General features: G+C 50.7%; 4 protein-coding genes and 1 long non-coding RNA gene across 11 annotated transcripts; 3 read left to right on the top strand and 2 right to left on the bottom strand.

Moving 5' to 3' along the window:
• Positions 1 to 7,316: 7,316 nt before the first annotated feature.
• On the top strand, positions 7,317 to 12,765 carry LOC114815614. The gene is made up of 3 exons (XR_003763410.1): positions 7,317 to 7,445; positions 10,692 to 10,849; positions 12,637 to 12,765. It is a non-coding gene; the product is annotated as an uncharacterized LOC114815614 (long non-coding RNA).
• A 13,222-nt stretch (positions 12,766 to 25,987) lies between these two features.
• SRD5A3 (steroid 5 alpha-reductase 3) lies at positions 25,988 to 34,486 on the top strand. Of its 2 annotated transcripts, none has more exons than XM_039913820.1 (5): positions 25,988 to 26,232; positions 31,060 to 31,202; positions 31,838 to 32,035; positions 33,563 to 33,685; positions 34,257 to 34,486. In XM_039913820.1, the coding sequence occupies exons 1-5, from the start codon at positions 26,054 to 26,056 to the stop codon at positions 34,409 to 34,411; spliced, it is 798 nt and encodes a 265-aa protein (XP_039769754.1). In that variant the 5' UTR covers positions 25,988 to 26,053; the 3' UTR covers positions 34,412 to 34,486. The 2 variants fall into 2 exon arrangements, with proteins under 2 accessions (XP_039769754.1, XP_028932680.1); XM_029076847.2 differs by having other exon boundaries at positions 34,049 to 34,401.
• Positions 34,487 to 42,088: 7,602 nt separating this feature from the next.
• Positions 42,089 to 56,250, top strand: TMEM165 (transmembrane protein 165). The gene is made up of 6 exons (XM_029076846.2): positions 42,089 to 42,307; positions 50,585 to 50,810; positions 51,661 to 51,836; positions 52,851 to 53,033; positions 54,815 to 54,920; positions 55,483 to 56,250. The coding sequence occupies exons 1-6, from the start codon at positions 42,104 to 42,106 to the stop codon at positions 55,557 to 55,559; spliced, it is 972 nt and encodes a 323-aa protein (XP_028932679.1). The 5' UTR covers positions 42,089 to 42,103; the 3' UTR covers positions 55,560 to 56,250.
• Positions 56,251 to 58,405: 2,155 nt separating this feature from the next.
• CLOCK (clock circadian regulator) lies at positions 58,406 to 124,997 on the bottom strand. Of its 5 annotated transcripts, XM_029076725.2 has the most exons (23): positions 124,935 to 124,997; positions 105,583 to 105,677; positions 93,889 to 94,013; positions 88,190 to 88,280; positions 85,533 to 85,592; positions 83,988 to 84,136; positions 82,712 to 82,803; positions 80,670 to 80,759; positions 78,540 to 78,660; positions 76,957 to 77,070; positions 76,697 to 76,815; positions 75,974 to 76,056; positions 75,558 to 75,664; positions 72,852 to 72,999; positions 71,364 to 71,439; positions 69,656 to 69,797; positions 68,585 to 68,685; positions 68,289 to 68,378; positions 66,968 to 67,126; positions 65,712 to 65,912; positions 64,947 to 65,152; positions 63,117 to 63,354; positions 58,406 to 62,655 (listed from the first exon to the last, which is right to left on the bottom strand). In XM_029076725.2, exons 4-23 carry the CDS (start codon positions 88,234 to 88,236, stop codon positions 62,506 to 62,508), a joined length of 2,493 nt encoding a protein of 830 aa, XP_028932558.1. In that variant the 5' UTR covers positions 88,237 to 88,280; positions 93,889 to 94,013; positions 105,583 to 105,677; positions 124,935 to 124,997; the 3' UTR covers positions 58,406 to 62,505. The 5 variants fall into 5 exon arrangements, with proteins under 5 accessions (XP_028932558.1, XP_028932561.1, XP_028932560.1 ...); XM_029076728.2 differs by lacking the exon at positions 65,712 to 65,912; XM_029076727.2 differs by lacking the exon at positions 68,289 to 68,378.
• Positions 124,998 to 133,558: 8,561 nt separating this feature from the next.
• On the bottom strand, positions 133,559 to 141,138 carry PDCL2 (phosducin like 2). Of its 2 annotated transcripts, none has more exons than XM_029076417.2 (6): positions 141,037 to 141,138; positions 139,099 to 139,222; positions 138,499 to 138,589; positions 137,852 to 137,995; positions 135,229 to 135,437; positions 133,559 to 133,831 (listed from the first exon to the last, which is right to left on the bottom strand). In XM_029076417.2, exons 2-6 carry the CDS (start codon positions 139,127 to 139,129, stop codon positions 133,632 to 133,634), a joined length of 675 nt encoding a protein of 224 aa, XP_028932250.1. In that variant the 5' UTR covers positions 139,130 to 139,222; positions 141,037 to 141,138; the 3' UTR covers positions 133,559 to 133,631. The 2 variants fall into 2 exon arrangements, with proteins under 2 accessions (XP_028932250.1, XP_028932249.1); XM_029076416.2 differs by having other exon boundaries at positions 139,099 to 139,219.
• Positions 141,139 to 141,345: the final 207 nt, after the last annotated feature.

The raw sequence follows: 141,345 nt of genomic DNA, 5'->3' as shown, positions 1-141,345 counted from the left end.
AATAGGCAACTCCAGTGGTTGCCTATCAACCTCCACTCCAAACAAAAACTCCTCACTCTAGGCTTCGAGGCTCTACATCACCTTGCCCCTTACCTCTCCTCCCTTCTCTCTTTCTACCGCCCACCCCGCACGCTCCGCTCCTCCGCCGCCCACCTCCTCGCCGTCCCTCGGTCTCGCCCGTCCCGCCGTCGACCCCCGGGCCGCGTCCTCCCGCGGTCTCGGAACGCCCTCCCTCCTCACCTCCGCCAAACTGATTCTCTTCCCCTCTTTGAAACCCTACTTAAAACTCACCTCCTCCAAGAGGCCTTCCCAGACTGAGTTCCTCTTCTCCCTCTACTCCCTCTACCACCCCCCCTCCACCTCTCCGCAGCTTAACCCTCTTTTCCCCCCATCTCCCTCTGCTCCTCCCCCTCTCCCTTTCCATCCCCTCGGCACTGTACTCGTCCGCTCGACTGTATATATCTTCATTACCCTATTTATTTGGTTAATGAGATGTACATCGCCTCGATTCTATTTAGTCGCCATCGGTTTTTACGAGATGTTCTTCCCCTCGACTCTATCTATCGCCATCGTTCTCGTCCGTCCGTCTCCCCCGATTAGACCGTAGGCCCGTCAGACGGCGGGGACCGTCTCTATCTGTTGCCGACTCGTTCATTCCAAGCGCTTAGTACAGTGCTCTGCACATAGTAAGCGCTCAATAAATACTATTGAATGAATGAGTTGGACACAGTCCCTGTCCCACATGGGGTTCACAGTCTAAGCAGGAGAGAGAACAGGTATTCGATCTCCATTTTACAGAAGAGGAAACTGAGGCACAGAATAGTTAAGTGACTTGGCCAAGGTCACACAGTAGGCAAGTGGCAGAGCCAGGGTTAAGACCTAGGTCTTTTGATTTCTGGGATTGCTCCTGATGGCCTTGTATCTACCCAAGTGCTTAGTTCAGTGCTTGATACATAGTAAGTGCTGAATAAATACCATTATTATTATTATTATCACTACTATTATTTCAGTGGCTGCCTGCCCAGTCTTCTGTCAGGACAGGGTTCTTTGCTTCCTCCCACATACCTTAATCTGGGACGGTGATTTTCAAAGGTCCTGGACACCGGGTTCTTGGAGATGTCCGTTGAGGCCCTAGGTTAGGAGAACAGAAGAACCTTTTTAAGGCCACTGCAAAGTGAGTGCTGCATCCCAGCTGCCAACTGAGAAGAAGCGTGGCCTAGTGGATAGAGCCTGGGCCTGGGCATCAGAAGGACCCGGGTTCTAATCCCGGCTCCTCCACTTGTCGGCTGGCTGACTTTGGACAAGTCACTTCACTTCTCTGGGCCTCAGTTACCTCATCTGTAAATTGGGGATTCACTGTGAGCCTCACGTGGGACAACCTGATTACCCCACATCTACCCCAGCGCTTAGAACAGTGCTCGGCACATAGGAAGCGCTTAACAAATACCAACATTATTATTAATCCCGGCTCCTCCGCTTGTCCGCTGGGTGACTTCGGGCGAGTCGCTTCACTTCTCTGGGCCTCAGTTACCTCCTCTGTAAAATGGGTTAGCGAGCCCCATGTGGGACAGGGACTGCGTCCAACCCGTCGACCCTGAAACTACCCCAGCGCTTAGTACAGTGCCTGGCCCATAGTAAGTGCTCAACAGATACCACAATTACCATTATTATTATTCACCCAACAGACAGTCGGTCAATGCTGCTTCGGTCTGTCGTTCTCAGGTGCTGTTGGGATGACCGGGGCCTAGAGCTGAAGAGCCGCGTTCAAGCGGATTTATGCTCTCTCAGAGACTAATAATGTTGGTATTTGTTAAGCGCTCACTATGTGCAGAGCACTGTTCTAAGCGCTGGGGGAGATACAGAGTAATCAGGTTGTCCCACGTGAGGCTCACAGTAAATCCCCATTTTACAGATGAGGTCACCGAGGCACAGAGAAGCGAAGTGACTTGCCCACAGTCACGCAGCTGACAGGTGACAGAGCCGGGAATCGAACCCATGACCTCTGACTCCGAAGCCCGGGCTCTTTCCACTGAGCCACGCTGCTTCGAGGGGTGATCCTGAGTGGAACCTCTCTCCCTGCCTCTGCACGTGTGTGTGTTTATGGGCAGAGGAGGAGTCCTGTTCTGTCACTTATGGGGGAATCCTTGGGTTCCCCTGGAGTACGGGCAGGGCGGGGCACCCCATTTTCTTAGGGGCGAGGGCCTCGGTGGGTGAAAACCGCAGTGGGGGCGAGGAACTCCTTGCCGGCCATTTCCGTGGCCGCCCGCGGTGCCCCCTTACCACGGTCGGCCTCACCCGGACTCCCCTGAACACGTTGGTTATCTCGACTGGTCCTTGGTTGGCCCCGGCGTCCTCGGGGTTCTGACACCTCCCCCAGGCGGAGGCCAGAGGTCAGAGGGAGGGTCAAGAGGGATCAGCCACCGGCCTTCTCCCCCCTTTTCCAATCAATCAGTCGATCAATCGATCAACCGGTGGGATTGATTAAGCATCGGCAGCGGGCCAGCCACGGTACTAAATGCTGATAACTGTCATAATAATGATAATGGGACTTTTAAGTGCTTACTATGTGCCAAGCACCATTCTAAGCACTGGGGTAGATACAAGTTAATGAGATTGGACCCAGTCTCTGTCCCACCTGGGGCTCACATTCTTAATCCCAGATGAAGTGACTGAAGCCCAGAGAAGTTAAGTGACTTGCCCAAGGTCACACGGCCGACAAGTGGCAGAGCCAGGATTAGACCCGGTGTCCTTCCGGCTCCCAGGCCTGGGCTCTATCCAGGAGGCCATGTTGCTTCTCTGTAGTTCAATCAATTAATCTTTCAATAGCATTTATTGAGGGCTTACCGTGTGCAGAGCACTGTACTAAACCCTGGGGAGAGTGAGAAGCAGCGTGGCTCAGTGGAAAGAGCCCGGGCTTGGGAGTCATAGGTCATGGGTTCGAATCCCAGCTCTGCCGCTTACTGTGGGCAAGTCACCTCACTTCTCTGGGTCTCAGTTACCTTATCTGTAAAATGGGGATTAACTGTGAGCCTCACGTGGGACAATCTGATGACCCTGTATCTACCCCAGCGCTTAGAACAGTGCTCTGCACATAGTAAGTGCTTAACAAATACCAACATTATAATTATCATTATTATTACAATATAACAATATAACAGAATTGGCAGATGCATTCCCTGCCCGCAGTGTCTTTGCCAAGGACTTAATATGTGCCAAGCATTGAGGTAGGTACAAGATTATTAGAGAAGCAGCGTGGCTCAGTGGAAAGAGGCCGGGCTTGGGAGTCAGAGGTCATGGGTTCGAACTCCGGCTCTGCCACTTCTCAGCTGTGTGACTGTGGGCGAGTCACTTCACTTCTCTGTGCCTCAGTTACCTCATCTGTAAAATGGGGATTAACTGTGAGCCTCACGTGGGACGACCTGATTACCCTGTCTCTACCCCAGTGCTTAGAACAGTGCACATAGTAAGCGCTTAACAAATACCAACATTATTGGATCAGACGCAGTCCCTCTCCCACACAAGGCGCCCAATCTAAGAGGGGGAGTATTTCATGCCCATTTGACAGAGGAAGAAACTGAGGCAACAAGGGCCTAAGTGACACCCAAGTGCCCAAGATCCCACAGCAGGCCAGTGACAGATCTCAGGCGAGAAGCTGGGTCTCCTGCCTCTCTGATTTGTCCTTTTTCCTTTAATAACGATGGCATTTATTAAGCGCTTACTATGTGTCAACCGCTGTTCTATGCGCTGGTTGACGGCACTGGCTCTTTGGGAGAGCACCATGACAGTAGAAGAAAGAGTTACTACCTCAAGGGGCTTACGGTCTCGCCGAATCCTGCGAGAATGCTCCCCCTCCTCCCCCTCCTCCCCCTCCTCCTCTAGACTTTTAGTTTATGCAACTGTGTCACTCCCTTGGGTCTTCTCCCCTTCCCTGCCCCGCTGTAGTAGATAGAACACGGGAGTCAGAAGGTCGTGAGTTCTAATCCTGGCTGCTCCACTTGTCTGCTGTGTGACCTTGGGCAAGTTACTTCACTTCTCTGTGCCTCGGTTCCCTCTACATTCAGTCACTTATTCAGCCTTCTCGCCCTCACGTACTGCTGCGACTTCCTGTTTTCTCTGGGAAGCAGCAGGGCACAGTGAATAGAGCTGGGGTCATGGGTTCTAATGCCAGCTTCACCATTTGTCTGCTGTGTGGCCTTGGGCAAGTAATAATAATGTTGGTATTTGTTAAGCGCTTACTGTGTGCAGAGCACTGTTCTAAGCGCTGGGGTAGACACAGGGGAATCAGGTTGTCCCACATGGGGCTAACAGTCTTAGTCCCCTTTTTACAGATGAGGTAACTGAGGCACAGAGAAGTTAAGTGACTTGCCCACAGTCACACAGTTGAAACAAGTGGCAGAGCTGGGATTCGAACTCATGACCTCTGACCCCAAAGCCCACGCTCTTTCCACTGAGCCACGCTGCAAGTCACTTCACTTCTCTGGGACTCAGTTCCCTCATCTGGAAAATGGGAATTGAGACTGTGAGCTCCGCATAGGACAGGGATCGAGTCCAACTTGATTTGCTTGTATCCACCCCAGCGCTTAGTATAGTGCCCGGCACACAGTAAGTGCTTAACAAATACCATCGTGATTATTATTATTATTATCCTTTCCTTTCCCACCCCAGGCTTTTCCCCAGGAAGCTTTTCCAGGAAGCCTCTTGAAGCTGTCACCTCTCTCCATCCTGTGCTCGCACCAGTGGGTGACTCAGGGAATGACTGCGGTCGGTGTCCGAGAATGGCCGGAGGCCGAGCGTCTGAATTTAAAAATCAACTACGCCTCCTCTACGAGGCCGAAACACCACGCCAGCTGGGGAGGACCGTGAGGCCCAGGTGGGACCTGATTATCCTGTATCTCCCACAGCGCATAGTACAGTGCTTGGCACGTAGCGCTTAACAAACACCCGCTATTACGATGATGATGGTTATGAATGACAGAGGGGTGGGAGGGGAAGAGATGGAAGAGACTCTAGACTGTAACCTCGTTGTGGGCAGGGAATTTGTGTGTTTATTGTTATTCTCTACTCTCCCAAGCGCTTAGTACAGTGCTCTGAACACAGTAAATGCTCAATAAATACGATTGAATGCATTGGAAAGGACCTGTAAATACAATTTATAGTACTTATTGAGTGCCTACTGTGTGTAGAGCACTACCGTACTGGACACCCACTGGGTACAGAGAAGGAGCATGGCCTAGTGGCAAGAGCACGGGCTTGGGAGTCAGAGGATGTGGGTTTTAATCCCAGCTCTGCCACTCGTCTGCTGTGTGACCTTGGGCAAGTCACTTTACCTCACCTGTAAAACGGGGATTAAGACTGTGAGCCCCACGTGGGACAACCTGATTGCCTTGTATCTACCCCAGCGCTTAGAAAAGTGCTCAGCACTTGTAAGGGCTTAACAAATACCATAATTATTATTATTACTATTACAAAGCAAGCTACCAAGTTCTTGGGAGAGGTGGAAGACAATTTCCCTACCCTCTGAGAGCTTACGATCTAAAAAATTGGAGACAAACAGAAGAATATGCAGACAAGAGAAAAGAATACATTTAAATCGTAATAAGGGAACACAGAGAGTAAATAGAAGGAAATCTACTAGATTGTAACGGACAGGGATTGCATGGATCGGCTGTATTATGCTGTATTATACTCTCCCAAGGGCTCAGTCCAGTTCTCGTCCAATAAATAGCACCGATTGATTGTCTGAAAGGAGAGTACGTAACTTGATATGCACAAAAGGGTGCTGAGGAGGTGCAGATGTTGAGGAGATGTACGTGTGCTGAGGTGATTTGGGCAATCTGAGGTGATGCTTATATGTCGAGGCAATGCTCACATGGTGGGGTAGTGTCTGTGTGTTGAGGTGGCCCACGTGAGTTGAGCTGTAGCCCTTGGGCAAATCACTTAAACTTCTCTGTGCCTCAGTTGCCTCTCTGTAAAATGGGGATTAAAGACTGTGAGCCCCATGCGGGACAGGGGTGGTGTCTAAACCGATATCTCTGCCCGATAGATATCCCAGGGCTTAGTACAGTGACTGGCACATAGTAAGCTCTTAGCAAATACCACAATTACTATTATGATTATTCTTCTTCACACGCGCCGAGATGGTTCAGATGTGGTGAGGGGACGCTTGCGTGCCAAGGCGGTGTATGGGGGCCCGCAGACTGAGGCAGAGTAATAATAAAAATAATAATCATAATAATTGTATTCGTTAAGTGCCTACTATGTGCCAAGCACCGTTCTAAACACTGGGGTGGATACAAGCCAAACAGGTTGGACACAGTCTCTGTCCCACATGGGACTCACAGTCTTCATCCCCATTTTACAGATGGGGGAACTGAAGCACAGTGAAGTGGCTTATTCGAGGTAACATAGCAAACAAGTGGCAGAACCGGGATAGAGCCCACATCCTCTGACTCCCAAGCCTGTGCTCTTGCTTCTTGTGTCACCAGGACACATCCGTCCCTTGGGCGGTCCCAGACATCCCCCCCACCCTGAGGGTTTTGGAGCCCCTCAGCCTGACACTGTGCACTTGAGGATCTTCCAGCCTCCAACCTATGGGGACCCACTGTTCCCTTTCTCTTCCAGTGATCCAGCGGGAACCATCCGTCAACCTTGACTGTCCCCAGTGACCCAGCATGGACCATCCAATACTGTTGACTGTCCCCTCTCCATCCTTAACTCTCCCAGTGACCCAGCACAGACCAATACTGTTGACTGTCCCCAGTGACCCAGCACAGACCATCCAATACTGTTGACTGTCCCCAGTGACCCAATACGGACCATCCAATACTTCGGACTGCCCCCTCTCCATCCCTGACTGTCCCCCAGTGACCCAGCATGGATCATCTCACATCCCTGACTCTCCCCAGTGACTCAGAGCGAACCAGCCAACACCCCTTATCCTCCCCCGGGGACCCAGCAGGGACCTTCCAAAACCTCTGACTCCCCTCTCCATCCCTGACTATCCCTCTAATAACCCAAAACCTCTGACTCTCCTCTCCATCCCTATCCCTCTAATAACCCAAAACCTCTGACTCCCCTCTCCATCCCTGACTCTAGTAACCCAGCATGGACTTCACATCCGGATCTACCCCAAACCCCTCTCGAGACCTCTTTCATCCCTAATTTATCTCTCTGTGGCCGATTCTCCAAAGACCGTCGGAGCAGGTATGATGGATACCACCCACAGCCCACTCCCCACGGGATTCTTCTGTCTCACTACCTCAGTAGGTGCCCCCAGACTATTTACTCCGTGTCTCTACTCTATTCCAGGGAAAACCCCACGTTGGGGAAGGATTCTGTCGTCGGGAGGGGCCTCAGATTGTTTGGTTACTTTCCACCCCCTTCCACGGCTGAAGACAGTTTAACGGCTTCCGGGGGAAGGGCAGTATGACCCTTGAGACCGCAAGGTAAGGCCCAGCTGATGGCAGCTGGGAGGAGATTTCACAGTAGGGAGCTCGGAAATTTCAACCCAGCAGGGAGCTCCCCTTAATTTTTCATTGTGGCATTTATTAAGCACTTACTAGGTGCCGAGCACTGTTCTAAGTGCTGGGGAAGATACCAGCTAATCGGGTTGGACATAGTCCCTGTACCACATGGGACTAGCAGTCTTAATCCCCATTTTACAGATGAGGATGAGCATTTTACAGCGGGAGCGCAATGGCAGCCCAGAACAGGCCTCTAGGTAGAATCCTGCACACAGTAAGCGCTCAGTAAATACGATGGAATGAATGAACCCCCAGGGAGAGTTTTGCAGCTGCTCAGCCAGCGTGGCTCAGTGGAAAGAGCCCGGGTTTAGGAGACAGAGGTCTTGGGTTCTAATCCCGGCTCTGCCAACTGTCAGCTGTGTGACGCTGGGCAAGTCACAACTTTTCAGTGCCTCAGTTACCTCATCTGGAAAATGGGGATTAAGACTGGGAGCCTCATGTGGGACAACCTGATTATCCTCTATCCACCCCAGGGCTTAGAACAGTGCTTGGCACATAGTAAGCGCTTAACAAATACCAACATGATTATTATTCTCCCCAGTGTCTCCCGTGTCCAGGCAAGTAGACGTGCCCAGTCTCCACCCCTCGATGATTCCTTAGGTCTGTCGGTCTCCTTCCTGTGGGCAGAGAACCGGCTTGGCCTAGTGGCTAGAGCACGGGCCTGGGAATCACAAGGACCTGGGTTCTATTCCCGGCTCTGCCACTTGTCTGCTGTGTGACCTTGGACAAGTCACTACACTTCTCTGGGCCTCAGTTACCTCATCTGTAAAATGGGAATTAAGACAGTGAGGCCTATATGGTATAGGGACTGTGTCCAACCTCCTGGAAGCCTTCCCTGGTCACCCTGAGCTGCATCACTTCGACAGGCGGCATAGCACTGCGCCAATTTTCAGCATTTCTATATATTTGATATCTATATAAATTGATATTTAGAGCGATGGTATAACTCACTTCAGCCTGTCTCTCCCACTAGATCCTAAGTTCTTGAGGGCAGGGGCGGGAAGGAATCACATCTACACTTCATTGCTTTGCACTTTCCCAAACGCCTAGTACAGTGCTCTGCATACAATAAGCGTTCCATAAATACCACTGATCGACTGATTCTGTCGTTCTCTGGAAAGCACTTCATACAGAGTAGGAGCTTAATAAATACTATTGACTGGCTAGTTGGTCCTCATTCATCTGAAAAGAGCTGAAATTTCTATTTTCTGTTGCATTGACAATAACTCCAGGGTCCCCTTTCTGTCTTCCATTATTTCCCTGTAGCAAAACAGTGACTTCTTTTTCCCTTCCACAGCCAAATTTTGGTCTTTCATGTCAAAACAGCTGAGTAAGACCAATGACAGTAATAACAATGCTTCATATTTAAACAGTCTTTGATCTTGAGGACGTCCCAGGGTCTGTTTTTCCCTATTGCTGTGTGTTATTTTGTGTTTAAGACACACTAAAGTAAGTAGGATGTCTAGACCACTGATTTGATAAGAGCCTTTCAGAGGAACACAACACAAATGATAATAAATAGTACCACGGATTCAAGTAGTTGCCCTTGTCCAAGAAATGCTCTATGCTTACTAAATGTTAACTTGCGGCTTGTCTTTTAGGAGAGTTTTTTTTTATGGTATCTATTAAGCTCTTACTATGTGCGACGCACTGTTCTAAACACTGGGGTACATACAAGGTAATCAGGTTGGACTTACACACAAGGTAATCAGGTTGGACCCAGTCCCTGTCCCACTTGGGTCTCACAGTCTTAATCACCATTTTACAGATGAGGGAACTGAGGCCCAGAGGAGTGAAGTGACTTGTCCAAGGTCACTCAGCAGACAAGTGGTGGGATTAGAACCCATGTCTTTGGACTCCCAAACCCGGGCTCTTGCCACCAGGCCAAGCGACTTCTCATATTTGCTGATGGACCAGTGATATCCAGTGTAGGAACACTGGACACTGGACCTCTGCATCTGCGTCACTTGGATCTGTGACCCTTGGGCATTTGATAGTCACCCTACCCTCAGACCCCCAGCACTTCAGGTATGTACCTATAAATTATTTATTATTAATAATAATAATGGTATGTGTTCAGCACTTAATAATGTTGGTATTTGTTAAGCGTTTACTATGTGCCGAGCACTGCTCTAAGCGCTGGGGTAGACATAGGGGAATCAGGTTGTCCCACGTGGGGCTCACAGTCTTAATCCCCATTTTACAGATGAGGGAACTGAGGCACAGAGAAGTTAAGTGACTTGCCCACAGTCCCACAGCCAACAAGTGGCAGAGCTGGGATTCGAACTCATGAGCCCTGACTCCAAAGCCCGTGCTCTTTCCACTGAGCCACGCTGCTTCTATAAGCACTTATTATGTGCCAGGCACTGTGCTAAGTGCTGGGGTGGATACAAATAAATCAAGTTGGACCCAGGCCCTGTCATATATGGGGCCCATAGTCTTAACCCCCATTTGACCGATGAGGGAACTGAGACCCAGAGAAGTGAAATGACTTGCCCAAGGTCACCCAACAGACAAGCGGAGGAGCTGGGATTCGAATCCGGGTCCTCTGACTCCAGGCCCAGGCTCTTCCCATTAGTCCATGCTGCACTCCCTATAGTCAAGGCGGCTCTCCCAGCCCTCTTCCCTCTGGGCAAGGGACCCGCGCATCTCATTCTGTGGCTCTGCAACTCTGTTGCTTAGCTGGAGGCCGACCTACAAATCAGCAGGTGGGTTTGAGAACGGAGTGTGAGCTCATAGTGGGCAGGGTGTGTGCCCGTTTGATGCTATATTGTACTCTCCCAAGTGCTCAGTACAGTGATTTGCACACAGTAAGTTCTCAATAAATCTGAATGAATGAGGGACCCACGCAATCCAGGAAAGGAGTCGGTTAAGCCACCTGAGGGAGCGGAAAGCCCTTTGCCAGCCCTCCTGTGGGCGAAATGTAGGGACCAGGCCGCCTGCAAACTGACCTACGCTTCCCGCTTCTTATCTCCCGACAAGCAGCTCTTCCCTGGGATTTAAAGGAGCTTCCCAGATCCCCCTTTCCTCCCCAAGGTGGTCCTCCTTCCGGCCGACAAGCGTTTCCAAGCCACCTGGAAGAAAAACTGGGCTCTGAACAAGCCCCGGGCCTGACTCGTCCCGCAGAGGCAGTGAAAGAGGACCCCTGACCACTCCCTGTCCTTCCAGATCCCTTCGGGACGGAGCATTTCCTGTTGCCGAGATTCGACCAGCGGAGCCCATCTGTGAAATCATCTAGTGTCTCCAGGCGGCTGGAAACTTCCCCCTGCAGCCCCTGGCCGGAAGTCTCTCTGGCCCTATCACGGCCCCAGATGACGTTTTGAAAGGTAAAAGTTAATCCGCTGTTGAGGGTTTTAGTGACAGACTTGTGCCACGAATTCCTAAACCCAAAGTCCCTGTTTGGCATTTATCAATGCTACCTCTTATCAGCCACTGATTGACTCTTTCCTTCTCCCTTTATGATAGCAGTCTGCCCTCTCCCCCCCGGCCCCAACCTCCCCACCCCATTTTCTATGTTGTCTGTGTGCTCATCGGGGAGATAGGGGACATTTTGCGATCTCGCCAAGGCTTCGGTCAGCAATTTGGTAAAAACACCCGGTTTCCTGTATGCTTCGGTCATGAAGCAACACAGAAAGCAAGTCCCCTGGGTCGAGGGCTCTGCCTCGCGGGGAAATGGCCCAGTGTGAAATGGCAGGAGACAGAGAGCTGAACTTCAGTTTGAAGATGGCTCTGGGTTTCAAACTAGAGAAGTGGGTACGCTGCCGAGAACCCGGGGACGGTAGAGTCTGGGCACCCGGCGGCACTTGGGAGGGTACAGCATTATGCATTATGGGCTTCAAAGCCCTCCTGAAATCCCCACCTTTTCCAAGAGGCCTTCCCTGATTAATTTTTCTTCTCCTGACCCCAGAACCAGTTCAACATTTCTTTGTTACTTCCGAACTGTGGCTATTCCCAACCAGCACTTCTGTGAGTAGCGATGTATTCTACCGTTTAAGTGACAATAATAAAAACAACAATCAAGATTATATTTGCTCAGGGCTTACTATGTGTCAAGCAACCTTCTAAGCGCCGGGGTAGATCGAAGGCAATCAGGTCGATCGCAGTCCCTGTCCCTCGTGCAGCTCAGTCTTAATCCCCGTTTTACAGATGGGGGAATTGAGGCCCAGAAAAGTGAAGTGATTTACCCTCAATCCCACAGCAGATGAGTGGCAGAGCCGGAATTAGAAGCCAGGTCCTCTGATTCCCAAGCCCGGGATCTATCCGGGTACTTACTTATCCGTGTATCCACCTTTCCGTGCTCTTCTCCTTCCTCCCAGGATATTGTTCCTGCCTAGCTGTTGCTTGTTAAACTCCTTGAGGGCAGAGATCGGATTTCCTTATTCTATTTTTTCCGCTAAACGCTCAGTACAGAACTCCACACAGGTGTTCAAACAGTACCATCAATTGGTCTGAGCTAGCTTGGGAATGGGGACTCCTGGGGCCCAGCTTTGCCACTGAAAGAGTGCACAGTGCTCTGCACACGGTAAGTGCTCAATAAATCCAACTGAATGAATAAATGAATGAGCTTGTCACTCAATTCTTCTGAACCTCAGGGATGGAGCATTGCTAACCTGGTACTTTTTAAGCGCTTGCAATGGGCCAGTCTCCGAGATTGATTCACCATCATCAGGTCAGACCCGATCCCTGCCCCACACGGGGCTCCCAGTCTAAGCGGACGGGAGAACAGGAATCGGAAAGGAGGAAACGGAAGCGCAGAGAAGCGAAGCGACTCACCCGGGGTCGCCCAACGGGCTAATAGCAGAGCCGGGATGAGAACCCAGGTCCCCCAACTTCCAGGCCCCAAGCCACGTGAGGGATTGTCTTTCTTCATTATCACCAATCCCTCTTTTAATATTCCTTCCTCAGAGGAGAAGGGGGTCAAGTTCAGATCCCAGGCCTTATCCCCCAAGCTCGGGAGCCCAGGGAGACGCCGCCTGACGCGTTTATCTGTTGGCCGCACGCTCTCGGCCTCGGTCGTGTGTCGGATGGAGCGGCAGCTGCAGGAAGCTGTTTATCTACCCTCCTGACCTTTGAGAAGTGTTAGGGGACGGTAAAAATCATGTTTTTATTGCAGGCATCTCCTTTTAAGCCGGAATCTTCTCAGGATCGGGCAGGCGGGAGGACAAGGCAATCGAGAAGAGAACCCAGAGATTCGGGGGGTTCCCGACACATCCGTAAAATACCCGGTTGGTTCCATCGGAGGACGGTTCATGGGGAGGGAGGGAGGGGTTGTCCCTCCCTCGGGGGGTCGGATGTGGGGAGACTCCTGTAATATGGGGGTCCCCTTGCCTGGGGTTCCCAAAGAATTCAACCCCCACCTTCTAATAATAATAATGCTTAAGTCCATAGCTGCAATTTCTTTATTTATATTACTGCCTGTCTCCCATCCTCTGGACTGTAAGCTCGCTGTGGGCAGGGAATGTGTCTGTTTATTGTTGTACTTTACTCTCCCAAGCGCTTAGTACACTGCTCTGCACACAGTAAGCGCTCAATAAATGCGACTGAATGGATAAATAATCATGTTATTTGGTAAGCGCTTTCTATGTGTTGGGCACTATTCTAAGTGCTGGGATAGATACCAGAGAAGCAGCATGAGAGGAAGCAGCATGGCTCAGTGGAAAGAGCCCGGGCTTGGGAGTCAGAGGTCGTGGGTTCTAATCCCAGCTCCGCCGCTTGTCGGCTGTGTGACTTTGGGCAAGTCACTTCACTTCTCTGGGCCTCAGTTCCCTCATCTGTAAAATGGGGATGAAGACTGGGAGCCCCATGTGGGATGACCTGATCACCTTCTATCCTCCCCAGCGCTTTGCTTAACAAATGCCATCATTATTATTATTATTACCAGCTAATCAGGTTGGACACAGTCCCTGTCCCGCACGGGGCTCACAGTCTTAATCACAGTCTTGGGGAAACTGGGTGTACTTTGTGTCCTCCTTAGAGAGAAGCAGGGGCTGTGCCTAGTTCCTGTTAACATCCGAAACACCTATACTTCCCTGGAACTTCATCCGGGTCATCTATTCATTCGTTCAATCGTATTTATTGAGCGCTTACTGTGTGCAGAGCACTTGGGAGATTACAACATAAGAGGCCCGTCCTCCTTCCACTAGACCACGCTGCTTCCCTTGAATATCTCAAGGAAACCTTATTCCTCAAGCTTCTTCCCTCCCCTAAAACGGGGTCTTCTGGAAAAGTGACCCTGTTCCCCATCCTCAGATTGGCTCAATCAGTGTTATTTATTGAGCGCTTACTGTGTGCAGAACACCGTACTAAGCGCTTGGGAAAATACAATATAAGAGAGTTGGTGGACCCTTTCCAACTCACCGGAGCTCCCTGCCTGGACCTGGAGGGATTAAGCTAAATACACGTGGGATGGATCCATCAACCTTATCACTCATGAGAAATAATAACAGTGTCATTAGCTCAGTTTCCAAAATAACCCAGTTCCTGCTTGAAAGTCAATCCCTCAGAACCATGCTAAGCCTGACTTTTGTTATGACATTTTGGTGAAGTCACAAAAGCTTCTTTGGCCTTTCTCTGTCAACATCAAAGTGCTCAGAGGAAACCACTGAGGAGCTATTAGAATACAAAAGAAAACACCTCGTGTTCCAGAATAGCTGGAAACAACAAATAGATCCGCTAAGCAAAGGCATCTGTGGAAAAAACGAGGGTCTGGCACTGGTGAGATCTGAAGGGTTCGTTTGATTCCTCGGTTTTGCCCAAGAATATTGAACGCACGGGGCATCTATCTCCAGGGTCAAACTACAGCTGAACTCACTATACTTCCATCAGAGGGTCGGTCCATCAATTTCCCCCACTTTATCTTCCCTTGGAACATCATCATCCTCCTCCTCGTCATCATCATCATAATCCCCGTGGTATCTGTTAAGCATTTACTATGTGTCAAGCACTGTACTAAGCGCCAAGGTAGCTACAAGATAATCGGGCCCCGCATGGGGCTGGCGGTTTAAGCAGGAGGGAGAACGGGTAGTGAATCCCTATTTTGCCGATGAGGGCATCCAGGCCCAGAGAGATTAAATAACTTGCCCAAGGTCACCCAGCAGGCATGTGGTAGAGGCGGGATTAGAACCCAAGTCCTCTGACTCTCAGGCCGGCGGTTCTTCCATTAGGCCACGGTGCTTCTGTAGATCCGAGACGATCGGTTTGGAGGCAGCCCTTATTCCACGCAGTGCTCACAGTTTAACACCAAGGGAGCACCGGTACTTTAACCCCATTTTACAGACGAGGAAACCGAAGCCCAGAGCGACTAAGTGACTTGCCCGAGGTCACGCTGCAGGCAAGTGGGAGAAGCAGCGTGGCTTAGCGGAAAGAACCCGGGCTTGGGAGTCAGAGGCCGTGGGTTCTAATCCCGGCTCCGCCGCTTGCCGGCTGTGTGACTTTGAGCAAGTCCCTTCACTTCTCTGGGTCTCAGTGACCTCATCTGCAAAATGGGGAGTAAGACCGAGGGCCTCAGGTGGGACAACCTGAAGACCTTGTATCTGCCCCAGCGCAGCTCGGGTGAGTCGCTTCGCTTCTCCGCGCCTCCGTTTCCTCCTTTCCAATAACCTGTTCTCCCGCCCGCTTAGACTGGGAGCCCCGTGTGGGGCAGGGATTGGGTCTGATCTGATGATGGTGAATCAATCTTGGGGACTGACCCATTGCAAGCGCTTAAAAAGTACCAGGATAGCAATGCTCGTCCCTGAAGTTCGGAGGAATGGAGTGACAAGCTCATTCATTCATTCATTCATTCAGTCGGATTTATTGAACACTTACCGTGGGCATAGCACTGTACTATGCACTTACCCCACTCTTTCAGTGGCAAAGCTGGGGGCCAGGAGTCCCCACGCCCAGACTAGCTCACGCTTTACTAGACCAACTGATGGTACCGTCTGAACACCTGTGCGGAGTTCTGTACTGAGCCCTTAGGGGAAAAAATAGAATAGGGAAATACGATCTCTGCTCTCAAGGAGTTTAACAAGTAACAGTAAGTGCTTCCCTCACAGTAAGCGCTCCATAAATACCATTACTGCTGAATAAACAACATACACCCCTACTATTCCAATTACTGCTCCTCCTCTTCCTCTTCCTCCTACTACTAGGAGAAGCAGCGTGGCTCAGTGGAAAGAGCACGGGCTTTGGAGTCAGAGGTCATGGGTTCAAATCCCGGCTCGGCCACTCGTCAGCTGTGTGACTTTGGGCAAGTCACTTAACTTCTCGGTGCCTCAGTGACCTCATCTGTAAAATGGGGATTAAGACTGTGAGCCCCACGTGGGACAACCTGATTCCCCTGTGTCTACCCCAGCGCTTAGAACAGTGCCCGGCACATAGTAAGAGCTTAACAAATACCAACATTATACTACTAAACTGACCCTTAACAGAGCGCATCGATTTCAGGTACTCAGTAAATACCACACCTTATTAATAATAATAATAATAATAATAATAATAATAATAATGTTGGTATTTGTTAAGCGCTTACTGTGTGCCGAGCACTGTTCTAAGCGCTGGAGTAGATACAGGGTAATCAGGTTGTTCCACGTGAGGCTCACAGGTAATCCCCATTTTACAGATGAGGGAGCTGAGGCACAGAGAAGTTAAGTGACTTGCCCACAGTCACACAGCTGACAAGTGGCAGAGCTGGGATTCGAACTCATGACCTCTGACTCCCCAGCCCGGGCTCTTTCCACTGAGCCACGCTGCTTCTCAATATCTTAATATGACTACTGTTATCACTCCTAGTACTAAAATAGTGGAAAGAGCCTGGGCTTGGGAGTCAGAGGTCATGGGTTCAAATCCCGGATCTGCCACTTGTCAGCCGTGTGACTGTGGGCAAGTCACTTCACTTCTCTGGGCCTCAGTGATCTCATTTGTAAAATGGGGATGAAGACTGTGAGCCTCATGTGGGACAACCTGATTACCCTGTATCTACCCCAGCGCTTAGAATGGTGCTCTGCACATAGTAAGCACTTAACAAATACCAACATTATTATTAGTAGTAGAGTGCTTTCAGGTACCCAATAAATATCATTTATATCACTAATACTGTTATTATAACAACCTCTAAGCCCTTAGTAGGGTGCAATGTCTTCAGGTACTCAATAAATATCATTTATATCACCACCACCACGACCACTGCTACTAAGCACTCAGTACAGCACATCACGTTCGAGAAGTTCCGGTTCTACTACTAGTACAAAACATTCCCGAACTACAGAGGGTTGGTCTCTCCCAACCGGGAAAATGGGATTGCTTGAATTTTTCGACTATTCCCACGACCCAACCCTCCCGTGACCAAGTCGAAGAAACACAAAGCACCACCCTGGGCGTTCTGTTTTGGTTCCTTTGTAGATTCCCTTCAAAACCTTAAAAACATCATCAGTCACTTGTAAAATCAGGGAACTTTTCCCGGGGCACTTCAGCAACCAAGATTTACTGGATCCCTGGGCCTTGCCAGCCCGGGACTTCTTCTCCCAGCACGATAAATCTGAAATCTCAGTGAGATATTTGGGTTCAAATCCGAAAAGGAAAGCAGAGAGAGGACAGGCAGGAAAATTCCAATCCAAAGTCGCCTCGCTTTCTCTCCCAAAACATTTCCTGTCGGGAGGGAAAAAAACGAAACACCGAGAGAGCTCTTCTATCATCCAGGACGGAGAGAAATAGAGTCGCCAGAGGAAAGAATAAAAGGAATCCAACTTCACTGGAAACGGAGTGACTTTTATTTATTTTCTCATTGGATCGGAGCACCTAGAATGTTTAAGATCTGTATAAAAACCCTCTAGACTGTAAGCTCGCTGTGGGCAGGAAACACGTCTACCAACTCTGTGTTACACTGTACCCTCCCAAGAGCTTAGTACAGTGCTCTGCACACAGTCAGCGCTCAATAAATATCATCGATTGTCTGGTGGGCATTAGGCTCCCGGGAGCTGGGCCCACGTTAACGTCGTCACTGGGGGGTCAAAAAGGCAGAGGAAAAGTTTGGCTCTTCAGAAAAGTTCAATTCACCCTGGCATTTGGACAATACTATCGCTCTGCACGCTGAAGAACAGCTCCTCCGGACAACAAGTCGTTAAGAAGCCGCCGAGATCGACTGAAGGGTCAGTTTTCATTTCCCTGTCCAGAGCCTCTTTCCCGTCCGTCCACGGCCTGCCTGCTTAGCGCCTTCAGGATTCTGACTTTGAAAGCCGTCTCTCCCAGGAGGAGGGAAAGAGGGTCTGGACACGGGAAGATGTCACTGATACGGCGTTTGGAGAAGAGGTGAAAATGGGTGGGTGAAAGGTTCACAGTCTTTACAACCATCAGCCATTCCAACTCTGACATCGGGTCAACCCCGACCATCAAGAGTCGCGGGGGGATTTGGGACAGAAAAATAAACCGCGGCTTTGCTTGCTCAGGGGCACTTTAGCCTTCGAGGAGCTCGGCTTCTTTACTGAGAAGCCCTGGGGTGGAGTGGAAAGAGCCGGTTGTTTTTTGGAAGATGCCTGAATTCTCGAAGAATCTTCCAGAAATCCAGGAATCCTGGGAAGAGGCATCATGGCCTAGTGGGAAGAGCACGGGGCTGGGAGTTGGAGTAATTAGGTTCTCATCGCAGCTCTGCCACTTGTCTTCTGAGTGGCCTTGGGCAAATCACTTAACCGATCTGTGCCTCAGTTACCTCAGCTGTAAAATGGGGATTAAGCCACTACAGAAATGACGGAAGGGAGGCAATAGAGCGCTAAGATACGTGCCCAAGTAGTAGGGCTGCAGAATGGCCTCGTGGAAAGAGCACAGGCCTGGGAACCAGAAGACCCGGGTTTTAATCTTGGCTTCACCACTCGCCTGCGGTGTGACTTTGGGCAAGTCACGTAACTATTCTGGGCCTCGGTTTCCTCCTCTGTAAAGTGGGGATTCAATCGATCCATGGTATTTTGGTATTTTGGGCGTCCTCCCTATGCCAAATTTCGCTCCCTTTGTGAACTGAGTTTTGGTTTTGTACCTTCCGGTGCCAGAGCATAAAAGTAGCAGTATCTTTGAGTGTCCTCTTCATTCATTTATTCATTCAATCAATCATATTTATTGGGCACTTAGTGTGTGCAGAGCACTGTATTAAGCACTTAGGAGAGTACAATGTAACGATAGACACATTCCATACATAAGAGGTGCTTGGGAAGTGCAGAAATAAGGAAGTCATAGACTGTGAACCCGTCGTCGGGCAGGGATTGTCTCTATCTGTTGCCGAATTGTACGTTCCAAGCGTTTAGTACAGTGCTCTGCACCTAGTAAGCGCTCAATAAATACTATTGAATGAATGAACTTTTCCGTCGTGTGACCTTGGGTAAGTCACTTAATGTATTTGGGCATCGGTTTCCTCATCTGTAAACTAACGATGAGATGATCCATCCATCATCAATCCACTCATTCAATCGCATTTATTGAGCGCTTACTGTGTGCAGAGTGCTGTACTAAACGCTTGGGAGAGAGTTCGATATAACAATAAATAGACACATTCCCTCTCCCTCAGACCGTGAGCCCCGCGTGGGGCAGAAACCGGGGTCTCAGCTGCTTATATTTTATCGAACCCAGCGCTCGGGGCCTAGTAAGCACTTAACAAATGCCACAGTTATTATTATTAAGCCGTAATCCCAGCTCACAGGGAGCTTACAAACTAATGAGGAGTTTGGCTTCTTCCACTGCCCAAGCTTCAGATTGAGCCCGGGGAGGGGGCGGTTTTAAGGAGCAGATCTGCTGGGGAGGAGAGTGATTTTGCTTTCAACCTCCCTTCTCTCCCTGCCCCTCCCTCCTGGGACCACCCAACATCTGCACCTTCACGTTGGGAAAGACGGAACCTGGACAGGGTTGGAATCTCCTCCGGGGCCTCGCCTCCCCTCCCCAACTCACACGCTCTCTCTCTCTTTCTCTCTCTGTCCTTTTTTTCATGATATTTATTAAGCGCTTACTATGTGCCAAGCATTGTTTTAAGCACTGCATCTCCCACTCCCTTCTGCGTCGCCCTGACTTGCTCCCTTTGCTCTTCCCCCCAGCCACAGCCCCACACCACTTATATATATATATACATCTATGTAATTTTATTTATTTCTATTGATATTTGTTTATTTGTATTGATATCTGTCTCCCCTCCTGTGAGCTTGTTATGGGCGGGGATTGTCACTGTTTATTGTTGAGTGGTACTTTCCCAAGTGCTTAGTACAGTGCTCTGCACGCAGTAGGCACTTAAATAAATATGATTGAATGAATAAATGAAAGTTAATCAGTCCAAATTCAGTCCCGTGTTGGGGCTCACAGTCTAAGCAGGAGGGAGAACGGGTATTGAATCCCCATTTTACGGATGAGGGAACTGAGGCCCAGAGAAATGAAGTGACTTGCCTAAGGTCACACAGCCGCCAAGTGGCAGAGCCAGGATTAGAACCCCTGACCTTCTCACTCCCGGGCCCGTGCTCCATCCACTACGCCATGCCGCTTCTCCAAGTGAAGTGACTTGCCCGAGGTCACACAACAGGTGAATGCCGGAGTCAGGATTAGAACCTAGGTCTTCCGGCTCCCCAGTCTGAGAACGCTGACCCATTAGTCGTCACATCCTGGCCCATCCGGTCGATCTCAGAGAAGCAGCGTGGCTCAGTGGAAAGAGCCCGGGCTTGGGAGTCAGAGGTCATGGGTTCGAATCCAGGCTCTGCCACTCAGCTGTGTGACTGTGGGCAGGTCACTTCACTTCTCTGTGCCTCAGTGACCTCATCTGTAAAATGGGGATGAAGACTGTGAGCCTCACGTGGGACAACCTGATGACCCTGGATCTACCCCAGCGCTTAGAACAGTGCTCGGCACATAGTAAGCGCTTAACGAATACCAACGTTATTATAAATAGCAGGTGCTGAAACTAACTCGTTCAGTCACTCCTTCCATGAATCAGAGAGCTCGCCTGGCAAAGGGGGGATTCTGGAAATCACTTCCTCTAGGCTAAATGGAGAGTCGTCCGTTTTGGCAAAAATCTTCTCTATTAATCAGTGCTTCGCTGTTTGTCATATCCCTTAGGAGGCCTCGAGAGAGAACTTTCCACTTGGAATAAAGTTGTACCGTACTCTCCCAAGTGCTTAGTACAGTGCCCGGCACCCGGTAAGCGCTCAACAAATGCCGGCGATTGACGGACGAAATGGATTTTCCACGTTTCCACCTTATACACCAGCTTAGTCCTCGTTGGATTTCCATTCCGTACTGGAAAACTGTGAGTGTGAACGCACTGTTTATTGCAACACTAGTAGCTAGAGTAGTAATGGTACTTATTAAGTAAGTAACTCTCTTCCCCTCTTCAAAGCCCTCCTGAGAGCTCACCTCCTCCAGGAGGCCTTCCCAGACCGAGCCCCCCCTTCCCCTCCATTGCCCCTCCTCCCCTCCCCATTCCCCCTTCTCCCGCTCTCTGCTCTTCCCCCTTCCCCTCAGCACCGTGCCTATTTCTATATATTATTTATTATTCTATATTGTAATAATAATGTTGGTATTTGTTAAGCGCTTACTATGTGCAGAGCACTGTTCAACACGCTGGGGTAGATACAGGGTCATCAGGTTGTCCCACGTGAGGCTCAGTTAATCCCCATTTCACAGACGAGGTCACTGAGGCTCAGAGAAGTGAAGTGGCTTGCCCACAGTCACACAGCTGACAAGTGGCAGAGGTGGGATTTGAACCCATGACCTCTGATTCGCAAGCCCGGGCTCTTTCCACTCAGCCTATTAACGAGGTGTCTATATCTCTGCACATAGTAAGCGCTTAACAAATACCAACATTATTATTATTATATCTATGATTCTATTTATCTTGATGGTATTGACGTCTGACTACTTGTTTTGTTGTCTGCCTCCCCGCTTTGAGTGTGAACCCCTTTGTCGGGCAGGGACTGTCTCTGTTGCCGAATTGCACAATCCAAGCGCTCTGCAGTGCTCTGCATATAGTGCTCTACATATAGTGCTCTGCATATAGTGCTCTACAGTGCTCTGCATATAGTAGGCGCTCAATAAATACGACTGAATGAATGAATAATGCTCTGGGGTGGATGCAAACCCGTTAAAACCTCGGGACGCTTAAGCCGGAGTGAGCACGCAGACTCTCCCAACACGAATCAGGGAGTCCAAGCGGTTGTATTACACTCTCCCAGTGCTCCGCATACAGGGAGCGCTCATTAAATACCATTGATGACTTGCTTGATTTTATTGGGGAAAAAAAGAACCCCGCCAGGAAGAAATAAAGAGCTTTGGTGTCACCTACAGGTTATGGCCTAGATTTGCCGTGGATCACAGCGACTTCTCCTGTCCCCTCTCCTCAGAGTAAATCAACTGACCAATCCAAAAATGGTATTTATTGGGCGCTCCCGGCTCTGCCACTTGGCAGCTGCGTGACTGTGGGCGAGTCACTTCACTTCTCTCGGCCTCAGTTACCTCATCTGGAAAATGGGGATTAACTGTGAGCCTCACATGGGACAACCTGATGACCCTGTATCTCCCCCAGCGCTTAGCACAGTGCACTGCACATAGTAAGCGCTTAACAAATACCAACATTATTATTATTACTAAGTACTTGGGAGAGTACAACACAATTAGCAGACACGTTCCCCGCCCATAACGAGCTTAAAGTCTAGAAGGAGAGACAGTCATTAATATGAACCACTTCCAGAAAGCCAATATTAAATAATATTTATGTAGCACTTACTGTGTGCAGAGTCCTCGTAAAGCCCGGGCCTGGAAGTCAGAAGGTCATGGGTTCTAATCCCCGCTCTGCCACATGTCTGCTGGGTGACCTTGGGCAAGGCACTTAACTTCTCTGTGCCTCAGTCCCGTCATCTGTAAAACGAGGATTAAGACTGTGTTCGACCCGATTTCCTTGCTCTACCCCGGCGCTTCAACACTACCTGGTACGTCAAAGGCGCTGAACAAATACCACTGTTATTATTGTTATTATTATGATGATTATTAAATCCAGCAAACTGCTGTCATAAATTAATCAAGAGTACTGTTGAAAACTCTTGCCCCATCTGTAAAATGGGGATTGAGACTGTGAACCTTACATGGGGCAGGGACTGTGACCAACCCACCTATCTTCTATCTCCCCCGGAGTTTAGCACAGTGCCTGCACATAGTAAGCGCTTATAAATCAGAGAAGCAGCGTGGCTCAGTGGAAAGAGCCCGGGTTTAAGTCAGAGGTCGTGGGTTCTAATCCTGGATTGGCCGCTTGCCAGCTGTGTGATTCGCGATTCCATTTATTGCCATTGTTCTTGTCTGTCTCCCCCGATTAGACCGTAAGCCCGTCAAAGGGCAGGGACCGTCTCATCTGTTACCGATTTGTCCATTCCTAGCGCTTAGTACAGTGCTCTGCACATAGTAAGCGCTCAATAAATACTATTGAATGAATGAATGTGACATTGGGCAAGTCGCTTCACTTCTCTGGGCCTCAGTGACCTCCTCTGTAAAACGGGGATTAAAACCGTGAACCCCACGTGGGTCAACCTGATCGCCTTGTATCCCCCAGCTCTTAGAACAGTGCTTTGCAGATAGTAAGTGCTTAACAAATACCAACATTTATTTATTTTATAAATGCCATTATTGTTATCATTATTGGTATTATTATTATGAGGCCTGGAAGGAGCAGGGCACACGACTAGGGAAGTGAACCCTCGAAGGTCAGAAGGGGACGGTATCGGAACGGGGCTCCCTATAGGAAGTCGGCACAAATGGATGAGACGCGGCCAAAGTGCCGCACAGCGTGAAGCTCTAGATGGTAGACTGCAAGCTCTTCGAGGGCAGGGAACATGTCTTCCAACTCTGTTATATTGCTCTCTCCCAAGCACTCAGTCCAGTGCTCTGCACGGTAAGCGCTCAATAAAGACCATCGTGTTTGGGCATGGATTATCTCTGTTGCCCAATCTACCATTCCGCAGCGCTTAGTACAGTGCTCTGCACACAGTAGGAGCTCAACAAATACGATTAAATGAATGCTCTGCACACAGTAGGCGCTCACTAAGTATGATTGAACACGTGAATGCTCCGCACACAGTAGCCCGTTGCTGGGCAGATTGTCTCTATCTGTTGCCCAATTGACCATTCCAACCGCTTAGTACAGTGCTCTGCACACAGTAGGAGCTTAATAAAGTCGATTAAATGAATGCTTCGCACCCAGCAGGCGCTCAATAAGTATGAACACATGAATGTGCCGCACATAGTAGGTGCTCAGTAAGTACAACTGAACACATGAATGCTCCGCACACAATAGCCCACTGCTGGGCAGGGACTGTCTCTATCTGTTGCCCAACTGACCATTCCAAGCGCTCAGTGCAGTGCTCTGCACACAGTAGGAGCTCAACAAATACAATAAAATGAATGCTCCGCACACAGCAGGCGCCCAATAAGTACAGCTGAACGCATGAATGCTCCACACACAGTAGCCCGTTGCTGGGCAGTGATTGTCTCTACCTGTTGCCCAACTGACCATTCCAAGTGCTCAGTACAGTGCCCTGCACACAGTAGGAGCTCAATAAATACGATTAAATGAATGCTCCGCACACAGCAGGCGCTCAATAAGTACAACTGAACGCATGAATGCTCTGCACTCAGTAGACGCTCAATAAATACGACTTAACGCACGAACGCTCAGCACACAGTAAGTGCTCACTAAGTGGGCGAAAGCCCGAAGGGCCTGACGTGCGCGGCCCCGCGGAAACGTGACGTGCGCGGCCCCGCCGAACGTGCCGGCCTCTTTGTCGCCGCCTGGTGGAGACTGTGGGTCAGGCGCGGCCCCGCTGCCGCGTTTGTCGCCGCCTGGTGGAGACGGCAGGTCAACGCGGTGCGCGTCCCCACCGCCGTGTTTGTCGCCGCCTGGTGGAGGTCGCGGGTCAGTGCGGTGCGCGGCCCCGCCACCGTTTGTCGCCGCCTGGTGGAGGTCGCGGGTCAGCGCGGTGCGCGTCCCCGCCACCGTTTGTCGCCGCCTGGTGGAGGTCGCGGGTCAGCGCGGTGCGCGTCCCCGCCGCCGTGTTTGTCGCCGCCTGGTGGCGACGGCGGGTCAGCGCGGTGCGCGTCCCCGCCGCCGTGTTTGTCGCCGCCTGGTGGCGACGGCGGGTCAGCGCGGTGCGCGTCCCCGCCGCCGTGTTTATCGCCGCCTGGTGGCGACGGCGGGTCAGCGCGGTGCGCGTCCTCGCCTCCGTGTTTGTCGCCGCCTGGTGGAGACGGCGGGTCAGCGCGGTGCGCGTCCCCGCCGCCGTGTTTGTCGCCGCCTGGTGGAGACGGCGGGTCAGTGCGGTGCGCGTCCCCGCCGCCGTGTTTGTCGCCGCCTGGTGGGGACGGCGGGTCAGCGCGGTGCGCGTCCCCGCCGCCGTGTTTGTCGCCGCCTGGTGGAGACGGCGGGTCAGCGCGGTGCGCGTCCCCGCCGCCGTGTTTGTCGCCGCCTGGTGGAGGTCGCGGGTCAGTGCGGTGCGCGGCCCAGCCGCCGTGTTTGTCGCCGCCTGGTGGAGGTCGCGGGTCAGCGCGGTGCGCGTCCCCGCCGCCGTGTTTATCGCCGCCTGGTGGAGACGGCGGGTCAGCGCGGTGCGCGTCCCCGCCGCCGTGTTTGTCGCCGCCTGGTGGAGGTCGCGGGTCAGTGCGGTGAGCGGCCCCGCCGCCGTGTTTGTCGCCGCCTGGTGGAGACGGCGGGTCAGTGCGGTGCGCGGCCCCGCCGCCGTTTGTCGCCGCCTGGTGGAGGTCGCGGGTCAGCGCGGTGCGCGTCCCCGCCGCCGTGTTTGTCGCCGCCTGGTGGAGACGGCAGGTCAACGCGGTGCGTGTCCCCGCCGCCGTGTTTGTCGCCGCCTGGTGGAGGTCGCGGGTCAGTGCGGTGCGCGGCCCCGCCACCGTTTGTCGCCGCCTGGTGGAGGTCGCGGGTCAGCGCGGTGCGCGTCCCCGCCTCCGTGTTTGTCGCCGCCTGGTGGAGACGGCGGGTCAGCGCGGTGCGCGTCCCCGCCGCCGTGTTTGTCGCCGCCTGGTGGCGACGGCGGGTCAGCGCGGTGCGCGTCCCCGCCGCCGTGTTTGTCGCCGCCTGGTGGCGACGGCGGGTCAGCGCGGTGCGCGTCCCCGCCGCCGTGTTTGTCGCCGCCTGGTGGCGACGGCGGGTCAGCGCGGTGCGCGTCCCCGCCGCCGTGTTTGTCGCCGCCTGGTGGCGACGGCGGGTCAGCGCGGTGCGCGTCCTCGCCTCCGTGTTTGTCGCCGCCTGGTGGAGACGGCGGGTCAGCGCGGTGCGCGTCCCCGCCGCCGTGTTTGTCGCCGCCTGGTGGAGACGGCGGGTCAGTGCGGTGCGCGTCCCCGCCGCCGTGTTTGTCGCCGCCTGGTGGGGACGGCGGGTCAGCGCGGTGCGCGTCCCCGCCGCCGTGTTTGTCGCCGCCTGGTGGAGGTCGCGGGTCAGCGTGGTGCGCGGCCCAGCCGCCGTGTTTGTCGCCGCCTGGTGGAGACTTTGGGTCTGGCGGGTTGCGGCCCTGTGCGTTGCGGCCCTGTGCGGTGCGATGCGGGTGTGTGCGGGACCGGCGTGCCTGGTGTGGCTGGGGCTGGCGGGGGCCTTCCTTCTGGCCCTGGGGTTGGCCGGGAGCGGCCTGCCGTCCCCCGCCGCCTTCCACCACCTCCTCCGCTACGGCAAAACCTACAGCGGCCCCCCCAGGAGCCCTCGCACTCACGTCCCCAAGAGGTAACTAACTAGACGCCCCCTTCCCCCAGCCCGCACCCCCCTCCTCGCCCCCTTGGGCAACTCCTTTCCCTCCCTCTGGGTCTCAATGACCCCCTCCCCGAAATGGGGGCGAAGAGGGTCAGTCCCCCGGACGACGGGGACCCTGCCCAATCCAGCTGCCCCAGCGCTTAGAGCAGTGTCGGGAGCGGAGTAAGTGCTCAACCAGAAGGAGCAGGGGCTGGGCGGGCAGGGGTCGTGGGTTCTAATCCAGCGTCGTCCCTTTTCTGCTGGGTGACTTGGGGCCGGTCGCTTCACTTCTCTGGGCCTCAGTGACCCCGGCTGGAAAATGGGAGTGGGACCCCCTAATTGTCCTGTCTCCTCCCCAGCGCTTAGCACAGTGCTTGGCCCATAGTAAGCTTAACAAATGCCATCGTAACCGCCTGGGTGACTTGGGGCCGGTCGCTTCACTTCTCTGGGCCTCAGTGACCCCGGCTGGAAAATGGGGATGAAGACTGGGAGTCCCCACATGGGACCGCCTGATCGCCCTGACTCCTCCCCAACGCTTAGCACAGTGCTTGGCCCATAGTGAGCATTTAACAAATGCCATCGTTACCGCCCCTTGTCAGCTGGGTGACTTGGGGCCGGTCGCTTCACTTCTCTGGGCCTCAGTGACCCCGGCTGGAAAATGGGGGTGGAGACTGGGAGCCCCACGGGGGACCACCTGATCACCTTGTATCCTCCCCAGCGCTTAGAACAGTGCTTGGCACGTAGTAAGCGCTTAGCAAATGCCATCGTTATCATTATTATTATTATTCAATCTTTCAGTCGCAGTTATTGAGCCCTTACTGGGTGCAAGAGGCCTGTACTAAACTTTCATTCATTCATTAAATTGTATTTACTGAGCGCTTACTATGTGCAGAGCACTGTACTAAGCGCTTGGAATGGACAATTCGGCAACAGATAGAGACCATCCCTGCCCAATAACGGGCTCACAGTCTAAACGGGCGAGACAGCAAAGCAGAAGAGAACAAATAAACGCTTGGGAGAGGACAAGATCACAATAAATACAGGCACATTTCCTGTCCCCCAACGAGTTTACACTCTAGTGTGTCCCCCGGGGGGCAGAGAGCAGGCTTTCGTACACGAAAATATAATAAATACATTATATTGCCATTAATTATTATTATTACTACCGTGCACGATCAGCCCTCCCTCTGCTCCCGGAGGAGCTGCTTCTTTGGCAGCTGGACCCACCGGGGCCTGGAGCAGAAATTTACCTGCAATGAGCTGAGGGGGTTGATATATATCTATCATATATAGATATATATCATGTATATAGCTATATATCATATACAATAATATATATTATAGATATATCACATATATTATGTATGGTATATATCTATATATAGATATATATCGCATATAATCATATATATTATACAGCTATATATCATATCTATCATATATAGAGTAATATATATATTACTGTAAAAAATTCCCCAACAATCATCATTACTAGAAGCTTGTACACACTGCGAAGTGCCTTGGGGCATCTTCCACTTGCAGTGTCTCCTGAACTGCAGGAAACCTCATCCTGGCAGTCAGTGGCAAGTATTTATTGAGCGCTTACCGTGTGCAGAATTCTGTACTAAGCGCTCTGCATAAGCACCGGACTAAGTCCGGTCTCCTGCCACGTCTCACCGGGTCCCGGCTGAAAAAAAACCAAAACCCTCATCTCCTTCCAGGCCTTTCGAACAACAATCGTCCCTTCTCCGTCTTCTTGGAACCCGGCTCGTCTCCACCGAATTGGGGTGACCCCGGTCGGGGTGGGGTCCCCGGGGTGGTTCCCGGAAGATTGAACAAAACGCTTCTGTCACGGGGTCACGAGCGGAGCAGCCCGGCAGACAGTGGGAGGACTGTCCGGACTCCCCCCTCTTGGCCGGGGTCGTCCAAAAGATGCCCGGCCTAAAGGCGGGAGGCCGAAAAAGGCACCCCCCGACTGGTTTTACGGACTGGAGAATCACTATGGTCTAGTTGGGCCTGGGAGTCAGAAGGAGCTGGGTTCTAATTCTGACTCTGTCACTGTCTTTGTGACCTTGGTCAAGTTACTTCACTTCTTTGGGCCTCAATTTCCTCATCTGTAAAATGGGGATTAAGGAAGTGAGCCTGATGCGGGACATGGGGCTCACAAGCCAACCTGATTAGCTTGTTCTACCCCAGTGCTTAGTACAATGCCTGGCACATAGCGATATTCATATTAACATAATAATAATGTTGGTATTTATTAAGCGCTTACTATGTGCAGAGCACCGTTCTAAGCGTTGGGGGAGATACAGGGTAATCAGGTTGTCCCGCATGAGGCTCACAGTTAATCCCCATTTTACAGATGAGGTAACTGAGGCACAGAGAAGTGAAGTGACTTGCCCACAGTCACACAGCTGACGAGTGGCAGAGCCGGGAGTCAAACCCATGACCTCTGACTCCGAAGCCCAGGCTCTTTCCACTGAGCCACGCTGCTTCCCGTTTCACCATCTAGATGGTGAGCTCGTTATGGGCAGGGAACCCATCTGCTTATTCTATTGTATTCTCCCAAGTGCATAGTACTGTGCTGTGCACATAAGAAGTGCTCAATAAATATGATTTTTTTTTTAAAAGCACTGAAATACCATATAAAAACCACAGCAAGAAAGAGGGCTTCCCTCTGTCCACGCTATACCTCAGCCGTGCCGTCTCAGAAGCAAAAGGCCCCTTCAATCCACCAAACGCGTGGAGATTCACTTGGGCTCCTTTTTTGTTTTTTATGGTATTTGTTAAGCGCTTACTATGTGCCAGGCACTGTTCCAAGCCCTGGGGTAGACACAAGGTGACCAGGTTAGACACAGTCCCCGTCCCGTATGGGGCTCACAGCCCCAATCTCCACTCTACAAATGAGTGAACTGATGCCCGGAGAAGTGAAGTGACTTGTCCAAGGTCACCCAGCGGATACATAGCAGAGCTGAGATTAGAACCCAGCTCCTTCTGTCTCCCGGACCATACTCTAGCTACAAGGCCACGATCTGCTGCTGCCGCTGTTCAGATTTCAAACGGCCCCCAGAACAGCACCCTGTGACCCACAGGCTGCGGCGGTCAATCCGTCCATGCTATTTATTGAGCGCTTAAGGTGGGCGGACTACTGTGCTAAGCACTTGGGAGAGTACAACAGAGTTGGTAGACACGTTCCCTCCCCTCAAAGAGCTTTCAGTCTGGGGGTGGGGGGTGGACGGTGTAAATAAGTTAGGGAGGGGGACGTAAATGCTGGAGGCCGGTGGTGAAAAAAAGGAGTCAGGGCGACGCAGAAGGGAGAGGGAGAAGAGGAAATGAGGGATTAGTGGGAGAAGGCTTCTTGGAGGAGGAGGAGATGTGCCTTCGATAAGGGTTTGAGGGAGGGGAGAGAGACGGCCTGCCCGATATGAAGAGGGAGGGCGGACAGAGGCAGGACGTGGGCGAGAGGTCGGCGGTGAGATAAGACGGGATCGTGGCCCAGAGAGCAGGTTGGCATTAGAGGAGCGAAGTGTGCGGGCTGGGTCGGAGTAGGAGAGCAGCGAGGTGAGGTAGGAGGGAGAGAGGGGATCGAGGGCTTTGATGCTACAAACCGGTCTTGGACTCGCCCTGGCCTGCCCAGAATCAATCTCGGGGTCAGTACGGGGTTCGGGTGGCGGGGGGTGTGGGCCCCCCTGGGACCCTCGCTTCCCTCCGGCCTGGAGTTCAGCTCAGGACCTCGAGATAGCCTGCCCCGGACGGGGATTTACAAAGGGGAATACCATCCCTTGGAAGCCGCTTGAAGGTAAATTCGACCCCACCGGTCAGGCTGGGAGCTTTAAGCGTTTCCCGGTTGTAACGATAATTTTAGTAATCATGAATTCATTCATTCAGTCATATTTATTGAGCGCTTAGTGTGTGCAGAGCACTGGACTGAGCACTTGGGAGAGTCCCCTACAACAACAGACACATTCAGTCGTAAAGATTACTGTAATATTAGGAGCATTAAGTGCTTATTTTGTGCCTAGTCCCACGGGGGGCTCAGTGTAAGGGGAGGGGGAACAGGTATTCATTTATTCATCCATTTACTCAGTCATATTTATTGAGTGCTTGCTGTGTGCAGAGCACTGTACTAAGCAGTTGGGAGAGTACAATTCAACCATAAAGACACCCTCCCTGCCCCCAGTGAGCTTAGAGTCTAGAGGGGGAGGCAGACATTAATATAAATAAATAAATGACAGATATGGACATATCGCTGTGGGGCTGGGAGAGGGGGATGCATGAAGGGAGCGGGTCAGGGCGATGCAAAAGGCAAGAGGAGAGGGAAGGAAGGCGTAGTCAGGGAAGGCCTCTTGGAGGAGATGGGCCTTCAGTAAGGCTTTGAAGGGGGGGAGAGTCATTGCCTGTGGGATACAAGGAGGCGGGGCGTTCCAGGCCACCAGCACGATGCGGGCGAGGGGTCGGCGGTGAGATAGATGAGAGCAACGTAAAGTGAGAAGGGTAGCGCAAAGTACAGTGCCTGGCACATAGTAAGCGCTTAATACCATTTAAAAAAGGAAAATCCCCATTTTACAGATGAGAAAAGCGAGGCCCAGAGAAGTAAAACAAGGTAGGGCATAGGGAGCGCTTAAAAAACGCCTCAATTATCTTCACCCTACAGAAGCTGCAGCTCATTGTGGACAGGGAATGTGTCTGATGTATTATTATATTATACTCTCCCAAGCACTTAGCACAGTGCCTGGCACACAGTAAGCACTTAAATGCCACAATTATTACTTATCATTATTAATAACGGTGCCCACACCCTGCCCTGCCTGTTGCCCCCAGATGGTTTTCCCACTTCTACATCGTGTCGGTGCTGTGGAATGGCTTCCTGCTCCTGTGCCTTGCCCGGGCCCTGTTCCTGGCACGCCCACTCCCGGCCTGGCTCCACCATCTGCTCGGGGCCCTCGGGGAGGGCCGGGGCCAAGGTACGTCCCACCCCCGGTCCCGTCCGCTAGCGCCCCTCCCAGAGTCACCCTCCAGCCCCGTGGCGCGATGACGTGTCTAGACTGGTCTTCCACGCACATTGGCACGGCCAGACTGGTCTTGCACTCTAGGGGCTTCATCTGTGGGATTCAGGTGACTAGTACAGCGTTCAGCACGCAGGAGGCAGCCAGTCCAGCGCTTAACATGCTGTAGGCACCCAGCACATTGCCTACTTAGAGTAGGTGCTCGATAAATACTACGGTTTCGGGTTTCCCCACTCCTCAAGAACCTCCAGTGGTTGCCCACCCACCTCTACATCAAACAGGAAAGTCCTCACCGTCGGCTTTAAAGCCGTCCATCCCCTCGCCCCCTCCTACCTCACCTCGCTCCTACTCCAGCCCAACCCGCACCTCCGCTCCTCTAATGCCAACCTTCTCACCGTCCCTCCGTCTCATCTATCTCACCGCCGACCCCTCGCCCACATCCTGTCCTCGCCTCTAGATTTAAGCTGGTTGTGGGCAGGGAAGGTGTCTGTGTTGCGTTCCAGTCTCCCAAGCGCTCGGAACAGTGCCCCGCAGGCAGTAAGCGCTCAGTAAATAGGACGGGTCGACGTCGGTGGTGGGCTTTTCCTGGGCAGGGGATGAGCTGCACCTGTCGGGGTTCCTGGTCCTGGCGTGTCTGTGGCTGCACAGCTGCCGGCGTCTGTTCGAGTGTCTCCGCGTCAGCGTGTTCTCCCAGGGCCTGATGCACGTGGTGCATTACGCCTTCGGCCTCGTCTACTACGTGATCGTGGGCCTGACGGTGCTCTGCCAGGTGCCCCCCGCAGACGTCAACGGTGAGTGGCGGCCGGTGGCCGGCCCGGGCCTCGCTCCCGGGCAGTTTCTCAGTCCGTCGTATTTATTGACCACTTACTAGGTGCAGGGCGCTGTACTGAGCGCTTTTGGGAGAGTACAAGTGTCTTCCCCCACTGGACTGTAAACTCGTTATGGGCAGGGAACGTGTCTGCTGCTTCTGCTGTATTGGACTCTCCCAAGCTCGTAGTACAGGGCTTGGCGCACGGAAAGAGCACGGGTCTGGGAGTCAGAGGGCCTGGGTTCTAATCCCCATGTCTGCTGGGTGACCTTGGGCAGGTCATTTAACTTCCCTGGGCCTCAGTTCCCCCTCCGGTGAAACGGGAATCGAGACCGTGAGCTCCATGTGGAACGGGGACTGTGTCCAACCTGAGCATTCATTCAGTTGTAGTTATTGAGTGCTTACTATGTGCAGAGCACTGTACTAATGTCTCTACCTCCTCACTTCGTGCTTAACAAATACCACAGTTATTATTATTACTAATAGTAAATACCGTTGAATTAGTACAACAGAGTAAGATATGTTCCCCGTCCACAGTGAGCATCCAGTCTAGAGGGGGAGGCAGACATTAATATCAGTAATTTATCATTTAAAGATCTGTACATAAGTGCTGTGTGGCCGAGGGTGGGGCAAATATCAAACATTCGAAGGTCAAAGATCAAAGGGCATGGAGGACACAGAAGGGAGAGGGAACCGGGGTAAAGAGGGCTTAATCAGGGAAGGCCTCTTGGAGGAGGTGGGGGCATCTGGCAGGGGCACCGACAGATGCCACACCAAGGGACAGGGGAGGCCCAAAATAGTGATAATAATGATCATTTTGGTATTTATTAAGCCCTGACCGTGAGCCAGGAACTGTTCCAAGTACGGGGCAGATACAAGATAGTCGAGTTGGACACAGTCCCTGTCCCACAGAGTGCTCCCAGTCTTAATCCCCATTTTCTAGATGAGGAAAATGAGGCCCAGAGGAGTTGAGTGACTTGCCAAGGATTTGAACGCCGGTCCCAGGCCTGTGATCTATCCACTAAGCCACGCTGCTTCTCCATAATAATTCCTTGGCATTCTATAGCGCTTTTATCGTGAAAGCGCTCTCGTATTATTCCAACCCTCACAACAACCCTGTGAGGTAGGGAGACACGGCGACAGCCCTGGGCGTGGTTTGTGTTTCCTGGTCAGGGACTCTCCCCCACCATCAAAGCTCTATTGAAGGCGCATCTCCTCCAAGAAGCCTTCCCTGATTAAGCTCCCCTTTCCTCTTCTCCCACTCCCTTCTGCGTCGCCCTGACTTGCTTCCTTTATTCATCCCCTCCTCCCAACCCCCAGCACTTAGGCTCCTCTCTGTCATTTATTTATTTCTATTCATGTCTGTCTCCCCCTCTAGACCGTCAGCTCGATGTGGACAGGGAATGTGTCTGTTTATGGTTGAATTGTACTCTCCTAAGCGCTCAGTGCAGTGCTCTGCCCACACAGTAAGCGGCTGAATGAATGACCGTGCTGTTGGTGCTTTCCGCAGGGAAGGGGCTGCTGATGCAAGCCCGCTGGTACCACGTGCTCGGCCTGATGATGTACGTCTGGTCATCCGTCCACCAGCACCGGTGCCACGTCATCCTCGCCGACCTCAGGAAGAACCCTTCCGGTGAGGTGGCCCGGCGTCCCCGGTCCCAGCGTGGAAACCGTTGGGGTGGTGCGGGGTTCGAGTTGGGAGTCAGAGGACGTGGGTTCTAATCCCGGCTCTGCCGCGTGTCTGCAGCGTGACCTCGGGCAAGTCACTTCACTTCTCTGTGCCTCAGTCCCCTCGTCTGGAGAAAGGGGATTAAGACCGTGACCCCCTCGTGGGACAGGGACCGCGTCCAACCCGATCAGCTCGTATCTACCTCGGTGTTAACGGCGGTTGGCACGAAGAAAGTGTTTAACAAATGCCATTATTATTAATATTACTGTAGTTTAACAATAAGACGGACACATTCCCTGCCCAATCACGGAATTTTCCCCTTCCCAGGCAAGGTGATCCACCTGAGCTACCGCATCCCGTGCGGAGACTGGTTCGAGTGGGTGTCCTGCCCCCACTACCTGGCGGAGCTGCTCATCTACGGCTCCTGGGCCGTCACCCTGGGCTTCTGCAACCTCACCTGGTGGCTGCTGGTTCTCTACGTGCTGTTCAACCAGGCCCTGGCCGCCATGCTGACCCACGACTTCTACCTCAGCAGGTTCCACTCCTACCCGAAGGAGCGCCGGGCCTTCCTCCCCTTCATCTTCTGAGTCACCCCCGCCGGGACGGCCCGGTGGAGCGGCTGCCGGCGAAGGAGAGAAGCCGGGAACCCCCGCCGCCTCCCAGAGACGGGCCGGTCAGTCGGTCGCATGATAACGGTGGCATCTGTTAAGCGCTCGCTATGTACCGAGCGCTGTTCTAAGCGCTGGGGGAGATACAAGGTCCTCAGGTGGTCCCGCGTGGGGCTCACTGACTTCATCCCCGTTTGACAGATGAGGTCACTGAGGCACAGGGAAGTGAAGTGACTTGCCCAGAGTCACACAGTCGATACGTGGCGGAGCAGGGAGTAGAACCCACTACCTCTGACTCCCAAGCCTGGGCTCTTTCCACTAAGCCACTAAGCGCTTGGGGGCGTACAGTACACGTACATACAGTGCAGTACTACAGTACATACAGACACGTTCCCTGCCCACAGCGAGCTTCCAGTCTACACGGGGAGAGAGAGAGACATTAATAGAAATAAAGGATAGATACGGATTAAGACGCTAAGCTCACTGTGGGCAGGGAATATGTCTCTTTATTCTATTAGACTCTCCCTAGCATTTAGTACAGTGCTCCGCATACAGTGAATGTACAGTAAATTTAACTGGTTGACTGACGGAGAGCAGGACCCGGCAGTAGGGACACCCTATGCCCCCACTTCTTCCCCCCACGCATGAGCATTTCTCCCGACACGCTGTCTCCAGAGAAGCTCGCGGGGTCCGACTGACGCCCCCTAAATTCTCTGCCAACGCACACGAGGGAAAGCACGCACATGGCAGAGTCGTCGGGTGGGTCCTATCCGCTCTGTGACTTCAGCCAAGCCCCGGGGTCTCGGTTTCCTCGTCTGTAAAACGGGGAGAATGAAACCGGCCTACCTCAGAGGTGGAGGGCAGGGGCACCGACGGCCAACGAAGAGCCACGTCGGGTCCTGTCGTTCGTCGTCCCGACGTTCTTGGTACACTTCCGCTGGGCAACTGCAGTGGATGGCAGATTTGACTTCTGTCATTTCATAGGATAATTATGCTCCGGCCTACATATTCCACTGAGCCAATGTGAATTTGCCTAGGGACTCTTACAATAAAGCCAATAATTTTGTAGCCTTTGTCCCGGTGGTCAACTCGCTGTTCACGTCGAGGGGTCTGTAGGGACCAAGCAGAAGCAGGAAAATAAATCCCACGTGAATGAATCTGGACCCGTCCGTTTTGAAACCAGAATCGGCGGTTGCCTGCGGTTTGGGGGGTGGGTTTAAAACCCAGAGGTGCTCGCCCCTGGAACTTTATTCCGACAGCTTCGAGCATGTGCACTGGTAGTTACTGGTGTCGGCGCACACGTTCTGAGCCTGCGAGGTGGAAGTCTGCGTGCCCGATCCACTACGGACCCTCTGCTGACACATCCCACACCAAAGGAGAAGTTGCATGGCCTAGTGGAAAGAGCGTGGGCTTGGGAGTGTCAGAGAACCTGGGGTCTAATCCTAGCTCTGCCACTTGTCTGCTGTGTGAGTGCGGGCAAGTCACCTCACTTCTCTGTGCCTCAGTTTCCTAATCTGTAAAAATGGGGATTCGATACCTGTTCTCCCGTCTACTTAGATCGCGAACCCTGTGTGGGACAGGGACTGTGTCTGACCTGATTACCTTGTATCTTACCCAGTACTTAGGAGAGTGCAATTTTTTTTCATTTTCATTTATATTTGGTAAGCACTGACTTTGTGCCAGGCACTGGGGTAGATACAGAATAATCAGGTTGAGCACGATCCGTGTCTTACATGGGGCCCCCAGCTTTAATCCCCATTTTAACTGAGGCCCAGAGAATAATAATAATAGTGATATTTGTTAAGTGTTTACTATGTGCCAGGCACCGTACCAAGCGCCGGGGTGGATCCGGGCAAATTGAGTTGCACACAATCCCTGTCCCCTTGGAGGCTCACAGTCTCAATCCCCCTTTTACAGAGGAAGTCACTGAGGCTCAGAGAAGTGATATGACTTGCCCAAGGTCACAGAGCAGACAAGTGGAGGAGAGGAAATAGAAACCAGGTCCTCTGATTCCCAGGCCCGGGCTCTTTCCACTAGGCCACGCTGCTTCTCACGCTTTGTGCTTGATACACAGTGATTAAGAAATATTATCATTGCAATAATAATAATAGTGAAAAATGGGCATGGGTCCCCAGAGGATTAGGGGTAGATGCCCCCCGAACAGTGTGGATGGGCTTCCTAGAGTTTACGGGCCCCGGGGCGGGCCTCACTAGCCGACCCACAGACTTAATGTCCCGTGGCCTGGGCTCAGATCCCAAGCCTCCCTGTGCCTCCGTGAACCCGGCCTTGTGGCTGAACGAGGTTCCAGAGAAGTGTTTCTCCCTGACAAAGATGCTATTGTAGCCACCCGCTTTCTGCGGGGTCATAAGCGGATGTGGAGAAGGAAAAGGAAGATCTCATTCCCTCACCTGGATGCCCACGTGCTCTCAGGTGCCGCCACCCTTCGCCCCAAGAAGAGTTTTCCTGCCTGGAGACCCCTTTACCTGTTCAACGGTTCACACCTAGGTGAGGTTGAGCTCTGGGGCTCTGGCTTTCTGTGGAAGGGGCCGACTTTACTGCAAACAGGTGGCCTGGGGTTCACACACCAGGGCAGGGGTCTAATATCTCAGTTGTGCTGTCTTAAGCGCTTAGTACAGTGCCCTGTACAGAGTATGCATTTCATAAATACTACAGATTGATTGGTCGGTGTAAAATACAGAGCCAAGAGCTGGGGAGACCAGAGAATCGGGTTGGACACAACCACTGCCCCACCCAAGCTCCCAATCTACGAAGTCGGTGGTATTTACTGAGCGTTTACTGTGCGCAGAGCTCTATAGTAAGCGCTTGGGAGAGTACGGCATTCACTCAATCGTATTTATTAAGCGCTGGGGGCGTAGCACTGTACTAAGCACCTGAGAGAGTACAACAATAAAGTGACATTCTCTGCCCACAACGAGCTCACAGTAAAACAAGAAACCGACACATTGCCTGCCTACAACCAGCTTACAGTTTAAGGGGGAGACAGACATCAGTAGAGAGAGTGTCAGGCCCCCTATTTTACAGATGAGGAAACTGAGGCTCGAAAGAGTAAGTAACTTGCCCGAGGAGAGTAAGTAACTTGCCCGAGGTCACACGGCAGGGAATAGACAGATGCCCGTTCTCTGTCCCCTGGGCCATGCTGCCTCTCACGCTGTCCAGAAAGATGTGATTTTTCCCACTCACCTATGTTTTACTCTTCCAAAGGGAAATGTCCCTTTTTCATTTGGGAAAATCAAAGTGGGGAAGAGGGAGTGTTCCCCCTTGGGTGTGCCGTTCTGAGCCCGGGCTCTAGTCCAGCGTGATGACTCGTGGGGTGTTGACTCCTGGATAAGATCTCGGGGCATCTGTGGAAAGTCCTGGATGATAAAACTGGCCCACATTGTCTGATTAGCAGCGTGGCTTCGTGGATAGAGCAGGGCCTGGGGATCCGAAGGACCTGGGTTCTAATCCCACTCCGTCGCTTGTCTGCTGTGTGACCTTGGGCAAAGCCACTTAATTACTCCGGGCCTCAGGTACCTTATCTCTAAAATGGGGACTAAGAGTGTGAGCCCCACGTGGGACAGGGACCGTGTCCAATCTGATAGACTTGTATCTACCCCAGTGCCTAGAACAGTGCTTGGCACTTAGTGAGTGCTTAACAAGTATTACAATTATTATTATTATTGATTGATTGGGGGGGGGCACAGGGAGTGGCTGTGTCTGAATCCCCTGGAACGAAGGGCCTCCGATAACAAGGACCGGGACTTTGCCTTCGAATCAATCATATTTATTGAGCATCTGTATGCACAACACTGTACTAAGTCCTTGGGAGAGGGCAATATAGCAATAAATAGACCCATTCCCTGCCCACAGTGAGCTCACAGAGGGGGAGGTAGACATTAATATTAATAAATTATGGATAAGGACAGTAAGTGCTGTGGGGCTGGGGGTGGTGACTAAAGAGCAAATCAGGGTGACGCAGAAGGAAGTGGGAGAAGAGGAAATGAGGGTATAATCAGGGAAGCCCTCTTGGAGGTGATGGGCCTTCGATAAAGGCTTTGAAGGTGGGGAGAGTACTTGATTAATTGCTCAATCATATTTATTGAGCACTTACTGTGGGCAGAACACAGCACTAAGTGCTGGGGAGAGTACAGTACGACAGAGTTGGTAGACACATTCCTTACCCACAACATTGTGGCCTAGTGGCTAGAACACAAGCCTGGTAGCCAAAAGGTCATGGGTTCTAATCCCAGCTCCGCCACTTGTATCCTGTGTGACCTTGGACAGTGTACATCACCTTGACTCTATTTATTTGCTATTGTTTTAAAGAGATGTTCATCCCCTTGATCCTATTTATTGCTATTGTTCTTGTCTGTCTGTCTCTCCCGATTATTAGACCGTAAGCCCGTCAAAAGGCAGGGACTGTCTCTATCTGTTACCGATTTGTACATTCCAAGCGCTTAGTACGGTGCTCTGCACATAGTAAGCACTCAATAAATACTATTGAATGAATGAACTTCGCTTCTGTGGGTCTCAGTTACTTCATCTGGCAAATGGGGATTAAAAGTGTGAGCTCCATGTGGGACAGGGACTGTGTCCCACCTGATTAGCTTGTATCTACCCCAGCGCTTAGAACAGTGCCTGGCACATTATAAGCGCCTAACAAATATAAAAAAAGAGCTATCAGTCTGGAGGGAAATCCATCAGTCAGTGGTATTTATTGAGCGCTTAGCAGGGTGTCTCCTCCGAGTCTGATGTTGTGGGCTTTTCCTCCGTCCTCGTGGAGGGGAACCAACCCAAATTGGTAGCCAGGACTTGGTCTGTTAGCTTTGTGTTATGTGTGGGAAATCCCTAATCCTGTTGCATTTTACTCTCCCAAGCTCTTAGTACAGTGCTCTGCACAGAGTAAGCGCTCAATCAGTACCATTGATTGACCGATTCCCAGGTTCCCCGCACCTGGCTCTACCCTGCGCCGGAGAGTTCTCATGACTATCTGATGAGTGAACATGTCATTCCGAATGCAGGGCACTGTACTGGGCATCTACTGTGCGCAGAGCACTGTGCTAAGCACGTGGGAGAGTATGATACCTGAAGACTGTACGCTTGTTGTGGGCAGGGAACGTATCTACCATGTTGTACTGGAATCTCCCAAGTACCTGGAATCTCCCAAGTACTTAGCACAGTGCTGGGCACACAATAGGCACTCAATAAATACCACTCTTTGGTTGACTGAGGATGTTGTTGTGAATAAGGAAAGTGCCTATCGATTCTATTTGAGCATAAAAATAGTAATAATAGTATTTGTTAAGCACTTACTATGTTCATTCATTCAATCGTATTTTTGAGCGCTTACTGGGTGCAGAGCACTGAACTAAGCACTTGGAAAGAACAATTGTCTTGTTTTGTTTTGTTCTGCTTTACTCTCTGTCTCTCCCCGATTAGACTGTGAGCCCGTCACTGGGCAGGGATTGTCTCTGTTGCCGAATTGTACATTCCAAGCGCTCAGTATAGTGCTCTGCACATAGTAAGCGCTCAATAAATACTATTGAGCGAATGAATGAATAATTTGGCAGGCACTGTTCTAAACGCTGGTGTGGATACAAGCTAATCGACTTGGCCACAGTCCCTGTCCCAGCATGGGGTTCACAGTCTCAATCCTCATTTTACAGATGAGGGAAGTGAGGCCCAGGGAAGTGATGTGACCTGCCCGAGGTCACTCAGCAGACGAGAGGCGGAGCCGGGATTAGAACCCATGACCTTCTGACTCCCAGGCCCGTACTCTATCCATTCTGCCAGGCTGCTTCTCTCGGGTACTCTCCCAAGTGCTTAGTGCCGTGCTTGGCACGGAGTAAGCGCTCAATAAATACCACTGGTGATGACATAGAAGACGCAATGCTGGCCCCCAGGGAGCTTGCAAAGAGGGGAGATTTCCTGTAAGTCAGAGCCGAGGCCTTGTGAAATTTGAGCAGGGCAGAGCACGTCTTGCCTGCAGGCCCTGCTGAGGCTCAGATCTTATCACGTTCGAGGTTGGTTGGCTTTTTCCGGCCTTTCAGCAATAACTTGAACAACAAGGACTCGCTCCGCGCGCACGTTCCACAAAAAGCAGCATCGATAACCATACGTTAGATCATGTGTGTGTGTAGCGACATGCGCGGAGGTGCCCGATTCGTATAAATATACATATATACTAAAAATAATAATAATTCCGGCATTTAAGAGCTTACTGGGTGCCAGGCACTGTATTAAGGAAGCGCCGGGGTGGATACAAGCCAATTGGGTCGGACACGGTCCGTGTCCCACATGGGGCTCACGGTCTTAATCCCCATTTCACAAATGAGGTAACAGAGGCACAGAGAAGTCAGGTGACTTGCCCAAGGTCACACAGCAAATTGGGGAGCCGGGATTAGAACCCAGGACGGACCCCATAGTGCTCAGTCTTAATCCTCATTTTACAGATTAGGTAATTGAGGTACAATGAAATGACTTACCCAAGGTCACACAGCAGTGGCAGAACCAGAATGAGAACCCAGGCCTTTTGACTTCCAGGCCCATTTGCTATAATAATGGTAATAATAATAATAGTGGTATTTGTTAAACACTGTGTGGCAGACACTGTACTAAGCGCTGGGCTGGATACAAGCAAATGGGGTTGGCCACGATCCCTGTCCCATGTGGGGCTCACAGTCTCAATCCCCATTGTACAGGTGAAGCAGCGTTGTTTAGTAGAAAGAGCCCGGGCTTGGGAGTCAGAGGTTGTGGGTTCTAATCCCTCTATGCCTCATGTCAGCTGGGTGACCTTGAACAGGTCACTTCACTTCTCTGGGCCTCAGTGACCTCATCTGTCAAATGGGTATGAAGACTGTGAGCCTCACGTGGAACAATCTGATCACCCTGTATGTCCCCCAGCGCTTAGAACAGTGCTCTGCACATAATAAGCACTTAAATACCAACATTATTATTATTATTACAGATGAAGCACTGTGGCTCAGTAGAAAGAGCCCGGGCTTAGGGGTCAGAGGCTGTGGGTTCTAATCCTGACTCTGCCACTTAGCTGGGTGACTTTGGGCAAGTCACTTCACTTCTCTGTGCCTAGGTTTCCTCATCTGTCAAATGGGGATGAAGACTGTGAGCCTCACATGGGACAACCTGATCACTCTGTCTCTCCCCCAGCGCTTAGAACAGTGCTCTGCACATAGTAAGCGCTTAACAAAATACCAACATTATTATTACAGATGAAGCAGCATGGCTCAGTGGCAAGAGCCCGGGCTTGGGAGTCAGAGGTGGTGGGTTCGAATCCCTCCTCTGCCACTTGTCAGCTGGGTGACTTTGGACCAGTCACTTCTCTGGGCCTCAGTTCCCTCATCTGCAAAATGGGGTTGAGGCCTGTCAGCCCCACATGGGTCAACCTGATGACCTTGGATTCACCCCAGCGCTTAGAACAGGGCTCTGCACATAGTAAGGGCTTAACAAATACCCACATAATTATTATTAATGCGCCACACCAGCCAAAAAAAGCAGTTTCTAGGGGGCTGGGGGCGTCCTCGCAGTAGGCAGGCCTGAAGGGAGTTGGCGGGGAAGCCTGAAGCGCTGGTCACGTGCCCCGATGGTGACGTCACGACTAAGGGAGGGGGTGCGACGCGCCGTGCGCCGTGACGTCACCCGAGGGGCCGTCGGCCAATGGGAGGCCGGCTCGGGAGCGCAGGCGCAGTGGAGGGGGGTGGTCCGCGTGTACGCGCGGGGCTCGGGCGCGCGCGCGCGCGCTGGGTGTTCGTCGGCGATGGCGGCGAGCGGCGGGCGGCGGAGGTCGGATTTCCTGCCGCTGCTGCTCCTTCTCCTCCTCCTCTCCCCGGCGGCCCCGATGGAGGAGGGGGAGGAGGGGGAGAAGGACGCGGCCCACCGCCTCAGGGAGCCTGAGCAGCCCCGGCCCCAGCCGCAGCCCCTGCCTCTGGGGGCCCGGGGACCCGACCACGGCCGGCCGGAGGTGAGGAGGGCAGCCGGACACCGCGGACGGCCATCCCCAGGGCGCCTCGGGGCCCGAGGGACTCTGGGAAAAGGGGCTCCGCCCGAGGGACTCTGGGAGAAAGGCCTGTCAGAGATCTCTGAGGAGGGTTTCTGGGAGAAAGGGTCTCTGAGAGTCTCTGGGAGAAAGGTCCTGTCAGAGATATCTCTGGGAGAAGGGGCTCCGTCTGAGGGTCTCTGGGAGAAGGGGATCCATCAGAGATCTCTGGGAGAAGGGGCTCCATTAGAGGTCTCTGAGAGAAAGGTCCTGTTAGAGATCTCTCTGGGAGAAGGGGCTCTGAAGGTCTCTGGGAGAAAGGCCCTGTCAGAGATCTCTCTGGGAGAAGGGGCTCTGAGGGTCTCTGGGAGAAGGGTCTCCGCCTGAGGGTCTCTGGGAGAAAGGTCTCCACCTGAGGGTCTCTGGGAGAAAGGCCCTGTCAGAGATCTCTCTGGGAGAAGGGTCTTTGAGGGTCTCAGGGAGAAGGGTCTCCACCTGAGGGTCTCTGGGAGAAAGGCCCTGTCAGAGATCTCCCTGGGAGAAGGGTCTTTGAGGGTCTCAGGGAGAAGGGCCCTGTCAGAGATCTCTCTGGGAGAAGGGGCTCTGTCTGAGGGTCTCTGGGAGAAGGGGATCCATCAGAGATCTCTGGGAGGAGGGGCTTCGCCTGAGGGTCTCTGGGAGAAAGGCCCTGTCAGAGATCTCTCTGGGAGAAGGGACTCTGAGGGTCTCAGAAGGGTCTCTGTGAGAAGGGTCTCCATCAGAGGTCTCTGTGAGAAGGGTCTCTGTCTGAGGGTCTCTGTGAGAAGGGTCTCTGTCTGAAGATCTCTGTGAGAAGGGTCTCCATCAGAGGTCTCTGTGAGAAGGGTCTCAGAGGTTTCTGTGACAAGGATCTCTTAGGGTCTCTGTGAGAAGGGTCTCCATCAGAGGTCTCTGTGAGAAGAGTCTCCATCAGAGGGTCTCTGTGAGAAGGGTCTCTGTCTGAGGGTCTCTGTGAGAAGGGTCTCCATCAGAGGTCTCTGTGAGAAGAGTCTCCATCAGAGGGTCTCTGTGAGAAGGGTCTCTGTCTGAGGGTCTCCATCAGAGGTCTCTGTGAGAAGGGTATCTGAGGGTCTCTGTGAGGAGGGTCTCCATCACAGGTCTCTGTGAGAAGGATCTCTGTCTGAGGATCTCTGTGAGAAGGGTCTCTGTCTGAGGGTCTCCGTGAGAAGGGTCTCTGTGAGAAGGGTCTCCGTTAGAGATCTCTGAGACGATTCTCCGTCTTAGGATCTCTGTGAGAAGGTTCTCCGCCTGAGGGTCTGTGTGAGAAGGGCCCCGTCAGAGGTCTCTGTGAGAAAGGCCCCGGCAGAGGGTCTCGGTGAGAAGGGTGTCGGTCAGGGGGTGCCCATCAGCGCCCTTGCTAACCGTGCCCCTGCCCGGGTGAGGAAACCAGCGGCTAGGGCCGCCGGAAACCCAAACCCAGGGGTGGGGGTGGCATGAAAACCCCAAGACGATTCCTCTTGCCCCGGGATGCTATAATAGGGGCGGCCCTGCCCCCGTGCCCCTATAAAGCCATCCCGGGGTTTATGAGTCCTCCCTGTCGGGCCGCCGCAGCCTCCGGCCGGGCTCATTAGCCAACCAACAGTAAGAATTGTGGTATTCGCTCAACATGCACTGGATGCCAGGCGCCCTACTAAGCACTGGTGTAGATACAAGATAAGCAGGTTGGACACAGTCCACCCCTCACAGTCTTCAGCCCCATTTTTTTTTTATGATATTTGTTTAACGCTCACTCTGTGGCCAGGCACTGTTCAGAGCACTGGGGTAGATAAAAGGTAATCGGTTTGGTCCCAGTCCCACATTCATCCCCATTTTGCAGGTGGGGGAGCTGAGGCACCGAAAAGAGAAGTGACTTACCCAAGGTCACCCAGGCCCTCCGACTCCCAGGCCCTTGGTCTTTCCGTCAGGCCGCTCTGCTTCTCATTTATCGAGCGCTTTCTGTGCGCCGAGCACCGCAGTAAGTGCCGGACACCGACCTCGCCCCACACAGGGCTCACGGTCCTGGGGGGTGGTGAGAGTTGGCATTTAATCCCCATCTTGTGGATGAGGAAACTGAGATGCGGAGAGGTGATTTGCCCAGGGTCACGCAGCAGCCAAGTGGCAGAGCTGGGATTAGAATCCGAGTCCCCTGCCGTCCGGGCCCGTGCGCTTTCCATTTTCCATTTCCGTGCTCTTCTCAGGAACACGAGGAGCCGGCGTGGCCGTCCGGCCAGTGGGCCCTTAAACCACTTGCCCCCGAGTCTCTCCTTGGCCCGATCCTCCAGTACCTTTCCCCAGCGTCGGAAGCGCATCCAGTTAAATGGGGCTGCCGGAATGGAGGTTTGGAACATTGGTTGTCAAGGAGCCTGCCAGGAAAAACTGGATGTAAATTGTAATCTTAGCTGGAAAAACCAGTTTCCTGCCAGTACCCTGTCCCCGCTCTCTCCAGCTGTTTTATCCCGAGAAGCTGAAGCTCCTAGTGGGATCAAGTCTAGAGAAATAAACTTTCCCCTGGTAGGACTTAGAAGTGAGGGTGTTGATCCGTCTCTTGGATTTCTTGGGCAGGGGGTAGGAAAAGGGAAGTTTACTGCAGCTAAGTGGAGTAGGGTTGCGGCAGGAGGCTCTAAGGAAAAACTTATCTGAAAGCCGCTGAATTAATAAGTAATGATGGTATTTACGAAGTACCTCGTGCTAAGCACTGGGGCAGATAGATAAGTAGGAAAAGTGCCTTACTACCCAAGCAATTTGGTCTGGATCTGGGAAGAAGGAGAATATTGACGGTGGTGAAGTCTCTCGTCACAAATGACAGATCGTGGCTTCTAATGTGTTACAAGGAGTAGAATATTATTAAGCATATTGACAGAGAGATTTTGTGACCCTGAGGAAGACACGGTTTTAGTTTATGGTGCAAAATGTGCATGGCTCTAGATTTCGCTAGCTCTCCCATTGGTTCTGCCAACGAGTTAGGGTGGGCTACATATCCTCGGAGCAGGTCAAACAAGCCTTTCCCATTGTCAGGCAATAGAGGGTTGATTTTGACCTTAGGGAGACCAGAATGTGCTTTTCTTTCTCATTTTTTTTTCAGTTTAACTGTTAAGTTTTTCCAATGTGCCAGGCACTGCACTAAGCGCTAAGGTAGACAGAAGCTAATCAGATTGGACGCAGTCCCTGTTCTACAAGGGGCCCACTGTCTTGATCTGTCTTTACAGATGAGGTGATTTGAAGCCCAGAGAAGGGAAGTGACTTGCCCAAAGTCACACAGCAGACCAGTGGCAGAGCCAGGATTAGAATTTAAGTCCTCTGCCTGAGGAAAAAGCTACTCTGCATGTGTCTGTTGCTGTAGTGTACTCTCCGAAGCGCTTAGCACCGTGTTTTCAACCTAGTAAGTGCCCAATAGATACGACTGAATTGAATCTGCTCCTTTCAGAAGAACAACGCCCAGGGTTAGAACCAGGGTAAGAGTCCAGAATCTCACTCCTGATCTGGTGCCCACGTAGCTACTCTGCCCCTGAGGTATGGGATGCCCTCAAAGCAGCCAGGAAGACATTAGCAGGAACCTTGACTGGGAACTGGGCCAGGAGCTGAGCAGGACACTGGACAACTTCCCTCTTCCTTCCCCTCCCCGTTCCTTCCCCTTCCCTGTTTGTGGAGGGTGGATGCCGACCCACAATGGCTGGAAAACCACTTTTGGGCTGGGGTGTGTGGTGGTGGGCCAAGCGTGCTGGGCCCCGCAGCCCACCAAGGCAGCTTGTCCTACCCACGCCAGAACACCTGTACCATCCCAATCGGGCTCTGGTTTTTGCCCCACACTCTGTCCTTAGCCAGCTCCCGGGGAGCCATTCAGAGGCAGGGCCGCTACTGTTCTCATCCCAAACCGAAGGGCTAAAGTAAAAATAATAATAATAATACGATGACGGTATTTTCGAAACGCTTACTGGGGATCAAGCGCTGTTCTAAGCGCTGGGTTAGATACAGTCTAATCAAGCTGGGCACAGCCCCAGTCCCACATGGGGCTCACGGTCTTAATCCCCATTTTACAGATGAGGGAATTTAGGTACAGAGAAGTGAAGTCCTCAAACCCGAGCCTGTTTATGAGGAATGGAGAAGCAGATCGAACTTTTGAGCCGATGGGTCGTAATTCTGGGCAAGACTGGGTGATTTTTCCCAAATCACATGGGCCGGATTGAACTGGAGCCAAAGGTTTGTCTCACAGTTACATACCCTAAGTGACACACTCCACTTTTTTCCTCTCAAACCTTGACTCGTGTGGGTATGGGTGTCTGTCTCTTTGGCCTTTTTTCATGTTTTTTTCCAAACCCTAAATTTAACGAGTTTCTTCTGATCTCTAAATTCACTTAATTGTAGATGCTTTTGGTAATTTTGTTGTTTTCATCTTCCAGTGGCCAAGGTGCACCTTTCTCCTGTCGCTAAGTACCTTGGAAATATCCCACTTAGAGTGTCGGTTCCCCTCCGATGCAACTGTTCTTTCTGGCTGGGAAGAGGTCCAGGCTTGCGCGTTCTTGGCTAGATGGGTCTGGCTACTCTGCCCATTCCAGTGACCGGGTGAGGGAGGGAAGGATTTCTGGAAAGGAAAGCCCAGGTCTTACTCTTCGTGAGGACAATTTCTAAAACGGCAATAGGCTGTGAAGTGTGGCATGGGGTGGACTGAAGCTGAGCCATAAATAAGGCAATCGTTGCGAAGGTGAGCAGTCAAGCTCTTAAAGAGAGAAATCTTCTGGGTCTTGAGGTCACTGAGGCACAGAGAAGTGAAGTGACTTGGCCAAGGTCACACAGTAGACAAATGACGGAGCTGGGATTAGATCCCAGGTCTTCCGACTCCCAGGCCCTCGGTCTTTCCACTAAGGCTACACTGCTTCTTACGTAGGGACACACACACAAGAAATGTACATAAATGCTAGGAGGTGCGTGCTTAAGTGCGTAGATGGCACAAAAGTCCTGAAGTGGCATATGGGGGTGGGGTTAGGAATAGCCTGGGGTTGGGGGAGAGATGAATGTTGGGGGTGGGGGAATTCATGGTGGTCATGGGTTCTAATCCCGGCCCTGCCACCTGTCAGCTGTGTGACTGTGAGCAAGTCCCTTAACTTCTCGGTGCCTCGGTTCCCTCATCTGTAAAATGGGGATGAAGCCAGTGAGCCTCACGTGGGACAAGCTGATTACCCTGTATCTACCCCAGCGTGGCACATAGTAAGCGCTTAAATACCAACATTGTTATTATTATTATGGAGGACATTGTGCTATCAGAAGGGCCTCAGAGATGGAGAGAGCTGTGGTCTGGGGGAAGGGGGGAGAGTTCCAGGCAGGGGGGCGGGTATGAGCAAGAAGCTGATAGAGAAAGAGTCGAGAATGAGTAGGTTGGCTCGAGAGGAGCAAAGTATGCTAGCTGAGGTAGAGTAGGGGGAGAGAGTGGTTAAGTAGGAGGGAAAGAACTAACTGAGGGCCTTTGATTAAATGATTTATTTTTTACCTTTCTCTCTTTCTCATTATAACTAGAATCACCAATTTTTCTGTCGAGTTTTGAGTCTTTTAAACCCTCCAGATACTAACTTAGAGGTGTTTGAAGCAGTTTCCGAAAACCAGGATTGAAAAGAGATCTCTTTTCCAAAGACTTGTACGGGCTTCACTGACTCTTGCCTTTGCCGCTGCAGCTGGATTTTCAGGGCCTGGTGTTCCATATAACCTTTCAGTCCATCTGTCTTAGATGCAGAGCAAGTGGCATGGCTTTTTTAATATGCGGTTTTGATTGTTTTTGAGTTGGAGCAAATGTTTTCGTTCTTGTGGCGCTAAGCAGATTGCTGCCGAAAGGTGCAGCAGTGGGATCAATAAAGAATTGTGCCTCTAGTTGGGATGGGTATTTGTGTCCTAAGTGTTTCTCAATGAAGTTTCTCATAAAAAGGTGATGTGTCATCAAGTGGAATCAGCTGCTTTAATAAGAACTAAATAGGAATGCCTTTATTAGCTTTGAGCAGGAAGGAGGTCACCATGGACAGGCTATCTAAAAAAGAAAAAAGAATTTCCTCAATTTGAGGAAATTCAGATTTAGCAACCAATTGTGTTTAACAGTTGGATTTATTGAGCACTTACTGTGTGCAGAGCACTGTACTGAGTGCTTGGGAGAGTACAATACAGTACAGCCTACTAGGTAGACGTGCTCCCTGCCCTCAAGGAGTTTACAGTCTAGAGGGGGAGAGAGACATAAAATAAGCGACGGATATAATGTAAATACATGCATTAATATATAAATATATGTGTATAAATAAATATATAAATGTAGTTAATACAATAAAATAAAAGTGCTGTGGGTCTGAGGGTGGAGTGAATAAAGGGTACAAATCCAAATGCAAGGACGATGCAGAAGGGAGAAGGAGTAGACTAAGTTCACTGTGGGCAGGGAAGATGTCTACCAACTCTGTTGTTATATTATATTCTCCCAAGTGCTTAGAACAGTACTTTGCGCACAGTAAGCGCTCAGTAAATGACACGGGGGCAGTGGAGGAAATGAGGGCTTAGTTTTTAATAAGGCTTTGAAGGTAGGGAGAGTGCTGATCTGTCGGATATGGAGGAGGGCGTTCCAGGCCAGAGGCAGGACATGGGCTAAGAGTCGGCGGCGAGATAGGCGAGATCAAGGTACAGTGAGTAGTAGATTGGAATTTGAGGAGCGAAGTGGGTGAGCTGGGTTGTATAGGAAATCAGGGAGGGAAGGTGAGAGGGGGCGAGGTGATTGAGGGCTTTAAAGCCGACGGGAAGAAGCTCCTCCTTAGTGCGGAGGTGGACGGGCAACCGCTGGAGATTCTTGAGGAGTGGGGAAGACGTGAACTGAATGTTTTTTTAGAAAAAATGAGCCAGGCAACACAGCAAAGTGTGGACTGGAGTGGAGAGAGACGGGAGGCGGGGAGGTCAACAAGGAGGCTGATGTGGGAAGCTCATCCCTCTAGACTTTAAGCTCACTGTGGGCAGGGAATGTGTCTGATTATTGTCGCATTGTGCTCTCCCCAGTGTTTAGTCCGTTCTTCTGCACACAGTCAGTGCTCAGGAAATACGACTGAATGAATGCACGGTCAGGGTGCGGGAGACAATGGATGCTCGGATGAATACGGTAGCAGTTTGGATGGAGAGGAAAGGGCGGATTTTTAGCTATGTTAAAGAACTGACAGGATCTGTGATGGAGTGAATGTGTGGGTTGAATGAGAGAAATGAGTCCAGGGTCCAGGCTCGTGAGACAAGGAGAATGGTGGGGCCGTCTACAGTCAAGGGAAAGACAAGGATTGGGTGAAAAGATGAGTTCTGTTTGGGTATATTAAGTTTGAGGTGTTGGTGGGACATCCAGACAGACGAGTCCTGAAGGCAGGGGAAACACGAGACTGTAGAGAAGGAGAGAGATCAGGGCTGGAGTTGTAGATTTGGGAATCGTCCTCGTAGAGATGGTAATTGAAGCCAAGGTTGGGAGTGAGTGAGTTCACAAGGGAGTAGGTGGAGATGGAGAAGAGAGGGGACCCTGGGGGGCCGAGGAAGAGACTGAGAAGGAGCAAGCAGAGAGCTAGGAGGAGAGCCAGGAGAGGATGGTGTCCGTGAAGCCAAGGTTGGACAGCGTCGAAGGCAGCTGAGAGGTCAAGGAGAATTTGGCAAGAAGGAGATCGTCGGTGACCTTTGGGAGGGACCTGGGGAGCGAAGGGGACAGAAGCCAGGTTGGAGGGGGTCAAGCAGAGAATTGGAGGGGAGGGAGAGGAGGACAGTGGGTATAGACAACTCACTCGAGGTTCGAATGGTAGGAGGGAGATGGGGTGTCAAGGGAGGATTTTTTTAGGCTAGGAGATGCGTGGGCAAAAGCAAGCAAAAATCCCTGTGCTTGGTGAGGTGAAAAAGCTAGCATCAATCCCGTTTTTGCTTCTTGAGCCTTGGGTCTTTATTAAGACTTCTACAAGTCCAGGCCCTAACTTCTAGATGCGTCAACAGCCTGGGAAGACCGGGATTAAAAGCTGTTGGGGACCAGGAGCCGAGCCGTCACTGGCCATGACGTTGAGGACACGGGAGCAGGAGACCCAACTCGGCCCAGAAGCAGAAGGAGTCGTTCAAAGCCATCCGTCACCTAAAGGTTCTGGGCCGAGCATGACGGGGGTAGTTTTTTAAAACCGGCTTGCCCCGAAACCACCAATCGATCGAGGGTATTTATTGAGCGCTCAGTGGGTGCAGACGCTGAATAAAGCTAACCTTGAAAAAATGTCGTTACAGAAAGGACCGACACCTGCCGCCGCAGTTCATATCAACAGCGAGGACCCGGCTGCCCAGACCAATTTGGGATTCATCCACGCCTTTGTGGCTGCCATATCGGTCATCATCGTGTCCGAATTGGGAGATAAGACATTTTTCATAGCCGCCATCATGGCGATGCGATATAACCGTCTGACTGTATTGGCGGGGGCGATGCTTGCTTTGGGACTGATGACGTGTTTATCTGGTTGGTATTCTTTCGGGTTCTCAGTTTGCTAAGTAACGGGGCGCAGTTTTTAGGTGTGTTAAATGTGGTTCTGAACCCTCGGCCGTTCTTTCCGTCAGTCGGTGGTATCCGCTGAGCGCTCACTGCATTCAGTAAGCACTTGGGAGAGTACAGTAAAGTTGACACGGTCTTTGCCGTCAGGCAGCTGACGGATTAGCTGACGGAGACAGGCATTAAAATAAATTACAGGCAGGGGAGGTCATTGCATAGAAGGACATGAAAATAAGTGCTGGGCGGAGAGGGTGATGCGTGAGTCCTCAGTGGGGTTGGATTAAGTGTACAGGTGATGCAGAACCGAGGTAAAATAGGGCAGGCAGTTGAGAGATTTGCCAGGGAAGGCCTCCTGGAGGAGGCAAGATTTCAGGAAAGCTTTAAAGCTAGTGAGAGCGGTGGTCTGTCAGATATCAATGCAGTGGGGGTGTGGGGGTGGTCTCCAGGTAGGAGGGAAGGTGATAAAGGGGTCGATGGGGAGAGAGATGAGAGTGAGGCCTGTAATGAGAAAAAAGGAGTTTCTAGAGGGGCTAACAGTTCTGTGAAATAGTTTAAAAGAAGTCAGTTGTCTGTAAGTATAATTTTCTCATTAGTATCTCAGAGGTGGCGATGTCTTGTTGTTCGGCGAGTTGGGGTTGGTTCAGTTAACGGCTTAGTCCCCGTTTCAAGATTGTCACGGAGTACAATCGGTCGATAGGCGGTCGATAGGCGGTGAGGCCGCTTCGAATCATTTAGTTGGAAAGAAATGTTTATAAACAGGAAAGGAAGAAACTAACTCACGTGGATGCTTTAAACACAGCCCAATTTTGTCTCCTTTCAGTTTTGTTTGGCTATGCCACCACAGTTATTCCCAGAGTGTACACATATTATGTGTCAACTGCATTGTTTGCAATTTTTGGTATCAGAATGCTTCGGGAAGGTTTGAAGATGAGCCCAGATGAGGGTCAGGAGGAGCTGGAAGAAGTGCAAGCGGAAATCAAGAAAAAGGATGAAGAAGTAAGTGAATCGCGCCGGTTGCGTCAGCAGAGCGGCTTAGCTTAAGGAAGCGCACTGCCTAGGCCGGGGAAGAGAGAGGGAGTCCGACCACGAAGAAGTGCATTCCTTTCCGCGGGGTGCTAGCGGAGCAGCGGCCTGTTCTCTGACTTTCCGGACGGTTGTTTGAACAGCTGGGGAAGTAGGGGTGGGGGGCCTAAGTGGAGAAGGAAAACTGCTGCCTCACAGGTCTCGTGCTCTAAAAGGATTAAAAGGGATCGAGAGGCATATGACCGTCCGAGCAAATGACCGAGGCCAAGGTGTATTAGTGGTTTAACAATCTACCAGAGCAGCTTTTTAGAGGACATTTTCCCTGACCGTTAATTTGGTGGATTGATCGTATCGCCAGGCCTTTTGCAGAATTTGATCTAAATCAACTTGGTTTTTTTATGGTATTTAAGCGCTTACTGTGTGTCAGGCAGGTGTACTAAGCGCCGGGGTAGGTAGAGGCCAATCAGATTGGACGCGGTCCATGTTCCGCTTGGGCTCACAGTCTCAATCCCCATTTTACAGATGAGGGAACTGAGGGACAGAGAAGTTCAGTGACTTGTCCAAGGTCACAAGGCAATCTTTTCCCACGCCCCCCCACTGAGGAAAACTAGGTGTTAAATTTATCTCAGGTCATTGTCAAGCAATTTTTAATGCCTTGAGCATGGCTACATCTCTTGCTACGAAGGCTTTGGACAGTGGATTGTCCAGAATCTTTCTTGGGGGGGAGTTGTTGAGCTTTATGTCCGAAGGTGAGATTCAATTAGACTGTAAGCCCGTCAAAGGGCAGGGACTGTCTCTGTTACCGATTTGTACATTCCAAGCGCTTAGTACAGTGCTCTGCACATAGTGCTCAATAAATACTATTGAATGAATGAAATTCAGGACAGCTTCGGTTACTGAGGGATGGTACCTTTGCTTTTGGATGCTTAATTAGCTTTTTGGATCGTGCGATAAAGACCCCTGATCTCACCCTGCCCTCTTTTCCAGCTCCAAAGAACCAAACTTTTAAACGGGCCGGGAGATGTGGAAACGGGGACAAGCACAGCTATACCGCAGAAAAAATGGCTGCATTTCATTTCTCCCATCTTTGTTCAAGCCCTGACGTTAACATTCTTGGCCGAATGGGGTGACCGCTCTCAACTCACTACAATTGTTTTGGCAGCTAGAGAGGTGAGTAGACAGTGTCCGTCTCGGAGCGACTAAGTCGGCCAGTTATCGTTGTGCGTTTATGAGCAGACTTGGCTAATGTTTCCCTTTGAAATCTGCATATTGGATTAAATACTCCTAAGGGAGTGGGTGTCCTGGGTCACCGGTTTGTGGTGAGAACATACACTGTGCTGCTTTTGCCCCCGAATTCTCCAAGGTCTGCCTCCATCCGTCCACCAGAGAGCCATTGACCCAGGTTGTCTTGTCCTTAAACGGTTACACCCAACTCTTCACTTTATCCCTGTCATCTCACATTCACAACATCACCGGAAAGTGATTATTTTTTTTTCCTTCATCGTATTTAAGCGCTCGTGGCCATCGCTGAACTAAACGCTGGGGTAGTTTACGGCAGCAGATCGGGGTGACACAGAAAGGAGTGGGAGAAGAAGTGAGGGCTTAGGGAAGGCCTCTTGCAGGAGAGGGGCCTTCAAAAAGACTCTGAAGGTGGGGACAGTAATTGTCTTTCGGATACGAAGAGGGAGGGCGTTCCAGGCCAGGCGCAGGACGTGACTAGATTTGGGAGTCATCCCCGCAGAGGTGGTGGCTGAAGTCCCAGTAGTGGATGAGAGTAGTTTGTAAAGCGAGAGTAAGGGACCCAGAGCAGAGCCTTGAGGGACTCCTACGGTTAGGGGACGAGAGGCAGAAGAAGTCGCCAGAAAAGGCCGAGAACCGGGTAGGGGAAACCCCACAATCGATAGCTTTTGCTGGTGAAGGGAGTGACCTATAGGGTCCAAGCCCGCCGAGAGGGCAAGGAGCATTAGGACAGAGTAGAATCCATTAGGTTGGACACGGAGGAGGGCATGAGTGACCTTGGCGGGAACGGACTCAGGGGGCGGAGACCAGAACCTAGAGGGTCAGGGAGGGAGTTGGAGGAGAGGAAATGGGCGGCAGTGATGTAGTCAGCCCAGTGAAATAATTAGAACAAGAATGGGGCACTTGATATTCACCCCATCTTCAGCCCCGTCTATCCGCCATCGATTTATATTAACGTCCATCTCCCCCTCTAGAATGTTAGCTCCTTGCGGGCGGGGAAACGTGTCGGCCAACTCTGCCCCGTTGTGCTCTGCACACAGTAAGCACTCAGTAAATGCCATTGAATGGGGTCGTAGCTGGAGGGTGTAGTGGGATCCAGAGAAGGTTTTTCTGATGAGGAGGAGACCCGACAGTACGTCCGATGGCAGAGGTGGAAGAGGGGTGGGAGCAGGCGTGTTTTAGAAAGGGAGGGGTGGTTGAGAGAGTGGCAGACGGAGATCTGCTGAGACCGCTGGGAAGGGTGAGAGGATGTGGGGAGGGGGCAGGGAGCTCGTACCTGCTGGTTTCTAGTTTGTTGAAGTCATCGGGGGTCCTGGGAAGAAGTTAAGGGTTCGCAGAATAGGGCTGGTTAAAGGAGTCTGACTGGTTCAGCTCTGAGAAGTGGATCCAGGTGACTAAAATGCAGCAAGAGAGGTTTCTGGTGGCCTTAAGGAAGAAGTTGACTCACGGGAGGAAATGGGATGCCATCTGATTTGGATCATACATGGGGCTAGGACAGGCCGGGGAGGACTCCTCCTATCTTACTCTGCGACCCTCGCCGAAAAACCCTTACAGTCGGTCCCTGGGCTGCCCGGGGGTGGTCTGTTTTTCCTGGGCCAGAAGTTCCCCCCACGCCCTTCTCTCCCGCTCCTCAGAGATTTCCAGTTTTCTTTCCCGGCAAGGCGCTGACCCACCCTTGCTTTTCGACCGATGCCGGTTCCGTTTGTTTTCAGGATCCCTACGGCGTGGCTGTGGGCGGAACCGTGGGACACAGTTTATGCACTGGATTGGCAGTGATCGGAGGGAGAATGATAGCCCAGAAAATCTCCGTCCGCACTGGTGAGATTGGGTATCGTAACCCCGGTCCTCCCCACCCTCCCCAGTTCCCGGGGATCCCTCCCCCACGTCGATGATTAACTCTCTTGGCAAAGCCGGGCCCGCGGGACAGCCGGCGGCGTGTTTAACCGGTTCTCGGTACGAAACGAGGATCGGAAACTGCCCCCGGGGACAGGTCGGTTCAAGAGCTCCACCCCACCCTGTCAGGGGCCCAGAGTCGGGGCCCTCTGGGGCTGTGGAGACGGGAGACTACCAACTGAGTGGGCTTCACAGCCCCCAGTCCTGTGGGAGGAACAGAGGGAAGCCCGCCGCTGCCGCCGTCCCCGGCCAAACCCGGAAGACCCCTTATCACACGGACTCGGAGCCATTACGCCACAACGCCCCGGCTCCAAGCTTCCGCCTCCCTTATCGGGGGCGCCGAGGCAGGCTGGCAGCCGGCGAGGGCCCGCGCTCACCGTCGTCCGGGTTCAGGCGACGGGGAGTGGCCCCAGTCCCCGGGGGCGGGGGGCGAGAGTCGATCGTCCCCGGGGTAGATGGCGACCCTCTGTTTCGTCTTCCGTTTCAGTGACCATCATCGGAGGCATCGTGTTTTTGGCATTTGCTTTCTCCGCCCTCTTCATCAGCCCTGACTCTGGTTTTTAAGGAGATGACTCTTCCACGGGACCGGGCCCCCAGGCCCCTTCTGTACATAGTAGAGCGGGCACCGGCCGGACAGCGCTCTCCTGCCTTGGGCAGCATTGACCCGCGGGTGCAGCTGGCTGGCGCCGGAGAGGGAGGGTCAGGCCGCTCCTCCCAGGGCAGCTGCGCCCGGGTTCTTCTCCGGGCCTCGGCCGAGCCGCTTGCCCGCCTTTCCTCGCCTCCTCTCCCCATTGGTAATGGGACGGCCACTTAGTTTTCAGCCTGCGAAAAGACACTCCCTTCCACCCCACCCCCTCCCCGTCTTTGCCCAGGCCGGGACCTCTCTTTCAGGCCGGACGGGCCGGCCGGGAGCCCCGGTCCGACAAGAGCGCGCCCGCCTGCCTTTGGGCTGCTTCGGTGGGGCACCGAGCGCTGTGGGGCCGGTTCTCCTAAATCACAGGGGGGCTTGATTCTCCCACACTCCGTCGAGCCAAAGAACATCGCCCCCGCTTAAGGCGGTCATCTATAAACTCACCCTGCCCTAGCAGTGGCGTCACCGCTCGCCGTCGGCAGCCGGCTCCCGGCCCGTTCCTTTCTCTCTAGGGGGTGGGACGCTCGCAATGGACGGTAATGGTCAATATTTGACAGTACGGGATTAGTTTTCTCTTTCGCGAACTGTACCAGGGAACTAATGTAAATAAAGTAGTGGTGTGGACAGGGGCCTCTGCTCTCTTCTTTCCGCCTGCTCTTGGCAGAGGGGCAGCCCTCCACCCCGATCTCGAGAACCGAGGGATGCGGGCCGGCCGGACTGAAAGCGCGGTAGGGCACCGGAAACCTCTTGGCCTGCGACCTCGGGTTCTCTTCTGTCAAGGAACTAGACCCAGGAAGCCCTATCTGCTGTGGTGCTGCCCTACCCCCACCTTAAAAAAAAAAAAGGTACTCGATAAACACTTACTGTGGGCCAGGCACTGGGCTAGACTGTGAACTCGTTGTAGGCAGGGAGCGTGTCTGTTATATTGTACTCTCCCAAGTGCCTAGTACAGTGCTCAAGAAATAAGACTGACTGCCGGACACTGGTGTAGGTACAAGCTAATCAGGTTGGGCACAACCCATGTCCTACATGGGGCTCATGGTGTTAATCCCCATTTTACAGACGAGGTAACCGAGGCTTGGAGAAGTGACTTTGCCCAAGGTCACACAGCAGACAGGTGGCAGAGCCAGGATCAGAACCCAGGTCCTATGGCTACCAAGCCTGGGCTGTATCCACCAGGCCACGCTGCTTCTCTGGGCCCTTCCTTTACCTGAGCAAGCAGTTGCCGGGACAGACGACTCGGGCCGAGCGGGAGCGGCAGCCGGGAGCGATCTTATGGATTGGGCTTTGTGGAAGGGACGGAGCTGGGGAATGGCCGCCGCCTCCTCTGCCTTCTGGCTGGGAAGAACGGTAGCCCTGAGGTCCGCCTTTTAATCTCAGACTCAAATAGGGGGAATCAAACGGGGGCCGGGTCTGACGGCTTCACGTCGGGCGGAAAGCACGTGGTGCCACTTGGCGCTCTGGCCGTCAGCGGTGGGGGCAGATCCCTATCCCGGACCCGGTGGATAAAACATGGGCCTGGGAGCCAAACCACCCCAGTTCGAATCCCAGTTCTGCCGCTTGCCTGCTTTGTGGAGAAGCAGCGTGGCTCAGTGGAAAGAGCCCGGCCTCCGGAAGTGTAAAGCAGTTTGGGGGAGACGGGGTGTAGGACGGAGACGCCAGGCTACCCCGAACACTAGGAAAAGGTCAGACTGTTCAGGGGCTCGTCACCACTCAAAGGCCGTGGCGGAAACGCTTTTTGCTAACCGCGCCGGACCAGCAGTGAGGTGTATGTGCGCATACATGCAGGGAGCACGTGTGCACGGTCCTCACGCCTTCTCCTAAATGGCGTGGCTTGGCCTTGCTCCAGATGCCAGCATCCCGCTCGGGGGAGAGGGGCCGACCCTGACCCCGTGCAGCCCAGAGGGAGACCATTTTAAGTCCTTGGCCATCCCCTGCTCCCTGTGCGTTCCAGCCAGGCCTACTCAGCTGGGTGCCTTTCCCCAAGGAGAGCGCAGGCCTCCCCTCCGCCGCCTCGATTTACCCCGGGAGATGCGCGGTCACTCACCTGCACGTGGCGGGTGCCTGCCCGGCGGGATTGGAGGGAGAGGCTCCGAGCCCCCGGCCAGCAAGTAAGAGCGGTCCGGGGTGGCGGGGGAGACGCCCCCGGCCTCACTTCTCGCTTCCCCTGCCCCGACCACGTCTCTCAAGCAGGCGGAGGGTGCCGCGGAGCCCGGACGGAGTTTGAACGCGAGGGAGAGAGAACCGCCGATCGGGAACCAAGGCGTTCTCGCGGTCCCGTTCAAGGGACCCCGGCCGGCGGAAGTGACCCGCTCATTCCCCAGGGTCCCAATCTACGCGAGCGCCCGTTAGAAAAGCCACCCCTCTGACACAGGCGCTCCTTTCCAACGTCTATCTGCCTAAATCAACTCGGGGGAGGAGCAGCGTGGCCTGGTGGACAGAGTTCGGGCCTCGAACCCAGGTCTCCTGGCTGTGACCTTGGGAAAGTCACTTGACTTCTCTGGGCCTCAGTTGCCTCCTCTGTAAAGTGGGGATGGAGACTGTGAGCCCCACCCGTGGGACATGGACATATTTACCTTGTATCTACCCCAGTGCAGAGTACATAGTAAGTGCTTAATACCATAAATAAACTTTTTTTAAAAATCACTGCTTTTGCAGACCACTTACATTGCTCCAGGAGTTTGTCTTGGAGTGATGTGGTTCCAGGGCGGGTGGTGCTGCAGGTGTGGGAGGAGAAAGCAGGCGGATGACAAGAGCGTAAAACACTTCAAGCGTCACAGAGCCTATAAATTACAAGTTTATTCAAGAAAGACGAGGAATGTAGTGTTAAATCAGGACAGGAACAAAAACTATGCAAAACAGTCTCATGGACAAGCCATTTTAATAAAAACAAAAAAACAAAACCCAACCTTGGTTTTCATTTCCTGTGATCTATTCAACATTCAAACACACGGTATAAATAACTTTCAGCACGGTTTCATCGTCTCCAGCTCTTCCCGGAGGGTTGGCGGGGAGGCCTGTCAGGCGAGCGGCCCTCCCTCGGCCGGGGTCCGCTCAACCTGCCTCGCGGTGGGGTGGGGAGGGGGGCCGGGTGGACCGCAGTGCAAACGGAGACCCCCTCAAAGTCGCGTGCCGGCGTTCCGTGACACGACATCGAGAACATTCGAGACGAGCTGGGATTCTTAAAACCGCCACGCGGTCTTCTGAAAGGCGCCCACCCTGATCCCCCTGGCTCACGGTCTGATGTGCTCGCTCCGCGCCCTCCCAACCCACCCCGCCCGGACCTTTGGAGGGGGCCGGGGGAGGACCCTGGCGGGCCTGACGGGCCCACGTGGAGGTCGCCCTTCTCCCCGTTCCCCCAACTACATTCGAGAGGCTCAGAGCCAAATGAGTTTTGACACTTTGAAATCTCTCCCCTGAACACCCCCCTCTTCCAGGGGGTCCCAGGGCGAAAGCGCTTCCTTTGGTGTGGCTGCCGACCCCCTTCCGGGAGGAATCCCTCAGCCTCGGATCAGCAGCCGTTTACCACGTGGGTAGTGGAATAAAGTGCTCGAGAGGGTCCAAATGGTGCTTCTAGACTGCAGGGCCGGGGCAGGGGGGGCTCTGGGGTTGGGGGGGGGTTTCGCATCGGGCCCCACTGAACCATCTCCGGGGTCTCCGTCATCCTTCCCGCCCCCGGCACCCCACGGGCCCCTCCAGAGATCCCGCCACGCGCCGCCGGGGAGACCGGACCGCGAGGCCGACGGAGGCGCCCCGACTATACGCTCGGTTTCATACAAATATATATATATATATATTAAATATGCTATAAAAATAGTTCTCTTCCTTTGAAACTACTTCAGAAACGCTTCGCTTAAGAACTCTGCTCTTTCTCCCTCCCCTCCCTCCCTCCTCCCCCACCCTCCGATCAGACACGGGCCGTCGGGTCTGCTCCCTGGGACTTCTTTCCTCCCGCTCTACCTCGTCCCCGCCGGACCCTCCGCCCTTTCACGGCCAGTGCCGGGGCTGCGCTCGAGTGAGTCGTGCGGCAGCACCGAGGCCGTCCGTCGGGGAGAGGGATGGGTTCGCCCATCGGCGACTGACCGTCGCAAAGAAATCGCCCGGGGGGCTAGCGGACGAGACGGCTAGACCCTCGTCTTTGTTCCGCGATGCCCGAACCTGCGTCATTTTCCAGTTACTCGGAATTCCCCTCTGAATCTGACCGTCTGAAAAAGATCGACCGCCCCAGCCCCCTCCTCAGCTCACCGTCTCTCCCATCCTTCTACCTCGCCGAGGGACTGGCAGCCCCCGGGCGCCCGGCATAACGGGCGGGCCCCGAGACTTTCCCCGTGCACTCCGCTCTCCCCCAGGCCCAGAGGATGACCTGTCCAGCCGGCGGCTCCCGGCCCTGGGCCCGACGAAGCCGAACTGAAGCCAGACCACCTGCACCAGCCCCGGGGCACCCTCGCAGGGGTCTCTGGCACCCTCCGGAAGGAACGTGCCCACCTCCCCCTTGCCCCCGTCTGGGTTCAGCCTCGCCCCCAGTGCCAGCCGGGCCCGTAATCGAGTGACCGGATGAGCCCGCCGGACCCCGCCCCATATCGCCTACGTGACAAGTGAGCGTTAAATTGGGGTTGGGGAGGGAAATGAACCTAAAATCTTCTAAACCGTCGATTTTGGGCACGCGAGGACCGACACGCACAGACATACACACGCGCGTACACATCCGCCCCCCACCCCGCGACCGGCCCATCCCATCGGGACGTGGACGGGTCAGAACCCCCTCCCCAGAGATGGCGTGACGGGGCAGGGTTCTGTGATATGTTACGTATCGGTATCGGAACCGGGTCCTGCCCCCTTCGACGGAATGGGTGGCACCCTCGCTCTTTGGTTCTCTCAAGTCCACTTCCACCTCGGCCCACCGAGGGTTGCCAGCGTCCCCGATGCCGGCCACTGGGAGAGAAAGCAGGGACCACGCGGGACCGGAGGGAAACTCCCCGGGGTCACAGTGGAGGGGTTGGAGGTCTCTCCCGCGGCCGCCGACCGCCCTCCCCCCAATTTCGCTCCTCCGCGATCCGATCGCGCTGCCCGGCCGGACCTCCGAACTCGGGTCTGACGCGGTGACTCTGTCCTAACCTAGCGCTTGGCCCTCTTGCGGGAATCATTTAGCGATTCTAGCCAGTCTCCCTGCATCTGCTCTCGGTTTCTTTCGTATTTTGTTTTCGCTCGGTAGATGTGGTTTTCATCAGTTAGTACCGTAAAAAAAAATCTAAGGAGCGTTTCCTTTTAAAAGGGTACGGGGTTTCTGGGGAATTTGGAAATCTGCGTTAGCGCCCTTGGTTGCCTTCCGAAGTCTTAGGTCACGGGGCCTCCGGGAGTTAGAGTTTGGCCAGCCCGTTCTCGACGGACACCCGTCCCTCGCCCGGCTAGCCCTGGCTGCGGCGACCATCAGGTCCGCGGCCCGGAAACGCTCGCCCCTCTTCTTCTATCTTGGCCTGGGGCCCCGGGGAGCCGAGGAATTTCCAGATGGGATAAATGACCGTGGCAGCGAGGGAGGAGGGTGGGTAACCCTGCTCAAACGTCTCCTGACCTCGGGCTCGAAGCAGGTGGGCAGCTGGCTCGCAAACTTGGCACAGAGACAGAGAACGAAGCTGACACCCATGTGTCTGGTTAAAAACGGACTAAGACTTCCGGACTGTAAAATGGCTACGGAGTCAAAGACGACAGAGTTTGAGATGGTCAGCGTTATCACCTGAAGCAAAATCAAGGCACTGGGGTTTTGGTTTTTGTTTGTTTTTTTTCTTTCTTTTTTTTCCCAAACGACCCTGAATCATTTCGGATTAAAAGAAACACTGAAGTTGTGAAGGAGAAGAAAGAGATTCCGATGAATTCTGAACAAGTTACGGCTCCCACCATGGAGGTTAAAAAGTGCCTAAAATATACGAACTTTGTGCAAATTACTCTTACGGCTGAAACATTCTTGAAATTACTTTCATAGACCTTTTTTTTTTTTTAAAAAACAACAACAACAACAAAAAAACCCTTTGACATCAATCTCCCCCGGGGCCCCTCCCCATAGGAAGCGGTGGCCCCGGGGAGGGCCGGACCCCCCAGCGCCGCCCCGCGACCCCAGCTCCGCCCCGCCGACGGTACCGGGCGATCACTGTCCTTCGCCCCAATAACTGAACCCGGACGACAGAATCCGCCGCAGCGGCGGCACACAACACGCACGGGACGCCCCGACGGCACGGAGGGAGGACGGACAGACAGACCGACCGACGGACAGAACACCGGACCCCCGGAGGAGGGGAAGCGACGACGCGCCGTGTGGTAAACCGGGGGGTGGGGGAGGCGGGGGTTAGTCGGACCGGGGTGCTGGGTTGGGGGCCGACTCGGGGAAACGTACTCAAACCTACGAAGAACGGGTTACGTTTTCATGCAGCATATAAAATCCCTTGCTCCCGCGCTTTCCTTTTATCCAGACATATACACAATATTTTACACAGCATCTGTACACTCCGGGCTCGGATTCCACGACTGAAAATACTTCCCGCCCCGTCATCGCCACCTGAAAAGTGCCAGGGGGAGAGGGGGAGAGAGCCTCTCGGACTGTATTCACGGCATTACCGTCAGCCGACCTCAACGTCGGACGCGTCAACGGGGGCCGCCGGCCGGACTCGCACGTGGTGGGGCCCGGCCTTCTCGGGCGGGAGCTCCCGCCGGGCCGGCTGACCGGCGGCCGTGGCGACTCTCTCCGCGGACGGCTCCGGGGTGCCGACGGCCCCCGCCGTCTGGGGCAGGGAGGAGTCCCTCCGGCCCGCGGCCGCGAGAGCCGGGGCCGGGCCACCCTGCGGCCCGGGAGGCCCCTCCCGGGGTGCGTCGGGAGGAAGGGGGCGTGGGCTACTGGGGAGGGACTTTGGAAGGGTCCGTCAAGCTGTCAGTCCTATGGCGGGCCAGGCGCTGCTGCTGCTGGTGATGGCTCTGTTGCAGCGGGAAAGCAGCAGAGAGGATGAGCTGAGCTGAAGGGTTTCCAGGAAGCAACCTGGATGTCTACGAACCAAGGAAAAACACAAGATCACTCAGCGCTTCTCCAGGCGGAGAGCGCCGCCTTCTCCAGGGGTCCGGAGGGGCCGGGCGGCCCCCGTGCGTGGCTCGCGTGTGGCCCGCGGTGTCCGTTTCCCTCGAGTGTTCAATAGGGGCCACCCTCTCTCCCGTCTCCAGTGGGGGGCTGTGTGTGTGGGCGGGGGGTGCTCTCTGACAGGGAGGGAGAGTCAGTCCTCTGCCCGGATCGAGCACAGGCAAGGCAATTCTTGGCCCGCCCCCCGCCCCCCGGTTCCCAGCCAAGACGCCGTCCCTCAGATCCATCCTCCTGGTCGGGGCCCCCAGACTCCCCTCTCCCCACATCCCTCCACCCTCTCCACGCCCTAGTCCGGCTCCGAGACGCCCGGGGAGCGGGGGCCGGTGGCCCCGCAGGGCGAGCCAAGAGGCCCCGGGGCTGCGGGAGTGGTTACCTGGAGGAACTGGGGCGGGGGCTGAGCGGGGGGCTGGGCCGGGGGCTGCGGCTGAGGGTCCTGCTGGCCGTGCGGTTGCGGCGCCAGGGCCAGCGTGGGCGGGGGCGGCGGCTGGGCGCTCAAGGTGGGGTAGGCGGTGACCACCTGCCCCATGAACATTGTGCTGGGCACCATGACTGTGCCACACGCCACGGGCGCGGTCACTAACTTGGTCACCAGCTGCTGCCCTGGAGAAAACCTGTTCCGGGGAAGAAGCGGGAGCGAGCTGAGCCACAAACGCCCACCACCACCCCCAGCTCCAGGGAACTCCCCCGGCCTCTTCCCCGGCAGCCAGACCCAAGCTAGACAGGATTCCCTTGGCCCTCCCCGCTCCCGTTTCTTTCCCGGGATCCCGGGTTCAGGGAAATCCAGGACTGTAGCTGTAACGGGACCGATAGAAAGACGCATAAAAACAAGCACTGAAATGCCAACATTTTTCTCTTCCCTCCATTATCTTTTTTATGCTCTTGGTTAGGGTTTATTATGTGCCAGGCACCGCACTGACTGCTGGGGGGGATACAGCTAATCAGGTTGGGACAGTCCACGTCCCAAATGGGGCTCCCCATCCCTTTTACGGATGAGGTAACTGAGGCCCAGAGAAGTGAAATGACTCTGCTAAAGTCACTCGGCAGGCCCGCTGGTTCCAGGACTCCAAGCGTCTCGGGGTGGGTAGGGGGAGTCTGAAGGGAGTGTGAAGCCTGACGTTTAAAGCGAGCATTAGAGGGAAGAGTACCAGAGGGTTCGGCACACTGTGGCCCAATAAAATACCTAAAAGCCTCACAACCCTTAAGGGGAGTGAGGCACACAGTTGCACAACTGCACGTGCATGTAGGTACACACCCTCACAGACATCCTAATGTGGGGGGGGACACGGGTGAGTCCGGAACCAGTAGCACCGGCCTTTGAAGTCCTGGCCTCCTCCCCCTGTCCCGAGCGGGCCGTGGCTTCCTGGTTCCTCAGCCTCTGCCTCACAGCTGGGTCCCGGGGACGCTTCCTCCAGAGACGGTTGAGCCGACCGGGCTTGGGGCCTTGGGGCCTTGGGGCCAGTAAGCGCACCGATGCCCGTCAGCGTGAAGGCCGAGAACGGGCCGCCGTAGCCGAGGCGCAGGGGTTCCAGCTGCCTCGGCCCCCAGCTTTCTCCGCCCGGCCTCCTCCGGCCGAAACGATTCCTTCGATTAAAAAGCCGTACCTATTCCTCTCACCAGAGAGTCCAGGGTCGGGAACTTACCCATCTCAGACCCCTGAAGGCCTCTTTTCCTCTGCCGTTCTCTGGTTGTTCGAAAACCCACTAAAAACACTTCACCCCACTGGCCCCCGTCGGGGGTCCCCGACTACACCGAAGAAAAAGTCTCATCTGAAGGCAGCGTGGCCTCGTGGTTACAGCACAGGTTTGGGAGTCAGGAGCCCTGGCTGCTAGTCCTGGCTCCGCCGCCCGCCTGCTGGGTCGCTTTGGGCAAGTCACTTAACCTCACTGGGCCTCGCTCAGTTTTCCCATCTGTAAAACGGGGCCGAGATCCCCGATCACCTTCCCAGATTACGAGCTTCACATGGGTCCAGGCCTGATCTTGTCAGGACAGCGTCCGGCACAGAGTCAGCACTTTTATGAACCGGGCCCCCGTAAAGTTCCTTAGGTTCCGGGGGAGGCGACGCTCCACCAGGAGCCTGCTGGGGGACTGAGAGGTGGGGGACCCCAGGAGGCTCGGTTCCCCAGCCCCCCGACTCGGATGCCGGGGAGATGAAGCCCGTTCCGTGGCCCTGCCCGGATCCATCCACCCTGCGGGTCACCGTTACCTTAGCGGCCTGTCCGCGGGGAAAGCGGTCACGGCCGCGCTCGGGCTGCTGTTGGGCTGAATGCCGGTGGGCAGCTGGACGACGTTTCCGGCCGCGGGCTGGGAGATGACCATAGTGTTATACAATGGGGCGGCCAGGGTGCCCGGGCTCTGGCTGGGGAGGGAGGTCTGCTGACCGGGCCCTCCGAGGACGCTCTGCTGACTTGGCTAGAAAAGAGGATGGGCGACAGGCTGGTGAGCTGAGGGCAAGGCAAGGACGAGTCGGTCAATGGCGTTCGCTGAGCGCGAGGCACTGGACTGAACGCCCGGGGAGTACGACGACAGCCAGGCGCACGTTCCTGCCCTCAAGGGGCATCCAACTTGAAGCTGTAAGGACAAAGCCGCCCGACCCATTCCGGAAGGGCGCCGAGGAGACCGCTAGTCCTGCAGAACCACCTCCCCGGAGCTGGGCCAGCCCGGGGTGGGGGAGGCCCCAGCGCGTCCCGCCGACTCTGCCGGGGCTCCCGCCGGCCCCGGTGGGTGCCCGGCCCGCCAGCCAACCGGTGGGCACCTCTCGAAAGGACCCGGGAAGCCCCCACCCCCAAGCACGTCTCCTCGTCCTCACCCCCAGGGTGCCAGACACACCGTCTCTTGCTCCCGGACGTACTGACGCGATTCAGGTAGTGACTTTCTACTCTACTTGAGTTCAGCATCCGATGGTTCTGAAAAGCGGGCTTTCCCTCACTCTCTCAGCGCTCCCCCGAGCCGGCCGGACACCGTGCCTTACCTGGGCCGCGGGGGCCTGCAAGGGGGGCGGCGGCGGCGGCGGCTGTGCCGGGGCCTGCGCGGTGCTGCCGTGGACCGGGTTGCCCTGGATGACCTGGCCCTGCAGGCTGACTGCCGCGAGGGGCTGGCCGCTCGAGGAATTCCCCGAGGATAGGTGCACGGGACCCAAGTTCAATCCGGGGGCCGGCTGCTGCAGAAACATCTTAAACGACAGGCCCCGAACGGATCTGAGACGTTCTGCGGACCACTCGAGGTGGAGTCGGCGATAGCCAGACCCAACTGAGGCCAAGAAGCGGACGACTACTGTGCGGCCGGTGGTCCGAAGCAGCGGTTGTGAGCACGGTAAGGTGACGACACCAGCGCTCTTCTAATACCCAGCCTGATGGAAGAACCGCCTCTCTCACCGACTGGCCACCCCCACCCTCGGGCCCCCGGCCTCCCCGTGGGGACTCCTTGCCGACCCGCCGCGCGCCACCCCTCCCCGTGACTTGGCTGGCCTCTCGTTGCCGGCATCCCGGCGGGAGGGAGAAGCTCAGAGCTTCCCAGCCAAGGGAGAGAACTGAGGTCCCAGACCCGATCTCTGAACCAGCCTGGGAATCTGGGAGTTCGGGGGGTATCCCAGTGGAGCCGGTGGACTGATGAGGGCCAACGGGCGACAAAGGGACCACCCCGGGCTTCTTCTGTGAGTGCCTTGTGTCCCGCCCCATCCAGCCATCCCGCCGGCTCTGCCTCCGTTAGGCCCGGGGCGGAGGAGACGAGGGGCTGCCGCAGCGGCCTCCCGCTCCGACTCGGGGAAGACGGTTTTGGCTGAGGGGAGTTTCGTGATCTTTTGCCAACCCCTTAAGGTCGTGAACCACAGAGGGTTAGAGCGCGGGGGCCCAGGTTTCCCGGTCCGAGCTGCCCCAGCTCCCTAGGCCCGGCTGCTGCCGGGGGCCGGACTCGCTTCGGCTCGGAGGTGGCGACGGCCTCTCTAGGAGAGGCCAGTTCTTCCTGCGTCACCTATGGCCGCGCTAAGTTCCAGCCTCGTCCCGCAGGGCAGCCGGAATCTCTGCCCACTGCAAACCCCAATGGCCGTCCCCGCTGCCCGGGTCACTTCACCGGGTGGGTGGGCACGCCCCTGCCGGCTACGAGTGAGCTCCGCCAGGGTCCAGGGTGTCGGAAGCGACTCCGCTTCCCCGAGGGAAGCCCGGGGTCCGGGTCATCTGCTTTTGCCACCCCCGCCGCCACCCCGGACGGTCCGGCAGGCCCGCCAGCTACCTGCAGCCCCTGGCCGTGGACCAGCTGCAGCTGCTCCTGGATCCTGCGCAGCTCCTCCTGCTGCCGGTGAATATTGGCCTCGATGACCCGCGTGCGCTGCTCCAGCTGGTCTTTCAGGTGCTGCATGGCCCCCATCTGCGCCGACAACTGGAACGCGGGCTGATCGGCCCCGAGGTGCCAGAGAGAGAGACGTAGATTTCAGCGAGAGCAAACCCCCAGAGACGGGGAACGGGAGGAGCCAGCCGCTCGCCCTGTCCCAGTGCGCCGGATGCCCACTGGCGGCAGAGACGCTGGTGTTCCCCGGCACAGAGCCTGGCAGGGGTGGGCGTGAGGCGGGCTCGGGGGTTTGCAAGGATCTCAAGGTGTCCTGTACAGGAACAGAGGGCCTCAGCGTGAGCCCAGGTCACCCAGACACTCAGCCAGGAGGGCTCACGCCGGCTGAGAGAGGACAGGGTCTTTGACGAGCCCCCTTCCTCCGCTGACTTTTCCGGCTGACGGTGCCGAGAGAGGAATCGTTCCTCCCTCTGTCCATCCCCCGGCGGTGGGCCACGCAACTAGCTCCCCATCCCAAGACTCGCCAGAGCTCCGGTCAGCTCCACTCTGAAGGCCAGCCCATCCTCTCTTCCCACCGGCGCTCGTTCGGGGAGTCGGGCGAGAACCAGCTGCTTCTGGGTGACCTTGGGCGAGTCACGTAAATTCTCTGGGTCTCCGTCTCCTCATGTGTAAAATGGGGATTAAATCCACCTCCCTTCTACTTAGTACTTGAGACCTGTGTGGGACAGGGACCGCGACCAACCTGATTATCTTGAAGCACGGGTCTGGGAGTCATAGGATCTGGGTTCTAATCCCAGCTCTTCCAACTGCTTACCGTGTGACTTTGGGTGCGTTATTTCACTTTTCTAGCCTTGATTTTCCTCAACTGTAAAGCGGGGATTACATCCGACTCCCGGCTACTTGGACTGTGAGCCCCGTGTGGGACAGGGACTGTGTCCAATCTGATTAACCTGATTCTACCCCAGCGCTTACAGCAATGCTTGACACATAGTAAGAGCTTAAATCCCATAACGACGATAATAATAATGGTAATAATGATCACGATCTACCCCAGGGCTTAGCAGACTGCATGGCACATAAGCGCTTAACAAGTACCACGATTATTACCATCATTCTTCTTCTTCTTCTCTGGAACTAGGGTTCAGACATAAGGCCCCCTACCAGCCCTAACGCCTTTGACATCGGCTCGCCGGGCAGACCCCCGGCTTCCGTTCAGAGAGACCGAACCAGCTTCCCCGGCCCCCTCCCCATCCCATCCGAGGCCTACCTGGGAGAGGCCCAGATGGGTCGGGAAAACAGGAGCCTGGGACATGACTGGTGAGGCTAGCGGCTGGCCCACAGACTGGGAGCTTATGGACTAGAACAACAAAACACCTGGGGGTGAGACCCGCTGGCCCCAACGAAACCGTGCGCCCGCACCAGCCCCGACGACCCCCGTGTTCCCCTGCCTCCAACGTCCAAGACGCGGTCGTTTTGCGCCGAGGGGGAATGCCCAGGAGGGCCCCCCGGCTCCCTGGAGGTTTCCGGCACCTTCCGGAGGCGGAGCGGCGGGCCCCGGCCTACCTGGCTGCTGAGGGATGACCGTCGGTGCGCCGTCTTCTCGGGTCCCGGGCCCTGCTGGCGCGGGGGAGTGCTCGGGGCCGCCGGGGCCTTGGTGGGGGTCGCTGAAGCCAAACCACAGAAGGACAAGGGAGAAGCCGCTGCAGAAATCCCTCTCGGGAGGGAGGACTTTCCGAGAGGCATTTCAACCATCTTCTAATTGGGGGGGAGCACGGGGACCTTTTCTCAAACCCAACTGCCTTTTTTTTTTAATGGAGTTCTTTATTCCGGAAAAGTCATTTGGGTTAGGGAAGGTGATGGGTTCTTTCTAAGTGTGGCTTGAAAGAGTTAGTTACCTTCCAAAGGGTGTCTAGACCAATCAATCAGTGGTATTTACTGACGGCTTACTGTGTGCACAGCACTGTACTAAGCGTTTGGGGGAGTACAAACACAGCAGAATCGGTCGACACGATCCCAGGCCTGCCTCCGGCCTGGAACCCCCTCCCTCTTCACATCCGACGATCACTCTCCCCACCTTTGAAGCCTTGAGAGCACTTCTCCGAAAAGTCTTCCCTGACTTGGTCCTCATTTCCTCTTCTCCCACTCCCTTCTGTGCCGCCTTCACTTTTGGATTTACATCCTTCATTCACCCCTTCCTCAGTCTCACGGCAATTACGTACATATCCATCATTTACTGATTGATATCAACGTCTATCTTCCCCTCTAGACCGTAAGCTCATCGAGGACACGGAACATATCTACCGACTCCATTATATTGTACTCTCCCAAATGCTCAGTAGCTCTCTGCACTCAGGAAGTGTTTAGTAAATAGGATTGATGGATCCCTGCTCTCAAGGAGTTTACAATCTAGCACAGTATCTGCTCCCTATTCAGTAGGAGCTTACAATCTAGCACAGTATCTGCTCCCTATTCAGTAGCTAGATCAAGTCCCGGATTTTTAAGGAAGCATCAAAATTCATAACCGTCATGAAACTGTCAGTTTGAAAATGAGTAGAAGAAGATTCTCCTCCCCTGAAGTTTCCTCAGGCCCTGACGGATAATCAAGACAAACCGCTTTCGTTCTGGAGCACTTACAAGGAGGGTCTGAGACCGCAGTGTGAGATGACTTCCTAGAACTCCTGGACGAGGCGGAAGGGGTCGGACTGCGATCAAACCTTTCCAAAGCTTCTTTGAGACTGACCGTGTTGATTCGGTTCTCAGACCCGGAGTCTTGGCTCTGAGGGTCGACACAGAATGATTTCTGAAATACGGTCTCTCTCCCAACCCCTCGGATAATAACAACAACAATCATAATAACATTTAAGCCCTTACTATGTGCTTAACAGGGTAGATACCAGATAATCAGGTCCCACACGGGGCTCACAGTCTAGGGAGAAGAGGTAGCGAACCTCCATTCTGCATATGAAGGAACGGAGGCATGGACAAGTGAAGTGGCTTGCCCAAGGTGACACAGCAGGTACGTAGAGTAGCCAGGATTAGAATCTGGGTCCTCTAGAATTCCAGCTATGGAATTTTGCTATGCCATGCTGCTACTCAGATCCCAAACCACATGCAACTCAATCTGGCAAGAGGTACCTGCCCATCCATTAATACCCGCTTCATTTTCCTCACCAAGCAATTTAATACAGCATGGCTCAGTGGAAGGAGCATTGGCTTTGGAGTCAGGGCTCACGAGTTCGAATCCCAGCTCTGCCACTTGTCGGCTGTGTGACTGTGGGCAAGTCACTTAACTTCTCTGTGCCTCAGTTCCCTCATCTGTAAAATGGGGATTAAGACTGTGAGCCCCAGGTGGGACAACCTGATTCCCCTATGTCTACCCCAGCGCTTAGAACAGTGCTCGGCACATAGTAAGCGCTTAACAAATACCAACATTATTATTATTATTAATACTGGGCCCCGACACTGCTTGAGTTGGCCTTACGATATTTAAAAAACAACAACAATCAACCCCCTCACCACAAAACAGTAGCAACAACAAAAAAAAACCCAAGGCCCACGCTTTCATGACGCAGCACTGAATCCGCTAACAAAGACCGTGATTCTGGCAGCTGATCTGTGGAGGTTTTCTCCCAGCCTCTGAGGGTACCAGCCAGGATGACTAGCCCTCCCGGCCTCCACGAGGAACGGAGGGGTGGGCGACGATAGGGCCCGTTGCACAGCCCTGGATCTGGGCGGAGGAGGCAGGTTGGTTTCACCAGCCGGTCATCTCCGGCTCAACAGTGACCCGCTACAGGGCGCTCGCGAGGCTGACGCTACCCAATCCGACTTTGAGGATATGGGAAACGCATCGCTCCGGCTTCCAGTGCCGCGGTAGCCTTTCCGGGCTGGTGGGCTCCGACCCCTGGGTCTCGGGAAAGGGAGGTGGCAACGGTTCTGATCCGAACCCAGCAATGTGCGTGCCGAGCTTCCCCCCGAGGTCCGCCTCCTGAAATTCTGGCTGAAAACTTTCTCAGCGCTCCAAGGACTAGGGAAGCCTCGGGGAATAATCCTCTCTGCGATCAACAGAGGCTGAGTCACTGTCCCCGTTTCACCCCAACCTGGAGGTATCTCCAAACCCTCCCTTTACCCCTGGGATTCACTCTCCCCTGGCATCCCAGTCTGCTCAAATCGCTCCCACCCCGCCATGCCCTCACAGCCAGCCCCCCCAAGCTTACAGAGATCATTCACATCTCCCCAAAAGCCTCCCCTAGCGAGGACCCGTCTCTCGTTGCAACAGGGAAACCGACTGAGAGAACCTGGCCGACTCTCCCCACGGAAGTCCCGAGCATGCTCGGAAACGCACTTTGTCCGCAGCTATCTCGGGAAGAGACTCTTCGATGCCAAGTTCTCGTCGCCTTTCCGCTCTAACTTCCGCGTAACTGAAAAAGAAGAATTCGCACGTCAGGGTCGACAGGGCGCATTACTGGCCCTGGTTTCAAGAGAAAAGCAGCGTGGCCTAATGGATAGGGCACAGGCCTGGGAGTTCTAACCTCGGCTCCGCGACTTGTCCGCTGCGTGACTTTGGGCAGATCATATAACTGCTCTGGGCCTCAGTTACCTCGGCTGGAAAATGGGGATTAAAACTGTGAAGCCCCATGCAGGACATGGACTGTGGCCTTTCTGATTTTCCTATTAAGTATTAATATATTATACTAAATTAAATATTAAATTAATACAGTACCTGGCACATAGTAATTGCTAACAAATATCAAGTAAAAAAAAAAAGGCTTTTTACCTGCACTCCACAGACCACGTAATCATATTTAAGGCAAACCCACCTCTCACAAATAATATTTGGCTTGGAACTCACGAGGATGTAATCCCATGATATCTGAGGATAACAGTGTAACTGACTGAAGACTGTAAGGTCACTGTGGGCAGGAGATGTGTCTACCAACTCTGCTGTAGTCTCCTAAGCATTTAGTACAGTGCTTGGCATACAATGAGCGCTCAATAAACGTGACTGATTGAACTGAAATGATGCAAAGTGTTAGCAGCTAAATAGGAATGAGGACCGCCTCCTAGGCTAGGAAACAGGGAGACTCTGGGTCGTATCTTGAATATTCTATTACTTGCTCCTCCCTGCATTTCTGTACACCTTCCCTGTTAGACTGTGAATGAATTGAGAGCAGGGATCATGTCTAGTAACCTTGTTGTTTGCTCCCATGTGCAAAGTACAGTGCTCTGGGCATAACAGGAGCTCAGCACATACTCCTGCCTGGCGAGACGGGGGCAGAGGGATGGCGGTGGGCGTGGGGAAGGGCAGAAGCCAAGTGCCCGCTGACAGTTGGTGCAGGGGCTGGCCTTAGGCCTGGGCTGGCTCCAACCTCCTTCAGAACCAGAACCCAGAACCTTCCTCCCATCTTGCCCCACTCCCGTCTGGCTCCCGAGTGGCTCCCGGTTCAGGGCAGGTTAGCAGGGCAGGGGGCGGGGAGAGTGAAGGCCGATCCGAGAGCCCCTCGGGGGCAGATGCAGCCCACTCGGTCCCTGGAGTGGACGTGAAAGTCCTCAGCTGTTATACTCTCCCATGTGCACTTGCTTTCCCAAGTGTTTAGTACAGTGCTCTGCACACCGTAAGCGCTCGGCAAATACGAACGATCGATGGATTGATCCTCACTGGTATCTGTGGCGACTACACGGTTCCCTCGCTACCAGCTACGGAAACACAAGCCTCGTACTGAAAATGCCCTGAATGACGACGTCTTCGGGACACATCCTCGAACAAGGCAGTCAGACTTTTCACGCTCATGGAAACCCCGTCCCCTCTTCCCCAGGGGCAAGGGGTTCTTACCTCACTACCGTGTGCGTACAGACGATGAACTCCGGCCGTGAATTCCACTGATGGTAGGTGATGTAGTAATGAGTCTGGAGCCAAATCCACTGTTGTCCTTTTGTCAGAAACCTGTAATAACACGACTTGCCTTTCCCGTATTGCATTACTGAAAAACAAACAAAAGAGGTCTTGATTCGCACTCAATTACAGCCCGAGGAACCAACGGCTACTCAGAGACCAATCTTCCTGATTAAATCTACTGGACGGACCTCTCCCTCTGACAACAAAGTGATCTGTCAAGCCCAAGAGCTACCCCACAAGGGCTCGGGTGGTGCCTGAGCCTTTGATTTGCCACATCTGTCATCAACTCGAGGGGTCGCATCGGCCGATCTCCATCAGAGACTCTAAGAGCAGAGAGCAAAGTGTGGCCATTCTTGCCACTTCCAGCAGCCTCAGCTCCCCTCTAATTATTAAGAATCAGAGACTCCCGGAGCTGGGAGGAGCCGTGAGAGGTCATCGGGGACAGCCACCTGGCTCCAGGCAGGTGAGTGGCTTATCCTCTACTTTCCTCTCCATCCAAACTGCTACGCCATTAATACGATCACTCATCCCATCCAACCTGGATTACTGCATCAGCCCCCTTGTTGACCTCCCAGCCTCCTGTCTCTCCTGTCCACACTTCACTCTGCTGCCTCGATAATTTTTCTATAAAAACGTTCAGGGCACGTCACCCCGCTCCTCGAAAAACTCCAGTGGTTGCCCATCCGCCTCCGCATGGAACAAAAACTCCTCACCACTTAAGCAGTCCACCACTTTGCCCCCTCCTACCTGACTTCGCTTTTCCCCCACAACTCAGCCTGCACACTTCGCTCCTCTAGTGCTAAACCTCCCTCTGTGCCTCCATCTCGCCGCTGACCCCTAGGCCACGTCCTGCCTCTGGCCAGGAAAGCCCTCCCTCCTCAAATCCGACAATGACTCTTCCTCTCTTCAGAGCCTTATTGAAGGCACATGTCCAAGAGGGCTTTCCAGATAAAGCCCCCCGCTTTTCCTCTTCTACCATTTCTTTCTGCGTCGCCCTGACTTGCTCCCTTTGTTCTTCCCCCTTTCCCATCCCCACAGCACTTATGTACATATCTGTAATTTATTTATTAGTACTGTTGCCTGTCTCCCCGCCTCCAGACTGTAAACTCGTCTTGGGCACGACATATGTCTGTTTATTGTTGCACTGCACTCTCCCAAGCGCTTAGTACAGTGCTCTGCAAACAGTAAGAGCTCAATAAACACGACTGAATGAAGAAATTAATAATCAGTCCAGCCCAGTGGAGCATCTCCAGGATAGAGATGCCGCTCTCCTGGGGCAACCTATTCTCCTGGGAGAGTCAAGAAAACCTTTCTTATGTTCAATCCAAATCCCTCCTGCTTAAATTTCCATCCAAGCAGTGTTGTCTAGTAGATAGAGCGTGGGCTTGGGAGTCAGTAGGACCGGCTTTCAAATCCCGGCTCTGCCATCTGTCTGCTGTGTGACCTTGGGCAAGTCACTCCACTTCTCCGGGCCTGTTACCCCATCTGTAAAATGGGGATTGAGACTGTGAGCCCCATGTGGGACATGGATTGTGTCCAACCCGATTAGTCTGTCTCTACCCCAGTGCTTAAAACAGTGCCTAGCACACAGTAGGCGCTTAACAAATACCGTAAAAAGATGACAACAGTCCTCCGGCCCACACTCAGTGGCTCTTGAGGACGATGGGCTGGCGTCCTCCCCATAAACACCCGCACGTGTGGGAAGATGGTTGTCAGGCACCTGCGATCCTCCTGTTCCCTAGACAAAACAAACTCGATCCCTTTCACCTCGTTCCAACCCTTCGATCGGTTTCTAAACTCTCCGTTGGATCTCCCTCTAAGCTGTGAGCTTGTCTGGGCAGGATACTCTCCCAAGCGCTTAATACAGTACTCTGCACACAGAAAGTAAATACCACTGATTGTTTGATCCTGAGTATCTTTTCTCCTTCCAGTTTCAAGCGCGGTGCACAAAATGGGGCCTAGCCCACTGATGAGGGAGTGATAAGCGTGTGAGAGGGGAAAGGGTGCCTTCACGACTCTTGTCGGTCGGCTGCGGGTGACCCAACCCAGGTCCAAACTGGATTGTTCTGAAACTGGCCACCACCCACTGCTGACTCACGCAGCTCACACTGACGGTTTAACCAGCCCTCCTGTCCCTTGCTGCTGAAGGTAGGCCTGGCGGGTCTTTCCCCCATCCTGGATTGGTGGGCTTCCATCTTTGCCCCTAAGGGTGAATTTCATCCTGATTTTGTAGAACCACCGGCCCTCTCTGCCTTGGCCACCGGGAAGTTTCCTCCTGGATTCCAGTGGATTAGAAACTCCATCCTGAGGGTCTGAGACCTATTAGCTCCATTCCTTCTTCCCAGACCTCAGGGCACACTCTGACCCATCACTAGCTCCAGGACCGGCTCCTAGCGGACACTGCCCTCGGACCTGCAGAGTCCTGATAGGCCTCACAACTACGAGGGGTCCCACCCTTGAGCCACCTGGAGAATCCACCTTACTAGGGGTCCCACCCTCGAGTCACCTGGGGATCCACCACACCACAAGGCGGCCATGGGCACAGGTTCTCAGAAACCCAACGAGAGGGCAGCCGGGTACCATTTCTTCCCAAAGTCCTGGAAAAGCTGGGGAAGACAGCAGGAAACAGAAAGGTTTACTTACGGTGCTCGTGGCATTTTGCCAGATTGTCCAGGTCATCCACGTGATAGTAATCGTAGCCTGAGGTGCCCAGGACCTCAAATGGTAAATATCCTATTATGGGAGGGGCCCTGGGTTATGTTAAAAAAAGAGAGAAACAGTCACTTTCCCCGCCCAAGTGAAAAACAATCCCAGTCTCTGAGATCAGCTTCACTGGAGCCTTTATTCTTCGATAATGGCCGACTCAATTTCTTCCCCACAGATCCCACCCATCTGATCCGTGGGATCTGTGGAAAGGGAGCGTGACTGTTCCATCACTACATCGTACTCTCCCAAGCGCGAAGTACGGTGCTCTGCCCGCAGTGAGTGCTCAATAAATACAACTGCCTGACTGACTGAAAGACTCCGGCCAGGTAGGACCGCAGCACCGGGACACCCACCTGTGATCCAAGAAGAGGAACTTCCATTCCAAGCTGTGCCTCGACGTGAACTCCTCGTTGGGTTCTTCCACGGTGCACATTTCCTGCCAACGGACATCGCAAACAGACACCACGATACTTCAAGTCACATGGGTTACGTGTCACTCGGCGGGAGGAGGGACCGAGTGGGGGGTGCGTCCGTCCCCAGAGCTAGGTGAAGGGACACGGGATGAGGGGGTGGGGCGGAGGGGAGCAGTTCTATTCCCCCCGAGAGGCACGGGGTGGATGCCCTGCTCTCCTTTTCTCCTCCCTTAAGCCTCACGGCCAGCAATCTCAACCCTTCTTCCCATCCCGCCTCCCCCTCGTGATTAACCTCTCTCCTGGGCAAACAAGGGAAAGATGCTGCTGCTCGCTCCCGCTCCTCATGGCTGTGTCTGTGTCCGGGGGTGTCTTGCCCTCCTTTTTTGGGTTGGCAGTGGGCCAGAGATGATGGAATGGACCCGGGGGGTCGGGGAGGGGGGCACCTGAGGACCACCGATGCAGAGCCACCCCTAGGATACTAGCAAATAAACGGCTTAAAGGCCTTCCTGCCCCCACGGACTCTGACGCACTAACGGACCACCAGCCATACGGGACTGTGGGAAGTTCGTTATTCTGGAAATGCCAAAGGAAACGTGGCCGTTTCGAGGAGGAAGACGGAAACTCTACCGGGGATCGGGAGCTGGGGGAGAATCCCAAATTTACCTTAATGAACTGAGGTGTAGCTAACCTAACAGTTGCTACGAAACACACTCTGTCTTCATATGGAGGTCTATGGGACCGCTGGACAGTGCCTTCAAAACCGTTGTGCGTTGAACTGGACACTGTGTGCAGCAAACAAATCCAGAACAATTAACCGCTCTACCGTCTTTACCTCAGATGTTGCTTAGCAACACAGGTCCTGGGGACAATTCTGAGCGTAAAAATACAGAGGACCCCAGTAAAGAAGCAATCTGCAAACGTACCACTGTTCAAGGACTTGAAGTTTCCTATGAACTTTACATATTCGTATGTAGATGGCTCTTTAGGGTCTATTGTCCCTCGCAGAATGTGGCAACAGAATTCTAGCTGATTTTTGGCTGAAACAGAACAAAAAGCCTATTTATTTACACGATGGAGCTGCCCGCGCAATTAGAAAACACTCTCGTCCAAGGAACACTTGATGTGCCACGTTCTTACCAAGCTGTTTCATCGAGAGAGATCGAATTGTTTTTCCATTAAAAATGCACAATTAAAAAAACCCAAAACAAAACACCGACTATAATGCAGTGTAAAATGAGACCTCATTTTAAAAGGACCCAGCTAATTTTTCATAGGATTTTCAAGTAACGGACCACTCCGGATTGTGATTTTCTGTCGGTTTTGCCCACGTCTTTTTCGCCCCCATACATCCCAACTGATAAGTGCGTTCCGGGCTCCGCGTGTACTGAACTCGGGTGATGATGACTAATTTTACGTTCACTCAAAGCGCTTTTACGCTTATCTGGGAGGAAACATTTCAAAAGGGCAGTAAAAAAAAAATACAACCATTTTGTTTCATCCAGCAGCATTTCACGTTACAACACCAACTTCAGTTTCGTTTCACTTTGGTTTGTCCAAGCTGAAAACCGTCCCACTCCTTTGCAGAGGCCCCAAAGCAGGTTACGAGGGGAACGATCAATTCGCTTTCCATAGACTGACCTGATCAAACCAACCAAAGCTGCCAAAATTGCTTTCCTGAATCGCCAGTCCTCCAGGACCTTATCACTACCCAGCTCTAGAAAGTGCTCTAGAAGGCAGCAGGTGGGGGCATTTGAGTCTCCGTATCTGATCCGAGGGAGGGAGACCACCGATCCAGGGCTGGATTCCCCCCACCCCGGCTCTGGTGTCGCCGGCTCTGGAATCCGGGTGGGTTGCTGTCCCCTCCCGTCCTCTGGTCGGAGGCGGGTCTTGAAGAGGATCGTACCCCAGCTCCATTCCCACCTGGGGGAGGTTTGGATCTGCCCCACCTGGCTGACTGCCCACGGCTTCACCCTGGCAGAGAGAACGCCAATCGGGAAGGAGATGGGAGACCTTCGCGGGGGCTTGCGGCGTTCATTCGCGTCGGCTGTTACTGTTCTTAACCGGGAAGCAGTGTGGTCTAGTGGATAGAGCACAAGTCTGGGAGTCACAGGGCCTGAGTTCTAATCCTGGCTCTGCCACTTGTCTCCAGTGTGACCTTGGGCAAGTCACTTCGCTTCTCTAGGCCCCTGTTCTGTCATCTGCAAAATGGGGATTTTCTACTCCTTCCTACTTAGACGGTCTCACGTGGGACCTGACGATCTTGAATCTACCCCAGCACTTAAGTACAGTGCTTGGCACCCAGTAAGCACTTAAACAACACCACGATTCATTATTATTATATAATTATTATTATTAAATTATTATATTTTATAATATGAAATACATTATATTTTATATTATATATAAAATAGATCTTTTCGCTTGTCCGGATTTTAACTTCTCTGTAAAAACAAAGCAAAACGCGTTTTTCTCCCCAAGTCACTACAATAGAAGACCCGTCACTTACATTTTAAATATTCTGGGGCCAATGAATCACTTTCCAATAGATGAGTTGACAGTGTTTTATAAACTGCTGCATGCTCCCCCTCTGGGATGAAATTAAATATACTCTGATCCACAAGATCAGACTGAAAAAGAAAAAAGGTTGTGAGGTAGGTTTAGGCATTTAGAAATAGTCTTAAATTTTGTAGAGTCATTTTGCTTGACCACACGTTTTGACTAAGCATTTTGGATAGGACACGAGGGAAGAATTAAGAAACATGAGTCTGTTCTGGTTGAGCGCCATCGGCTGGAGACTCAGGGGCCTGGGTTCTAATCCCGTCTCTGCCACTTGCCTGCTGTGTGACCTTGGGCAAGTCACTTAACTTCTCTAGGTCTCAGTAAAAGGAAGGGTGAAATACCGGTTTTCTCTCCTCCTTAGATCGGGAGCCTCATGTGGGACAGGGCCTATGTACGGCCTGTTTTTCTTGCATCTACCCCGGAGCTTGGCACAGAGTAAGGGCTTACAAAAATACCACTGATTATTATTACTGTTATTCATTATCCACAAGTTGGCCGAGGGGGACTCAGGGATGAGGAAACACACGAGCACATGTACGAGGCGAAGGACAAGTTGTGCTGTCGCTCTGCTACCCGGCTCTGCGTCAGCTCTTTTGTGCTGTACTGAACAGCACTTCGGGTCTTTGCCCCTTGTACTGTTTATGATTGAGAAAAATACCAACGAGCGGCAAGGACGCAGGCCTTTCTGCTAGTGGTGCTCTTAACAATGACAGAGGAATCTGTGTGGGAAAACGCCATGATACCTCAGAACCATCCATCCTCTAGCCCGTTCCCTCGAGGTCCCCGAGGACAAAAACACCGCCCCCACGGTATGGCAGAAGAGGCGGGATCGTGCTATTTATTCAAAAGCTGATCGGGCTCGAGGCTCTGCATGCGGTAAGTGCTCAAAAAATACGACTGATTGATTGACTGAGAGGAGGGAAGGGGATACGGGGCTGTCAGCCGAGGGGAAGTGCGTCCTTGCACTTGACTCCCCCTCTCTCCCACGGCCCTGGTGCCCGGTGCCACCCGGCCCCGTGGGCAGGCCCGTGGGGAGGTTGTATCCATAACCCTTGCTTCCCATCACACCTCCTTTCCGCCTGTTGCTCTTGAGTGCTTTAAATCAAACTAACTAAGCTCGGTAGAGTAACTACGAACCAGAGAATAACACACGAAAAGAAATTTGCCACCAGGTTAAAAAAAAAAAAAGTCCTGGCAAAGTGGATAAAGAATGGGCCTGGGAGTCAGAAGGTCATGGGATCTAATCCCAGCTCTGCCACTTGTCCGCTGTGAGACCCTGGGCAAGTCACTTCACTTCTCGGTGCCTCGGTTACCTCATCTGTAAAACGGGGATTAAGACTGGGAGCCCTATGAGGGACAGGGACTGTGTCCAGCTCGATTTGCTTGGATACAACCCAGCACTTAGTACAGTGTCTGGCACAAGAAAGCATTTAGCAAATACCACAGTCATTATTAATATTACTATTATTATTATTATTATTCCAGGCATTAAGTTAGGCGCTTTGGAAGGCGCATTAATTCTTTCACTCCACAAGGAGGGGTTGTAGCTCACTGCGACTTAACTCCCTACTGGAAAATTAACGGAATGACCAAGAATATTGGGCTTAATTAATATTATTATCCATCAATTGTCTTTATTGAGCGCTTACTGTGTGCTGAGCACTGTACTAAGCTCTTGGGAGAGTGAGATATAACAGAATCGGTGGACACGTTCCCCGTCCACAACGAACTCACACAACTTTAATCCATTCGCACGCTCCTTACGCCTTGCAGAGAGCTTTAGCGTGATTTTTTTTATCCAGTTCTCATTTCAACGGGTCTTATTATTGCCATTGTCCAAACTGAGGCGAAAGACTCCGGGTGATTCCATGGCTTCAATAAGGTAACACTATAAATCAGATGCACTCTGATTTTCCCATTCTTTTACCTGTTGAACCTGATTTTCCCTCCTCTGTTTTCTTGAGAATTTTTCCAAATCAGTACTACATCTGATTTTCTGCTGAGTTCTAGCAACACAGCCCATTGTAAAACCTGGCCCGGAGATGATTCCTTAGAGGATGGGTTTTTTTGTACTTACTGGCAAATGTTCAAGTAGTGAAGTTATGCTTTCAGACACGTATATTATACTTCCATCTGTCATGATTGCTAAAAAAAAACCATCAAGAGCCTGAAATTAAACATAATGGGCAGTTAAACAAAAGAGGGAAAAAAAGGACATGACAAATCAAATCCTATATTCTTCTCCAGATGAAGGACAGGGTCCCTTTATTGTCACTTTAGAATGCCCTCTAATATCAGAATATTAGAACTCCCTCTAATTACAACTAATGCCTAGGGCTGTTAACACCTCTCTTCCTCTCATTTAAAGTATTTTTACTGTGGGTACTCGTTTATGGTGTGAGAGAAAATCCTTCCCCCACTCCCTATGACTTTGCCTTTTAGTTTCATTACCGTAAATACAGTCGTAAGCACGCGTAAATCTCTAATCAATAATAAGTGGTCTCAAAGATCATGTTTCCATTTTCAGATTCTTCTTTCCACTGTCTAAGGGACTGGGAACTACACATAAACTTTAAGGAATATTAACTAGGCAAGTAGCAGAGCAGGCAGCAGATTGGAACTATCTGAACTATTTGGAGGCTCATATGCAGCCTCCACTGTACCTTCAGTTTTTTGAAAGGCAAAAATTATTACAGTAGCAGATATTTAATACTAAAACACCCACGCATACACCCACACAAGACGCTGAAGTGGCAAAAAAAAACCACCGCAATGGCACAATGACCTTCCGGAATCGCCTATGTTCTGGGAGGAGTGCTACGTTTGTCTCTTTCAAAGAGAAAACACTGATTTCACTTTTCCCATTTAAAAAAAAAATTCCAATTTATGTTTAGAGATTAAAGATTCTCACTGAAAATATTTGGGTCACTTTTTCCATCTACTCTGAACTTGGTACAAGTTGGTATGGGCTCCCTGGCCCTAGAAAAATGAGGTTATTCAATTATTAGATTGTGAGCCTCTCGTGGCAACTGGCTTCTGGGGTACTCTCCCGGGCACTCAGCACAGTGCTCTGCGCACACAAGGCCGCTGGGGCCAGGCCCTCCCCACAGCAGGTAGCCAGCCTGGACATGGACATCAGTCAATGCTATTTACTGAGGGCTTACTGTGTGTGTAGGGTACTAGACTGAGTGCTTGGGAGAATATAACACAAAAGAGTTCTAGACAAGGTCCTTGCCCACAGGGAGCTTACAGTCTAGAGGATACCTAAAGAAATCAGTTAATCGTATTTATTGAGCGCTTACTGTGTGCAGAGCACTCTATTAAGCGCTTGGGAGAGTGCAATACAACAATGTAACAGGCACATTCCCTGCCCACAACGAGCTTACATAGTATTAACTTAGTTCCTGAGGGAGGGAAGCCGGGATGAGAAAAACCAGACCAGTTCTGAGTCTCGCCCCCGGCCCCGTGACATCACACTTTTCCTTGAGGCCTTGGTCCCGGGAACCCCGCCCGACGGCCTGCCTCGGGGGAATTCAGCCAGCCCACTGGGTGCGAAAGTCCAGTTCTGCTCCCCTAGGTCGTCTGGCACTGGGCCCCGCTGTGGGGACTGTAACCTTTCCCTTTCGCCTCGGAACCACCGTCAGCTTCCGGGTTAAATGTTTCTAACGGTTTCTGGCAGCTTCAGGGGTGTGGCTGAGAGATGCCCCCTCGCCATATGTCGCATATGATGGCATTGTTATTTTGCACGCACACAGAGCGTCACACAGAACGTGGAGGGCAGGGTGAAGGGGGCGGAAGGCCGAATACCAGAGAAGGAGAATGAATAGTCAGGGGCCCAGGGCCCACCGCCCGAGCTCGGGGCCGGACAATCCGAACGGTCGGGGGTCCGGACCGCTACGGCCATCAGGACCAACCCCCAGGCACACCTCTCCCCCTTACAACAGCACTGTGCTGGCGTCAGCGAGGCCGGGAGGCCCAGCGTGCAACAAACTTGATTCGTTGGAATCTACTGGGGTCCCGGGACCCTAAGGTTGCTAATCAAGATCAATCCTGTCATTTTTCCCCTACGTTCCCCTTTTGAGGATATGGCCATTTTCTCAGAGACGAACCACAATATACCTCCAACATTAACTGTGTAAACTCTTCATTACTAAGGAATGTAGGCTTCCAGTCCTGTCGGATTTCACTGGCATCTGATTGTGCGGTGATTTCTGAAAACACAACAGTGGAACACATCAACCCTTGGCTTCCAGAATAAATGCTCGTTTAGATTGCGAGCCCGCTGTTGGGCAGGGATTGTCTCTATCTGTTGCCAAATCGTACATTCCAAGCGCTTACTTCAGTGCTCTGCACATAGTAAGCTCTCAATAAATACGATAGAATGAATGAATGAAATTCTGTTGAGAACAGTAGTTTGATATCCCCAAATTCTCTAGTACCATGGTGGGAAACAGGGCACGAATCTTGAAATTAAAGGGTCAAAAACTCGCTTCACCGAAATTTTCATTCTTTAACGACTGTGCCCGCCGTGCCCAGAAAATGCCAGTCGCAAAAGGGCAGAATGAAAAGCAGCTCATCACATTCATCGGGTTCGCTCAGTGGGGGAGCGGACGAGACCCGCCTAATAGGTTTGTAAAGAAGAGCCGACCTTTGAACCCAGACCAGCAGACTGGAAAGAATGGGAAATCTAGTGCCAACCAGAACTAACGGCTTCCACCTCTGTATTCCCTCCCAGCCCCTAGCACAGCGTTCTCCGTACCGTAAGCACTTAATACAAACTAGTACTACAACCGGAAATAGCTCTTTTGGGGAATCCCACTTTTAATTCACGGACGCATTCCCCAGCGTGGCAGGCGTGTATTTAGAAAAGCAAGGCACAGGAATCCCCTAGCCCAACCCTAATTTCCAGAATTAACACTGGCTCTGCCCCGAAACTGTGACCTAAAAAACCTGTGGTAACCTTGTCCAGAGAAACAACCGTCCGGATTTCAATTGAGTGGGTTCTAATGAGCCTTTTGGTACTTTGCAGGTTGGTTTTACTTTCCTCTCTAGGTTCCCCTTCCATTCTTTAGTATAAAATCCAACTCAACTCATTTTTTCCCCTTGAACCTCTCTCTTCCTGGGCTCTTACTGTCTCGGTGTCTCACTGCTAATTACTCTCAAATAAAATTTACTTTTGCTCAGGGGCAGAGTGAATGAAGGCAGGAATGCAGCCTGCTGAGGTAGACTCCCCACCCCCGTGGGCAGCTGAGGGAGCATTTCCCAACCGCTTCTCCTTCTCCCCCGCCTCTCGGGGCCAGAAACAGTCTGCCGCACCCAGAGGCCCCCGGATGGAAGGACGGAGACCCCCAGAATGCTTTCGGAGGGACGGCATCCGGTCCTGCGCTCCAGTTACCTCTGTGCTTCCGCAGGAAATCGATGGTCTTTTGCAGAACAGTGGACTTGTCCATCTTGCGAGCGCTGCCTGGGAGCATTGACCCCAGTTCTTTGATAAGGACATTGAACTGATCTCTCCGCTTCTTTTCTGATTTGTTTCTAGACACTCTGGGAAAACAAAGTGGGGGGTGGGGAGAAACACATCAGCTGGCGAAGCGAGACGGATATCCCCTCGCTCCACTGGCTCTCGGCCAAACCGGCAGGACCTCTGACAGCATAAATCAAGTAAAAGCAAATATTTGCACGCTCCCATCACCGAGCGCTTTAATAGGGCAGTGATCTCAACTCGGGCTGTCCTTGGTTCAACCGTTCCCTAGACTCAAGATGAGGACACGCCTTTTGCGGTCAATGGATTAAAGCTAGGATGTCCAAATCTGCCACCGACTTCTAGAGCCGACTAACAGCGTAATAGCATCCGTGAATTCCTACAGGGAGGAAAGAGGCCAATCGACGGGTAGCTGTAAAGCCTCACCAATTCAGACAACAGGGCTTCGGTCTGAATTAAGATGCCTGAATTGTAGAAATTGTTTAAAAATGGAAATATAGTCTGGTAGGGTAGATGTGCCCCTAGACATCCCCGGGTGTCCTATTCCTGGTGTCTCTCGCTACTATTCCTGGAAGCAGCGTGGCTCAGTGGAAAGAGCCCAGGCTTGGGAGTCAGGGGTCATGGGTTCGAATTCCGGCTTTGCCACTTGTCAGCTGTGTGACTGTGGGCAAGTCACTTCACTTCTCTGTGCCTCAGTTCCCTCATCTGTAAAATGGGGATGAAGACTGTGAGCCTCACGTGGGACAACCTGATGACCCTGAATCTACACCAGCGCTTAGAATAGTGCTCTGCACATAGTAAGCGCTTAACAAATACCAACATTATTATTTTCATCTTTGTGTTTTTAAATCTGCCTTTACTGCCCACCACTTCTACCTATTAATCATAAGTATGGTATTTCTTATGCGCTTACTACGTGCCAAGCACTGTCCTAAGCACCAGGGTAGGGACAATTGCTTGGCACATAGTAAGCACTTAACAAATACCCTCATTATTATTACAATCCAATCAGGCACCACATGCAGTTCCCAGTTGAAGGGGGAGGGAGAATTTCCTCCGGTGTACTCTTTCCCAGCATTTAGTACAGTGCTCTGCACACAGTAAGCGCTTAATAAGTACTATTACTGCTACTATCAGGAATTTAATTCTCACTTTAGAGATAAGGAAACTGAGGCACAGAGAAGTTACATGGCTTGCCCAAGGCCGAGCACGAAGAGCCTTCATACGCTACTTGTCTATCTCATCCTACCTACGCTGTTACTAGTTGTATTTCGGTTCGTCTTCCGGCTCCCACTGTTTGCGTCTGCGCATCTCGACGTTCAGACTGCAAGCTCTTTGAGGACAGGGGAAGAGTCTCTTGTTGCTGCTGAGCTATCCACAGAGTTTAGAACAAGGATCTGCACACAGGAGGTATGCAAATACACCTGATTTACAATTACTGAGGTCAAACAAGGCTACCTTTTGGCTTTATCCTTGTCATCTTCTTCCACCAGCCCATCGAAAATACTACCTTCATCTCTGCAAGAGAACAGTGAAATATTAAAGTACAATACGGTTCTCTCCGTGCACCCAAGATCATCTAATCAGGACATTGTGCAGAGCTGAACTAGCTCATCGTATTAAACACTGGGCATTTTAATTTGACAAAGTCATCTTGCTGCCCAAATTAAAATACTTTAACTGACTTCTTCGCTTGTATTCTCGGAGAGAATGAACTTAAAAAATGCAGACCCTGGGCTATGCTCGTAGTGTACCTTTTCTAAAAAGACCCACAAGGGTAAATATGTGGTTGAGTAACTATAATCAATCAAATGAATTTATTAAGCACTTACTTTGTGCAGAGCATTGAACTAAGTACTTGGGAGAGGTAGTCATGTTCACTGCCCACAAGGAGCTAACAGTCTCGAGGGGGAGACAGACAATGGTAGAAATTCCGTATATGTTCTTAAGTCCTGTGAGGCAAATCCACGTGGAAGGATTTTTTTCCCAATGGTATTTACGTGCTGTCAATGTACTAAGCGCTGAGGTAGATACAGGCTAATCAGGTCGCACACAGTCCGTGTTCCAAGTGGGGCTCACAGCCGTGATCCCCGTTTTAGAGATGAGGGAACCGAGGCACAGAGAAGTGACTTGCCCGAGGTTACGCACCGGACAGATAAGTAGCAGATCTGGGATTAGAACCCAGGTCCCCCGACTCCCGGGCCTGGGTTCTTTCCATCAGGCCACGTTGCGTGCAGCAGAAGAGAGGGAGTAGGGGAAATGAGGGCTTAGTCGGGGAAAGCCTCTGAGAGTAGGTAGGATTTTAAGAAGGTTTCGAAGGTGGGGAGAGTGATTCTCAGTAAGGTATGAAGTGAGGGGGAGTTCCAGACCAGAGGCAGAACACGGGCAAGGGGTAGGTGGAGAGAGAGATGAAATCTAGATACAGGGACTAGGTGAGTGGTAGGGAAGTGAAGTGAATGTGCTGCGTTGTAGTAGGAAACCAGCAAGGTGAATAAATGAGATAAACAGATAATTATAAATGAGAGTAAAATCATTCATTCATTCAATTATATTTATTGAGCGCTTACTGTGTGCAGAATGCTATACTAAATCATATTCAAGTACCCCACTAAATGCTTCCCTTAAGGACTTTGATACTCACCCGAGCCCCACAGCACCTGTGTAAATACCCTTAAACACTATTTCCCCTATCTGCAATTTATTTTGTTTTATTTTAATGTCTATCTTCCCCAGGAGCCTGTATGCTCCTTGTGGGCCGTGATTGCGTCTGCCAACTCCATTAATCTCTACTTTCCCAAGCGCTTAGACCAGTGCTCTGCACACAGAAAGCGCTCAATAAATACCACTGATTGATTGGGGCAATCCGTTCACAATTTTCAGAGCCTTTTCGCCTTCAGAGAACAAACACACTGAGCCCATATCGGCTGAATTGGGGCAACTCAGTTTATTAAACTACAATGCGATAAGACTACTGCGCTTCGAGGCATTTCTATTTACTGACAATTGGACAGGGCATCAAACTCCATAACACCAACACAGCTTGCTCTTCTTTTCCCATTTTCAGTCCCTCTGTAGCCCGACGGTGGCCCGTGAGAAGCAGTTTGGTCTAGTGGATAGAGCACGGGCCTGGGAGTCAGAAGGACCTGGGTTCTAACCCCGGCTCCGCCTGCTTATTGACTCTGTGGGAGTCGCTTCGCTTTTCGGGCTTCAGTTACTTCATCTGAAAAACGAGGATTAAAACTCTCAGCCCCGTGGGAGACAGCGACTGTGTCCGACCTGATTATCTTGTATCTACCCCAGTCCTTAACGCGTAGTAAACACTTAACAAATACCACTTAGGAGGCAGGGAATGTGACTGTTAATTCTTCACTCATTCGTTCGTATTTATTGAGCGCTTACTTGCAGAACACTGTACTGAGTACTTGAGAGAATACAACAGACCCATTCCATGCCCACAACGAGCTTACAGTCTAGCGGGGGACACAGACATCAAGAGAAATAAATTACAGATACAAATCTGTTGTACTGTACTCTCCTGAGTGCTCTGCACATAGTAAGTGCTCAAATAGGATTGACTGATTGAGGAAACAACGCCGGCTAGCTTGCAAGCTTTCCCAGTTGATCCTTGGCCCCGTCTGCTGCCAGCCACAGAAGCGAGGGCAGGAAACCTTGTGACCAAGACCTTCTCCCGCCTGGCCTGTCACAGACGAAAGCCCCACGGCATCCTTTCCTACCCAAAACGGTCACCTGCCCATTTGGGGAAATCCTAAATCTTCAGCTGGCAAATGCTCCCGTAGCTTTAGACTTGTTATTGCTTCAATAGAGAGGCTCACTTTAATGGGGGAAAGACAGAATAACAATGGGCTGAATCCACAGAAAAATGGCACCCAAGACCCCCCAAATACTGGGATTAAAAATAAAATCAATTTTGCTAGCTTTCCATCATGTTTACCAGAGGCCTAGTCAGTCGATCAATCAATGGTATTTACTGAGTGCTTACTATGTACGAATCGCTTGGGAGAGGACAATATATCAATAGTCTTAAATTCTTCCTCTGATTCTACCGAAACCCACAAACAATTCCAACTTAGAACAAATCGCGTCTTGCAACCTACCTGTCTGCAACTGAGCTCATTTTACGACAGCTTACGGTAGAGAACATACCATGCTGCACTTTAATCTTGTGGTAGACATTTGTACGTCCGCCTGGATGAGAACAGAAACGAGAGATGTGCGTTAGTTTTTTTTTTTTTTTAATAAGTTCTATCTTGCAGAGTAAAAGTTACCTTCTCCCTAACCTTTACTAATCCACATTTAAAAGGGATTTGTTTTTTTTCTTTTTTTCCATCTGCAACTGAAGAGTAGAAAAATCAATTTCTCACAGTGGTGCTACAAACCGGCCATTTTGCTAGGATGCGGATTCTGGAAGAGTTCAGATTTCAGGTACTAAAATGACTCTTTCTCATTGTTCAGGAACACAAAAAACCCTTTTCCATTAACCCGGCTCACTAAAAATATGGCAAGATTCCCCTCTGCTGTAGTGACCCCCAAGCTCCAGATAAATGTTTGTCTCTCTGAAAACGCGAGATGCCAGAATGACCTACCAGCCTGGAGCTGTTCCTGTAACACCGCCTATCTGCCTTACAAACTCTCTTGCAGGGCACCTCATCCCATGGGAGAAATTTTTTTAATGCTCCAGAGCCACAAGTTAGAAAATGTTTAACTGCCTCAACCTCCATGAGTAGTCACTGATGAAATGCCCTGACTCAATCCCGGTGCCTTTTTAAGTTTAAGCGGAAAAAAAAAAAATAATGAAGTCATCAGAAGCCAAACGGCAAAGACCCGCAGTGGCGGGGAAGGGCGATCTGGGAAGTGTGGCGAGTCGTCAATAATACGTTCCGAAGAAACAAAAAATACTTTGATATTTTCTGTAGAGAAGAAGAAAAAAAAAGCTTGGTTTGCCCCCTTTAAAGATTAAGATCAAAGCATTCATGTACACCAAGAAAACATGACTGAGCTTAATCAGAAAAGGGCTCGGAGGAACTAAATGGTGTAATTTAAAAAAGAGGGGGAGAAAGAGGGAGAGAACTCGAAGAATGAAAAGCATGACCCTCTTTTAAAAGGGATTTGTTTTTTATTTTAATTGGGGGCCCAGGATGGGGGAAAGATTCATGTGCAGCATCGCACTGTTCCACGCACATTGTCGGGATGATACACTACGCTACCTGCAGGATGCCCATTTTTCACGCCTGCACTCTAAAGGCTAATAATAATAATATCAGTGATTTTTTGGATGGTACTTGTTAAGCGCTTACTCTGTGCCGGACACTGTAGACCGTGAGCCCATTGTGGGCAGGGACTGTCCCTATTTGTTGCCAAATTGTACTTTCCAAGCACTCAGTACAGTGCTCTGCACACAGTCAGCGCTCAATGAATACAATTGAATGAATGAGCATAGTAAGCACTGGGGTAGACAGAACCTAATCAGGTTGGACACAGTCCCTGTTCCACACGGGGCTCACGGTACTAACCCCCTTTTACAGATGAGGTAACTGAGGCCCAGAGAAGTGAAGTGACTTGCCCTAAATCACACAGCAGACAGTGGCAGGGCCGAGATTAAAATCTAGGTCCTTCAGACTCCCAGGCCCGGGCTCTAGCCACTAGACCATGTTTCTTCTTATTTGTTACGTACTTGCCACGTGCCAAGCACTGGACTAAGCGCGGGGTAGATATAAGATCATCGGGCCTCCACGTAAGGCTCACAGTCTAAGCAGGAGTGAGAAAAGATCATCGGGCCTCCACGTAAGGCTCACAGTCTAAGCAGGAGGGAGAACAGGGATCGACTCCCCATTCTGCAGACGAGAGAACTAAGGCCCAGCGGAGTGAAGTGACTTGCTCAAGGTCACACAGCAGACAAGTGGCAGAGCCCACATTAGAAGCCAGGTCTTCTGACTCCCAGGCCCGTGCTTCTTTCCATTGGGCCGCCCTGCTTCCTGAGCTAGCTTTGGATCAGTATTACCCACCTGCAAAGTGGTACCAAGACAAAAACCCTAAGGAGAATTCCCAATTTTTTCCAGATTATTTTTTCTCCTTTTTTCACCCAACTCTTAAGACTTTCTGAGCCAGCCTATTCCAGGCAGGGGAATCCGTGTGTCTGTTTCCGGGGCGTGTGCCCCCTTCACCCCCTGCACCCCTCGTTGATCTACTTTTTTTGGCAAACGAGAAGCCTTCCCAAGGTTCATTCTCCACCAGAGGGTGAGGGTCCTGTCACGCTGCAGCTGAAGAGACCACTAAGAGAGGCTTGGTTCCATGGCTAAAGTCGGTGGGTCAGTAGACCGTATCTATTGAGCCCTTCCCGTGTGCACAGCCCTGTATTAAGCGCTTGAGAGAGCACAATATGACAGACACCTTCCCTGCCCGCAACGCGTCCAGCCGCCTGACACAATGGGTGTTGGGGCCGGAGGGACGAGTCAATCAGTCAATCAATCGTATTTATTGAGTGCTTACTGTGTGCGGAGACCACTGTAATAAGCGCCTGGGAGGGTACAATATAACAGATACATTCGCTGCCCACAGCAAGCTTACAGTCTAGATGGGGAGGCAGACCTTAATAAAAATCAGTGAATTAGAGGGAGCAAGGGTGGGGATGGTTCAGTGTGGCTCAACCCCAGTAAGGAAGCAGCCAATCAAGGACCCACCCTTCCTTCCGCGCAAGCCGGTATTGACCCAAACGGGCCGAAACGGGCAGGTTGAAGCTGGTCTCTGGATGGTGGGAGTGGCAGCGATGCCTTGGGGGGAACCCCCTGCTTGTCTGAGCAGCCCTCTCTGGGAAAGCTCCGGCTTCCCCATGAGCAGGGACTTTTACGTGCATTTTTACAAGCGGGAAAGAACTATCTTTTCAGTCACTCGCCCGCCCGTGACTCAGATCTCTCCCCACTCACACCCTGAGCGCCCTCTTTGATTGTGAAGGACAGCTAAATCCATCAGGAGATAGATCTGAATCGATTGTTTTTCATTTCCTGGCAGGTAGGAGCCTCCGGGGCAGCAGGGCAGAGGCGGTGAAATGCAATATCTGGGATCCGGTCCATTAAAGCGGGTCAGTTGGGCACCAGCTAAACCTGCTGCCTCAGAGCGTCGCGGGACAGAAGCCAACGGGGGACTTTCTCAAAGGGTCTCCTGGCACAAATAGAGCCCGAGGACACTCGATGGAGCTAATTCTGGAACCAGAGCCTCCTGAAATGGCCACGAGAAGAAGCCCGATCATGAGGACAGAGGACGGTTACCGGGAGGAATTGGAGGATGAGTGCGTGTTAACTTTCCTCTCCAGGCTTGGAAGGTGAGGAGTCCTCCGTTACCAGAACCTAAAGCTCCCTGAATGTAAAGGATAGAGTCATTTCTCCGAAGTAAAAACCAATTTGGGATGGAATCTCGAGCTCTGGAGCACGGTGGGGAGAAACTCCCCAGCTGAGAGAGCCCCACATTCGGATCTCGTGACAACGGAGGGCAGCTGTACCCCAACCCTCTTCTGAACTTCGCGGGCATGGGTCTATTTTTAAAATGTACTTGCAAGACTGAAATCACTACAGAGGACATATAGAGGGAGAAGTCACTTCACTTCTCTGTGCCTCAGTTACCTCATCTGGAAAATGGGAGCCCCACGTGGGACAGGGACTGTGTCCAACTTGATTAGCTTGTACCTACACCATTGCTTACTTCCGTGGCTGGCATATAGTAAATGCTCAACAAATACCATAAAAAGGGAGGTTATACTAATAATGATGATATCTGTTAAGCGCTTACTCTGTGCCAAGCACTGTTCTAAGCGCTGGGGTAGATATAAAGTAATCAGGTTGTCCCATGTGGGGCACACACAGTCTTAATGCCCATTTTACAGACGGGGTAACTGAGGCACAGAAAAGTTAAGTGACTTGCCCAAAGTCACACAGCTGACAGCAGCGTGGCTCAGTGAAAAGATAATAATAATGTTGGTATTTGTTAAGCGCTTACTATGTGCAGAGCACTGTTCTAAGCGCTGGGGTAGACACAAGGGAATCAGGTTGTCCCACGTGGGGCTCACAGTCCTAATCCCCATTTTACAGATGAGGTAACTTAGGCACAGAGAAGTTAAGTGACTTGCCCAGAGTCACAAAGCTGACAAGTAAAAGATCACGGGCTTAGGAGTCAAAGGTCATGGGTTCTAATCCCAGCTCCGTCACCTGTCAGTTGGGTGACTTTGGGCAAGTCACTTCACTTCTCGGTGACTCAGTTACCTCATCTGTAAAATGGGGATTCAGACTGTGAGCCTCACGTGGGACAACCTGACTACCCTCGATCTACCCCAGTGCTTAGAACAGTGCTCGGCGCATAGTAAGCGCTTAACAAATACCGATATTATTATTAAGTGGCGGAGCAGGGATTAGAAACCAGGCCTGGGCTTTATCCCATTCAGGCCACCCTGCTTTCCCTCCATCTCAGCCTACATCTTGACTGCAGCTAACGAATGAGAAATCTAGACAAAATGGGGAAGGAGACGTATAAGACCCAGTGAGAGCACTTGATCCATCACTGCTGGCCAAAGGAAGAAAAGGGCTCAGATGCCTGCTCGGTGCGATATTCCTCCTAGGTGCTCATCCCCCGCTTTGGGGGTACGTGAAGCACCATTCTATCAAACACCGTGGAGTGTCCTCCATCACATCGAGATGCCGAAACCCGGAAATTGGCTCAACGTTTCAGAGAATTGTTTCGCTTCTACGGTTTACTGCTCCCTCCAGACTGGAAGCTCCTTGTGGGCAAGGAACTCTGCTGTACTGTACTCTCCCAAGCGCTCGGTACAGTGCTCTGCATGCAGTTAGCACTCAATAAATACGACTGATTGAGCGGCTGATTGGGGATGACAAATAACATACCCTAAAAAACTCATTTTGAAATTAGAGGAGGCCCAATTACAGTATCTCAGAGTGACGTGAGTATCGGATAGATTCCCCCCAGTATAAGTAACCATCCCGTTTGAACTGTGAGAGGGAGTAATTAATTTAGTCACATTATATATTTAAGTAAATTAGGAAAATGTCAAGTAATTTCACAGTGTCACACTCTTTACTCGCGAAATTGAGCGACACACAGTTTCAGCAACTGGCTATCCACTAAACCTACTGTCAGTTTTCTCAAGTCAGCAAGTGGAAGGAGTTACCGCAGTTCTACAGAATCAACGTGAAGCATAATAATAATGTTGGTATTTGTTAAGCGCTTACTATGTGCAGAGCACCGTTCTAAGCGCTGGGGTAGATACAGGGTCATCAGGTTGTCCCATGTGAAGCTCACAGTCTTAATCCCCAATTTCCAGATGAGGTCACTGAGGCCCAGAGAAGTGAAGTGACTTGCCCACAGTCACACAGCTGACAAGTGGCTGAGCCGGGATTCAAACCCATGACCTCTGACTCCCAAGCCCGGGCTCTTTCCACTGAGCCACGCTGCTTCCCCTTCTGCACATGGTTTAAAAACATATGACGCTTTCTTCACTTCCTAAAAAAATGCCAAAATAGAACACTGGCAAAGCTTGGAAAAATTCCGTTCATGACAAGACGCAGGTCTCAAATGTGTACATTTAGGAATGAAGAGGAATGCAGAGAGACCCGATACTGCTAGAATCAAATATTTCCTTTATGCCATTTATATTGTATCCAGACTTTCTACCAGTCAGGACTGCACAATATTTAGAAAAATTAATTCCACAGGCTGAATGGTAAACAGAAAAGCTGTTTAATGATATAAATTTCTCTTTGGTAGAGAAAACAAATCAAAATAGCCTACTTACAAAGCTGTGTCTCATAATCACACTGGATCTTTCTTCTTGCACTTTTTGGATTTTAAAATTTAATGAGTCAGAAACACATAGGCTCAAGGAGGCTTCTTTCTATCGGAGGATCCACATCCGATACCCTAAAAAAAAACAACCAAAAAACAGAGCAAACAATATTAGCCAAGAGGCAATGCCAAAGGGAGATCATTTTGAAACAGTACTATCTGGGATGTGAATAGCCACAGGCATATAGACTATGCAAAGTTAAAAAGGGAAGGTACGGTAGTTTTCAAAGGCTTCTATGTATCTGGATTTGAGAGAGTATCTTCAAAAATGATCAATTTTGTACTTCCAAAAAGAAAGAAATCACACAGATGATAACAATAAAACCTAGGATCAAATGCATGGATCATACATGGAGGGGCTTAAAAAGGATAATATAGGGTTCGTTTTGTAAATTTGGGTAAAAACCATGCTTAAATGATGCAAGTTTCAAAGATTTCAGAAATTCTGGGCTTTATTCTAGTTTCCATTTCTGGATTTACTGGCAGCCAAACTGCATGGTCAACATTTTTCCCGGACACATCCACAACTTTCCAGCGTCGGCGAAGGACAAACGGCTAAACCCCAAGGCTTCCCTGGCGCATTTTAGCAACGCCAAAGCGACACAACTCCAGCTTCTGTGCCAAGCAAATCCCTGTCCTGAGGTCGGTGCTCCATAGTGTCCCCAGAAGGATGACGACACTCACACCAGAGATCAGCAAAAACTGAGCATGGGCGCCAGTTACCCAGAGAAACTCCAGGCTCTTGCCAGCGTGGGGAAATGAGGGAAGAAAGTATGTTAATAATAATGATGACGGTACTTGTTAAGAGCTTACTATGTGTCAGCCACTGTTCTGAGCTCTGGGATAGATACTAACTAATAGGGTTGGACTAAGTCCCTGTCCCACATGGGGATCACAGTTTTCATTACAGATGAGGTCACTGAGGTACAGAGAAGTGGAGTGACTTGCCCAAGGTCACGCAGCAAACAAGCGGCGGAGCCGAAAATAGAACCCAGGTCCTTCTGACTCCCAGGCCAGTGCTCTTACTGCCCACTTTACAAACACCAAATCTTTCAGCTGTCGTATCGCGCTTTCCCATACGTGGGTCAGCGGTAGAAGTACTAAGGGAAAAAGACGCGATGCTTTTTAAAATCCAAATTTGGGGGTGGGGAGGGTGCCTGATCATCTATTGAGAAAGTGACAGAAATCGCGGTAAATCAGGAAAAACCCTAAAAATCCATACCCCAGTCAAAGCAGTACCGTACGTATACACACGCACAAACACACATCCCTACGTGTCACAGTTGGCAGGGCTCTGAGATGACATAGCGAAGAGAAACTTGCTTGCTTTTTGAATCGCGGAGGGTACGACTTGATATTTCCAAAGCTACGACGGGAGTTGAAAAATCCCCATGGTTTTCAAAGGTAGTAGAAAGAATTGAGAACAATAGAGAATAGGGCAGGACTCTAAGAGAGGGGTCTGACTCTGTTCTTCAGAAGACTTGGAACACTAAAATGGGGAACTATCCCTGAGCCGGAGGAGGCTTAACCCTAGCCCTAATTAGGGGTTGCCAGCCAGCTCCAGGCGAGCTAAGAGAAGTGACTTTGTGCAAGTCATTTCGCTTCTTCGGGCCTCAGTTTCCTCAACTGCAAAACGGAGATTAGATCCTACTCCCTCCCACTTAGCCTGGGAGCCCCACGTGGGACAAGGACTGTGAACAACCTGATAAACCTGTATTCACCCCAGCGCTTAGAACAGTTCTTGACGCACAGAAAGAGCTTAACAAATACCAGTTAAAAAAAAAAAAAAGTGGGGTTCCTTGCTCCTTCCCGACTGGAAATGTCCGTTCCACTGTGGCCCCGGGAGAAACCGCTGTTCGGACGCGGTCTTGCCCGGGGTCGCAACCTGGTTGTCGGAACACCGAGACCCACAGCTGGTCCCGATCCTGGGCGCGTGGTTGGGTGGAGGTGTGGTGACACAATAGGAGAGCGGTTTTCAAGGTGCGCGGTGTTGGCCGGAGGGTATGGAAATTTTCCATACGCCCACAGGTTGGGCACGGGAAAAGGTGCCCGCTCCTTCATTCATATTTATTGAGCTCTTCCCGTGGGCAAAGCACGGTTGGAAGAGTACACTACAATGAAAGACACGGTCCCTGCCCACTATGAGCTCAGAGTCTAGAGACAGACATGAATAAACATCTATACGTAAATAAATAAATTACAGATAGATACGTAAGTGCCATGGGGCTGGAAGGCGGGGATGAACGAAGGGAGCAAGTCAGGGCGACGCAGAAGGAAGTGGGAGAAGAGGACAGGAAGGCTTTGCCTCGAACTCATTAACGACACAAAGGAACGGCATTCCTCGACGTCGGAAACCACGCGGTTGGTTACAAGACGACAGGCAGCCATGATGACTCACTCTTTTTTGGCCTAATAACCCAGTGGCCCGCTGACCTACTTAAAAGCTCGGATCATATTGGAGACCGTTTAGGGCTTTAGGCTTATGCGTCTGTACGGAGAGGAGGGCGGAAGTTGGATGGTGGGTGCTGTAATGGGAAACTAAATCTTCATCCGGGTTTTTACAGAGGGCTGCGATGTGGAAAATTTCACAATCGACCTCTGTAGGGTCAAAACCAATTACGAAGCACGGGCCGGGAGGGCTTTAAAGGTTTCCAAAAGAGAACTCGAACGATGCTTTTATGCAGAGAGGAAAGAAACTCTCCCAAAGGAACATTCTGTCTCTGAAAACAGAACACGCACATAACCCAAGTCCAAAGTGAAACCAAACTACGGGAGCCAAGCTTTCTAAACCTTACGGGCGTCCCTTATTAACATCACGGCGGTGGAGGGCCAGGAATCGTTCCCAGGATTGAAATCTGGAGCAGTGTGGCCTAGTGGATAAAGCACGGACCTGGGAGTCAGAAGTACCTGGGTTTTAATCCCTGCTGTGACTTGGACGAGTCACTCCACTTCTCTGGGCCTCAGTTCCCTCATCTGTAAAATGAGGATTAAGACTGTGAGCCTCACGTGGGACAGGGATCGTGTGTAAAGTGGCTGGCACGTTGTAAGTGCCTAACAAATACCATTCAAAAAGAAAATCTGCCGGGCTTCTCTCCCCGCTTTGAGTCTCCCTTTTCGGTGGTACTTGTTTAGTGTTAACTACGTTTCCAGCATTGCACTAAGCAATGGGCTAGATACAAACCAACCGGGTTGGCCACGGTCCCTATCCCACATGGGGCTCACAATCTTAGTCATTTTACAGATGAGAGGGAACTGAAGCCTAGAGAAGTGAAGTGACTTGCCCATGGTCACACAGCAGACAAGTGGCGGAGCCAGGATTAGAACCCAGGTCCTTCTGACTCCCAGACCCCAGCTGTAGCCACTAGTCTACGGTGCTTCTCCTCCGTCTGTCTGGCTATCACGTCTGGACCCTCTCCCCACCACCATCTACGTGTGTCTTGCTCATCTATCTCCACTAGCCCCATCTTCCCCATGTGAGTCAGTCAATGAATATTTATTCAGCTCTTACTGTGTGCAGAGCATTGCACTAAACCCTTAGGAGAACAGTACAGTAGAGTTGGCAGGCAGAACCTGGGCCCATAAGGAGTTTACAGTCTTGACTCTAGATCAAACACCCTCTTCCCTACCCCTCTGGACTCATAGTGGGCAGGGAATGTGTCTGTTATATGTTACAATGGACCCTCCAGAGCTCTCAGTACAGTGCTCTGCACCCAGTAAGTGCTCAATAAATGACTGACTGACGCAGACTAGAGGGGACTTTCTCCTCTCTCCATCCCTCCCTGCCATCTTGCTATGCACCTCCTTTCTCTTTGGTATCGTCCGTCTACCCCCCGAAACACCGTAATTATCTCCAAAAACTGAGCAGAGTAATTACCGGCAAACACTATCCGCAGACAGGCCGGATGTGAGGGGAGACTGCTAACCGACATTCGATGACAGTCACTTGTAACTGCCTAAGCCGCCGAATCACATGCGGTTCGCCCTCACAAACACAATCCTCTGAGCCGGAAACAACTCCTAGAAGTAGAGTACAATATAACAAAGTTGGAAGACACGTTCCCTGTCCACAAGGAGCGTAGAGTCTAGAGAAAGAGATGCCAAACCAACATTCCCTGCCTGCAAGGAGCTCGACCATCTCATGGTGGGGGACCAGCAGACAAAATTTATAAACAGTGGGGGTTGGAGGACAAATAAAGCTTTAAATACCAACGAGGAACAGGCCAGGCTGAAAGAATGGAAACCAAATGACTACGCCATTGAAGACAGACCAGTGCTCAGGATGGGTTTAAATATACAACTGTTGACGGTGGCCGTTGGGGTGTGTCGGGAATTAATCGGGGAAGGCATCCTGGAGAAAGTGGGCATTTAGAAAGGTTCTGAAGGCGGGGAGAACTGGGACCTGGCAAATTTCTACTTAGTCCAGCGCCTGGCACATAGTAAGCGTTTAACAAATACCATAAAAAAAAAACTGGGAGGAGAGAAGGACTCGCCCAGCAGGTCTTTTCTGTTGCAGTCTGTGCTCAGCAGGAAGCAGAAAATCCCAAAAAAGCTCTGGTGGGATGGGGGCCGACAAATCTGATTCCACCCTGGCTTCGAGACTGGGGCCCGCTGAAGGTCCACAGAGCAACTGTAGTAGCCACTCTTCTTTATGGCTTGGGAATCCTGGACTAAACCCAGACCGCCCACGACCAATTTCTAGATCAGCTCTTCCCACAGTCAAGTTGGCTCTGGCCACAAAGCCTCAAGGGATGAAGGACAATAAATGCCGGCGAAGAAAGTGGAGGAAAAGAAAGAAAAAAAAAACCCTCCTTTTATATCTGCCTGAATTGAATCTTATAGGTCTACAGCATACGGGGCGAGGGGCAGTGAGGGCCCGGACCCTCTCACCCCTCTCTCTTCCACCCGCCAACCTAAAAATAATCCAGAGAGTTCCAATCGCTAATCCTGACTCCTGCTGAAGGATAGGCTGGTCTCGGGCAAATCCACTTCAAACGCGTTTCGACCGTGTCGGTTCTACCTGCTGCAAAACGGGGACGGCAACTCTCCGATCTGCCGGCTGGGCCGTGCGGTGGCGGGCTACTGCTTGCCAAGTGCTTTGGTTTATCAAGGAGGACGTACACGCTCTGTGGCATATAATTAACACTGTAAATCATTTCTCCTTTCCTAGAGGGACTGACGATGACCTTGGCAGGAATCACGGCTATCGTTTACATCGAGAGTCACCTGACTGAGGCTCTGTAATCACTCTTCTCCTGGATGAAAGTCCAGGCTGGCGGTGTTAAACCGAATAAAGGGAGGACTGGCTCCAAGAGAGAAAGCTGTTTGCTAAGAAAAAGATTCAGAGAGCTGTTAAAATGACCAAAGAGCCAATCCGAGAGCCCGGGCTTGGGAGTCAGATGACCCAGGTTCCAATCCTGCCTCCGCCACTCGCCTGCTGTGTGACACTGGGCAAGTCACTTCACGTCTCTGACCTCGGTTCCCTCACCTGTAAAATGGGGGTGAAGACAGTGCACCCCGTGTGGGGCAGTCTGATTAGCTTGTTTCTACCCCACTGCTTAGTACGGTGCCCGGCACATAGTAAGTGCTTAGTATTGACATGATATAGATATAATATCCCCATCTGTAAAATGGAAATTGAGACTGTGAGCCCCACGTGGGACAACCTGATCACCCCGGCACGTAGAACAAGGCTTGGCGCATATTAGGCACTTAACAAATACCATGATCATTATTATTATTATTAGACAGATATGTACATCTATTATATAGAGAGGGAGAGAGATGAGATACTCACCAACAAGACTAGAATTGCTGAGGTTTCTTTTCCCTTCCAGTCTCTTCCAAGTTGCTGACTCCTAGGCCTAGAGTACGGGCCTGGGAGTCAGAAGGACCTGGGCTCTAATCCCGACTCGGCCACTTGTCTGCTATGTGATCTTGGGCAAGTCACTTCTCTGTGCCTCGGTTCCCTCATCTGTAAAATGGGGATGAATGATAATACTACTAATAACAACAAATACCGCCATTATGAAACGCTTACTCTGCACCAGGCTGGGGTGGATACAAGCAAATTAAGTTGGACTCAGACCCTGTCCAGTGTGGGGCTCACGGTTTCAACCCCTATTTTACAGACGAGGCAACCGAGGTACCAGAGAAGTGAAGAACCTTGCCCAAGGCTACACAGCAAACGAGGAGCCCCACGGGGGACAAGGACAGTGTCTGACCCGATTTGCTTGTCTCCACCCCAGCATTTAGTATAGTGCCTGGAACATAGCGTTTAAAAATTCAATCATCATCATCCTCATCATGTCTTTCCCCGTGCCCCAGGAATTGGGCTGCCAATCGGCCTGTCTGCTTCCCGAACGTCGACGGCGATGCCGGCTGATTGCTTTCCGGGACAGCCGAAGCCTCATACTTTCATAGCACAGTGAATGAAACTTTGATGCATTTCCCTCCTTTGGCAACTGTCTTGACAGAACGGGCCCGTCACATATACACATCAGATACATCAAACGAGACGCCCCGTGGCCGGGCAGGGAGTGGGGGAGGGGAGGGCGAATTCAGTCCCAGCCTCAAAGGCGGGCGGGTGGCGGTGGCTGGCCTATTTAGGTCCGCGAGGAGCATCGTGGAAACAGAGAGGCAGACAGATGCGACTCTTCCAAACACAAGTGCAGAATTACCACTAGGGCTGGAAAAATCCCCTGGATATGCCCAGAAACTTGATCCTTCGGCGGGGTGTAAAAATACGAACAGATGGCGGGTTGGGACTGGCTCGGGAGCTGATTTCTAACCATCGGGGACCCACTCACAACTCTGCTTTGACGGACAGAGCTCGCTCATCCAGGAGGTCACAGAGCGGATTCGAACGTCTCCGCCAGAAGCTCCGCGCTCCTCACCGTGCTGACTTTATAAAAAGGAATGGGATCAGTTGCTTTGACCCATTAAAACTTGGGGAAACTGCCAACCTCCTCTGGGAGCCAAATAGGCCAAGCGAGTTCACCACAGCTGAAACCGAGCTCGGCCGAAAAAGCAGAGAGCAGAGCATTCACTCTCTCGGGGGCGGCTCGGGTGACGGATCGCTCCGGTCGCCTCAATCCACCAACTGCGTTTATTGCGCGCTTACCGTGTGCGGGGCACTGTACTAAGTGCTTGGGAGAGTACCACCTATCAGAGTGGGTAGGCACGCTCCCTGCCCACAAGGAGCTTACAGTCTCGGGGGGAGACAGACGTTAATAGAAATAAATCAATGACAGGATATAGAAATGAGAGCTGCGAGGCTGAGGGTGGGGGGAATAAAGGGTGTCATTCCAGGAACAAGGATGATGCAGAAGGGAGAATACATCTATGACCGGTCTGCTTAGTCCAAACTTCTCCGGAAAGGAGGGGAACAGTCTAGTCGGCCTGCTGCCACCGGACACCGTCTCCTAGAATTTGCCGTTTCCCTTTCCTTTCCGCCTGCCCAAAGGCCGAGAGCCAGAGCGATTAATCAGCACTCTGTTCTCTCCCTGAAAATAACGACGACAGGGCTAACTGGTTTAGTTCATTCTTTCCTCGATTCTGAAATGCGAAGACCTCACTGCTGCCCTTCGAAAATGATCAGCTTTCCCTTTTCTATGCCTTTGGAGTGCAAGGGATAGACAGCCCTCCCTCCCGCCCAACCCCTGACTCACTCCTGCCTTCGGCCCAGCCTCCGCTCCCCACCACCGGCTCCTCTGCGTTCCATTTCCCTCGTCACCCTTCTCATCCTCTGCGTTCCCTAGGAACCCGGGTTGGATGATTGCAGGGTTTAGATGGCCGCTGCGTCCATGCCTCTGACACTGCCAGGCGGACGGACATGAAATGCCGCACAGCTAAGGGTGTCAGCTTTATAAATATCCCTGGTATTGGCTATCTGTGGGTGGGCGGAGCTCCGCGTACTCAAAATCCCTTCCACACGGAAAGGCTGGCCTTTAGCTCCTAGCAGCAGCAGCAGCTATTTTCAGGGCCTGGCACCGTCTGTGTCTTGTCTCCTAGATTTCTAGGTTCTTCCCGATGCCTTTACACACGCACACCCCCTTTTCTAATTACCGCGTTCCTCAGGAGTACACGACGAGGCCCGTTCTGCGAAGCTGGGCTTCAGTGTCTCCTTAACAGAATCCAATGTCCATTCCCCAGTTTGATACAGGAAGGATAGTATGTGACAAGGGTGACAGTTCTGCTCCAATTCTAACCAGTCGCGAGCAGGTGGCAGAGGACAGAGTGAAAGCCGTGAGGGTCGGGATACGGACTCTATCTGCTCCATCGCTGCTGGGGTGATTTGGGGTCTGACCTTGTTATTCGTTGGACTTTGTCCTTACCTCACTTATTCCCTTTTCTCCCTCCCTACCGGATTACTCAGGGATCGGGTGACAATTAAGTAGACAACAGCTAATGTTCTTCAAAGGAAGTTGCTATTTTGCTCTTGAGAAGCAGCTATTGTGGACTTGAGAAGCAGCGTGGCCCAGGGGATAGAGCATGGGCCTGGGAGTCAGAAGGACCTGAGTTCTAATACCAGCTCTGCCACAAGTGTGCTGTGTAACCTTGGGCAAGTCATTTCACCTCTCTGTGCCTCAGTTACCTCATCTGAAAAATGGGGATTAAGACTGTGACCCCCATGTGGGACAGGGACTGGGTCCAACCAGCGTGGCTCAGTGGAAAGAGCCCGGGCTTGGGAGGCCGAGGTCATGGGTTCGAGTTCCGGCTCTGCCACTTGTCAGCTGTGTGACTGTGGGCAAGTCACTTAACTTCTCTGGGCCTCAGTTCCCTCATCTGTAAAATGGGGATTAACCGTGAGCCTCACGAGGGACCTCCTGATTACCCTGTATCTACCCCAGTGCTTAGAACAGTGGTCTGCACATAGTAAGTGCTTAACAAATACCAACATTATTATTAGCTTGCATCTACTCCAGCGCTTAGAACAATGCTTGACACAGAGTGAGTACTTAGTACTTTAGTGCTCTGCATCCAGTGAGCACTCAATAAACACCACACTGAATGACTTGAATGCAGTGCTTAACAAGTACTATCATTACGATTATTATTATTATTTAGAGTGGATTTTTCCAGATCTTCGATATTTACTTTGCTACACATTTTACATGAGCCACTTCAAAAGAAAAGGTAGTCCAATCATTCCTCAGAAACATTCAATAAATATCCCCCAGTAACTTTCCTGGATGTAAAACTACCCTCCTCTTCCAGAGTAACAAAAATGTGGTTTGGGAAGGCAGGCTGGTGTTATTTTTAAAAGCCAAAGATTTTACACCAACTTCGCCCTAAGTGAGAACAAGTGCTCTTGAACACATTGGAATAAATTTTCGGTCTGTCAGGAGAACTGCAGAGGACAGCACCAAGACTTAAACTCAGGATTAGTCACTAACCTTATGGAATCGTTCCATGCCAGTAAAAAGCCTGTACTCTGGGGCCCGTTATCTTGTGGCCCAGAGAAACTTTCAGATTCTACGTTATGAGCCGATTGGTCCTGCGGAGTCAACCGAAACCTGTCCGATCGATCGACGGTATTTTTGGAGCCCCTGCTGCGGGTACTCCGCGCTTCCGGGGAAGGCATCAGAGTTGGTAGGCACGATCCTGACCTCAAGGAGCTTACAGTCTAGTAGGGGAGACGGGCAGCAAAATAAACGACAGTTGGGAAGCGGCAGAGTAGGAGGAGACGGACGTAAGTGCCGGGAGCGTGGGGTGAGCGATGAAGTGCACAGGTGAGGCAGAAGGGATGGGGAAATGACAGGTTAGTCGGAGTAGACGGGATGTCAGTGGACCTTTGAAAATGGGAGGGGTGGTGGTCTGTAGAATACGAGGGAGAGAGGGGATCCAAGTCGGACGGAGGATGCGGACGAGGGGTCGGCGGCGACAGAAACGAGACGGGGGTTCGAGAACTAGGTGGGCGGCAGGTGGGCCAAGCGTGTGGGCTAGGACAGACGGTCTCCTCTGGCGGCTTTATCGGTCGACACCCACCGGGCCCGCCCTCGACGGGCTCCCAGGAATTCCCCGCCACAATTCAAACCCAAACCGGTAGGCCTGTGGCGAGAGCCAATGACCGCGAGGCAGAGCGGCTGCTTCAGTGGCCCTGGGGAGAATGGGCAAAGGCAAGCCTTTCAAGGACCTTTCCTTTCCTTTGGAAGCTCCTGGAGCGCAGGGCTACTGTCTACCGATTCTCTTGGACTTTCTCTCCCCAGGGCTCAGCACAACTCTCTGCTCCAGGGGCTCAATCAATCCATCAATGGTAGTTACCGAGTGCTTACTATGTGCAGAGCAATCAATCGCACTTATTGGCACTTAGTGCTGGACACCCCACTAAGCACTTGGGAGAGTTCAATATCACAGAGTTGTCAGACGCTTTCCCTGCCCTCAATGAGTTTACACTGGAAGGGAGACAGACGTCAATAAGCGTCACGTATAATCTGTAATTTAAAAATTAATGCTACCGTTTGACTGATTTGCCGAAAGGCATCTTTGAGCAACGTGACGGTCACTGGTCTTGGGAAACCCAGCAGGAGCGGATACCATCACGGTACGCGGCCCATCGGACAAAAGATGGGGACATGGTTCCTGCTGTAGTCAATCCTATTTACTGGGCGCTAAGCGCTTGGAAGAATAAAATGCAACAGACATATTCACTGCCTGCAATGAGATTACAGTCTAGAGGGGAAGACAACCATTAATAAAAATTACTTCCCCTCCACTGTACTCCTGCAAGTGCTTAGGGCAGAGAAGCAGCGTGGCTCAGTGGAAAGAGCCCAGGCTTGGGAGTCAGCGGTCATGGGTTCGAATTCCGGCTCCGCCACTTCTCAGCTGTGTGACTGTGAGCAAGTCACTTCTCTGTGCCTCACTTACCTCATCTGTAAAATGGGGATTGTGAGCCTCACGTGGACCAACCTGATGACCCTGTATCTCCCCCAGCGCTTAGAGCAATGCTCTGCACATAGTAAGCGCTTAACAAATACCAACATTATTATTATTGAGCACTCAGGAGCCCCTCCAATACCATGAGCTCACTTTGAGCTGTCACCTTGACCCCACCCACCTCGAGAGACAGAGAAAAGGCCCACAGGGTTCTCTCCCGGAGACCAAGGTCAACGTAACGTGGGGGCACTGGAATGGGCCCCCATGGACCCTACGACGACCTTCTCTATATACACCCCCAAATCCTGTGGGCTCTGTGCGGCTGCAACCTCCATTCACAACAAAATTCCATCCCAAATTCTGAGAGGGTTCCCGTGAGGTGCCGGGAACACCGGGCACCATCCTGACGGAGAAGCAGGGCGGCCTGGTGGAAAGAGCCCGGGGCTGGGAGTCAGAAGGACCTGGGTTCTAATCTCAGTCTGCCGTGTGACTTTGGGCAAGTCACCGTATTTCTCTGGGCCTCAGCTCCTTCATCTGCAAAATGGGGATTAAGACTGTGAGCCCCATGTGGGACAGGGAATATGTCCCATCTGATAAGCTTGTATCTATCCCTGCACTTAGTACAGCGCCCGGCACAAAGTCAGCACTTAACAAATATCATAAAAAACAAACAACAGTAATGACAAAAAAACCCATCAAATGACTAAATTCCAAAAGGGGATACATTCCTTAGCTGGCCATGGAAGTTGAAGGATCCAGAGGAACTCACCAAGGTCTGAGCTTCCAAGCTTTACCACTGCAGCAATTTTTCCGGAGGCTCCTTACATTGGGATGATAGAGAACGTGCCTTGAGAATTTCAGTATCTGCAATGGAAAAAAGGAAACTGTCCTTAAAGGAGTAACAACTCTAATTCACCTTGGAGCGCGGTTGTGGGGAATAAATAATGAAAGGGAACAAAAAGCACTTGTCAAAACGTAAAAGCGCTTTGCAAAAGCTGTTATCCCACACCCGACATGCTCTAATTAAAAAAAACAAAAAAGGCTAGAAGAGTTAGCAGTGTCTTCTGAGTCAGTGTGGGGATTTCAGTTGTATGACAAGAAGTGGGTTATTTTTAACATGTGTCAATACACAGGAATAAAATTTTGTCATGAAATCATTTATCCCTGTCTAACAAATTGTGAGTTTAGTTCTTTTCCAGGAAGAAAAAGAGGGAAGTGGAGAAAGCGGGGGAAAAACTGACATTTTTCCTTAATACATGGAGAGAGAACAGTGACTTCCTGTCCTTTCCCCACAACAGATTTATTTACCCGCTAGATTGAACACCCCTTGAGGGCAGTGATCATGCCTACCTACTCTATCCTAAGTCTCTCATGTGCTCAAAACAGTGCTATACCCACAGCAGACTAAATTCTTTGATGGCAGTTATCTTGTCTTCTAACTCTATTCTATTCTATTATGTGCCTCAGTTATCTCATCTGTAAAACGGGGATTAACTGTGAGCCTCACGTGGGACAACCTGATGATCCTGTATCTCCCCCAGTACTTAGAACAATGCTCTGCACATAGTAAGCGCTTAACAAATACCAACATTATTATTATTATATTCTCCCAAGCACTCAGTACGTACAATGCTGTATTCTTTGAAGGCAGCTGTCTTGTCTACTAAATAATGTACCCTTCCAAGTGCTTAGCACAGGGTCACATCCATAACCACCACTCAAAAAACACCACTGATTATCCAATCATCTTCATCAGCGGTAATTACTGAGCACTCACTCTGGGCAGAGCCCCTGCACTAAGCACTTGGAGGACACCAGACAACAGAGTTGGCAGCAGTGTTCCCTGTTAGCGAAGCAGCGTGGCTTAGTGGAGAGAGCACGGGCTTGGGAGTCAGAGGTCGAGGGTTCTAATCCCAACTCTGCCACTTGTCTGCTGTGTGACCTTGAGCAAGTCACTTAGCTTCTCTGTGCCTCAGTTACCTCATCTGTAAAAATGGGGATTAAAAAATGTGAGCTCCACGTGGGACAATCTGACTACCCTAGCGCTTAGAACAGTGTAAGCACTTAAATACCATAATTATTATTATTCAAAACAAGTGTACTATGCACACAGATGTGAGTTGGGGGGGAGGGCAGACATTCCCTAAATCACCTAGAATTCTTCCAAAATATTAAATGAAAAGCTGCATTACAGGAAAACTGAACATATTGGGGAGGACTACTTCGAGGATCTCAGACTCTGCCTAGCCCAAACGCTTGGGTGTGTGCAAAATGCTTGTCAATTACACGCTAAGAGATATCAGCCAATCAGTCAGTGGTATTTACTGAGCGCTTTCTGTGGGCAGAGCCCTGGATTAAATCCTTGGGAGGGATCACTTCACCGTGGGGTTGGCAGACCTGATCCCTGTCCACAAGGAGCTTGCAATCTAGAGGAGAAGCTTTGAGTGGGAAGGGGGTCAGGGAAGGAGAGGAATGGGTTTAAGGGTTTTTAGTAGCAGTGGAGTCAGGGAAGGAGAGGAATGGGTTTAAGGGTTTTTAGAAGATGAGAAGGGATGGGGTAAGAGGAGCGAGTCAAAGGGAGAGGAGGTCAATTTTTTGCCTTTTTTGCAATAATAGTTTCATGAAGTACCCCAAGTGCTCAATTCGGTGCTGTTCTCACAGTAGACTGTAAATTCCTTTGAAGGCGGGTATCTTGTCTGATAACTCTATTGTACCCTCCCAAGCAGTCAGCACAGGGCCCTGTAGACAGCATCCGATCAATAAATACCACTGACTGACAGAACCAAAATCTCAATCGCAAAGCTCATCGAGCCTGTACTCCATGGCGTAAATTCCCTTTCCCTGTTCACAATCCCTTCACGAATTGAACGTATTCTCATTTTCGCCATTTCTATATTGCGTCTACCGTATTTAAACCAGCAGGTTGAACCCGACCCCCTTAATTGCAGCAGAGGGAATCAGTATTACAAAGAGAAAAAGGTCTAGGCTCTGACAATATCTCCTACAGCCGTCTTCCTTTTGTGACACCAGCCTCTACTTCATCCCAGCCTAGTTCTTTTAAAGTGAATGGAAATAGCCGGATTATACTTAAATTGACTGATAACAGTGAAATGGAGTTCAAGATCCTTCAACCTAACGGTTCACTCTTTGGAGCCCAGGAGCAGGAAAACACTCCTCCTCCTCCCCTCCACCACAAAACTTTGGGTAATGAAGAGTGGATAGAGCACGGGCCTGGGAGACAGGAGGACCTGGGTTCTAACCCCGGCTCTGCCACTTGTCTGCTCTGTGGCCTGGGGCAAGTCACTTCACTTCTCTGTGCCTCAGTTACCTCATTTGTAAAATGGGAAGACCACGGGTCTGGGAGTCAGAAGGTCACGTGTTCTAATCCCAGCTTCACCACTTTTCTGCTGTGTGACCTTGGGCAAGTTATTTCACTTCTCTGGGCCTCAATTCCCTCATCTGTAAAATGGGGATTGAGACTCAGCCCCATGTGGGACAGGGACTGTGTCCACCCCGATTTGCTTGCCTCCAACCCAGCACTTAGTACAGTGCCTGGTACATAGTAAGCGCTTAACAGATATCACAATTATTATTATTACTACGTCTTTTCATCTCATGCCACGCCCTCGCCTTCCCCCATCTTGCTTCACCGGCGGGAGGGGGAGCAGCAGGGGAAGTGCTTTTGTTCTCCAGGATCTGACCTTCTGATGTTCAAGAATGAGCCTGGGTCATCCAAAAGCCCTCTGGAACACCAGTCCCTCTGCTGGTTCCAGAAACTGACTCACCTTTAGCCCACAGACATCAGCAGCCTCGAATAAAAATATTTTTAAAGATCAGCACTCTCCCAAAGTGATTTCTTCATCCGCTATATATGTCTAACGCCCAACAAGCCTAATGAACTGCAAACACGCCTCAGGGGAGACATTCACTTCCATCTACTAATCAAATATTATTTTGCCGGTGCCAAAATTTCTTCGGCAAGTGATGACTGACACCTGGCTCTAATTTGCACTAGCCCGCCAGTAAACACTACTTTGCCAATTCACTCCTATTTTAGGAACCCAGTGAACTTATCAGTGAGTTTCACAAGGTGGAGGGAATTCAGGAGTGATGGCTTCATGAGTTTCCCATTAAAGCATTTTGGGATATGCGGGTCTCGGGCTTCCCAACAGGTTTTCCTTGGGCCTCACCAAAGACGCGGCTGGCCTGGTGTAAAAGAAAAAGGGAACAGTTGAAAACTGCCAACTTTTTCCTTTCCTTGAGGAAGTTCTCTAAACTCATGGACCTCCTCTTCCCTGAATTCCATCCCAGTTCCCACCTCTACCAGCAGCGTTTTTGGAGAACCACTGCTCTTAACCTTTTCCATTCATTTTTAATTTCCATGAGGGCTCTTTATGGAAGTCCTCAAGGACACATCTACCATGGTTCCCAACAAATTCCACTGAGTTTAGACCTTATCATTCAAACCAACAACCAACTGGAAACATATTTACTCTTCCATAATGAAAGATCACCTCTGGGAAGACAGAATACAGCAGTGAGATAATGTTTTCTATTGAAAGAGGTGGGGAATTCTGGATAAGCGGGGAAAAAAAAAAGGATTACCCAAACTGGAAATTTGTCTGGACAGCAAAAGCTTCTACTTTTAGGTAAAGTGCTCTGGGATCAAGAGCTTTTCCTGAAAAATAAGGCTCAAGAGGAACCCTGAGAGGATTTTTTAGTCTGACATCCAAGAAGGATCTAAACATTCACACACTTCTTATGGGTCCTTCACAGAAGGTGATTTCCACAATGCAAAGTTACAGGGTACAAGTTTTCGCTTCCAATTCCATCGCACCCACTGAATTCCAAACTAAATTAAGAATGAATACTATTGCACTCCCAGTCTCTAACCAAAGGTACCCGGACTGACCCACTTATTCAGTGGCAGAATAAAGCAAGCAGCAGCAGAGAATAGATCTTATTCTACCTTTCAGACACAGCCATGCTTAAAGATGCTACTTGAGCCCTGGAAACAGATAAGACAAGACCCATTTCCCATCCTTCAGAATTTCCAAACATCGTCCGAATTCCTTGAGGGAGTCGGTCACCCGGCATTGCTGAGCGCTGGTGAGTCGTCCCTCAAAGTGCAATTCAATCTATCGATGGCATTTCTTGAGCGCTTACTATGGGCAGGACATTGTGCCAAGTGCTTGGGAGAGTACAAGGTAAGACCGAAGAATTCACAGAGCCCCAGCAGCTCCTATCCCTGGGAGCAAGTCACTGATTGTCCTCAGAAAACCCATACAAACTGGAGGATGTGGGCCTGCCTCTCCCCCCCAAAACCACATTTTGGGGTGTACTGGATCTTGGAAATTGGCACCAGAACTAGGAATCCAATGTGAAAATTCACTGTGGTAAAATTAGTTTGTCTCTACAGATGCCTTTAGAAATGCTCTATTAGGGTTAAATGAGTTAATTAAAAAGGTGCTGAAAATTGAACTAATCTCCCACACCTGCTTACATACCCTTAAGCTACTTTTCCCCCTTAAGTCAATCCATCTTTGTGTTTTAGGGGCTACAACTGGAAATACAATCTGGGAAGACAAATTCATTAAGATAAAAAATTTTCTTATCGAGTCTTCTAGGTCCCTCACACGGGTTTTAATACTGGAAGACGAGGCCCGAAAAGCACCGGCATCCCTCGGCTGCTGATGTAGGAGGTCCGGTGCTTATCAAGAAATCATTTTGAGCCGATGATTCTTTTTCAAAAATGTGCAAGTCGGAATGATAAATACCACCTCCTTCCCCTGGAATGAATAGAGGTGGCCCAGAGCTGGGTTAATCTCTCCTCCCCTCGGTCAGGGGGAGTCAGGGTTGGGGAAGTAAAATCCAACAAGAGCCAAAATCTTGCACGTGGCCCAAGTGCCGTCACCGGCCTGTGAGGTCCTGGGGTGGAATTGAAAGTGGATCACTAAGCCTTCGCTTCCAGAGACAGCTGCCACAAGTTTGGGTTGCTTTATGGTATCTGTTAAGCGCTTACCATGTGCCAGGCACCAGACTAAGCGCTGGAGTAGATAAAAATTAATCAGGTTAGACACAGTCCCTGTCCCACATGGGGCTCAAGTCCTCATCCCCATTTTTACAGATTGCAGTAACCGAGGCCCAGAGAAGTGATTTGCCCGAGATCACGCATCGCAGAGGAGTGACGGAGCCGGAATTAGAACCCAGGTCCTTCTGACTCCCCAGCCCGGGCTCTATTCCTAGGCCACACTAGTCCTCAAGGTTCTGTGCTCATCAAGCTCCCCGGGCTACCAGGACCTGAAGTTCCTGGCCCTCCCTGAAACAAGTGGTCACCCCAAAGGGCCAAGAATCTGGGCAGCACCCCAGCTTCAATGTCACGATGCCTGAACAAGAGGGGCTGTGGAGAGTGGGCAGCGGGAAGGGGGCGGTTTGGAGGAGGTCTGAGGAGCGTGTGGCCTAGTATGTAAACTCCCTGTGGGCAGCGATTGCGCCTTGTATTAACCCCAGCGCTTAGAACAGTGCTTTGCACATAGTAAGCACTTAACAAATACCATAATTATCTACCTACTCTATTGTAGTCTACTCTCTTAAACACTTAGTACAGGACTCGGTAATCAATCAATCGTATTTATACTGAGGGCTGACTGCTTGCAAAGCACTGTACTAGGGACTTGGAGAGTACAATCCAACAAGATAACAGAGTTCCCAAGACATATTCCCCATCCACAATGGGATTCACAGTAAACACTCAAATACCAGAGTGACAGTGGATAAGGCTTGGGCCTGGGAGTCAGAATCCTGGCCTTCCACTTGCCTGTTTAATAATAATAAGTTAATGTCAGTTATTAAAAGTTATTATTAATAACAGTACTATTTGTTAAACGCTTACTAAGGGTCACGCACTATTTTAAGCACTGGGGTAGTTATAAGCTAATCAGTTCGGACATAGTCCCTTTTCCACACGGGACTCACAGTCTTAATCCCCATTTTACAGATGAGGTAAATGAGGTCCAGAGAATTTAAGTGACTTGCTCGAGGTCACACAGCAGATAAGAGGTGGAGCCGGCTTAGAACCCAGGTCTTTCGGACTCCCAGGCCCGTGCTCTACCCACTAAGCCACGCTGCTTCTCAAATCACTTAACTTCTCTATCCCTAAATTTTCCTCATTCATAAAATAAGGAAATAAATTACCTGTTCTGCCTCCCACTTTGACTGAGAGTCCCATGTGAGACAGGGACTGGGTCACATTTATTAATACTGTAGTTCTCTGCTTGGCACATAATACCCGTTTAACAGATTAGAGGCTTATTTTATGATTTGTGTTAAGAGCTTAGCATGTCTCAAGCACATTTCTTAAGCGCTGGGGTAGATATGAGTTAATCAGGTCAGAAACACTCCCTAACCCACATGGAGCTTACATTTTAAGTAGGAGGGAGAACAGGTATTTAATCTCCATCTTACAGATGAGAAGACACAGGTCCAGAGAAGTGAAGTGACTTGCCCAAGGTCACACCGCAGGCCGGGGACGAAGCCAGGATTAGAACCCAGATCCTCTGACACCCAGGTCAGTGGTCTTTCCAATAGGCAGACGATTCCTGTGCCTAATTTTGCTTCAGTCTGGCCAGACCCAGCCCAGAGGCTCGTGACCCAAAGACTGGGCCAAATTGTGTTCTGGGATACAGGGTCCTACAAAATCCAGGCAGCAGGTTTAAAGAATGAGAGCGAGGGAAAAAAAATCCAATCACTTCCATTTTTAAAAACTGATTTCTAGGTATGAGCTGCTTTACGAGCTCCTCTCAGAGAAGCAGCACGGCGTAGTGGACAGAGAACAGGCCTGGGAGTCATAAAGTCATGGGTTCTAATTTGGATTCTGCCACTTGTCTGCTATGTGACCCTGGGCAAGTCACTTTACTTCTCTGTGCCTCAGTCCCCTCATCTGTAAAATGGGGGTTGAGACTGTGAGCCTCACGTGGGACAGGGACTACAATCCCTAGTATCCGCCCCTCATCCATTCCCTGGCCCCTAATGAATTTCCAGGGTCTCTCCAGAGGCAGGATGAGTCAGTTAACCATTCTCCCTACTAACATTTTCAAGCATTTGGGAATTAATTGAACTTGGCTAAGTACCATGTTCTGCACACAGTATGTGCTCAGAGAATACCACTGATGATGGTTATGATTACAAAAGAACGATTTTGTAGATTAAGGAAGTATTTGTCTAGTGGATAGAGCCTCAAAGTCAGAAGGACTTGGGTTCTAGTCCCCACTTCACTTGTCTGCGGTGTGACCTTGGGTAAATCACTTCACTTTTCTGTGCCTCAGTTCCCTGATCTGTAAAATGGGGATTAAGATTGTGAGCTCCCTGTGGGACAGGATCTGGGTCAATCCCATTATCTTGTAGCTTCCCCAGCGCTTAGAACAGTGCCTACACATAATAGGCGCTTAACAAATAACACAGTTATTATTATTTCAATACAGTATGGAATATTTTTGGAAAGGCAACGTGCCTCCCTTTTTCCATTTGGTCATTCCGATGCTTATGGGATAAACTTGGAATTGGTGCTCCCAAATCTCCAAACATCAAATCCAGAGGCACCCACAGAAACTCAAGATGGTTAGGTTCAAAGCACAAGGAAAAATTTCTTTATATAGGAAATGGTAAGCATCCCATCCACCTCTGCATCAGACAAAAACTCATCATTCGCTTTAAAGCACTCAATCGCCTCGCCCCCTCCTACCTCGGCTCGCTACTCTCCTCCTACAACCCAGCCCGCACACTTCGCTCCTCTAATGCCAACCTTCTCACTGTACCTCGATCTCGCCTATCTCAACTCCGACCTCTCGTCCACGTCAACTCCGACCTCTCATCCAGGTCCTGCCTCTGGCCTGGAATGCCTTCTCTCCTCAAATCCTACAATTATTCTCCCAGCCTTCAAAGCTTTATCTTCTCCAAAAGACTTTCCCTAAGCCCCCCATCCCTGTTTCCTCTTCTCCCACTCCCTTCCCTGTCGCCCTGCCATGTTCCCTTTGTTCTCCCCCCCCCCCCAGCCCTACAGCACATACGTACATGTCTGTAATTTATTTTTTTATGCTACTGTCACCCTCCCTCTAGACTGTAAGTTCACTTTGGGCAAGCAATGTGTCTGTTTATTGCTGTACTGTACCCTCCCAACTACTTAATACAGTGCTCTGCACACAGTAAGCACTCAGTAAATACGACTAAGCACTTGGCAGAGTTCAAAAGAATTAGTGCGCTTGATTCCTGCCTCAGAGGAGCAAAGCTCATTTTGGGCAGGGAATTCTCCCAAGTACAGTGCTTGGTACCCAGTCAGCGCTCAGTAAGTACCACTGATTGACTGACTACAGTCTGACAGAGGAAACACCACTGGGAAGGCAGAACCAAAAGGATTTAACTCCAGACAGACTCTGCAGGCTGGGAGAAGGAGGAGACAAGGCTAATCCCTACGGAATGCCATTACCACGGTAAGTAGTTCAGGCAGAAAAGATCTTTAGCTTTAAGACGCAGTGGGATAAGTTCCTGGATGAGAGGACTGTGATGGGTCTTTAGGAGGAAGGGTCAAAAACGCCAAAGGAAAAATCAAGGAAGTTAGAATGCTCAGAGAGGATCAAATAGATTCATGAACAGGTCATGGCTGGTTATGAGGGCAAAAGTAGTTGGCCAGAGAAGATCGATCTCTAGCCACTGGGATGGGTTTGAAGGTAACCTGATGACATGGTTCATGCTACGCGTCCAGTGGCTGGGCACTTGGCCTGACCCTATCAGGCCTCACTTGGGTTAATAATAATAATGTTGGTATTTGTTAAGCGCTTACTATGTGCCGAGCACGGTTCTAAGCGCTGGGGTAGACATAGGGGAATCAGGTTGTCCCACGTGGGGCTCACAGTCTTAATCCCCATTTTACAGATGAGGGAACTGAGGCCCAGAGAAGTTAAGTGACTTGCCCACAGTCACACAGCCGACAAGTGGCAGAGCTGGGATTCGAACTCATGAGCCCTGACTCCAAAGCCCTGACTCCAAGGGTTCTCAATCAATTAGTAGTATTTATTAAATGCTTACTATGTGCAGAGCACTTTACCATGCGCTTGGGACAGAACAATATAGCAGACACATTTCCTGCCTTACAGCTTACAGGGCTTTTCACTCCACCTGAGGACCAATGATTCTATTTATTGCTATTGTTCTTGTCTGTCCGTCTTCCCCGATTAGACTGTAAGCCGGTCAAAGGGCAGGGACTGTCTCTATCTGTTACCAATTTGTACATTCCAAGCGCTTAGTACAGTGTTCTGCACAAAGTAAGCACTCAATAAATACTATTGAATGAATGAAAATGAATGACCACAGCCAATTTATAATTCATAGTGAGTCCTTACTGCGTGCAGAGCACTGTACTAAGTACCTGGGAGAGTATAACAGACAATTTCCCTACCCACCACAAGCTTGCAGTCTATTTACTCCATCGCAGGATCACCATCAATCGTAACTATTGGGCGCTAACTGTGTGCAGAGCATTGTACTAAGCGCTCGGGAGAGCATAACAGACACGTTCCCTGCCCACAACAAGCTTAGAGTCTATTCATTCCACCCCAGCATCACTGTGTGCAGGGCATTTTTCAATGGTGGACTGCCCAAAGGAAACAGCTCCACATGCCCGTCCCTGCATGAACACATCACCCCCGTCCTCATCTAAATCCCTAGGAAACAGTGTGAGGAGCAGTGTGGCATTAATGCATGGCTCAGTGGAAAGAGCACGGGCTTTGGAGTCAGGGCTCATGAGTTCGAATCCCAGCTCTGCCACTTGTCGGCTGTGTGACTGTGGGCAAGTCACTTAACTTCTCTGGGCCTCAGTTCCCTCATCTGTCAAATGGGGATTAAGACTGTGAGCCCCACGCGGGACAACCTGATTCCCCTATGTCTACCCCAGCGCTTAGAAGAGTGCTCGGCACATAGTAAGCGCTTAACAAATACCAACATTATTATTATTAACATTATTATTAATGGCTAGAACCCGGGCCTGGGTTCTAATCCTGTCTCTGCCACCTGTCTCTTCTGCGACCTTGGGCATGTCATTTAACCTCTCTGGGTCTCAGTAACCTCATCTGTAAAATGGGGATTGAGTGTGAGCCTCATCTGGGACAGGGACTGTGTTAAACCTGAATGACTTGTAGCTACCCCAGTGCTCAGAACAGTCCTTGGCACATAGTAAGGGCCTAACAAGTACCACAATTAATTAACCAGAGGCCTCTAACCACTCCATCCTCTCCCACTGAGCAAATTCATTCATTCAATAGTATTTATTGAGCGCTTACTATGTGCAGAGCACTGTACTAAGCGCTTGGGATGAACAAGTCGGCAACAGATAGAGACGGTCCCTGCCGTTTGACGGGCTTACGGTCTAATCGGGGGAGACGGACAGACGAGAACAATGGCAATAAACAGCGTCAAGGGGAAGAACATCTCGTAAAAACAATGGCGACTAAATAGAATCAAGGCGATGTACAATTCATTAACAAAATAAATACGGTAACGAAAATATATACAGTTGAGCGGACGAGTACAGTGCTGTGGGGATGGGAAGGGAGAGGTGGAGGAGCAGAGGGAAAAGGGGAAAAAGAGGGTTAAACTGCGGAGAGGTAAAGGGGGAAGAATCCTAGAAAACAGTTGCGAGGGTCTAGCTTTTGGCACTAGGCGTTAAATTCTGGAATGTAAGTTCGTTGTGGGCTGGGAATGTGTCTGTTTATTGTTATACTGAACTCTCCCGAGTGCTTATACTGTGTTCTGCACACAGTAAGCACTCAATAAACACCACTGATTGACTAAATATTCATTCACTGTACTTTCACATATTTCAGTTTTCTTACGCGAATCGGGTGCTTCTTCCTCCTTTACGTAAATGACTTGGTATTCCCCCTCCCCCAATAAATTATGAGCTCAGTGAGAGTAGGGATCGCATCTTCTACCACTTTTTTGTACTTCGCCAGGTACAGTGCTCTGCACACAGATGGTTAATAAATATCGACTGACTCGTATTTTCAAGGCCTGCAATTGTAATTGCCATTAAAGCAAATGAACAACAGAGTTTAAAAACTAGATCCACCTTTTCCTCTTCATCCGAATTGCTACCACGCTGACCCAAGCCCTTATCACATCCAGCCTCCCAGCTGACTTCCTTGCGATTTCGCCACTCCAGTCTATCCTTCGCTCCGCTTCCCAGACCGTTTTTCTCAAAAACAAAAACATTCAGTCCATGTCTCCCCACTCAAGAACCTTCAGGAGTTGCCCATCCATCTCCACATCAGATAGAAACTCCTTAGCGACGGCTTTAAGGTACTCAACTAGCTCTCCCCCTCCTGCCTCACCTGATTTCCTTCTACAGTCCAGTGTGCACGCCCTGCTCCTCGAAGGCCAACCTGCTCACTGTACCTTGACTATCTTCTCTGGCCTGGAACTTCTTCCACTTTCAAATCCAAGAGGGGATCGCTCTGCCCCCCTTCAAAGCCCTATTAAAATGATAATTCCTCCAAGAGCACTTCCCCAACCAATCCCTCGTTTCCTCACTCTCCCTCCGGTTGTTGCCTAGGCTCTTGAGTCTGTACCCTTTAACTCCTTGATATACACCCCACCTTCAGCAGCACAGCTCTTATAGAGGTATCTGAAATTTCCTCTCATGTCTGTCTCCCCCTCTAGTCTGTAAACTCCTGGTGGGTAAGGTACATTTCTATCAACGCTGCCGTTTTCTACCCTCCCAAGTGTTTAGCACAGTGCTCTAGAAACAGTAAGCGTTCAATTAATACCACCGTCTGATCGGTCTAGGAAATCAACTCCACTTAAACAACAAGTTACAGATAAGAATAGAGAAATTTAATCAGAGCCAGAAATTTACGGTGGTTTGTGATGCCAGCTAGGTTGATTTCACACTCTGGGCTTCATAGGAAAACTGACACAACCTGGCAATTGGAAGGATTCCCAGTAAGAAAATGGGACTGTGTATTTTTTTCCCACTAGTAAGCCACTTCTAACTTTATCTGTAGAATCAAGGTGGGAGAAGAGGGGATGAGGGGAAGCGAAAGGAAGAGATTTATCATTTTCTTCAGAACTACAATGGGGAGTTAAGGGAAGTTAGAAAACGCAATTTGACAAAACCACCTCTCATTATTCCAACATTTCAATTTCTTGAAAAGGATCCCCTGCTTGAATTGTTTTTTTAACTAAAAGTGGATTTTTCTATAAGTCAAGAAATAACATTCCTGCTCTGTGACCCCAAGCTTCAACTTTCCGAAGAGATGCTAGATTATCACACAAATGCATCAAACGAAATCTCTTCACCACTGGCTTTCAATACAGCCCACCACCTTGCCCACTCCTACCTCACCTCCCTTCTTTCCTACAACCCAACCGTACACTTCACTCCTCTAGGTCTAATTTTCTCAACATCCCTCCTTCTCACCTATCTCACCGCTGACCCCTGGCCCACATCCTGCCTCCTCAAAACCGACAATGACTCCCCCCCTTCAATGCCTTACTGAAGGCCCATCTCCTCCAAGAGGCCTTCCCTGACTTAGCCCCACTTTTCCTCATCTCCCACTCCCTTCTGCATCACCCTGACTTGCTCCCTTTGCTCTTCCCCTCTTTCAGCCCCGCAGCACTTATGTGTAACTGTAATTGTATTTATTCATTTGCATTGATGTCTGTCTCCCCTCCCTATACTGCAAGCTCATTGTAGGCAGGGAATGTGACTGTTTATTGTTGTAATGTACTCTCCCAAGCCCTTAGTACAAATGCTCTGCACACCATAAGTGCTCAATAAATTCAACTGAATGAATGAATGAAATAAATCCCAGCATTACACTTAGGACTATCATGGAAAAGGATGATTTTACTAATAATAATAGTGGTTTTTGTTAAGGTCTTACTAGGTGCCAAACACTGCTCTAAGCACTGGGGTAAATCCAGGACCATCAGGTCAAACAGTCCCCGTCCCAGTTGGAGCTCACAATCTAAGAGGGAGGGAGAACAGGTTTTTAATCCCTATTTTAAGATGAGGAAACTGAGACAGATAAAGTCACATAACAACCAGGATTGTCAGTGACTGCATTTTTAACAGACTAACATCAGTACTTAGTATTCTAATCCTTGTAGAAAAACTGAAATATTTCTTTGAAAAACCTAGAAGACTCAGAACTATCAACACCTGTATTTTCACTGCCCAGATTTTTTTCTCCTTTAAGAATCAGAAATTCAACAGGAACAATTACTTGCCTAGGTGCCTGGGGGTGGGTGGATGCGTAAAATTAGCACTTTTTTTAATTACTCAAGGACTCTAAATAAAACAATTACATGCAATTGTGCCTAGTGAAATAAACCATGAATCACCCTCTAAATAGAACACTATAAAACACCCAATAAAGCCTAGCGATCAAAAGCTCAACAATCATTCACCAAAAAAAAAAAAAAACAACCTTGAGTTTTACACACTGTTTTGCTGATAAAACTTAAGAAACAAAGGGGTTATAGGGCTACTGCAGTTCACAAAAGTCAGGGACCCTGAAGCTTATTTAGTGGGCTGGAGTCAAGGAGATAAAATCCACCTCAATTCTGGTCTTAATTCTGGTTTGGCAATAAAATTTTCCATACTGAGAAGCACCTTGCCACAGACGGTGAGCGCTACCTTAAAAATGGCTGGAAAATGGATTAAGTGGCTGTGAAGCACCCCACAAATATAGAACACTCCCGTAATAGAGTCGTGAGACTTTCTGCAAATTTACAGTGCTTCAGAAATACATCATAAATTAAGAATGAATAATATGTGTCCATGACATTGCTCTGGGTCAGGGGCGACAGTGCAAGACAAAACAAGAATGAATAATAATAATAATAGTGCTAGTGTTAAGTGCTATATGCCAGGCACTGCTCCAACCACCAGGATAGATACAACAAGTAATCAGGGAGGACACAATCCCTATCAATCAAAGGTATTTATTGAGTGCTTACCATGTGCAGACCACTGTACTAAGCGCTTGGGAGCATATAATTGAATTAGCAGACATGTTTCCTGTCCATAACGAGTTTTCAGTCTAAAGGGGAAGACTGACATTAATATAAGTAATTTGCAATACATAATTTAAAGATATATAAATAAGTGCAGTGGGGTTGGGGATGGGGAGAATATCAAGTGCAGAGAGGTCACAGAAGGGAGAGCAAGCTGGAGAAAAGAGGGCTTAATCAGGGAAGGCCTCTTGAAGGAGATGTGACCTTAACAAGGCCCACTTGAGGGTGGGTTTAAACAATCCCTGTCCCACGTGAGGCTCACAGACTAAGGAAGGGTATTTCATCCCCATTTTACAGATGCGGAAACTGAGCCTCAGAGAAGTGAAGAGACTTAAATAGCTCTGAGGAACATCCCCTGCATCATGCAATACTTTCTCCCTGCCCCGGGGTCCTGCCTTGCAGGATGATGACGGTGAGAAGAAGTACTAGGATCTATTCCTTTGCACCAGTTCAGAACTTCATGACTAGGCGTCACCTATCATCTTTCACTCACTTCACTCACTCAATCATATCTATTCAGCACTTACTGTGTGCAGAGCACTGTATTAAGAGTTTGGGAGAGGACAATACAACAATAAACAGACACATTCCCTGCCCACAACTCCTTACCCATGGGAGAGTCAATCCACAAACCCATCCATCGGATAAAAACCCCTCCACTACCTGTTCAAAGGCACTTCTGCTTTTTATATATATATATATTTTTAAAGATACCCCCAAGGCTGTGCTTACCTTTCTCTCTCAAAGCATTAAAAATGTTAATCAGTTGGGGCTTTTTAGAGCGGGGTGGGCTGATGGAGAGAAAATACACTCACTGCCCTGTTAATTAAATGTCAAATTATCAAACCTCTCCAAAGTCTGCAGTCAAAGTCTGCCCAGTGAAATAACAGAATCACCCGCCTTGAGTGTCAGCCAAGAGGTGCTAAAAAGCTTTCTGGCATAGTAGAACACAGAAAAGATGCTGCTCAAATCACTGCTGAGTACTCTGAAATTCTACCCCGATGACTCTTCCTTTCAAGGGTCAGGGATAAAAGTTGGGGCTGCCCTCGATCGACAGGGCATGAACTTTCCCTGAATAGACACGACGGCGGAGAGGTGGACCAATGGTTCAGCCGTCTTTAAGGGCCAATACAGATCACCATCACACCACCCTGAGTGGGTTCTAGATCCACCACCGGTCTCACCTGAAGCAGGGGGGCTTAGCTAACAACCCCACCCTGGCAAGATTTGGGGGAGCATGAAGAGCTTTGGGGGAGGAGGGTAAAAAGATCAAATTCAGATTCAATCACCATCTTGTCCTGATGCTGCTGGCCAGGTCCTGAGTTGGTCGAGGTAGGAAATGAGGATGGGCAGACCTCCTTCTCTTTTCTCCTTCTCTTTTCCTTCCCCCCATTCCTGTTCCCAGTCTTTTCTAACTCCCTCCTATCCGCCCTCCCCCCCCAGCCATCACACACAACCATTTGCCAACTGCTGCAAGATTGTGAAACTTGGCAGAAAGGCCCTCCTGCTACCGTGTGTGCCAGTTGGCCAGGGGCTTCCTCCGTATGTGAACAGATATGTGTTTGCACATCCATGTGAGTGTTCGTACACACACACAGGTCTTATCTGCCTTCGCGTGCTTGTCTTCTGGTCTATGTGTGTGTGCTAAAATCTAGGGAGAGGGTATCGTGAGATGAGGATATTTGGAAGGCAAAATCCTGGAAGCTCGTGAAGGGCGGGAAAAGTATCTGCTAATTGTAATTCCATGGTACTGTACTCTCCCAAGTGCTTAGTACAGTGTTCTGTACAGAGTAAGCGTTCAATAAATACCATTGATTGAGTCATTAAGCTGTTTAGACCGTGAGCCCGTTATTGGGCAGGGATTGTCTCTATCTGGTGCTCAGTGGAAAGAGCCCGGGCTTGGGAGTCAGAGGTCATGGGTTCGACTCCCGGCTCTGCCACTTGTTGGCTGTGTGACTGTGGGCAAGTCACTTAACTTCTCTGGGCCTCAGTTACCTCATCTGTAAAATGGGATTTAACTGTGAGCCTCACATGGGACAACCTGATTATCCTGTATCTCCCCCAGCGCTCAGAACAGTGCTCTGCACATAGTAAGCGCTTAACAAATACCAACATTATTATTCCAAGCGCTTAATAGAGTGCTCTGCACCTAGTAAGTGCTCAATACTATTGAAGGAATTAAACCTGTTTTTCAGGGGAACCTCTTGACCAACATGAACCACCTGGTGGGCCACAGGACACCCCAACTCTGAGCTTCAGGGACCCAGTTTATTCTGGGGTAGCCAGCGCTGCCCACTTTCTCACCCGCTCCCTGGGCCAGGCATCTGGCTCCAGAGCCAGTCTAGAGAACGCCTGGGGCTGCCCTGAGGGGTGAGTTCTGCTCAAGTGGGTGAGGAGAATTAAAAGGGCACTTAGTGCCCTCAACCAATTTACCCCCATATCTAATCCCACAGTAAAGCTCTGGATCCAACCTGTCCTCCCAGATGCCAGACATATTTTCTTTCTCTAAACTGGAAGCTCATTGTGGGCAGGGAACGTACGTGCTAATTCTGTTGTACTGTGCTTTCCCAAGAGCTTCGTAAAGGGTTCTGCACATAGTAAGCACTTTATAAATACCATTGACGGATTTAAGGGGGCCTGGAAACAGACCTTTGAGATTACTCTGATTCCCCAGATTGTAAACGCCTCGAGGGCAGGAACCACGTCTTCTAACTCCCCCAAGCATTTACCACAGAGTTCTGCACCTAGTAGACACTCAAGTCAATACTAGAGAAACAGCATGGCATAGTGAATAGAATATGGACCTGGGAGTCAGAAGACCGTGGGCTCTAATCCTGCTGTGTGGCCCTGGGCAAGTCACGTTACTCTTCCGTGCCCCAGTTCCCTCATCTCTAAAATGGGGATTGAGACTGTGAGCCCCACGTGGGGCAGGGACTGTGTCCAACCCGATTTGCTTGGAACTATCCCAGTGCCTGGCACATAGTAAGCGCTTAACAAATGCAACAATTATTATTATTACTACTGATCGATGCAAAACTCTAGCTCTGATCCAGGCTCGCCTCAGCCTGGAACAAAACCTCACGGGAACATTACCGTTAGAACTGATATGATTTGTAAAGGCCAAGAGGCAGAAAAGCCATAGAGCCCAGGACCTGGCAGGCACTGATTTCAATACTGTCCTCCGGAGAAAGTTGAACTCCAAAGTGGAGGGGAATCGATTCTATTTCACCATACTCCACAATTAGGGAACAAAGTGACAGGGGTGACAGCACAAACCTATCTTTAAGCGGAAAATTTTCATGGAAGTTGAACCCATCCACTGATGTCAAAGGTGCTTCTCTCACCAAAACTACTCGCTCGTGGCCAACTTTCTTTCCAAAAGTCACTTTGGTTGACCGGGCCTATTCACGGCGCTTAGTACAGTGCTCTGCACATAGTAAGCGCTCAATAAATACTACTGAAAGTAATGCTCAGACGTGACTTCCTGACAATTTTATCCATCAGCTACAAAACAGTTAAAGTCCACAAACTGAACGACAGTATTTCTGGGCAATATTCTATTCTAGATGTATTACCAAATGCGCTCACTTTACCGGGCATCAGTTTCCTCACATATGGAAAATAGCGGACCCAGGCCTGTCAGATCAGTTCAACCTACGATGCACGGAGAACAACGACTCTTGAGGAAAGGAGGGGTCGAACTGAACACTAAAATTAAACCTCTGTCACTAGTACCAGTTCAATAGAATCACCTAGTCACGAAACTGCAAGCAAGAAAAAGTGGGTACAAGTTTTGTTCCTTTTTAACAGGCAACAATTTGAAAACCTCTAATGAACCTGGAAGCAAGACTCCCTTCCTTTGATTTTAGGAACTAAAATCCCAGGAAAGCAGAGCAACAAATCGCAATTCATCTCCACCGAAATACGCTTATCCTTGACCGTGAACAGCCCTCCAAAGGCCACTTGCCCCATCCTAGGTCACTCTCTCTTTAACCATCTTCAGCAATAAGGCAGACATTTCACGAGGGGGCAAAAGGGGCCGTGTTTTCCTTCTAAAAAGCAATCAAAACTCCCCAAACTGAGGAGGAATCCTCCCTGCAACGGGGCCGTTAGGAAGCCACCCAGTGCTGAAGAAACAAGACAGTGGAATCCAACTTTCAAACTTTATTCCAACCGGCCTTTGAGGGGGCCTGTCTTTTTTGTTTTTCCTGCTTCCCCCCCCCCCAATGGTTAGCATATTGTGGGGGATGGTTTTCAGCCCCCCCGGTTTCTCAACGAGCCCCCACGACGGCCCCAACCCAGAGGCCCCCATTTTGGTTAAATGCCAATATTATTGGGGAAAAGCAGCACCCGTTTTGGGGGGGTTAGGGCGTTCTTTAGATTCGTTGGGGAGACGTCCAAGGGGGAGGAAATCAAGTAGATATTGAACCGCAAAGACAACCAAAGCCTGCCCCGACTGATGCACCATGAAACCTAAAAGGATGCCAGTCTGGTTTTTTATTTTGGGGCCCTGGTGCTTATCTTTTTTTGCTCCTTTCCCCGCCCTATTTGTCATCTCTAAAAAGGGGGGGGGGGATTCCCTTTTCACCCCCCAAAATTGGAAAAGCCTTTTCGTCCATCAACAGCAGGAAGCCCCAGCCTAACTGGCCTCCCGGGTCCCAGGCCGGGTGGTCTTCATTTTTTCAGGATTCTGCTGGGGTGATTTTATGCTTTTGGGGGGTGTTTTTTTTCCTGCCTGCCCCCCGCCGGGGACCGGTCCTCCGGGGCGAAAACGGCCCTGGCGTGAGGAGGCGATGGAGGTGACAGGACCGGCCGGTGAGGCGGGAGGGCCGCCATTGCCTGAGGAGGGGACGGCGACCCCCCCCCCCCCGGGGGGGCCCCGGCGCCTCTCCCGAGCAGCCCGAGTCATGAGCAAGGGCGAGGGAGGTCGTTGTGGCCTGGAGGTTTCCCTGAGGAGAAGAAGTCGCCCGCCGCCGCCTCCCCGCCGCCCTCCCAACTTGAAAGGCCCCTCTCCCTCCCTCAGTTTCCCGCCCGGCCGGCGCCCTCCCTCACCGTGCGCCTCGCGGCTCCTCCGGCTGCTTCCCGCCCCGCCTCCCCGTCCTCCTCCTCCTTCCCGTTCCCGCCCCCACCTTGCCCCTCACCCTCCGTCCCCTCCCTGCCCCTCTCCCCTTCCCTCCTCCTCCTTCCCCTCCGCCATCGGCGGCGGGGACGGCGCATGCGCCTACCGCCCGCGGGCCCCTACCCCGGGGCCCACCCGCTCGGCCGCCGCCACTGCGCAGGCGTAGAAGGATGGAGCTCCCTTTTTTTTTTTGGAAAACTGGCAAATCGCCGGCCGACTGCGCGTGCGCCATCGCCCCCCGCACCCAACTGGCCTCTCCTTTGCGCATGCGTCCCTCGGGGGGGGGGGGTTCGGCCCAGCGGAGTCGCCCCTTTCCGCTGGCACCGCGCATGCGCGGGCAACGGGCCGCCCGCCTGTCAGGCGGGGAGGGACAGGCCAGGGGAAAGTGGCCACTGTTAGCCACCCCGCGGCTTCTCACTTGACATTCCCTTCTTAATCATGATAATTAGGGTTTCTGTAAAGCGCTTACTACGTGCCAGGAACTGAACGGAGCGCTGAGGGCGAGCCGAGCCATCCTATCCCTGGCCCACGTGGGGCTCACAGTCCCCAGCCCCATTTGACAGATGAGGGAACTGAGGCCCAGGGAAGGGACTTGCCCAAGATTATTATTATTAACAAAAATTATTACTAGAGTATTTTTCAAGCAAGCCCTCATGATGTGCCACGTGGGGCTCACCCTCTCCAGCCCCATTTGACAGATGAGGGAACTGAGACCCAGGGAAGGGACTTGCCCAAGATTATTATTAACAAAAATTATTACTATAGTATTCGTTAAGCACTTATTATGTACTACGTGGGGCTCACACTCTCCAGCCCCATTTGACAGATGATGGAACTCAAGTGACTTGCCCAAGATTATTATTAAAAAAATTATTACTACAGTATTTGTTAAGCACTTATTATGTGCCACGTGGGGCTCACACTCCCCAGCCCCATTTGACAGATGAGGGAACTGAGGCCCAGTGAAGGGACTTGCCCAAGATTATTATTATTAACAAAAATTATTACTATAATATTTGTTAAGCCCTTATGATGTGCCACGTCGGGCTCACCCTCTCCAGCCCCATTTGACAGATGAGGGAACTGAGGCCCAGTGAAGTGACTTGCCCAAGGTTATCATTAGTATTATTAATAACAATTATTACTGTAGTATTTGTCAAGCACTCATTATGTGCCAAGCACTGGGGTAGATACAAGGTTATCAGTTCGCCCCACTTGGGGCTCACAGTCTTGATCCCCATTTTCCAGATGAGGTAACTGAGGCCCAGAGAAGTTAATTTATTCATTCAATAGTATTTATTGAGCGTTTACTATGTGCAGAGCACTTTACTAAGCACTTGGAATGTACAAATCGGCAACAGATAGAGACAGCCCCTGCCCATTGACAGGTTTACAGTCTAATCGGGGGAGACAGACAGACCAAAACAATAGCAAAAAATAGAATCAAGGGGATGGACATATTAAAACAATAGCATGAAATGACTTACCCAAGGTCCCACAGCAGACAAGATTGTGAGCCCGTCAGTGGGTAGGGATTGTCTCTATCTGTTGCCGAATTGGACATTCCAAGCGCTTAGTACAGTGCTCCGCATATAGTAAGCCCTCAATAAATACGACTGAATGAATGAACAAGTGGCAGAGCCAGCATTAGAACCCATGACCCTCTGACTCCTGCTCTATCCACCACCCCACGCTGCTTCTCTACTTCTACGTCGCTTACTCGTGCACGAAGTATCTGTTTTTACTGTTGCCTCCATATCTCCCTCAGACTGTAAAGTCACTGAGGAGTGGGACGGTGTCTTTAACCTCAGAATCACTTAGAGCAGCGCTCAATAAATACGACTTGATCACTGAACCCAAGCTTCCCAGCCCCGGGGGATTTTAATCATTATTCTCCTTGGTGAGTCAAAGCCTACATTTCCTGGAAGTGCCTGCTGCAGGATCTTGAAGAGGTTCACCCTATGTCTGCTGTGTGACCTCGGGCAAGGGACTTCACTTTTCTGTGCTTCAGTTACTTCATATGTAAAATGAAGCCCCTGTTGGACAGGGACTGTGTTCATTCAATAGTATTTATTGAGCGTTTGCCATGTGTAGAGCACTGTACTAAGCGCTTGGACTGTGTCCATCTCGATTGGCTTGTATTCCCCCCAGTACTTAGTACAATGCCTGGCACGTAGAAAGCGCTTTACAAATACCACAATTATTATCATTATTATTACTATTATTATGCAGAGCAATCGTATTTATTGCGTGCTTTCTGAAAGCAGAGCACTGTACTAAGCGCTTGGGAGAGTACGATATAACAGATTTGGTAAATGTGTTCCCTGCCCTCATTGAGCTTACAGTCTAGAGGATCTCCTTGATTCCAATTTTGAGAGAGGGGGTGCGGCTTTGGTGGAGGCTGGGGGATTTTTCTGGGGTCTGTCCGAGTGCATGACCGGAGAAGAATGTTGAGCTCTTGGGTCTCTCATCCTGAGAGGATGAAAGCTCTGTCCAAGGGCTGGAGTAGGGGGCAGGCCATGTTCCCCTAAAAAGAATGTGATCTTTTTTTAAAAAAAAAGGTATTTATGTGCTTACAATGTGCCAGGAATTGTACTGGGCACAAACTAATCAGGTTGGACACAGTCTCTATCGCACACGGAGCTCACAGTTGAATCCCCATTTTACAGATGAGGTCACGGAAGCCCAGAGAAGTGAAGCGACTTTCCCAGACAAGTGGCGGAGCAGGAATTAGAACCCAGGTCTTTCTGACTCCCAGGCCTGTGCTCTATTCGCTAGGCCAAGCTGCTTGGCTGCTTCCCTTTCAACTCCATTTTACAATGTCAAGGCCTCCCACTTCCTGGATTTTTGGGGCACTGAGATGAAGTTTTTATCGTCCAGCATTCAGTTGCAGAAGTGCACCCCACTGTATTTGTTCCAGCTCCTGAATCTCTGCACATGCAGAAGATGTGCGTGCATGAGCAACATATTTTCCTGTGTGCAGAGAGCCCACGGATCCCTCAAAGAAAGCAAGGAAAGAGTGCTTCCTTACCTGTTCTCTTGGCGGGACCTAACAAGGCCCGACAGCGGGGGAGACTCCCTTACCTCCCTTAATGCTTTTATGCAGTTTAATCCCCCGTCTGTGAGTGGAAGACTCAAACTCAGTAATTTTCAAATTCAGTTGGGGTTTTCTGCACTTGTGAGAGTGTAGGTGTGAGGAACTAGACAGATGTTGGCCACGGGCCAATACATTTTCTCCTGTATTCACACAACTCTGCTTGGTACCCTTCTATTTCAACCTCTCTGTTATTATACCATAAGGTCCTCTATGAGGATAAACTTCCCATGGGGCTGAATGACGCTGTGGTTTTATGTTGTGAACCAGCATCTGCAAGGGATTAAAGATCTTTAAATTACCATTATTTATCTCAGGCAGGAATTAATCTTGACTACTGTGGAAGGCATGCTTCCTGACTTTAATGACAAGGGAGAACTGATCAATCTCCGCTAATGAATAGCCTAATTTTAAAACACATTCCATTTGGTGACTGCCCTTTTTTAAATAATAAAAAGGGCAACATTCCGAGTAAAACATACTTGGCACAATAAGACTCTAGGGTGAATCTGGAGATGAGTGTAGTCTAGATTTCTACTTTTTTGTGATTTTTCTTTTCTCTCTTACCTCCTTTTCACTTCTTCTAACCTCACCCATGGACTGCCATCCCTCATTTCCCAGCCTCTACCTATCACCTACATCCTCCCTGTCTCACATTTCCTTCAGATGAAAAAAAAAAAAAGATTTTCCAAAGATGAGATCAGGAGCATCGTACAGAACATTTTAAGAACCTGTCCACATCAGCGCTCAAAAACTTCCTTCAAGGAGAAGAACTGTCTGTGTGTTTAATTGAAGAGCCCAAAATCATTCTATAAAATGTTAAACCAAAATTCTTTCGTCCCTCAAACTAATCATAGTCAAAGGACAGATAATAGAGAGGTAGGGGGCAGGAGGAAGAAGCCCAGGGAGAGAAAAGGAGAAGTGTGAGCCAATAAAGTGGTGAATGCATTCAAGTTACACACCCTGTGCCCTTGGATATGATACGACTTTATCTTATATGATCTAGAGACTCTGTGCGTGTGCATACATACATGCGTAGCACAGGCAGACCTTTGCGTTCTGCCTTGGCCTTTTTAGCCAGATTCATCCCTCTAGGTGAATTTTACTTGCGATATCTTCTTTGGCCTTTTTAGCCAGATTCATCCCTCTAGGTGAATTTTACTTGCGATATCTTCTTTCAGCACAAAGGACAGAGGGGTCGGGGAATAAAATAAAGCAGCATGGCCTAGTGGATTAAAGCATGGGTCTGGGAGCCAGAGAACCTGGATTCTAACCGCGGCTCCGACACTTGCCTGCTGTGTGACCTTGGACAAGTCACTTTACTCCTCTGTGCCTCAGTTTCCTCAACTGCAAAACGGGGTTTCGATACCTGTTCTCCCTCCAACTTAAGACTGTGAGCTGCATGTGGAACAGGCACTGTACTGGGCCTGATTAACTTGTGTCTACCCAGAGCTTAGAGCAGTGCTTGGCACATAGTATGCACTTAATAAGTGCCATAAAAAAGAGGGGTGTGTGTGCTTGTGGGTATACACATATAAAAAGGAGAAAGATGGAGCATGAGCCTAATTCTTACCTAAACGTTAAGGACCTTTTAGGTACAGTATCTGTTTAAACTTGGGTTTGTGTTTTGCTTTGCGTTCAAACAATAGGACTCAGGTAATTAGCTGATAATAATAATAATAATGATTGTGGCATTTGTTAAGGGGAAACAGTGTGGCATGGTGGATAGAGCATGGGCCTGGGAGTCAGAAGGTCATGGGTTCTAATCTTGCCTCTGCCACTTGTCTGCTGTGGGACCTTGGACAAGTCACTTCATTTCTCTGGGCCTCAGTTATCTCATCTGCAAAATGGGGATCGAGACTGTGAGCCCTGCATGGGACAGGGACTGTGTGCATCCTGATTTGCTAGTAACCAATTCCACTGTTTAGTACAGTGCCTGGTGCAAAGTAAGTGCTTAACAAATACCATCACCATTATTATTATTATTTTTATTACTATGTGCCAAGCACTGCACTGAGAACTGGAGTAACCGAGACAATCAGGTCACCGCATCCATAGGGTGGAGGAAGAACAAGTATTGAATCCCCATTTTACAGATGAGCAACTTGGGCCCAGAGAAGTTGTCACTTTTCCCAGGTCACCCAGCAGGAACGTGGACGAGCCAGGATTAGAACTCAGCAACTCTGACTCCCAGGCCTGTGCTCTTTCCATTAGACCACACTGCTCCTCATCTGTTGACAGTTCTCAAATGCTTTTACAAAGAAACTAAATATGGGGAAATCCCTCAACAATACTGTGCAAGACTGTATGGGCCCACATAGCCATTTAGATGTATAGAAACCCTTGACTCGATATTATTATCATGATTAATAATAATGGTATTTGGTAAGCGGTTACTGTATGCCGGGCACTGTACTAAGCACTGGAGTGCATACAATCAAATCACATTGGACACAGTCCCTGTCCCTGTCCCTGTGAGCGCTCACTGTCTCAGATGAGGGAACTGAGGCAGGGAGAAGTTAAGAGCTCAAAATCACACAGCAGATGAGTGGCGGGGCTGGGATTAGAACCCAGGCCCTTCTGACTCCCAGGCCCGGGCTCTATCCACTAGGCCAATCTGCTTCTCTGCTGGCCTCTCTCTCCACCCCCTCTCATTCACTTGCCAATTTAGACGCTCACTGGATCTCATCATCACAATTCAATGGACTATTTCCAACTTCACTGCAAAATACCACTCTGACCATAACGTCCTACCACCACTTCAGTATTCACAACCCTAAGGCCTGGGAGTCAGAAGAGCACTGGGTTCTAATCCCGGCTCTGCCACTTGTCTGCTATGTGACCTGTGCAAGTCACTTCACTTCTCTGTGCCTCAGTTCCTTCACCGGCAAAATGGGGATTAGAACTAGGAGCCCCATGTGGGACATGGAGTGTGTCCAAACTGATTGGCTTGTATCTACAGCAGCACTTAGCAAAATACCTGATACATAATAAGTGCCGTAATGAATACCATAAAAATACTCAGTCAATCAAATTCACTGCGTGCTGTGTGCACAGCATTATACTAAATGCTCGGGAGAGTATAATATAACAGAGTTGGTAGATATTTTCTGCCCTAGACGAGCTCACAGTCAAGAGGTCTTGCAAAGCTCTTCACTCTCCATACAGACCCCTCTGCTCTCTAGACCCCCTCTCCCTCCATTTATTCATTCAAGTCTATTTATTGAGCACTTACTGTGTGCAGAGCACTGTACTTCCTGCGAGCAGAGGTTTGATTTAACCCAAGTCGCCATGCCCAGCTATCTCAGCTCTGTCCATTGCTAGCTGTGTGACCTTGGGCAAGTCACTTAATTTCTCTGGCCTCAATTTCCTCAACTACGAAAGGGGATTCAAGACCTCTTCCCTTTCTTACTTAAACTGAGTCCCCTGTGGGACTCTGTCAACCTGATTATCTTGTATCTACCCCACGCTTAGAACAGTGCTGAACACATCGTAAGCACTTAACAAATACTATAATATCAACAATCGCAATATGATCTTTTCAGGAAGAGCTCAATCGGCTGGCAGAATAAAGCTGATTCACTGAGGCCGAGCAGTAGATGGAGCTAAAGTTATAGAATTAGGGAAGTGGGAACCAGACGCCTGCCCATTTCTTTTTTTTGTCTCTGCATACTCTTTCCAGGTTGTTTTTTCCTTGAAGTACAGTAGACAGGAAACCTTGCACCTTTACTGGCAAAAAGATATTCAGAACCTGTTTCTTGAGGTTCATGTTCAGCTGAGAGGGAGAAGACAGAGGAAGATGGTTTATCAAAGGTGGGAGTAAAACAGGGAGAGGCAAAAAGACTTCACACAGTTCATTTCATTGTTCTTTGGGCCAAAACACTGTACTAAGCACCGTGGCATACACAAGACATTCAGAATGGACACAGTCCCTGTCCCACACATGATTCATACTTTAAGAAGTCGGGAGGACGGGGGTCTTTATCCCCATTTTACAGATGAGGAAATAGGCCCAGGGAAGTTAAGTTAGACCAGTGGCATCCCTGGGACTAGAACTCTAGCCCGTAAGCTTGTTGTGGGCGGGGAATGTGTCTGTTTATTGTTATATAATACTCTCCTGAGCACTCAGTACAGTGCTTTGCCCACATTAAGCGCTCAATAAATACGACCGAATGAATGAACCTAGGTCTCTTGACTCGTGGTCCCTTTAGGCCAGCCTGCCATGATGTGTGTTTTCACTCTGTGACTTAGAACACTACACAAAATTTGGGAGCCTCCTCCTCACCAAACGCCCCTAGATTGTGAGCTCGTTATGGGCAGGGAACATGGCTACCAAATCTGTTATATTCTGCTACTCTCCCGAGCCTTTAGTACAGTGCTCTCTGCATAAGTACACCGGATTGAAATACTCTTGATTGAAAACACCTCTGCCTGGATAGGACACAGAGAGGTGAAGAACTTGCTCACACTTGTGGCCTCTGCCCCAACAACAGTCCTGCAGGGAGTTTTACTCGGGGATGGTAAGCAGCGTGAAGCAGCGTGGCTCAGTGGAAAGAGCACGGGCTTTGGAGTCAGAGGTCATGGGTTCGAATCCCAGCTCTGCCACTTGTCAGCTGTGTGACTGTGGGCAAGTCACTTCACTTCTCGGTGCCTCAGTTACCTCATCTGTAAAATGGGGATTAAGACTGTGAGCCCCACATGGGACAACCTGATTCCCCTTTGTCTACCCCAGCGCTTAGAACGGTGCTCGGCACATAGTAAGCACTTAACAAATATCAACATTATTATTATTATTATTATGGTAACTCTCACCTTAGCTATTTCAGACTGTATTTTATGATTACAAGACAAAGACGTTTGCAAAGAGAATGGTCAAAGAAAAATCAGGGTTCCCTCTACACCTAAGTAGATAATGGGCAATAATAGTTGTGTTAAATAAGTACCTACTCCGTGCCACCCACTGGGGGAGAGTCAAAATAATCGCAACAGACATAGACCCTGGGCGACAATGGGTTCCCAGTCTAAGCAGAAGGGAAGGCAGCTATTTTATCCCCATTTTACAGATGAGCCAACTGAGGGAAAGAAAAGTTCAATGACTTGCCCATGATCAATCAGCAGGCGAGTGGTATAGCCAGCACTAGAACTCAGGTCTCCTGACTCCCAGTCCTCTGTTCTTTTCACAGTTCATGAATTAGATCAAATGACCATCAGGCCTCAAATGATCTTCAATTCAAACTTAATAAACTTTTCCTGCTCTTTGAGTCCTGGTGCAGGGAGATTCTCTTATTTGCTGAAGTAGGGAATGCCACTAGAAACATCAGGAAACCACCATAAATTGAACAGGACAATGAACAGCTTTCCTGGGGTGAAGAATTTTTGGGCCCTCCCCTATAGTAGTTTCATTAAGGTCAGTGACACTTAAAGTTGAACGTATAAATATGAAGACAAGAAATACAGCTCTACTTGCACTGATAAAACCTGGAGCTTGCTGTATCCAGGTGCACTTTTAATTTAGCATAATAAAACCACAAAGCATTTATTGAATATTTCTGCCAGAGTAACACTTGGTCTCATCTTCACTGCTTGAGCTGTTGCTGTCATCGTAAATAGAAGTGTTTCTAATTGAAGATGACACCTCTGCAATATCCTGTTGAAAGTTTTCTTTCAGATCCCTTTTGGGGTTTTCTTTCGAATCAGTTCGGATCGCTTCAACTTCTGCTAGTTTCCACTCAAGTTCTGTAACAACAAATGATAACTGCATATGTACATACCCAGATGAATAATATGCCCAGAAATAAACCAGATGAAAAATGCAATTAGAGGGTCAAAGATTACATTTTGCATGGGATGACATATCTAAGGCTACAGTGGAATTCAGCTGGGAAAAAATATACTGATCTTGCAGGAAGCAAGGAAATTATATGCCCAGATCCTCAGGATCAGAATAGCAGTTCAATTCCCACCTTACTTCATTAATGTACAATATTTGAAATCGTTATAGGCTTGTTTTTACTTCCATTTTTCCTACATAATTGTCTACTTTAAATTTCACTTTCTAGAGGGCATAAGCAACCAGGAAGCAGTAATCCACGTGTATGGCTGTAATTTAGGACAGAGACAGGGAAAAATGACCAAATTACAAGTTCCATTACATTGCTTCCAAGCAACCAGGAAGCAGTAATCCAAGTGTATGGCAGTGTAATTTAGGACAGAGACAGGGAAAAATGACCAAATTACAAGTTCCATTACCAACAGGCTCTCTCTACCCAGTCTAAAAGATAATCTAGATAATTTAGGAATGATTCAAATTGGCTGTTTCCCCAGCCCAGAATCATCAGATAATTGCTGATTCCTCTTCCATTTGGGCTGGCCTGCCCTAACTTGTGTTCGAGTTGTTATTATTAGTTAACACTTAATGAAAACCGATGGACTGGACACCCATATTGAATTTAAAATCCAAGCAGTCCTCTGCCCGATGAACTCATAGCTCCATTCAACTCCTACGGGGTCCCAGATGGCTCTCCAAGGGGTTAGGTATGGCTCTCCAATAATCCAGACGTGCCCATGCAGCTAAATTTATAATGAGAATAAAAACCAGGAAGAGGAGACGGAGAAAGAAGGAGAAAAGGAGAGGGGTCCTTTCTTTCCTCCCCCACTCTTCCTACCACTCCCAACTCCAACCTCCTCATCCTGATCAAATCACCGGCCGCTGCTGCTGGCCTCGGAGGAGCGCTGACAAAGCGATTGAATAAACAAGGAGGCTGGGTGAGTTGTTCATCCTGGCCCGGGAGCCCAATTGTCTTTGAAAAACTTCCAATAGAAACGACACCGTTGATTTTTCCAGCTAATCACACAACTGTCCAATAAATCAATTCAACCCGCCATATGGTTCGTTTTCAAGTACAGACCAGCATGGCAACATGTATATTTAGTGTAGTCATTTTCATCCTTATAGAAAAGGGTGGTGTTGTAAATCATTCTGGGGTCCCAAGGAGCATTATCGGACAGTAACGGAGACATTACTACATTAAAACAAAACCAACAACAACAAAATAGGCAGTACGTTTTCATTACACTCAAATGAAATGATATTTTAAAAACAATGTTTTCGCACACATTCTCATCAGCATTACCTTCTAGTTTGAGATTTATTCCTCCACATTCACTTATGCCAATGAACTTGCCTTTGATCTGACCATTTTTATATACAAAAATTGTGGGTAAGCAGGTGTCATGGTAGTGTTCAATACAGCTATCCACGATGGCTTTGAGAAATTTGGTTTCTGGAAACTTCCTCGCTAGGAGACTGAGATGCTGATTAAGCAGCAAACACATGGGGATGCTAAAAACGACAGATACCAAAGAACAACTCGGCATTATGCTAGAAAAGCGAAAACCTTGTGAAAACAAAGCTAGAAAAAGTTACATTAGCACCTAAAAAATGGAGAGAGCCTCTTTCCTTCTCTAAAGGGATTCCGTGTACTTCCAGTAAATCCCCGAAATGAACACCTCCGGATGGGGGAAGTTTACAGCCCCCACCTCAAAAAAAGTGGACACCAAGCTCCACAAGCCCCGCCACTGATGTTTCACACCTTCGCTGCAGGTAAATCAAATTCCTCTCTGCCAACAACACCACCTTCCCCCCTCCTGCTTTTTGGAAATTAGTGCCATGCGAGAACCACACCCATTCCCCTTTCCACTTGTCTCCCCATCTCTCCACCCACATCCCAGTGATTTGGAAAACCGCCCTGGGCACTGGCAGTGGGGATAGGCCATGTCTGTCTCCCCCGATTAGACTGTGAGCCCATCACTGGGCAGGGATTGCCTCTCTCTGTTGCCGAATTGTACATTCCAAGCGCTAATACAGTGCTCTGCGCATAGTAAGCGCTCAATAAATATTATTGAATGAATCAATGAATTAAGGGATTTGTTCAGCACTTACTAAGTGCCAGGCACTGTACTGAGTGCGGGTGTAGAGACGAGCAAATCGGGTTGGACACAGTCCCTGTCCTGCATGGGGTTCACAGTCTCCATCCCCAATTTACAGCTGGGGTAACTGAGGTCCAGAAAAGTGAAGTCACTTGCCCATAGTCACACAGCAGAAAGTGTAGAGCCGGGATTAGAATCCATGATCTTCTGACGCCCAGGCCTGTGCTCTATCTACTATGCCATGCTGCTTCTCAACTGGCTGGGTTTTCCCCACTCTCTCTCTCTCCCTGGCCAGCTCCAACTTTCTTTCCCAGCTGGATGTCCGAGCTCTGCGGTCCCCAGGGTCACCTTTCTGCCAACCCCATTCCGGAATCCCGCTTGGTTACTCTTCACTGCCTCCGAGGCTCTTCCAGTTTCCCTTCCCTCCAGGGGCAGTTCCAGCGGGGCCCAGTGATGCCACTATCCTTGTGCTTCTCTGCCGCTCCCTCCTCCACCTGGAAGCTTCCTGCTAGCCACTGGCCCTGGCTTGGTCAGCTCTTCAGGGCGAGGGACACTACCAGACTCCACAGCACCGGACTGGCCGCTTCGCTGGAGGCCAAGAGGCCAGAGGGGCCTGGGCTCCGTTTGCTGGAGAGGGGAGGGGGAAAGTTGGTCGCAGCCGATGGGTGGCCAAGTCCTTGAAACTCTCCTACTCCTGTTGGGTTTCCCTGAATTTGCAGAGGGCCTGACCTAGAGTGGTGCCCTCACCCTAGCGCATGGGACAGCTAGGAATCCCCAGGTCTTCCCCAAGCACCGGAGAGCATCAAGATGGGTGGCACATTTCACTAAGAACAGCGACAGATAAGGGTGCCAGGGACCGAGGAAGGCCTGGCAGGGCAGAAGGGAGGGAAAAGAAAATATTTTGGGAGATGTCGAGGTCTCCTGGCTTAATGAAATGCGTGGATGACTAGAAGCCAGGAGACTCAGGTTGTAGCCCCAGCTCTTCCACTGGCCTGCTGGGAGACCCCGGGCAAACCACTTAACCTTTCTGTGCTTCTGTTTCCTCAAATGTAATAATGATTGGAAGCCCCCATGTAGCACAGGGACTGGGTCCCCACCGATTAGATCGTATCTACCCCACGCTTAGCACATAGTGGCCACTTGACAATATCGGAGTTATTAAGTGGAAGTTCTCTTACCTCTGTGGGGCTGCCACTGAGCCAGCTGGCTGAAAAGCAAAGCTGTGCTCTGTGCCAATTAGAGCTTCGGCTTGGGGCCAGGAGAGGAGGGGTACAGTGGAAGGAGAGGGATGTCATGGATCTGGCGGCCCATTAAAACTGTGGGGTTTGATCCTGGGCTGCTTCTGGGTCCGGATCACTCATCTTCCAACAAACATTCTGCAACTTGGCCTCAGAAGCCCCGCTCAAGGCGTGCGTTCAGGCTACACCTCTGGTTTCTCAAAAACAGCACCCCGTTGTCTGACATTCTGCTTTTTCTGCCACATTTAACACCCGTTAGGTTTCAACTCGTGAGGTGACTGAAAAGAGTCTCAGGAAACAATCTGCTGGGCTTTTTGTTTCTATTTTTTTTCCACTGATAAACCTATAGGTTCTAAATTTGCATCTGCCCTTCAAAAAAATCTATCACAAAACATTTCGCTTATGGGCAGGAATTTCAACATGGATTGTCAATAGTAAAGTTAGGGTTTTTGTTAATAAGCAAATAGATCTTTCTTAAAACACAATACGTACCTAAATCTCAAATAAATTAATTTCATGTTCCCATCCTCGTGTTCCCTCGAGAAGCAAAGTAGGAGGAGTCAGTGAATATCAATAGAATAACGATTACCTTGTCCGATACAGATGAATCACAACCCACAGATCACTTTCGGCATTTGTGACTTCTCTGACGTACTGATTGCCTGAAATCTCTCTCAGTTCCCCAAATTTTTGCCTTTTCTGAAGAGCTTTCCACTCTTGCATCCTTCTTTGTCTAATGAACCAATGGAAGTGTGAAGCAACTATTACAATCTTGTTCGGAAGATAATTTGACTTCATGACTAAGCATTTCAAAAAATAAGTAGGAACTGATCTGATCTTACCAGGCCTGGCTACATTTTAACCTGCATTTATGTTAAGATGGTGCGCCGTGTCAAAAAGCACTTTCATGATGAAGAAAACAGCATGTTTTTTTGAGGAATAAAAGCATTTGGGCCCCAGGATAACAAAACAACTGCCTTATGACGGTGATTAGACATATGACGGTGAGCAGGTTTTCCGTTTCCACTAAGGGAGGGCAAACTGAAGAACAGAGGAATGGATATCAAATGCAGCAGGAGAGATTTTAACGAGAAGATGAAGCTAGGAAGATAAGTACTAGAAGTACTGCACTGGGCCTTAAGGGTTTGCTTAGATTTGCCTTTCACTCCCTCCTTAGATCTGCCTGAAAACCAGCCTAGGTTCTACTGTAAAGACAGATAGAGAGCCTTACTGTACCTATACACTTCAAGTGCTTTCATATCTTCCTCATCAAATTCATCTTCCGCTTCTTCTAACTGCGTTAAGGACATTCTTTCGTAGGGTTTAACTGGATGCGTGACAAGTCAATAGAAAACAGGTTAATCCCAAATAGACCAAGATGGATCCAAATCTCACCCCCATCCCACGGCAAGCACGCGGTGGTATTAGGTGCAGGAACGAGTGCCCAAAGGGGCATAACTCTAATCTGCCAGACCTGCTTTTCCCTGCTCCACCCAGTCTAAAAAATGCTTCAGGTCATTCCTGTCCCATAACCATGGATGGCTAATGCGACCCATATTTGGGAGAAAAGATCACATCTGAATAATAAGCTCAAAACATATGGAATGATCATAATGACTTGGTATCTGAGTAGAATTAAGTTCTTTTTAGGGAATTTACAGAGTATTCCTCCAAATTAGAGGAAACCCTATTTCTTTCATCTCAAAGGAAACATTGTTGAAGTGAATATGTCTGCTGGGTCTCCCTGATTGGGGGGGGGGGGGGGGGAGGGTGTTGTAGGAAAGACAACTCTCACGGTCTAAGGGAACACTGGGCGTTCAAGCAATTCAACTGTACCCATTGCTTCCTTCTGTAAACGTAAAACCATTTCTTCAATTTCATCCTTTGGTTCTTCTTTAGGGGGAAGGATTCCAAAGTTTCTTAATACATCGTTCCACTCTGTGTCTTCATTGGGATCCTACTTTGAAAATGAAAAAACTATCACTTCATTGATCCGGGGTAGATTAAGACTTTCTCCCCCATGGAACTCAGCTGAGTTAAAACTATCAAAGAAGTACTCTTTTTAGCAATAGTTAAAGCATAATTTTAGTATTTTAAATGCTTTACTAATCAAAAATAGGGGTTCTGTTCACATGTATTCTCTGTAAATGTCAATTAGCACACAAAAATATCTTACCCCTAATAGTACTTATTTTTAAAGTACACAAACTAATTTTCTTTACAATTTCACAGCAAGAAAAATGAAATTCATTGATAGTGATACTATCAGTTGGTACTTCCAATAACACCCCTCTAACCCCCTCCTGCCCAAACTATGTTGTATTCCTTTTCCATTTCTTCTAAATTCTCTTCCCCTCCCACCAAGCAAACCCAACCTTGTTTCTAATCAACCATAGCTTTACAAGATAACAGTAATAATTTTGGAATTTACTAGACACATACTATGGGCTAAGCACAGGGAGAGATCCAAGCTAATTGGGTCAAACACCTGTCCCTGTCCCTTCAAGGCTCACAATCAAAAAGGATCGTTAGCACCATTTTACAAATAATAATAATAATAATAATGATGGCATTTGTTAAGTGCTTACTATGTGTGAAGCATTGTTCTAAGTGCTGGGGGTGGATACAAGATGATTCATTCATTCAATAGTATTTATTGAGCGCTTACTATGTGCAGAGCACTGTACTAAGCGCTTGGGGATGAACAAGTCAGCAACAGATAGAGACAGTCCCTGCCGTTTGACGGGCTTACAGTCTAATCGGGGGAGACGGACAGACAAGAAAAATGGCACTAAACAGCGTCAAGGGGAAGAACATCTCGTAAAAAATGATGATCAGGTTGTCCCAAGTGGGGCTCACAGTCTTAATCCCCATTTTTCAAATGAGGTAACTGAGGCACAGAGAAGTTAAGTGACTTGCCCAAAGTCACACAGCTGAAAAGCGGCAGAGCCAGGTTTAGAAACCATGACCTCTAACTCCCAAGCCCATGCTCTTTCCACTGAGCAACACTGCTTAGTGACAAGAGCCAGGGCATGGGAGTCAGAAAGTCATGGGTTCTAATCCCGGCTCTGCCACTTGTCTGCTGTGTGGCCATGGGCAAGTCACTTCACTTCTTGGGGCCTCAGTTACCTCATCTGGAAAATGGGGATAAAGACTGTGAGCCCCATGTGAGACAGGGACTGTGTCCAACCTGATTAACTTGTATCTACCCCAGTGTTTGGAACAGTGCTTGGCACATAATAAGTGCTTAACAAATATCATATTATTGTTATTATTATAGAGGGGAAGAAAAACTCCAACAAACACTACAACTCTAATTCTTTCATTTTATTATTATTAGTCAGGGCAGCGTTAGGGTCCCAGGGAGTTAGATGGGTGAATCCCATTCTTCAATTAAATAACAATAATAATAATTATGGTATTTGTTAAGCAGTTACTATGAGCCAGGCATTGTACTAAGTACAGGGGTGGACACAAGAAAAGTGGGTTGGACACAGTCCTTGACCCATGTGGTGCTCCCAGTCTCAATTCCCATTTGGCAGATGAGGGTACTGAGGCTCAGAGAGGTGAAGTTATTCAACTAAGGTCACGCAGCAAATGGAATTAGAACCCATGACCTTCTAATTAGAACCCATTAAAAACGAAATACCCCCCTTTTCCTTGTTCCCCTTCCCTCATACCTCACCCCAAAGGGGACCAACCCTCCTTCCCCCCCAAACCCCAGAGAATGTGGGGCGAGACTGGTCCTTGTCTACTCCAGGCCAGGGCTGTCACCTGCATCGTCCCGGTCCCTGACAAGAAGGGTCTCCAGCCGCCCCTTCCCCGCTGGATCTGTCTCTCAGGGTGGGGAAATGGCGAGGTTGGAACCGTTTAGAACCGTTTAGAACCGTTAGGAAGATGGTGGCTGGGTGTGAGGCACGTGCTCGGGGCCTAGGACGAGTGCCTCTTGTAGGGCCAAGAGCCAAACAGGGCACAGGGCTCTCGCGGTTTCCCCATCTCTAAAATGGAGATAAAGATACCCACTCTCCCATCTTCTTAGACAGTGAACCCCTAGGTGGGCAAAGCGTGAGCCAGATCTGATCA

The sequence above is a fragment of the Ornithorhynchus anatinus genome, chromosome 12 (assembly GCF_004115215.2).
Source record: "Ornithorhynchus anatinus isolate Pmale09 chromosome 12, mOrnAna1.pri.v4, whole genome shotgun sequence".
Classification (NCBI taxonomy): Eukaryota; Metazoa; Chordata; class Mammalia; order Monotremata; family Ornithorhynchidae; genus Ornithorhynchus; species Ornithorhynchus anatinus.
This window is presented reverse-complemented; position numbering and strand designations above follow the sequence as displayed.

What these genes read in the sequence shown, in the direction of transcription:
- PDCL2 (XM_029076416.2), bottom strand. An exon ending in TTTACAGAAGGAAGCAATGG is followed by an intron (nt 138,590 to 139,098) that starts GTACAGTTGAAT and finishes TCACGCATCCAG; the next exon opens with TTAAACCCTACGAAAGAATG. An exon ending in AAAGCACTTGAAGTGTATAG is followed by an intron (nt 137,996 to 138,498) that starts GTACAGTAAGGC and finishes TTGGTTCATTAG; the next exon opens with ACAAAGAAGGATGCAAGAGT.
- CLOCK (XM_029076725.2), bottom strand. Translation starts at nt 88,236, where the DNA reads ATGTTCTCTACCGTAAGCTGTCGTAAAATGAGCTCAGTTGCAGACAG. An exon ending in TGCAGGCCCCCGCGGCCCAG is followed by an intron (nt 65,153 to 65,711) that starts GTAAGGCACGGT and finishes CCTCTTTTCTAG; the next exon opens with CCAAGTCAGCAGAGCGTCCT. An exon ending in CCCGCGGACAGGCCGCTAAG is followed by an intron (nt 63,355 to 64,946) that starts GTAACGGTGACC and finishes TCCCCGGAACAG; the next exon opens with GTTTTCTCCAGGGCAGCAGC.
- SRD5A3 (XM_029076847.2), top strand. Translation starts at nt 26,054, where the DNA reads ATGCGGGTGTGTGCGGGACCGGCGTGCCTGGTGTGGCTGGGGCTGGCG. An exon ending in CGGGGAGGGCCGGGGCCAAG is followed by an intron (nt 31,203 to 31,837) that starts GTACGTCCCACC and finishes TTTCCTGGGCAG; the next exon opens with GGGATGAGCTGCACCTGTCG. An exon ending in GCCCCCCGCAGACGTCAACG is followed by an intron (nt 32,036 to 33,562) that starts GTGAGTGGCGGC and finishes TGCTTTCCGCAG; the next exon opens with GGAAGGGGCTGCTGATGCAA.
- TMEM165 (XM_029076846.2), top strand. Translation starts at nt 42,104, where the DNA reads ATGGCGGCGAGCGGCGGGCGGCGGAGGTCGGATTTCCTGCCGCTGCTG. An exon ending in TTGTTTTGGCAGCTAGAGAG is followed by an intron (nt 53,034 to 54,814) that starts GTGAGTAGACAG and finishes GTTTGTTTTCAG; the next exon opens with GATCCCTACGGCGTGGCTGT. An exon ending in GAAAATCTCCGTCCGCACTG is followed by an intron (nt 54,921 to 55,482) that starts GTGAGATTGGGT and finishes CTTCCGTTTCAG; the next exon opens with TGACCATCATCGGAGGCATC.